The sequence below is a fragment of the Pseudochaenichthys georgianus genome, chromosome 17, assembly GCF_902827115.2.
Source record: "Pseudochaenichthys georgianus chromosome 17, fPseGeo1.2, whole genome shotgun sequence".
Lineage (NCBI taxonomy): Eukaryota > Metazoa > Chordata > Actinopteri > Perciformes > Channichthyidae > Pseudochaenichthys > Pseudochaenichthys georgianus.
In genome coordinates this window covers 34,857,262-35,001,440 of record NC_047519.1, presented here as the reverse complement: position 1 = coordinate 35,001,440, position 144,179 = coordinate 34,857,262, and the positions used below count along the sequence as shown (strand labels likewise).

At 41.5% G+C, this 144,179-nt stretch overlaps 4 protein-coding genes and 1 long non-coding RNA gene across 12 annotated transcripts; 4 read left to right on the top strand and 1 right to left on the bottom strand.

Annotated features, from left to right (window-relative positions):
* The first annotated feature begins 23,816 nt into the window (after positions 1–23,816).
* Positions 23,817–30,525, top strand: LOC117463003 (hepatitis A virus cellular receptor 1-like). The gene is made up of 7 exons (XM_071206313.1): positions 23,817–23,919; positions 24,561–24,661; positions 26,579–26,785; positions 28,114–28,221; positions 28,473–28,611; positions 28,878–29,174; positions 29,977–30,525. The coding sequence occupies exons 2-7, from the start codon at positions 24,563–24,565 to the stop codon at positions 30,027–30,029; spliced, it is 903 nt and encodes a 300-aa protein (XP_071062414.1). The 5' UTR covers positions 23,817–23,919; positions 24,561–24,562; the 3' UTR covers positions 30,030–30,525.
* A 38,929-nt stretch (positions 30,526–69,454) lies between these two features.
* On the top strand, positions 69,455–78,367 carry LOC139435593 (uncharacterized). The gene is made up of 7 exons (XM_071206330.1): positions 69,455–69,533; positions 70,586–70,686; positions 73,426–73,632; positions 75,249–75,350; positions 75,827–75,965; positions 76,232–76,600; positions 77,782–78,367. Exons 2-7 carry the CDS (start codon positions 70,588–70,590, stop codon positions 77,832–77,834), a joined length of 969 nt encoding a protein of 322 aa, XP_071062431.1. The 5' UTR covers positions 69,455–69,533; positions 70,586–70,587; the 3' UTR covers positions 77,835–78,367.
* A 731-nt stretch (positions 78,368–79,098) lies between these two features.
* LOC117462899 (heterogeneous nuclear ribonucleoprotein C) lies at positions 79,099–89,047 on the top strand. Of its 3 annotated transcripts, none has more exons than XM_034105267.1 (9): positions 79,099–79,207; positions 80,808–80,898; positions 82,200–82,465; positions 83,105–83,138; positions 83,288–83,338; positions 85,344–85,513; positions 86,251–86,364; positions 86,499–86,653; positions 88,491–89,047. In XM_034105267.1, the coding sequence occupies exons 2-9, from the start codon at positions 80,894–80,896 to the stop codon at positions 88,587–88,589; spliced, it is 894 nt and encodes a 297-aa protein (XP_033961158.1). In that variant the 5' UTR covers positions 79,099–79,207; positions 80,808–80,893; the 3' UTR covers positions 88,590–89,047. The 3 variants fall into 3 exon arrangements, with proteins under 3 accessions (XP_033961158.1, XP_033961157.1, XP_033961156.1); XM_034105266.1 differs by having other exon boundaries at positions 86,251–86,382; XM_034105265.1 differs by having other exon boundaries at positions 86,251–86,400.
* A 1,862-nt stretch (positions 89,048–90,909) lies between these two features.
* LOC117462984 (zinc finger protein GLIS1-like) lies at positions 90,910–142,497 on the top strand. Of its 6 annotated transcripts, none has more exons than XM_034105381.2 (10): positions 90,933–90,997; positions 108,759–108,867; positions 112,240–113,345; positions 121,543–121,704; positions 126,326–126,439; positions 131,731–131,839; positions 133,310–133,457; positions 139,051–139,184; positions 139,854–139,952; positions 141,004–142,497. In XM_034105381.2, exons 3-10 carry the CDS (start codon positions 112,476–112,478, stop codon positions 141,123–141,125), a joined length of 1,758 nt encoding a protein of 585 aa, XP_033961272.1. In that variant the 5' UTR covers positions 90,933–90,997; positions 108,759–108,867; positions 112,240–112,475; the 3' UTR covers positions 141,126–142,497. The 6 variants fall into 6 exon arrangements, with proteins under 6 accessions (XP_033961269.1, XP_033961274.1, XP_033961272.1 ...); XM_034105382.2 differs by having other exon boundaries at positions 90,967–90,997; positions 108,764–108,867; XM_034105378.2 differs by lacking the exon at positions 108,759–108,867 and having other exon boundaries at positions 90,910–90,997.
* LOC139435616 (uncharacterized) lies at positions 118,957–119,906 on the bottom strand. The gene is made up of 3 exons (XR_011644843.1): positions 119,805–119,906; positions 119,353–119,413; positions 118,957–119,235 (listed from the first exon to the last, which is right to left on the bottom strand). It is a non-coding gene; the product is annotated as an uncharacterized lncRNA (long non-coding RNA).
* Positions 142,498–144,179: the final 1,682 nt, after the last annotated feature.

Here is a 144,179-nt window from a genome sequence, read left to right as displayed (position 1 = left end):
TTTAATAAGTCAACAATTTCACAAACAAAGGACCGATGCTAATTTATCTTGGAAGAAAAAAATAAACAAATAAAAAAGACTGGATTTTGGATATTTAAACATCAGAGATTCATTAAAGGTGTCCTGTGGTGCTGTGGGTAACAGTCACCACTGGGCGGGACAGAGAGCTGACGCACGAGTTAAACAAATACGTTGTGTGTGTATTTTGTTTCTAAACTCTACCTGTTGGATTTGAGTGTTGCAAGAAATATTACAGTATAACGAGTACTTTTTTTTACATTTTCCGATAAAACTACAGTATTGAAAGCACTGGTAAACAAATGTATTTTTTACATCAAGGAATTGCTGCTTATTACAGTAAAGTACTTTGTAAACATTTTGAAAAGCCCTTTTTAAAATTGGATGGGTATAAATACTAATAAATAAATTCAAATGTATGAGGCCCATTTTGACTTACAGTAAACAAAATAAAATCTGCAAATAGCTCAATAAAAACTAGTAGGTTCATTTATCCTATTAAGAGAAGATAAGAAGTACTTTATTGATCCCAAGTTGGTAAATGTTTGTGTTGCAGCAGCATAAAGACACCGATTGTACACTACAATTAAAATACAAAAATAAACTTTTAAAAATGTCAACATCTCAATAGCAATAACATAGAAATACAAAACAGTAGAATACATATACATGTTGAATTACAAATGTATAAGTATTTCCTCTCCCTGAAAACGTTTTTAGTTTTTCTTTTGAAATCGTTTTTAGTGCTGATTAATAATAATTGTCAACATCAACTGCACCTCCTCCACTGCTCCTCTGTCCCAAGGCATCCCCCAGGGTTCGGTGCTTGGCCCCCTCCTCTTCATCCTTTACATGCTCCCCCTTGGCAAAATCATTCGTCGCCACAACCTTCAATTTCACTGCTACACCGATGACATCCAACTTTATATCTCAACAAAAACCATCACCCCCACAACACACTCCACTCTCACCAACTGTCTCTCAGAAATAAAAGCATGGATGCAAAAAACTATCTTCAACTGAACAGTGCCAAATCAGACATCATCATCATCGTCCCCCCATCCCGTACCAAAACCATCCAGAATTACAACTTCACCCTTGACGGCAACACTCTATCTCCCCCCCTGACATCCGCAACCTCGGAGTCATCTTCGACAGTCAGCTCAAATTCAATCACCACATAAACCAGGACCGCCTTTTTCCACCTCAAAAACATTGCCCATCTCCGGCCATCACTCTCCTCCTCTGCTGCTGAGACCCCGTCCACACGACAGCGTCCACAGCGTCGACAACTCCAATCTGCCCATTCACTTTGAATGGGGTGACGTCACGTTGCCTCGCTTTTTCGCTGAACTGAATTGTGGGTAGCATAGCGGTCAGTCTCCGAGAAGGGTCTGCGGCCGCGGCCAGTACACGGCGGTACACGATGGTACACGACACGCCCACCTTACACGACACTATCTGCGGCCGCGGACAGTGGAGGTTGAACCAAGCCCCCAGGAGTGCGCCGGAGTCTTGTGGCCAAACGGCGGTACTACACTTCCTTTGTGGTCTCTAACTCGTTGGATAATTTTTTTTAAACTAAATAAACTACCCAGTATGAACGTTCCCGGGTAGCAGTTCTCTTCCCTCCCTTCAATCCAACCCTTCCCTTCCCCCCATCCGAATCCTAACCACTCCCTACCTTTTTACCTAATCCTAATCTTCCTTCCTCCCTCCTAAACCTAAACCCCAAAACCTCTCCTACTGTAAGAAATTAAAATCAATGTTTATACTACATGGGCTGTATGATGTAAATCTCGTCAATTCGCTTTTAACGGTGGTGCCTCTCAGCCACCGTAGTGTCGTGTCAGGTGGGCGTGTCGTGTACCGCCGTGTACTGGCCGCGGCCGCAGCTAGACCATATTGCCGTCTCCGGCGTCAGAAGTTGAACATTGTTGCTAGCCAGCGCCAGCCAATCAAATCCCGTTTCGGAAAATCTGACAGCTCAAGCCGTAGCCAATCAAACCGCGTCTAAACTGGGAGAGATATCCCGCCGTTCATTTCTATATTTAAAAAAAAGTTGGAGGAGAAACTAACTATCGCTGTAGCAAATCACCCGGTTTTGTATGACCAGACCCTCTTCACCTACCGGGATACAAACCGGAGGAACCAGGCATGGAGGGAGGTGGCAGAGACAGTGGGTGAAACTGGTAGGTTTTCGCCTGTTTGGGGAGTTTATATATATATTGCTCGCATAAAATCCCCGGGGTTTTTTGCTTTGTATGTCAGGGGCGGGAGATTCATGTGATTGGTTGTTGGTCGTGTTGCTTGAATAAAATCCCCAAACTACAGACACGCCCAGCTCCAAGCTTTTTTTTAAGCTGTAGTGTGGACGCTCCGTGATACATGCATTTATCACATCACGACTCGACTACTGCAATAGCATCCTCTACGGCAGGGGTGCCCAATAGAGAGGCGAAGTCACGCCCATCTACTTCCGGCCCATGGGACCCCGGAAGCGCAAAATTAACATTGAATTCAATGGAGAGAGAAAACGTATCTTTTGATCCCGTTTGAATTGTGCCACGAACTACACATATGATGTTTGTCAATCTTAAACAATAAGTTCCATGTCAAAAAAGTCACATTTTGTCGTAAAACTGTTGAAATATAAGACTATGAAAAATACGTGACGCCAAAGACTACAAATTCCAAATCCCATTCTGGCTCGCGTAAGTGATGTCACAGGCGATAATGCTCCAAGTGGTTGCGACTAGAAGAAGAAGAAGAAGAAGAAGAAGAAGAAGAAGAAGAAGAAGAAGAAGAAGAAGAAGAAGAAGAAGAAGAAGAAGAAGAAGAAGAAGAAGAAGAAGAAACTTATTCCCTCCAATAAATAAGAGATTGCTAAAAATAAATTCACTTTTACAAGATGCCTGTGTGCTTTGTACCAGGTTGTAATCACATAAGTGATCATACTTATAGATCATAGCTCGTTCTATCGCTTCCCGTCTGATGAAAGGACCAGGAGTCGTTGGATCAGACATATCAGGTAATACACATGTTGTGCATGGAACACAGTCAAGCTAGCTACATAGCTAGTAGCGAGCACGTTAGTTAGCATCACATTACTTAGCCTTGTCATTTGTATTAGCCTTAACATGAAGTGAACCCAAATGTTAAACAATAAGAGTAGTCATGATGGTAAGTATTTTGTGAAACATTTGAAGAGGAGCCTATCGCCCCCTCCACCAGGTGCTAAGGGGGCGGGAGGTAGGCTAACGCAGCGTTTCTCAAAGTGTGGGGCGCGCCCCACTGGTGGGGCGCAGAGATGTGATAGGTGGGTCGCGGAAAAAAAAAAAAATATTGAAAAAAAAACATTTATTTATTATTTATACACTGGTGGAATATCAAAACAACGGCACGCCCGGAGTGCAAAACGTATCAATGAAAAGCGACCCTCTACCACACAAAACAACACCTGTAGATAACCCAATTTGTGTTCTTTGAAATTGAAAAGGATATTGCATTGTGTTTGTTACTTTCGTTGCAGTTGTATGTCTTAAGTGTAATTTGGCATGCTTTTATTTTGAAGGCAAGTTTACGCTGTTGACAGTTGTTGTTGCTATGGAAACAAGAAACGTTTCATAGCGGGCGGAACTTGTCATAAAGTCCGCGATAATAAAGCCCACCCATTTAGAGGGAAGATATGATTGGTCAATTGTACTGTCATTTGAAATTAGTCTAGCTAAATTACTATAGCTGGCCCTCTGTGAATTCATAGCTGGACGTCCAATCAGCTCCTGTCTTCACAGACTCGCAGAGAGGAGCTTCTTTCATTTAACCCTTCACATTCAAACAGAAACTGAATAGGCAGATTCAAAGGATTTATTTCTTTGGAAATGTTATTTTAAATACAATTTAATCAAGTTATTTTTGGTAAAACTATTGACAAATATTACTAAAAACATATATAAAAAAAATATATAAAGAAAAATATAATTTGTTTTAATGTTTTTAAATATTATTTTGTAGAATATCTTAGGCCCTCAGAGACAAGCTCGCCACTGGTAAAAATCTCTCATACACACGTGTGAAACGCTCTCACAGACACAAACAACAGCGTTGCAGTCGGGAAGAAAAGCAATGTGGAGCGAGAGAGAGAGCACACCTTTATCTATTTAATAAAGTTGTACAAAATAAAGTAAGAAATCATTCCAATGTGTACTATAGGACAGTAAAAAGTTTAAAAGGGGAGTGATTAGTCAAATATGCATAAATAAAAAGAAAGAATGCTAACTAGGTAACATAAGATAAGAATAAACAAGTTTAAATGATTTGTTGTGATCATATTCTAAAGATGTTTGGATTATTGAAAAGTATACAGCTCCCTTTCATCTGAGTGTTGAGAGCTGTATCCATAAATTCATGTTGGGCTCAAAGTAGGGCTGCTCGATTATGGCAAAAATCATAATCTCGATTATTTGGGTCAATAATTGATATCACGATTATTAAAAACGATTAACCATTTACTTTGAAAAACATCAATTTATTGAAGAAAATTATTTGAAAAGTATGTTTTTAACAGTTGATTACCCTGAACTTTAAGTATAATTCAACTGAAAAACCTATTTAAAAAATAAATAAAATCGTTTTATTTCGATTGTTGTTTTCATAATCGTTGCAAGCCAAAATCTTAATTGCGATTAAAATACGATTTAATTGAGCAGCCCTAGCTCAAAGTGCACCAGATTGATGCATTCAACTTCAACATTTAAAAAAAATCTTCGTGCATGCCCCCGGACCCTCGAGGATGTGACGTCCACCATCAAATAAAGCAGGTTAAAATAATTAAATTGCATACATTTTATTTTAGTAGACACTGAAAACGGGTCCCACAGACCCAAATAGCACTCAAGGTTAAAGGTAGCATATAATAATGTTAAAATGTGCTAAATATAAACACTGCAAAAAAACAAAAAAGAGGAGTAAAAGTAGCTCACGACTTGTTTTATTTTTTGAAAGTAGCCCTCATCCTAAAAAAAGTTGGAGACCCCTGTTATAGAACGATACATTTGACAATTTTAAGCTTGGCCTAGCATTTTATTGGAGCGATGAGGAACAGGTGGGGCTTGAAAAGGCCCACCTGTTCAAAGTGGGGAATGACAGAAAAAGTTTGAGAACCACTGGGCTAACGGCAGATTAGCATCTGCGATCTTTTCTACTTAATGCTATCTGCTCAAATGGTTAACATTGAACATTAAAAGATCAGGCAGTTCAGGGAGAGTCGAAGGAAGGAAGGCAGGCTGGCAGCTTTGCATGACATGTATTTATTTATAGAAGGACCATGCATACAAAAACATTAATCTCAGCAAAGAGAAGAGATGCAATATGCCAGATTATAGCTAATAGCTAATTTCCATCTGTGGTCCATTCTTCTGGACGTGTTTCATTGTGATGATAGTGAGTCAATCTGTTTGTTGGAAAGACAGTAGTTGAGTGATTACTGAGAGAACATTATTAAAAGAGATAATTCTTTAAAGTGTTGTTACTGACCTTTTTCTCTTATTTTCTTTACCTCACCTGTAACCGCTGAGACCCTGAGGAACATGCACACTGGACTGACCTGCTCTGGCAACCTGATTTCCACTGTACGTAATAGTATTTGGTTATGGTATATTATTTATATACATCAAAGGCACAATTCACCCCCCAGAGACACACATGTATTGAGTGTGATATTGTGCATAGGTCAAGTGAAATCATCTTTACACACTAGAAAACTGTAGGAGCGGCAACTTGTTTTGAAATTGAATTTTTAATATCCGATAATGAAGTTGATCTGTTTTCTTTATTCTTCTCTCTTCCCAGCTCCATCCATCACCGTGCTCTGTTCCTGCAGGTCCTGCTTGCTAATCAATGCTTTATTTGTTTACACAATTACAAACAAAGTCAATGTACTGCTGCTGCAGATACACGCTTTTCAACATCAGGAAGATACGCCCACAGCTGACCCAGAAATCGACGCAGGTTCTGGTCCAGGCTCTCGTCACCTCACGCCTAGACTACTGCAACTCCCTCCTGGCTGGTCTACCTGCATGTGCCATCCGACCTCTGCAGCTCATCCAGAATGCAGCGGCTCGTCTGGTCTTCAACCTTCCAAAATTTTCCCACACCACGCCGCTCCTCCGCTCCCTCCACTGGCTTCCGGTAACTGCTAGAATCCACTTCAAGACACTGGTACTTGTGTACCATGCTGCGAATGGATCTGGCCCTTCCGACATCCAGGACATGGTTAAACCGTACACCCCAGCACGTGCACTTCGCTCTGCATCAGCCAAACGGCTCGCTGCACCCTCGCTGCGAGGGGGACCCAAGTTCCCATCAGCAAAAACACGTGGGTTTGCTATCCTGGCTCCAAAATGGTGGAATGAGCTCCCCATTGACATCAGGCCAGCAGAAAGCTTACACACCTTCCGGCGCAGACTGAAAACTCATCTCTTTCAACTCCACTTCGAGCGATAGAATTACTAACAAAGAACTGCTAACAGAGCACTTATATACTAATAAAGGACTGGCTTAGCCAGTTGAGCAGCACTTGAAACGATTGGCTCTTTGAAACCTGATGTTCTTATATGATTCTGTTTTCCTCAAGGTTGTGTCTTCCTGGTCGAATGTACTTATTGTAAGTCGCTTTGGATAAAAGCGTCAGCTAAATGCAATGTAATGTAATGTAATATTGTATGACATGAAGTTGTGCTTCATTCTGAGTCAATAATAAATTCATTCTGCCTTCAACTGCACAATGACTGTGGACTGCACCGACATCCATGTAGCTGCCCCCCAGTAAGATGAACCAAGCAAAGAGGGTCGCCATCATGCCCAAGGACATCCAGCTGGCCCGCTGCATCCGCGGAGAGAGGGCTTAGACTGACCTGAGACCAGAACACCCAAACACAACGGCTCTTTTAAGAGCCACCTACAGTTTCAAAGAGTTGCAATCCTACGTTATTATAATGATTAAACTGGTTCATGTGTCACTTAGTTTACTGAACCGTGATGAATGAAAGAAATGAGTGAGGTAGTGGTTTAAATCAATCAATCATCAATCAATCAATGTTTATTTATATAGCCCAATATCACAAATGTTACATTTGTCTCAGTGGTCTTCACAGTGTGTACAGAATATCAGTATGACAATACGACACCCTCTGTCCTTAGACCCTCACATCGTACAAGGAAAAACTTCCAAAGAAAACCCAGTTTAAAGGGAAAAATGGGAGAAACCTCAGGGAGAGCAACAGAGGAGGGATCCCTCTCCCAGGACGGACAGACGTGCAATAGATGCCGTGTGTAAATTGAAAAGATAATACATTTGCAACATAGGTAGTCCAAATGTTTGGAAATGCATGTGTGTATAATAGGAAGATGAATCCACGAGGATATCCATCCAGGACCTATGATCCAGGACCACAGCCACGACTCAAGATCCAGCGCTCGCGATCCAGGACACAGGACCGCAGGATCATCCATGACTCCGGATCCCAGCGTATATAGACACCAAAAAGAAAGACATTTGGGGAAGCTGGGTTAATCGGAACATGAGTGTACACGGGTATAGACAGAGAGAAGGAAGAAGTAAGATGTCCCCCGACAAACTAAGCCTATATCAGCAAAACTAGGGGCTGAATCTAATCAGCCCTAACTATAAGCTTTATCAAAAAGGAAGGTCTTAAGCGCACTCTTAAAAACGGATAGGGTGTCTGCCGCCCGAACACAAACTGGAAGCTGATTCCACAAATGTGGAGCTTGATAAGAAAAGGCTCTGGCTCCCATTGTACTTTTAAAGATTCTAGGAACAACCAACAACCCTGCATTCTTGGAACGCAATGCCCTAGTAGGACAGTAGGGTATAATGAGTTCTTTAAGGTAAGATGGCGCCTGCCCATTAAGGGCTTTGTAGGCGAGAAGAAGAATTTTAAATTCTATCCTGTGTTCTATAGGGAGCCAGTGTAAGGCAGCCAGAACAGGAGTAATGTGGTCCCTTTTCCTAACTCTGGTTAGTACACGAGCCGCAGCATTTTGAATCAGCTGAAGCGACTTGATTGACTTCTTGGTACTCCCTGATAATAAAGAGTTACAATAATCCAGCCTAGAAGTAACAAATGCATGGACTAGTTTCTCTGCATCGTTTTGAGGCAAGATATGCCTGATTTTTGCAATGTTACGTAGATGGAAGTAGGCGGTCCTTGAAATTGATTTTATGTGGGCGTTAAAGGATAAATCCTGATCAAATATAACACCAAGATTCCTTACAGTCTCACTGGAGGCCAAATTAATGCCATCCATAGTTAGTATGTCTTTAGATAATTTGTTTCGTAGATTCTTCGGGCCAAGTACAATAACTTCAGTTTTGGTCGTGTTTAACATCAAAAAGTTTAAGGTCATCCACGTTTTTAAGTCCTTAAGGCAGTCTTGAATTTTATTTAGATGATTAATTTCATCAGGCTTAATTGATAAATATAGTTGAGTATCATCCGCATAACAATGAAAGTTTACAGAATGATTCCTTATAATATTGCCTAACGGAAGCATATATAATGTGAACAAAATAGGTCCGAGCACTGAGCCCTGTGGCACTCCATGGCTAACTTTGGTTTGCGTGGAAGATTCATCGTTAACACGTACAAACTGAGAGCGTTCAGATAGATAGGACCTAAACCAGCCTAAAGCAGTTCCCTGTATGCCAACTAAGTGCTCTAGTCTTTGCAATAGGATATCATGGTCGATAGTATCAAATGCAGCACTAAGATCGAGCAAAACAAGAATAGAGACAAGTCCCTTGTCTGAGGCTATTAGAATATCATTTGTGACTTTAACCAGAGCTGTCTCTGTGCTATGATGTGTTCTAAAGCCAGACTGAAAATCTTCAAATAAATCATTGTTTTTTAAGTAATCACACAACTGTTTTGCGACCGCTTTCTCAAGAATTTTTGAGAGGAACGGAAGATTAGAAATAGGTCTATAGTTGGCTAAAACCTCTGGATCGAGGTTGTGCTTTTTAAGAAGCGGTTTTATCACTGCTACTTTGAATGATTGTGGAACATAGCCTGATAATAAAGACATATTCATAATATTTAATAAAGAAGTGCTAATTAATGGAAAAACTTCCTTCAACAGCTTAGTTGGAATTGGGTCTAACATACACGTTGATGGTTTAGAAGAGAGAATCATTGAATGTAATTGTTCAAGGTTAATGGCTGAAAAGCATTCTAGTTTACTATCTAGTGTAATATTAGAACTTACGATTTCGGGAGCTGTTGATAACACTATACTGGTCGAAGGCAAGAGGTCATTAATTTTGTTTCTAAGAGTAACAATTTTATCGTTAAAAAAGCACATAAAATCATTACTACTGAGTGCTAAGGGAATAGAAGGCTCAATCGAGCTGTGGCTCTCTGTCAGCCTGGCTACAGTGCTGAAAAGAAATCTTGCATTATTCTTATTCTCATCTATTAATGAAGAGTAGTAGGCTGCTCTCGCTTTACGCAGTGCTTTCTTATATTCATTGAGAGTAATATGCCAAATTAAACGAGATTCTTCAAGTTTAGTGGAACGCCATATCCTTTCAAGTTGTCTAGACTTTTGCTTTATTTTGCGGGTTTCGGCATTATGCCATGGAGCTAATCTATGTTGTTTTATTTTCTTCTTTTTCAAAGGAGCAACATAATCTAATTTTATTCGCAGCGCATCTATAGCACTATCAACAACATGATCAATTTGGGGTGGTGTACATTTTGTATAAGTTTCCTCCCCTACATGCAGACATGCTATCGAGTTAAGTATTGGTTGAATCTCTTCCTTAAATGTGGCTATAGCACTAACAGATAGGTTTCTGCTGCAAGAGCTTTTGACTAATGCTTTGTAGTCTAGTAACAGTACTTCAAAAGTTACTAAGAAATGGTCGGATAAAGCAGGATTATGCGGTTCGACTAATAGTTGCTCAATTTCAATACCATAAATCAGAACAAGGTCGAGAGTGTGATTATAACAGTGGGTTGGTTTATTTACACTCTGACAGAAACCAACAGAATCTAATATAGAGTTAAATGCAACAGTAAGGCTATTTTTATCATCGTCAACATGAATATTAAAGTCACCTACGATAATTACTTTGTCTGTTTTAAGAACCAAAGTTGATAAAAACTCAGAGAATTCTGATAAGAATTCTGAATAAGGACCTGGTGCACGATACACTGTAACAAATAAGATTGGCTGCAAAGTTTTCCAGGTCGGATGCGTAAGACTAAAAACGAGGCTTTCAAAAGAGGTATAATTACATTTTGGTTTAGTATTGATAAGTAAACTTGAGTCAAAGATTGCTGCAACTCCACCTCCTCGGCCCGTGCCTCGAGCAATATGAGTGTTGACATGGCTGGGTGGAGTGGCCTCATTTATGCTGACATATTCTTCATGTCTCAACCAAGTTTCAGTGAGACAGCATATATCAATATTATAATCTGATATTAAATCATTTACCAATATTGCTTTAGATGCTAGAGATCTTATGTTTAAGAGACCACATTTAATCTTCCTGTTTTGTTGCACTGTAGTAGTTGTTACATTTACTTTTATTAGGTTATTATGTATGACACCTCTATTAGGTTTTACATTAAATTGTCCTTGGGCAGACACACACACCGCTAATATTGGGTATTTTATTGGGTTCGGGATTCCTATGGGTGACTGCCTAGGAGAGAGCGCAGAGAAGCGTGTAAGACTGCGACTCTGCCTCCTGGTCTCAACTCCAGTTTGTCATGGATTACGTCCACAAAGCCCTGAAATGTTTGCCGAAATGAGATCTGCACCTTTCAAAGTAGGGTGAATGCCGTCTCTCTTAATCAGACCAGGTTTTCCCCAGAAGGCTGTCCAATTATTTACGAAGCCCACATTGTTTGCTGGGCACCACCAAGACAACCAGCGCTGAAATGATGACATGCGGCTATACATGTCATCATTGATCAGATTGGGGAGGGGACCAGAGAAGATTACGGTGTCCGACATTGTTTTAGCATAACTACACACCGACTCCACATTAAGTTTTGTGCATTCTGATTGGCGTAAACGAACATCATTACCACCGACGTGAATAACAATCCTACTGTATTTACGTTTATCTTTAGCCAGCAGTTTAAGATGCGCCTCAACGTCGCCCGCTCTGGCCCCCGGAATGCATGTGACTGTGGAGGCTTCGGTCTCTAAATTCACGTGTCTCATAATAGAGCTACCAATAACCAGAGTTGGCTTCTCAGCGGGTGTCTCGCTGAGTGGGGAATATCTGTTAGATACGTGAACGGGTTGGTGGGGACCTGCGGGTTTCGCGTTATGCCCCTTCTGAACAGTCACCCAGCCTCCCTGCTGCTCGGGAGTTGCCGGGGGACGGCTAAGAGGAGCTACATTTTGCCGGTCCGCACATGCTAACATGGGCTTTACTTTAACTGAGTTACTTTCTAAGATGCGGAGCCGGGCTTCTATGGCTATGATTCCCGCCTCCAACCTAACAACTATACTACATTTAACACATGTATCCTTACCAGTAAGGGAGGCCGGGAAGTAACCAAACATGAGACAGGAAGAGCAGGAAATAGCACCAGAAGGTGGGGAAAGAGCCATGGCTAGCTATCAAGCTAAAGTAGCTACCGTTAGCAAACCCGAAAAGAGTGTAGGCAACTGTGGAGTTACAGTCGCTAAGAGAAGGAGAGTTGTGAGTGCTTAAGCTGTAGTAACGTGTGATTACAACGTCAGGCAGTTGCCGTGATCAAGAGTTTTAAAACGATCGATTAAGTTTAAGTTAATAAGCTATCAGCAACAGAACAGGCACACGGGATACCCGGAGATGAAAACAACAACAACCGGAAGTTACAACGTGCAACGTGCTCACCGCAATAGGTTCCTCCTTCCGCTCACTGAAGCTAATAGGTGTAAGGTGTAAATAAGTTACAAAGACATTAATATATGAGTGACAGGTCAGTGTAAACACAAGCTTCTGTCAATTATGGATCATTCAAACTATATACAAATAATATGTAATAAAGTTCTAAAATAAGTATTCAGTATATTCCTTGATAGCTTTTGGAGAAGGTTGTTTTTAAGTTTACTAAAATCTATCGTTTTCATCTATCGTATTCACAGCTGCTGCTGCTGCTGCTCGCCACTCACAGCTGCTGCTGCTGCTCACTCTGAAACTCACCTGAGGAACAGGTTACATGCAGGGGTGGACTGGCCATCTGGCATACCGGGCATTTTCCCGGTGGGCCGACGTGCCTTTTGGGCCGACACGTCATTTCTTTTTTTTTTCTGAAGTCCCGGCCCATAAGACGGGTATATTGGCCCTCTGTTTAAATGTTTTTAGTAATTGACACTGGGCCGGCCCAATCAAATCTTTAATCACCTCCCCCTTTGGGCCGCTCGGTGTGCATCATTAAATCACGCCCCCAGGAGGTGAGCCGGCCGTTGAAGCCAAACTTCCTTTTTTTTCGAGAAAAAAAAAAGTTCGAGTTAGAAATGGCGAAGGCGAAGGCCAAGCGAAAAGGGAGAGCAGAACAATTGCGGGCAAGAAAAAAGCAGGCCCTTCGTGCTGATGCTGCCGCTTGTGTCAAAATAACCGACATGTTTAGTACAGGTGCAGGTCCATCTTCTTCTAACCCGTGGCCGATATTGGTGGTGAGGAAGATGATGAGAGGGAGAGAGATCAGCGCGAGTGGGGAGAGCGAGGAGAACTGGCGGTAAGCAGAAGCTAAGAAAATTAGGAAAATATTATTATTAAGGTTATGATACTCTGTAGTTCTGGAACCCATTAATATCCCTTTGATGAAGCACTAATAAGACAAATATTATAAGAGAAACATTCGTTAGCCTCCAAGCTAGTAAGCTGGCTTTTTTAGGTTTTCCTTGGTAAGTTAAAATATAGCTTAATGGGACTCTGATAGTTGTCTCATTGAAAGTTAACCAACATTCATGAACCATTACTGGCAGCTGGCAGCTTGTTTTGTTTAGTGTATTTACTTATTTGGTTATAAGGGCAACAGTGGTCTTTTGGGACCTGAAGAAAATGTTTATAGTCAGCTTGTTGTGGTAGTTTTGATTGACAATATATAGAATGAATAATATAGAAATAGATAAAAAATGGAGGCACACATGTAGTTTTGACCATTAACTGTGTGGTATTGTTATGTCAATGCCTATTTGTATGGACCTCTATCAGGGAATCCATCATTCTGTATCATCGTGTTGAGCCAGGTAGCATCCCCAGAGGAGGAGAGTGAGGAGAGCAAAGAGCAGGAGGACATAGATTACTTTGCCCGCCCCGAGCCATCTATGTTACAGATGTTTTTAGAACAGCACCCACAACAACATACCAGAAATCCAGTTGTGCAGACGGTATTCACCTGTAAAGATGGCACCAGCAGAAAGTGGCGTCATATTGCAAGGGACGTCATATGTTGTTTTGTTTTGTATGTCTGGCATTTGGGAAGAGGACTGACACTGGCACATTTATAACTGGAATGTCAGATTGGAGGCACGCACACCAGCGTACAGAGGAGCACAAAAAGAGCATTACACATTCAACCTGTGCTGAAGCTTTTTTCTTACGGTGCTCTAAAGCAGACATCGAAAGCATGTTTGCTGGCAGTCAGATGTCTGCTCATAGGGAACAAGTCCGAAAGAGACGTCAGGTTTTGGAGCGTGTGGTGGATGTGGTGAAAGTGCAGGCAGGTGGAGAATGAGGGAGCATATATGCTAGCTGACAACACCGTGGACCACGGTAACTTTTTGGAGCTCATCCTTTTATTAGGAAAGTATGATGTCTGGTTAAAAGAGCATCTGGATGATTGCGTAGAGAAGAGCAAGAAATTGCACCAATCCAGTGGAACAAAAGGTAGAGGGTCTCTCATCCCCCTACTCTCCAAAACTACTGTTAACTCCATCATAGAAACTGTTCGTAGTCTAATCAAAGAAAGTATCTCCAGTGATGTCCAGAAGGCCGGAATGTCTTCTGTTCAGCTGGACACAACACAAGACATAACTTCTCAGGATCAGTGTTCAGTAATCTTAAAATATGTCAATGAGACTGTGCAAGAGAGGCTTGTGGCTTTAGTGAAGTGCCATGCATCCACCGGACAATACTTCAAGCATCTGAAACTGGACAAGGGCATGTGTGTATAGGTAATGCAACGGATGGAGCATCCAATATGAAAGGCCGGTACAAAGGATTTTCTGCACTGATGACCTCCCAGTCACCCACTCATGTCCATGTGTGGTGCTATGCTCATGTTCTTAATCTTGTCCTGGCTGAAACTACCCAAAATGTCATCGAATGTGGAACACTTTTCAACCTAATCAATGACATAGCAGTGTTTATCAGGGAGTCATATCAGAGCGTCAATCTGTGGGAGAAACAAGCCCAAGAAAAGATGCCGTCGACTCATCCTGTAGACTCATCTGGTCCTATCTCTATCGTGTTGTCATAGAAAGGGGAGGCAGGGCACTATAGGGTCCCCCCCCCTTAAATTAACTAGAAGTCATCATTTAAGGGGTTATTTTTAAAACTTTTCTTCTGGGGGGTGGGCATACCCCCCCAGACATTACATTACATTGCATTTAGCTGAGGATCTTATCCAAAGCGACTTACAATAAGTGCGTTCCACCAGGAAGACACAACCTTGAAGAAAACAGAATCATAAAGTACATCAGGTTTCATAGAGCCAAACATTTCAAGTGCTACTCAACTGGCTTTAGATAAGCCAGTCCTTTATTAGTATATAAGTGCTTTGTTAACAATTCTATCGCTCGAAGTGGAGTCGAAAGAGATGAATTTTCAGTCTGGAAGATGTGTAAGCTTTCTGCTGTCCTGATTTCAATGGGGAGCTCATTCCACCATTTTGGAGCCAGGATAGCAAACCCACGTGTTTTTGCTGATGGGAACTTGGTTTGGCCTACCTGCCTGTCAGCCTTCCATCTGTGCACAAACTTATCTTGTGCCCTCATTGGTCATGTGCGCGTTCGTGTGTGGTGGAGGAGTGGCTCTGTAAGGAAGTCTGAAGTTGATGCATCATGGCATGTGGCTCATTAAAAAATAAGTACAGCTATTGTCTCCCTCTTGTATAACTGGTGCCCCACCTGCAGCAGGTAATGCAGGGTTGCCAACTCTCACGCATCTAGCGTATGACACACGCTTTCACTCTCAATCTCACGCTCTCACGCTGCCCAAACTATTCTCAAGCCAAAAACAAGATGAACCGGTGATCGTCTTTTGTTGGTTATTTACAATGTTGAGTTGACAGCTGCTCAAGTTGTTGATCCGCTCCCTCCCCGCCTCCACCACCATCAGACCCCCCTATTAGTGCTCGGTCACTGTTCGCTTTGTGAGAGGGTTTGAAGGTCTAATTTCTAATGATTGATAGTTACACATACTTGTTGTATGTATTAGTTTAGTTTGCCCCTGGTACGTAAAAAGGATAATAATAGCGTTTTTTTAAATTATACTGAGTTATTCTTCTTGTCAATAACCGCTACTATTTGTTTGTTTTATGGATTTGGGACAGATTATAGACAGTCCTACTCGCCCAAATATTAAGTCCCCAAATAAATCCTCCTTAATTGATCTAATTTTAACAAATGTTCCACATAAATACTCATCTGTGGGAGTATTTGCTAATGATGTGAGTGACCACTGTGTTGTAGCCACAATTAGGGACACTAAGGTCCAAAAGGTTAAACCACGTATCATCACAAAGAGAGACAAAAAACACTTTGTGGAGCAGGGTTTTTTACATGATCTGTTTGATTTTGATTGGGGTAGAATCAATTTGTGTGCTGATGTAGAAACTGCATGGTCTTATTTTTATCTTGGTTTTATGAAAATTATAGATAGACATGCACCTCTGCGTAAATTTAGAGTGAAGGGACGAAACAATCCCTGGTTTTCTGCTGAGCTGTCCAGTCTCCTTCATGAGAGAAATAATGCTTGGGCTAAGGCTAGGAAATCAGGCTCAGAGGTAGAATGGCTACGTTTTAGGCAGCTAAGAAATAGCTTCACATCCCAAATAAAAAGTGCTAAATCAAAGTACGTCGGTTACCACAGAAAACCTGAATAATCCTAGGAAATTTTGGAAAGCCATAAAATCGATTTCCACTGGTGATATCCCAAATGAGCTACCTCCGTGCCTCACCACAGCATCTGGCACTATATCAGACAGGGCTACTATGCTAAATTGTTTTAATAAGCATTTTGTGTCTTGTGGCTCTCTGTTTGGCTGTGTGGCTCCTGTGAACGCTCCAATCCTTGACTCTGAACAATGTGGTCTGGAAAACCCTTTCAGTTTTACTCCTTTAACTGTTGGTATTGTTCATGAAGCATTATCCAAGTTAGATCCTAGGAAACCGGCTGGCCCGGACAACGTAGAACCTTTCTTTTTAAAGATAGCTGCAGATTTTATTGCTCCACCTCTTACTTCTCTTTTTAACCTCTCCCTCAACACGAACACAATTCCAAAAGTATGGAAGTCTGCTTACGTCTTGCCTTTACTGAAAGGAGGGGAGGCAACTATTTTAAATAACTATAGGCCAATCTCTAAGTTGTCAGTTCTGGCTAAGGTGCTCGAACGCTTAGTGAGTGAACAGGTAAAGGAGTTTTTATGTATAAATGATATCCTGTCTAAACATCAGTCAGGATTCAGAAAGAAACACAGCACCATCACTGCGACAATGAAAGTGGTAAATGACATTACTACTATTTTAGATAATAAGCAGAGTTGTGCAGCTCTGTTTATTGACCTTTCCAAAGCATTTGACACCGTTGATCATCGCATCTTAAAGCAGAGGCTACTCAGTATAGGCATATCCAGCCATGCAGTGGGGTGGTTTGTGAACTACCTCTCTGAAAGGTCCCAATGTGTTCACTTTGATGGGCTGTCTTCTGAGTGGTTAAACATTTCTAATGGTGTACCACAAGGTTCTGTTTTAGGACCACTTTTATTCTCCATATATATTAACAGTGTAGGTGATAATGTGGATGAAGCTACTTTACATTTTTATGCGGATGATACTGTAATGTATTGTGCAGGTCCCTCCATTAAAGAGGCTGGTGTTAAATTACAGGCTGTTTTTAACACTATTCAGACTCAGCTCTCTGAACTAAAGCTTCTTTTAAATGTTGAGAAAACCAAGGTAATGCTCTTTTCAAAAGCTAAAAAGACTCCAGAGCCTGTTTTAGATATTGTAACTACGCAAGGAACAAAACTTGAAGTTGTTGCCTGTTACAAATACCTTGGTATCTGGCTTGATGATTGTCTCTCTTTTAAACTTCATGTCAATAACCTGCTAAAAAAACTGAGGGTTAGGCTAGGTTTCTTTTTCAGAAACAAGTCCTGTTTCTCGCTTGAGGCCAGGAAAAGGCTGTGACCTTTTTACCTGTGCTGGACTATGGGGATTTGTTGTATATGAATGCACCTGCCAATTACCTGAGCAAATTGGATGCTGCGTATCACAGTGCTCTGAGATTTGTCACAAATTGTAAAGCACTTACTCATCACTGTACACTGTATACCAAGGCAGGTTTACCATCACTCTCTGTACGGAGGCTCAGTCACTGGTACACGTTTATCTATAAAGCTTTGTTGGGTAAACTCCCGTATTATATCTGCTCGCTGATAACACAGAGAGTTGCAAGCAGCTATTGTCTGAGGTCACATGATGTGGTCTTGTTAGATGTGCCAAGAGCAAGGACTGTCTCAGGTAAGACAGCTTGTATGTGCGCAGCTCCACTTGCTTGGAACAATCTTCAGCAAGAATTGAAACTGAGCAATCTCATTCCTCTGCATGTTTTTAAAGCTAGGGTAAATGAAATGCTTGCCGATACAATGGGCACTTGTAAATGTCTATAACTATGTATCCTGTAAATATAATGTATAATGTCCTTTATTGTTTTATGTTTCATGTGGAACCTATATGCTGCAGGTCTCCCTTGAAAAAGAGATCTATGATCTCAATGGGACCAATCTGGATAAATAAAGGTTTGAAATGAAATGAAATCGTTTCAACTGTTTCACTTTATAAAAAGGAACAGGTGAGTAGAGCATCATTGAGTTTCTTATTCTGTCAGGAAATTATCCAAATGAAATGTTTATCATTATTTTATTCAACCCTAAACAAATTGATTGTACCTTTTTAATAATGACCTTACATGGTTAAGTTAAATTAACTTCAGAAAATCAAATCTGTTCTGAGAAAAAACTAATAAATGTTTAAAGATAGGAACTTGCCATCCCACTGAAAAACAGTCCGTAGAGATTTAAAGGCGTAGTTGTAGTTCAGTCCAACGTTTCATTTGGATTCATTTCTCCAACAGTCAACTATTTTCATAAAGAATATATATATTTTTCAAAGTCAACTTTATTGTCAATCTTACTCAGTTTGTGTTTATAGACAGAGATCAAAAATACTTTTAAATCAAATAAAATTATACAATTTACAGATATGTATACAAATATATATATATATATATATATATATATATATCCTATATAATGATGGTGGACACTTCACCTCCAGCAGGGCAGATGGCTGCACAAGTCCATCGGGGGATGCTCCCAAAACACCGACTCACTCACAAAGAGACCAGACTCGAACACTGTCTCCTGATAGGCCTGCACAAAAGCCTTCACCCCTTCGGCCTCGTTTACAACCCCCCAGTTGACAGCCATGACTCCGTCCAAGTTGTACCCCCCGAGCACCCTCTTCATGAGGGACGCGCATGGAGTGGATGAAAGTCCCGACCGCAGCACAGCACCAAACTTGCTGGCTGTCAATCTGCCCCGCCTGTGTAACTGCCACTTTGTCCGCTGTCCTCCGGTGGCTGTCTGGATGGCAGCTTGCTGGTCTCTGCTCAGTCGCATTGAGGCAAGAATTGCCTCAAGTCCCCGACCTCCATGCCCCTTCACCAGCTCCGGCACGGTGACAATGGCCTGATGTTGAGGCCGCGGCTCTGGCTCAGGTGACAAAAGCCATGCCATGCCACACTGTGCGCCCCTCAGTGCAGACCTGGACCAGTCTACATCCTGAGTGGCGATGTCTCTGGCCAGTGGGTTGTATGTCTCCTCTCACTGTTGGTAAAGTTGAGACACCGGCTGGACTACTTTGGAAGTGCCAGGCTTCCTCCAAAGGGCACTCAACATCTGTGGAGCGATCTGCCACATGGCACATATTGCCAATGCTGCAGCGTGGCTGCATTTGTACATCCCCCGTGCACAATCATAGACAGCGCTCTGCATCGCGCCATCGTCTCCCATGCAGATCTGTACAAATAAAGTAAGTACCATGTTTGTTAGCATGCTATAATAGATTGAATGAGCAATAATACAAGGATGGTCCGGATCTGGGGGTGGGAGGGGTTATTTTTCCATAGTTTTGTCTGATTGTTGTTATTGTTTGTTTTTTCTGTATTTTTTGTAATGTGTGTTGTACTGGTTGTGATTGTACATTGTATTTTTCTAAATGTGTATGAATACATTTTTGAAAAACATTTGATCAACAATAAAAAAGGATTTGGTCAGGATCTAGACTCAGTGTGTAGTTTATTAATTAATCAATGCTCTCTACATTAGGAAAACACATACCGGTATACCAGAGGGAGTCACACACAGCTGTGCCTGGATAACCAAACAAATTGACAAAATAACCAAAACCCTTGAATCTACACACAGCAAATAAACTCAAATGACACAACGAGATGTAAAAGGAGATCACACATACAGTATAGTCGATATAAAACTGGCCGCTTCAATCTGAAGAGCAACTCAAACAAAACACGGGAGTTTACCTTGTTCTTGTGAACACTAATGTTATCCACAGCACACGAAGTTCTAAAGGAGAACACTAGTTACTGAAACAAAACACGTTAGTGTACCTTGTTAGCTAATGTTAGCTAGCTGACATTAACGTTACACATTGCACTCATATTACTCACCAACATCTTGTAAAGCCGGTCCCGCTGCTCTTACAGAACCGACTAACTCCCCTTTCGTGTATGTACAGCTCTCAACGTGTCCAGACTTGTAGTCACCCCGTTTTATACTTTTATTCTCATTCTGAAAGAAACAGGTACAATTTGCTAACGTGACGGCCATCTTTGTGATGGTGACGCGTATTGTGCGAGACCAAGAGACCTGTAGTTCACTCAGCGGTTTCACACAAACAAAATTGTAACTTCACAGTTTTACGACACATTTTAATTTTTTTGACTTGCAAAATATTCTTTTAAATTGACAAACATCATATGTGTCATTCGTGGCACAATTCAAACGGGATCAAAAGATAACCTTTCTCTCTCCATTGACTTCAATGTATAATTTTACGCTTCCGGGGTCCCATGGAGGCTCCCGGAAAGGGAGGGACTTCGCCTCTCTATACGACCGGTCGATCGCGAGGTAGTGTGGGTAGATCGCATGGCATTTTATTTAATTTTTTGAAGTTAGCCTATCATCCATCCTTACTATGGCATTTGCCATTTGATTGACGTACAGGTAAGCCAGTCTGAGATCTCATATTCTCTAACACGCAGTTCACCACGCATGGGCTGCAAATAACAGACGAGCTGATTACCTAGTTAGTCAATTTATACAAATCTACTAAAGAAAGGGTATACAATGTACTGAGTTGTATTGTGCCATACGGGTTGATGCAGTTATGAGGGGGCCTCACCTCCTCATCTGAAGCGCAAATGCCACAGTTTATCCGCCGTTTAGTCGCTATCTCTGTAAAGCGACTTTGAGCACCTGTAAAAGCGCTAACAAAATAAATGTATTATTATTATATCTTTACATCTCTTATCGTATGAGTCTTATCTAAAGAAAGTTTCTAATTTCAAAGCAAGGTTATTTTTGAGTATAGTACACACAAAACAACAGACTTTGGGTTTAATGAAACACAAATGAATACAAATATGCATGTATACTTTGTGTTAATAACAGAGTGTCGTTTTATAGAGCTCTTTTTAATGGTGAATTGGTTCACAGGACAAAAGTGTTTCAATCTAACGGCTTTTTAATATTTATCTAATTTGAATGGAATAAAAACATTTCAAACTTTATTTAAAGACTAAAATCAAAATGTTTGTCACTAAACAAACATTTAAAAATCTGATTTTCAGATGATGTTGTCACTCTCGACCAGATTGTGTAACATTTTAAACTAGAGAATGCAATTCCTGAAGAGATTGCTAGTGGGAGTTCTTTATGCTGAAAAGCTGATGCTGAATTGCTATGCTGAAATGTAATGTGTAAGAAGAAAGTGAAGAATTTAGATTGAAATGATACATGAATACTGGGGGCTTGAATGTGTGATGAGAGAAGAAAAGAAAGTAAAAAGGCTTGGAAAAGCAGCAGAATATTTGAACTGCAAACGTTTGAACTAACTTGATAGTGAATGATCTGTCGCCATGCCAACGGCATTTGATGACATCCCATAATACGCTTAGATGCATTGATGGCTGCACCGTTACCAAACCTGTGAAGTTTTGGGCCGTTTGGAGCATTTTCACTGAAGTTATGAGAAAACCGTGTTTCATGGTGAGCATTGTGTTGCCATGGCAACTGCATTTGAAGAAATCTCAAAACTGTCCCGTAGATGTCTTCACGGCTGGACTGTTCGCACACATGTGAAGTTTGAGCACTTTTTGAACATTTTCATAGGAGTTATAGTGACATCGTCTTTTATGGCGAGGGATGCGTTTCCATGGAAACGGCATATGATGACACCCCATAATTGACGTAGGTAGAGCTGTTGAGGGCAGGACCATTATCTGAAGTCTGGTGCTCTGAGCATGTCAGTTGGAGTTATGACATCATCGTGTTCCATGACACAGGTGTTTATATTTGAACTAACGAGGTGTGCAGAGATCACAGGTTTCCATTGTTCTGAATGAGAAATAAACCTCTTACATGTGAACGTTTTGTGGAAGAACCGTAACAGATATCAGTGACATTTCAAAGCGTGAAGCATCTCAAGGACCTTGAGTATCTGAAGTGTGTACTTTTTGTGTACTTTCGGGTCAATAATGTGGCCTTTTTGGCAGATTAACTAAAGATGTGCGGCTGCTGTGAGGAAATATCAGCCTGAAATTACAATGGGCTTTAATGGAGACATGTTGAAAGTTTTTGTCACTTCATGCCCTCAAGACTAGAGGCATTTTGTTTAATTTTTTTGCTTAATTTGTTTTCATTTTTCAAGCCAAGAGATGTTTTCCTACGTTTGACATGAAAAATTATGTCTCAGGAATGTAGGGTTTGGGAATTATTGCAGGTTTAAAAAAAAGATGAAGGCGAATTTAAAACTGTCCTCCACTCTGACATCACACACTCTGCCTTAACGAGCTGTGCAATGTTAAAGTTAAAATGTTAAACATTTGTTTAAGAAAAAGGAAAATAAAGTTTAAAAAAAAAAAAGTTAAACATTTGATGAATTATGGGCTATATCTCGGGAATTATGAAAGTTTCACTATCAGTGATCTGAAAATGTTCGGATAGGGCGTACACACGGAGCCGTTTGACCCCCCAGAGAGTTGCGTTTGCCTTTCTATCCACCTTGGGACCCGTTATCGTTTCCTCAGTCGTTTAGTGCCATATTCGTTCGTCCTCGTGTGGCCGAACGGTCTATATGACACTAAACAGTAACGCAAACGACCGAATTCGTCCTCGTGTGGCCGCAGCCTTAGTCTAATTACATGTAAATGTTTGCATAGTTTAACTTAAAATGAATCTTATTGATCTTAAAGCATCTGCTTGAAACAAAGTGACATTACTTTAAGTTTTTTTTTTTTACTTTTTCTCTTTCACATTCAATTGAAGTGTGGAAGGGTGTTTATCTATAGAAAGATGTGTAAAGGAAATCAAAGTTTTCTTGACTGGAAACATATCAGGAAGCCATCACAGTATTCTGACAGGAATTAGACCACACCTTCGGCCTGATCTGTATTTCACTTTACAGGCAGGTCTCTGTTCTCACTGACGATGACGTCTGTGAAGCAACAACGGATCACGATGTCACGATGAGTTACAATAATAACAGGAATGTGTTATTGTCCATGGATAAAAGTTATTTCAACTTCTTTGATTTGCCCTCACTGCTAAATTATCAGTTCATTTTATTGAATTGTTGGCATTGTGTTACTGAAAATTATAGTTATATTTTCTTACATTTAATATTTATTTAAATGTTACCGTTATATCAATAAAAGAAAATCAGCTTAAATCACTGACTTTATTTACAGATACTCAACTCAAGTAATAGGTTCTTGTAAAAAAGTACTATGTAATTAAGCTCAACATGTAAACTACATTAAACTTGAGATTCAATTTCTAATTTATTTTGTATATATTGATTGTTGTGCTTTTATTTAGGTCTTAATGCGTGCAATTTGTCTGTTCATTGTGTATATATATATATAGGTATATACATATTTTTATATATATTTGTATTTTTGTACTTGTATTTGTGGGAAACGGTATTTCGATCTCTCTCTCTGTACACACAAACTGGAAGATTGACAATAAAGTTGACTTTGACTTGACTAACAGACGGGTTATGTCTCTTTCTCAGAGAACCAGAATTTCCTCTTGTGTTTGTTTCCCGGTTTCAACACATCATGTGAGTCGTCAATCAGGTGCAGACAAACCTGTTCCAGGATGTTGCAGAAACCCCCTAAAACTCCTCCCTCCTCCCTCCTCCCTCCTCCCTCATCCTTCATCCCTTATCACCCGCAGCAGCATCAGTGCTGATCATTCTCACAGGAGCTCTCACACACAGAGGAGCAAATAAAGCTGAAGAAACTTTCTTTAAACTCCACGTCTGACTCTCACACCTCAGGTAAGTCTCTTAATTACTGAGTGGTTACTTTTAATGTTTTGTTATTGTTAATTTTAATAATATATAGCCACTTCTTTCTCTTATTGTTTACTGTGTGATTTCAAAGACCATTGTCCTACTTTATGACGTTTTTACTTTTCCTGGAATAGAATAACGATACTGAGAAGTGTTCTGGTTTACAGATGATTAAAGAACTCAATATTACTTTAAGTTTGTAGATGTTTAAGTTTGCTACATTTCTCTCAAAAGCCTGACAAAGAACGTAAGATGGACTATTAGTACTAGATAAAAAGTAAGAGTATAGAAGTAATCTTTTTTTAGTGATTTTATCATCTTGCTGAGGAAAACGAAGGTCTGAAGATCTGATTGTGATTGTTTTATTTTCGTATATCATTTTTAAACAGGATTTCACAAATGTATTAACTCTAACAATTATAATCCATTACCACAAATGCTGTATTTGTAAAATTCATTATGTGTTTTCAAAAAATGTACGATCTTGCTTAAATTAAAGAGTGAAAGAATATCTTAATTCAGATTTTTGAATAAAACTGAGGGTCAATCGGTGATGGAAAGGCTCTCAGATCAGACATGTTCAGCGTTAACTCTCCATTGTTTGACGATGACTGTCTTCCTGATAGAAATGGAAGGAGGATTGATCGTATTGGCCGCTGCGTTGCTGCTCTTTCTGTCGCCAGAAGTCCAGGGAACGGCTCATTTGTCTTTTTCCAATAATACACAGGTGGGAGTTCTTTCACTTCAATCCTCTGAATGTAAATAACCAAATTACCTGCTTGACATTTGTACTTCAAACAGGTAACCAACACATATTTGTCCAAGGACCAATTTGCTTTGTATTTTAAATAATACATTTTTAAATGTAGCAGCTCATTAAAAGGCCAGGTTGATCTGTATAGTGTATTATTTAAAATCTGCCATATGTCCTCGGTCTGGACTTCTCTTTCCTCTTTTATTGAGAAGTTGTTGACGCAGCCTGACTTACAAACTAAAATTCAACTCCAAGCCAAACAAAACCGCAAAACACGGCTCTGATTCTTAGAGGTCCATAATAATAAAAGTATCAATATGAAAAAAAAATCAAGAACAATTCTAAATAGCCTAAACATTGACAGGTACTGGTCAAGATCCAAAACACAGTGGACGCTACACTTCCCATAATGCAACTCAATAGTTTCTAGACATCTCACAAACTTAAAAAAGCTTTTTGAAATATAAATAGGACATTATGTAACAGGCTGAGTAAACTGACAAATTGTCAAATTGGTGAAGTGTAACTCAGCGAAGCAAAACAAGGTAGTTGCAGTATTCTTGCTGTCCTGAGTTTGTATCCTCATGGTTGATTGCTGAAATAGTAAATCACTTTCTACACAAAATGTCAGCTAAATAAAATGTAATCTAACTACAAAATAGATGAAGGAAAGAATGAGGCCAGCTGAGAGTAGCCGCAGATCTTTAAAGGCCACCTATTATGCAAAATCCACTTTTTCATGAATACTTTTTTTTTTTAAATGCTTAAAACATACTATTCATTTCAAAACTACACACAAACAGCTATGTTTTGCCCTTAAATACCCCCCTAGGAATAGATCCCTAACACAAAATGAAGTCCATCTGATCATCCTCATGTCCCCTCGGTGTAAAGAGATTCTGAACGTTTCAGGAAAAATATTCTCTCACTTTTTGTCCTGATCCAATTATATAAAAAGTTAAACCTGTCTGAAAAAAGCTGATCAGATTTTGGCCACTTTATGATGTCATAACGATTTGTTGGCTTGTGTAACCATTGGCCAATCAGCAACCAAGGTAACCCCCCCCCCCCTTATCACCTGAATCTCCTCCTAGAGCACCATTGTGTTCTTTTTAACTAAATACCTCATTCAGACCAACGGTGTTTCGGGGCCGGTTCGGAGCTGGAGCTTGAAAAGCACCGGGTTTTCCTGTTCACACCGCAGCGGAGCAGCCTCTTAGCTCCGGAATCCGGTTCATTTCGAGCACCAAAAAATTGTCCGGCTAGAGCAAAAGCACCGCATACGTCACGCTTACGTCGAGGCGGGAGCGGGATCAACTCCTGAACAACAACAAAAAGCCGGCGTTTTATCCAGTTTGCACACAACGATGGAGAAACGTAACAAGCAGCAGTGGTCCACTGAAGAGACCAGCTACCTGCTGGGAATCTGGTCTTCCGAAGAGGTACAGAGGAAGCTGGAGCACAATCGGCCATTGTTGTTGTTGTCGGTGTGAGCTGTGAGGGGTTTCCGCGCGGTTTGGCTTTATGAAGCAGACGATGACGCAATGACGCAGCAGCAGTCGGACTCTGGGCGGTGTGAAAAGAGCCGGAGCTAAACCGAAGAACCGGTTCTGAACCTGAAAAGCTCTAGCACGGAGCTTGAACCAGAGTTGCGTTGGTGTGAATGAGGTATAAGAGGGGCGTGGGGAGGGGCTCCGACAGAGAATCAGCACTTTTGAAACATGGCTGAAACAGAGGGGATTATGGGTAATGCTACAACGATCTGTTTGGTATTTGGAGCCAAACACTTCAGAGACATGTTTTGTAAATAACTGAGAACTATATTGATGAGAAACAGTATAATAGGGGACCCTTAAAGCCTGTCTTGATGTTTCTGTGTGTGTCTACCAGGTGAACATCACTCGAGATGGCTGTGGAGTCTCCAAACTGTGTGTGGACACTCCAAATAACTGTGACCCCTCTGGAAGCTCTCCCTGTCTGTTTGTCTCCATGATCTCCTCTGTCCCAGTGGCCCCCAACGGGGTTGACCTCTCCGTCGAGCTGAGCGGAGAGTCTGCAGGATACATCGCTGTGGGACTCACTGCCAACGCCTCAGAGGTAACACACACACACACACACAATCATGCAGTGTGGCCATGTTTTACATACACACAGTTATTCTATCAGAGCATGTATCAAAAGTAGGTACAAAAATCTTCACTGATAGAAATAATATGTAGAGTAACAATGTAAATGCTGCGTAACATCAGGGCAAACAAAATCCCACACAGACAGAAGACAAACAAAAAGAAACAAGTAAATAAATAGAAAACCAGCTAAAACAAAAATGTCTATAATAAACCAGTGTGGCTAATTTCAAGCACCTTTTTGCTAAATTGGACTCCTAAATTGTGTCTTATGTCCATTTTAAGCAGCAAGAACCTCAACAGAGCTGGGAGGATTACTTTATTACGTTCTGAGGTGTTTAGTGATTTAGGATCCAGCCCCTGAAATAGGACACAACATCATAGTTACCTATTTGTTTGAGGAACACCATACGGCTGCTTTGTTTCCATAGAGACGTAATAAACCGGTGTTTTATTACCTGATATTACAATGATGTGTTATGTAATCACGCGTCAACGTTTCCTCTTGTGTGTCACGCAACATTACCCAGATGCCAAATATAAAATGTCATACATTTAAACTAAGATTTAAACTGAAGGAAAATGTCATCAATTGTGCAACTTCTGTAAACGCTGAAGATATATAGCATAAGACCACTTCAAAATAAGTTGAATATTATACTTTCATGCTTCAGAATGACCTTCTTGTGTTTGTGTATTGTGCTGCTGCCTTTCTGTCTTTTCCAAATATCATTTATACACTCTTGATGCATCACACACTTGTTTTTTTAAAACAACAATTTGTTGTCGTTATTTTATTAACACGTTTTCTAACGACTATGACAAAAATAATTTCACAAGTATATATTCTTGTATTTTTTAAACGTTTTATTGTAAATCGAGCACCAAATCTCAGAGAACATCAAGTTTTATTTGAAATAACTTTAATTCTGTGACTTTTCCTGAATTTTCCTCCCGTCTCCAAACACTCTGTCAAAGTTGTTATTATAATTTAGCAAAAGGGGCATTTCCCCCCAATTTTCTATTCTATTCTCCACATCAACAAATCAGAGTTTTTTACACGAATATCTTGAGGCATGATGTGCAATGACTTTCCAGAACTATGTGAGACCTGCAGGAACACACAAAGACATGGTGCAAACAGGGAAGCACACACACACACAGACAGACAGACAGACAGACAGACAGACAGACAGACAGACAGACAGACAGACAGACAGACAGACAGAGAACGTAATGTGTCATTGTCTTCACTTCAAGGAAGCCATCTCATCTTTTCACCAATATTTATTTCCGCAGGGGACCAGCATGCTTTTCATCTGCGCTCAGAACAGCTCGAACAACGGGTCGTTCTTCTTCCGGACAATGGAGAGGAACACTACCAATACGCTCACTCCAACTGAAACGGTGAGATTTCAAATGTAGAATAATGATAGTTCCTTAATCTAGAGAGATCGTTCGATTTCTTTTATCACACACCTGTTTGCAATCAAGGGCCAACATTAGATTGTACATTAGATTTGTACATGTGAAAACTAAAAAGTGTGGTTTTGAGAGGCAGCTGCTGTTGGATTCGAGTTGCTCAGTGAAGCAGATGTTATCCTTGGCTTCAGCACACAGCCTTGGAAACAGTTATTACATTAAGTATCTTTTTCTAGAGAGTGAACGAAATCCGTGGCACGGTGAACGGAAGTATGATCAAGTGTGAGTTCACTGTCCCCAACCTGAACGCCTCCAACACCAGGAGTACAGCCACTACCTTCTCCCTCGTGCTCGGGAAGGGAAGCATCGACGGAAGTAAGTACACCCACGGATACACACACTGTATAACTATTTTATTTATAAGTGCTTGATTATTTACTGTTTTCTCCCTTTTGGCATACATTTTAAAAAGATATCATTACAGATTTGCACGCTTATATCCAGAGATAAGAACAGATTAACTGCTTCCACTTTGAAATGTTTATGAATAGATATACGATTCTGTATTCAACTATATCTTAAAGGTTTGTCAATACATGTCTAACCTCCCACTGATCTGTCCTCCTCTTGTGATGGTTCAGGTACTCTCGGTGCCTTCAATATCTCTCGGAACAGCAGACCACTGGACCTCACCCAACCCAACAGCAACGTCCCCCCCACAGCAGCACCCACCACCACAGCACCCATCAGCAACATCACCATGCCCAACAACACCACCATGCCCAACAACACCACCATGCCCAGCAACACCACCATGCCCAACAACACCACCATGCCCAGCAACACCACCATGCCCAGCAACACCACCATGCCCAGCAACACCACCATGCCCAGCAACACCACCATGCCCAACAACAGTGGAGCTCTCCAGCCTCATGGTAAGAAAATACACACATATAATTTCTCTCCAGCTTGAGGTTTTCAGAAGCTTCGGTCCAGAAGTATTGTCCTGATTCAACATATTTGAGAACAATCCACGACTAGTAACTAGATACTGAGAGATAAGATCAGTAAAGGGTGGGAGGAGGAAACACTTTGTATTGTTCCTACAGTGTCCTGGAAATATGGAATTTAGTATTAATTATGTAAACAATTTGTTTATTTGTTTTTGACTATTTTGAGAATGTTTTATTACATAATTTTCTATGTTTTTTTAATGGCATGCTATAATATGACATTTGTTTATTATACTCATGACATCTATAAGTACTTATTATACCATGATTGTTTTGATATTTTGTTTTAACCTACTATATTTTTCTATGACATACTTTGATTTTTTCCAATGGCTTTATAAAGCATATGTTTTGCCTTTGTAACGTGGCATAACATGTGGCATATTATGACTTTTTAATGCTCTACTATATTATAACTTTTTATGACGTAGAATTATGAGTGTTTTAAACCAGGTTGAAATATGACCACATCACTATACAAAGGACATGTTTAGAGGATCATCTAGAGTAGAAGGAGATTCTTAGACAAAAAAAACTCCATTAATTCACATGGTTTTTGGGTGGAGGTATTTAACTGGATCCATCTTTTTTTAACCTCTGCATATAAAACTGGATATCTGTAAACAAAAGAGAAAAAAGGAGGCGCCATGGTAACAATCAAACAGCAGAGGAGCTTAATGATTCAACATGTTGTGATAAACATCTTTCTGCTCCTTCCCTCCAGCCGTGCTGCTCCTGCTGAGCGTCCTCGCGCTGTCCGTCCTGCTGAGAGTCTGAGAGGAGGAAGCGCTGTCCAGTTTGATGCCATGAATAAATAAATAAACCGAGTGTCAAGCTATTTATTAAAATATTTTCACCGAACTCATTAAGACATGTTTGAAGGTAATTTTGCACTTTGTTTGTTCATGAGATGTACTTTGTGATCAAACTCCAGATCAAATGTAAAGCGTATTTGAGCATTAGGAAGAGCGCTATACAAATCCCATGTATTATTATTATTAATGATGTTATTAATTTCCTGCATAGGGCTATAGAAAAAGTGTTGTAATTACAGTTTTGCATTTATGTAATATGTTTCCATCTGATCCAGCCTATAGCACCGCAGGTCGTTTTTATAAACACACATTTGCAGGCTTTGAATTGTTTACTGAAACTAAAGTAAACTTCAACACACATTCAGGGAAACCCAAGCCAAACCAGCTGTGTCATCCTTATATTTGTACTGTGACTGTAAAATACTTTTTAAAGGGAAATAATAAATGATTAAATTACATTAATTGTCATTGTTTGTGGAGTCATGTCATTAACAGAGTTGTTATACTCATGTACCATGATGCATGAAAATGCATCATGGTACACATAAGAAACCATGACGTTAGGACCGCAACGAACCATTCAGGGAGCTACTGAATAAAATGTGAACGAGTTGTGAGAAATGCCAGTAATAGGGCGAAGCCTGCGAGCTAGTTCAGGCAGTCAACTCGAGCACCAATGATACATCAACACGTGACGCACCTCGTCCCTCTTCCTCTCCCTCGTCCAACCAAACACATTCTCCTAAACATGCCGCTCTATTTAAGCTGCCAGGTCTTCCTGCCTCTGCCTCGCTATGCTGCTGCTGCCACTGCTGTGTTCACTTGCTATTGCTATGTTCATGTTCCTGCTGCTGTGTTTCATCTTGCTGCTGCTCGCCTGCCCCACCACCACCCCAGCTTCCACCTGTAGACTCGGGGGATAGTTATCTAATCATCACTCAATGTACTTTTTAAATCTGTGGAGTGATGAGGCCCGAGCCTAGACGCCAAACTCAAACTATATGCTGATACAGAAATATTTTCGGAAGGAAAGACTGACTTTCAAAGACAACAGGTGAGTATGTTTTAAACACCAGGCCACACCGGAGTGGGTGGTGCTGTTTTAATGTTCGCTCAATCACAGACCCCGCCTTCCCGGGGTGTTTTATGATCCAAAACAAGCATCCTTTTCCAGTACTGCCCCACCGTAATCACAGCTCGGTGGCAAGATAAAGCTGCTCAGAGCTTCATAAAAGGATGGCCTGTAGTCAGGGCCGTCCCTGGCCAACTTGGGGCGCCAAGCGACATTGTGAGATGAGCCCCCCCCTAATACAATATAATTCCTGTCTATTATTATTATTATTATTATTATCAACACAGTTACTTTGTAATACAGTGAGGTAAATGGTAAATGTGCATGTATGTCGATCAGTATGCGTTTACAGGTGAATACGTCAGCATTTCCTGCCAAATACTAGCCTCAAAAAGATTAAAATATAATTAATGCAAATAAACTACTTCTACTAATAATCATAATCAATTCAATAATATAAATATACTATATTATTTTATTATCATATAGTTGTAATATGTGACCCGCTCTATCGAAATCAGTCGGAAGTCGCAACGGCTCATTTCAAAATAAACGTGGATTTGCGTAAAAAAACATTTTTATTTTTATTTTAAGCTTGTAAAGGGAAGATGACAGGCAATCTGTTCTTCTGCAGCACCGCCCCCCCTCCCTCCAGCTGACATTATGAATGTAAGCGTTACAGTTTGTTTTCATCTGATTTCAATTAAACAAAGTCTTGGCTTTCAGAATATTAAACTTGTTTCAGTAAATTCAGATGATAAATACAACTTTGAAGCTTCGGCATAATTACAAGCGGAGAACGGAGTAACTTGACGTCACAGCAGGCATAGCAACAACCGGTGTTTCTCGTGAGGGTTTTCCCCGGGAAACAAACACAATACACACAAACGCAAAATTACACAAACACACACACGTATACACACACACGTATACACATACACACACACACGTATATACACACACACACTCGCGAGGTTCCCAGAGACCAGTAATCCAAACGAAAATATCTTCCCTCCGTAGTATTTTGATCATTTGCTAATAACCAATCAGATCGATGGATTCCAGAGAAGAGGAAACTTGAAAGACCTTTCTCTCAAAATGAGGACTCGGTGACAGTCATTATATAATGGGACATATTTTGCTTAATATTTGGAGTACAACAACAATCCTGATATCATTAGAAAGCTAGGAATATCCTCTTTCCAACAGTGTATACAACTCAAAATGTGTCTTCGGGTCAATGCGACTGATTTCGATAGAGCAGGTCACATATAGTCAAGACAAAACATGCTTATGACATGCTCAAAAACTGATATTTCTTAAATCTGTATTCAAATGTAGTTCCCTCTGTCAGCAATGTATCAACAACTACACACACATTTCTATCAGTATTTATCTGTGTTGTGGTTGACATGATAATGACTGTTAGGAGTTAAGGGGAGAGGCTGAGCGTCACCATGAAATGTGCAAATTTACATAAAAATGAATAAAAGGGGAAAAAATGCTCCATGTTTTTTAGGCCGTAAACTTTAACTGTTATGTAAGCCAACTAGACAGACAGTTTGTCACTCTTCCTCCTGTACATTAGCAGATAAAATGCATAACATACTTATAAAGAATGCTGGAAATAACTGCATCTCGGACTGAAACTCTCTGCGCGGAGAACTGCGCTGAGAACGGCACACAAGCCGCGCAATGTGAGGCCCCATGCAGCCTGCATGATCGGCCTGTAGGGAGGGACGGCCTGTAGTCACACATTTTACTGAAAGCAAGACATTTTACCCTAAAAGTCGTGGTGATTATTTTGTTCCCAGACATTTTTGTTTTATTTTTCCATCCTTTTTCTTTTTGGATTATTGCAACGATACTTTTTCTATTTTACCAGCGTTATGTGATGGCTAGCTAGCGAGGTAGCTAGCTATGCTAACTCGCTCTTTTCCCCCTGAAAGAAAACACACACACGCTGATTGTGTTTTTAAGAAACGCCACTCTTCTGGATGCATCTTAGCTGCTGTTTCTTCCATTTTTCGCAAGATTGTGTAGCTTTGGTTTTCCTGCGTTTATTGTGAAGATTTTTCCTTGACGGGACTGTTTTGTCTAAGCTAAGCTAGCTCATAGCTAAGAGGCTCTTGTTGGTTTTTATAGTCGCAGCTTCTCCCTGATCCATTGCAGATTTCGTCTCTCTTTTGCAGGTTCTGTTTTTTGCAAGCAGAAAAACTGATCTGATGTCTATCTTTTGTTATGCTTTTCGAGTTGTGGTTGGCTACCCAGCTAGAAATTGTTGGTTCTAAAAACATTGAGAATGTTACATTCATTGTTCTAGGAATGTTTTCAGCTGGAAGTTTTCTTTTGGTTCCCAGAATGTTCTTCTGAAAGGTAGGATAACGTTCTCTAAAAACATTCTTAAAATGTTTGGTGATATCAATGTTTATTTATATAGCCCAATACCGATATGATAACCTTCCTAAAATGTTTTTGATAACATTGTTAGAACATTATGCCCTACTATTCTTAAAACGTTTTCAGCAGAAGCTTTTATTTTGGTTCCCAGAACGTTCTTCTGAAAGGTAGGATAACAGTCTCTAAACATTGTTAGAACATTATTTTCAGCTGCAAGTTAGATTTGTTTATATTGCCAGAATGTTATTATTTTAGAGAAGGATAACATGCTTTACATTTAAAACATTATGCAAATGTTCTGTGGTAACAATTTACAAAAATATGTGTACATTATTAGAACATAAAGACATAATATTCCTGTAATTGTTCAACTCAAAATTCCTGGGTAACTGGACTGACCACTGTGGTCATCAGGATGATTTTGACTATTAACACATGTACAAGGATGACTCGGAATCACTCGGTTGGTTATGGCAGCAGTGGGAAACAGTTGTTCCAGGGTGGGTGGAGAGGCCTGGCTGGTCTTGGGAGTGTGGAAGGTCTTGGATTCCTCCTGGGAGAGACACAAAAATGAGTGTGAGGCAAAAGCAGGCAAAGTTGTCAAAGAATATGCTGGCAAAAAGCTAGAGCGGCACGCAACAAACCGTTCACGGCAACAATCCGGCAGGGAATGAGTGCAGGCTGCAGGCTTTCATAGTGTGGCTGATGAGCCGGTTGCAGGTGTGGTTGATTGGAGATTGCTCCCAGCCGTGTAGAGCAGACCAGCAGGCAGGTGGGGGGAGAGAGAGACAGACACAGTAGAAACAAACAGCCTAGTGAGGCCTGTTAACATCAAATTTATATTAAAAGATTCGGATTCCCGGCCACACCAATACAGTGAGAAGGACAGCACAATAGGTGTAAAATGGTTTATTTGTACAAAGTTACTTTAAAAACACTCCTTTGATAAATACTTAAAAAAACGTAAGGTTCAAATAATGATAAACCAGTTACTTAAGAATTACAGTCCTAGCAGGGGTTGATAAAATCCTGAAAGTCCTGTCCGCTTGGAAGCGAACTCAACTCCGGGTTTTTGCCAGGCAGAAGTCCAAGGTTCAAGTCCCTTCCATCAAATCCATCCAATTATCCATCCATCCATCTTCTCCCGCTTATCTGTGGTCGGGTCGCGGCCGTAGGAGTTCCAGCAGAGAGCCCCAAACCTTCTTTTCCCTGGCGACATCAACCAGCTCTGACTGGGGGATCCCAAGCTGCTCCCAGGCCAGTGAAGAGATATAATCCCTCCACCTGGTCCTAGGTCTACCCCTTGGTCTCTTCCCAGCTGGACGTGCCTGGAACACCTCCCTAGGGAGGCGCCCAGGTGGCATCCTAACTAGGTGCCCGAACCACCTCAACTGGCTCCTTTCGACGCGAAGGAGGAGCGGCTCAACTCCGAGTCCCTCCCTGATGACCGAACTTCTCACCTTATCTCTAAGGGAGACACCAGCCACCCTGCGGAGAAAACCCATCTCGGCCGCTTGTATCCGCGATCTCGTTCTTTCGGTCAGGACCCATCCTTCATGACCATAGGCGAGGGTAGGAACGAAAATGGCCCGGTAGACAGAGAGCTTTGCCTTCTGGCTCAGCTCCCTTTTCGTCACCACGGTGCGGTAAAGCGACTGCAGTACCGCTCCCGCTGCTCCGATTCTCCGTTCCATCTCACGCTCCATTGTTCCCTCACTCGAGAACAAGACCCTGAGATACTTGAACTCCTTCACTTGGGGTAAGGACTCATTCCCTACTTGGAGTGGACAGTCCATCGGTTTCCTGCTGAGAACCATGGCCTCATATTTGGAGGTGCTGATCCTCATCCCAGCCGCTTCACACTCGGTTGTGAACCGATCCAGTGAGTGCTGAAGGTCGCAGACCGATGAAGCCATCAGAACCACATCATCTGCAAAAAGCAGTGGTGCAATCCTTAGTCCACCGAACTGCAGACCCCCTCCCCCACGACTACGCCTCGAAATCCGATCCATGTATATTACAAACAGGATTGGTGACAAAGCGCAGCCCTGGCGGAGGCCAACCCTCACCGGAAATGGGTCCGACTTACTGCCGAGGACCCGGACACAGCTCTCGCTTTGGGAGTACAGAGATTGGATGGCCCTGAGTAGAGACCCCCTCACCCCATACTCCCACAGCACCTCCCACAGTAACTCCCTGGGAACTCGGTCATACGCCTTCTCCAAGTCTACAAAACACATGTAGACCGGATAAGCGTACTCCCAGGCCCCCTCCAGGATCCTTGCGAGAGTAAAAAGCTGATCCGTCGTTCCACGACCAGGACGGAATCCGCATTGTTCCTCCTCAATCTGAGGTTCGACAATCGGCCTGACCCTCCTTTCAAGTACCTTGGAGTAAACATTCCCGGGGAGGCTGAGTAGTGTGATGCCTCTGTAATTGGCAAACACCCTCTGATCCCCCTTTTTAAAAAGGGGAACCACCACCCCGGTCTGCCACTCCTTCGGTACTGTTTCCGACTTCCACGCAACGTTGATGAGACGTGTCAACCATGACAGTCCCTCAACACCCAGAGCCTTCAGCATTTCCGGGCGGATCTCATCCACCCCCGGGGCTTTGCCACTGTGGAGTTGTTTGACGACCTCAGTGACCTCCCCCCGGGAGATTGGTGTTGATCCCCCGTCATACTCCAGCTCTGCCTCTAACATAGAGGGTGGAGTTGTCAGGTTCAGGAGTTCCTGAAAGTGTTCCTTCCAACGCCCTAACACTCCATCAGTTGAGGTCAACAACGTCCCATCCTTACTGTACACAGCTTGGATGGTTCCCTGCTTCCCCCTCCTGAGGTGTCGGACAGTTTTCCAGAACAACTTTGGTGCCGCCCGAAAGTCCTTCTCCATGTCTTCTCCGAACTTCTCCCACACCCGCTGCTTTGCCTCGGCCACGGATGAGGCTGCTGCCCTTCGGGCCTGTCGGTACCTTGCAACTGCCTCGGGAGTCCCTCGGGATAACAAATCCCTGAAGGCCTCCTTCTTCAATCGGACGGCTTCCCTGACCACCGGTGTCCACCAGGAGGTTCGAGGGTTACCGCCCCTTGAGGCACCTAGGACCTTGAGACCACAGCTCCCTGCCGCGGCTTCGGCAATAGAGGCTTTGAACACCGACCACTCTGGTTCAATGTCCCCAACCTCCACAGGAATGCCCGAAAAGCTCCGCCGGAGGTGTGAGTTGAAGGCCTCCTGAACTTGGGCCTCCTCCAGACGTTCCCAGTTCACCCGAACTACACGTTTGGGCTTACCAGATCTATCCAGAGGCTTCCTCCACCACTCGACCCAACTCAGCACCAGATGGTGATCAGTTGACAACTCCGCCCCTCTCTTTACCCGAGTGTCCAAAACATACGGCCTCAGGTCCGATGATACTGTGAAGGAAAGTTCTGATCAGCAATGTGAATGGAAGAAATAGAAGACTGGAGTCCACTTTACATCAAACATCGGAGTTTATTGAGAGTCTACGGCCGGAGCATTGGCAAGATTTCCACACGACTTCCTCATGTAAAATCCCAAGCCAACACGGCCCATTTCAGAGCAGAACAGTGCAATTCTACAGAGAGAATATAGGAGTGGCCTATATTCGCGCTCTTTCCATCCTAATCGATATTAACACATGTTTAGAGACAAAGAAAGTCTGTTAAAGTCATCTGCGCGCATGGTCCACACTCCCCCACAGGAAGGCAGGACCTTTGACCTGTGCCCTGCTCTAAGTTGCAGGCAGGACACATAGGAAAACACTAAAATTCTCCCCTGCACAGATGTCATTAAAATATTCTCTAACAGATACGATAACGAAATCGATCATGGACCTTCTGCCTAGGGGGCTCTGGTACCACGTACACTTATGAGCATCCTTATGTTCGAACATGGTGTTTGTTATGGCCAATCCATGACTAGCACAGAAGTCCAGTAACAAACCACCACTCTGGTTCAGATCAGGGGGGCCGTTCCTCCCAATCACGCCCCTCCAAGTGTCTCCATCATTGCCCACATGTGCGTTGAAGTCTCCCAGCAAGACTAAGGAGTCCCCTTCAGGAGCCCCATACAGGACTCTTTCCAGGGTCTCCAAGAAGGCCGTATACTCTGAACTGCTGTTGGGTGCATAAGCACACACAACAGTCAGGGTTTTCCCCCCCATAACCCGCAGGCGTAGGGAGGCGACGAAGCACCTAACCGGGGACTTGTGAGTATCCCCACACCCGCCCGGCGCCTCACACCTTGAGCAACTCCGGAGAAGAATAGAGTCCAACCCCTATCCAGAAGTAAGGTTCCAGAGCCGACGCTGTGCGTAGAGGTGAGCCCAACCAGATCCAACTGGTACCGCTCCACCTCCCGCACAAGCTCCGGCTCCTCCCCCCCAGAGAGGTGACGCTCCACGTCCCCAAAGCCAGCTTCCGTCGCCCGGGTCTGGTCCGTCGAGACCCCTCCGCTTTCACTGCCACCCTTCTGGCAGCCCACCCGACCCCATCGCTGTTTCCTGTAGGTGGTGGGCCCGCGGGACGGAGAAGCGGAGGTGTTGCCCACGTTGCCTTTTCGGGCTGGTCCCGGCCGGGCTCCAGAAGGGGACCCCGGGCTTCCTCCGGGCCGGGTATCCTCACTTCTTGTTCTTGTTTCTTTCATGAGGTCTTTCCCAGCAATCTTAGTCTGGCCCCTTGCCTGAGACCAATTTGCCATGGGAGACCCTACCAGGAACACAAGGTTCCAGACAACACAGCCCCCAGGTTCATCAGGGCACACAAACCTCTCTACCACGGTAAGGTGCTGGTTCTTCAGAGAGGAAATCCAGTGCCAGGATTTCCACGTTGCCGGCCCGCCGCACTCTGTCCGTCAGCCTCTGGTCGCGGAGCCCTCGGTGAACAACAAAAGGAGACTCAGGAGAGGAGACAACAATGTAACTTTCCTGACGTAAAACTAGACACCCAAAAGCAGGAGAAATAGCCACTTCCCTTTATCTGGAGTCTGTTTCAGCGTTGAATCCGATCGTTAGAGGAGGGTCCGGTCCGATCTGCGGCGAGGTAAGGAGGAGCAGGAGGGACTGTCTAACATACTGACTTTATTCACTTTGTGACACTCCTCCCCCCTTTAAAAGTTGTCGTCCCGACAATCTTATGGCGCATTTCCCCTGCAGGCCTCGCTCGGCCTCGCTCGGTTTGGTTAGGCCTTATTAGGCCCGGCTCACTTTAATGCTGCGCTTCCATTACAGTGTAGGAACTGGGGCAGTTACTATAGTAACGCAGTGTAGGAGGAGCCGTGACGTCATCTTCAATGAGTGCCCCAGAAAAACAACACAGCCGTTAGCTCTTAGCACTCAGAGCTCACAGCTCCTCATATCTGTTCAGAAACTAGACAAAAGTTAAACAAGTACAAACCACAGACTGCCTGTGTCATGGCGAATACAGTCGCTGGTTTATTTATGTCTGTAGGCCGTTGTTGTGAGTGTGGACGGTCGGAGCCTATACTGCGTTAGCTTAGCCAAGCTCCATTTAGAAAACACGCATTTTAAAAGGTTTTTCGCCTGCCGTCTGTCTGCAGACTTGTCAAAGCATTAATTCATGGTTTTTACTAACCGGTATCAGTATGTTGTTACTTCGGCATTATTTTGAAACGTGTATTACAATTAAATCACCGTAAAATATGTTCATCTTGTTGTAGTTGTAGCCCCCTTGTCAGCGATCCTCTCTCTAGTTTAGCATACTCAGCCCGACTCAGCCTGGTTGTTCCTGGCCCTAGAACCACGATTTAGTCGGGCCAGAAAAAAGGTGAAAAAGTAGCCCCGGGCCAAAACCAGGCCAAGTGGAAACGCAACCAAAAACGGGCCCCGCACGGCTCGGCACGCTTTTAGCGAGCTACCCGCTGCAGTGGAAACGCGCCATTACTGTCCATACCTGTCTGTTTTGCTTCTGAGACCTTCGTAGGGGTGATGCATCTCTCTGCTCTTGTGGGGCCACAGGGTCCTCTCCTACGGGACCTGTGGGAGGAGCAATTACTATGGGCACACGGCTCAAAGGCAACAACAGGGGCCTGGGAAGTAGCGAATTGGGGAAGATTGAGTTTGTTTCAATCTCTGGGGCATGATGTGGATCGAAAGGGCAAGGCCTAAGATGGTTACGATGGATTGTCTTAATAGGGCCTTCTTTTCCTTCTGGCCTGATCTGGAAAACTGGCAGGCCGGGGCATAGTCGATCATGAACAACATAGAGTTGGGGCTGCCAGTGGGGCGCCAACTTTCCCACCCTCTGCGGCGGAAACAGCACCCGCTCTCCGGGTAACAAGGGGAGGTGCTTTGCTTTCCGATCGTACCTGTCCTTGTCTCGCAGTCTGTTTGCTTTGGTCCTTGCTGTCACTTGTTTGTAGACTCTCTGCAAGGTCAGGTTATGCTGATGTACCCAGCCTACCAGGTCATGTCTCTGAGTCAGTGGTGGTGCTCTCACCGCACTTTCAACAGGCAGGCGGGCATACCGGCCAAACATTACAAAATGTGGGGTCATTCCAGTCGTCTCATGAGTGGTATTGTTATACATCTGGAGCAGAGAAGGCAAGTGGTCTGGCCAGTGTACTTGGTCCGCCAAGATCAATGATCCTAGAAGAGACAACAGAGTCTTGTTAAATCTTTCACAGGCCCCGTTTCCTTGTAGGGTGTGGTTCGGACCTTCACACACCCATAAAGGCTGCACAGCTGTGCTACCAGGTTTGACTCAAAGGCTCCCCCTTGGTCAGACAGGATACGTTCTGGGCAACCCCATGGCTGGATGAGGTGTCGCCAGAGAACACGAGCTGTGGTGGCTGCCGTCTGGTCTTTTGTAGGGATAGCCCATCCATACTTTATGAAAAGGTCAGTCATAACCAATAGATAAGGGTAAGTGTCGCCATCCCGGCCAAGAGACAGGTAGTCGATTGAGACAATTTCCAAAGGGTATGATGTTAGGATAGGAACCAAAGGTGCTCTTACCTCTGGGCCCTTTTTCTGTTGGGTGCAGCTCGCACAATTGGACGCCCATGTCTGTAGGTCAGTTCCCATCTCTACCCAGTAGAAAGTCTTCCTCAGCAGGGCATCAATCTTGGCTATGCCCATGTGTCCTGAGGCTTGGTGATACTTTTCCCACAGCTCCTGTGTCTTGCCAGTGGGCACCACAATTTGGGAGAGGTTCAGCCCAGTATGACGCTCTTGAGTTCTCCGCTTCAACACACCTTCCTGGATGTATAACCGGCTCCATTCTCGCAAGAGACGTCTTACTGCAGGCTGACTGGCTTTCCTTTCCTCAGGTAGTGGGAAGTGTCCTCTTGCCACCCACCTCTTCACTTGGACCAGTGTTTGGTCTCCTTCCTGACAATGCTTCCAATGGTCTTCAGTTTCAGGGGTGTCCTCCAATTCCACCACTGCTGTCTCTTCTGGGTGGGTTCTGCGTCTATTGGCAACCTGGACAAAAGATCAGCATTCTGGTTTGCAGAGCCAGGGCGATATTTCAAGTCAAAGTCAAAGTTTGCCAGCTGGGCTGCCCACCGCTGTTCAGTGGCACCTAAGTGTGCATAAACAACAAAAATGTTCGAACAATGTTATCACCAAACATTTTAAGAATGTTTTTAGAGAAAGTTATCCTACCTTTCAGAAGTACATTCTAGGAACCAAAATAAAACGTCTCGATGAAACCATTCCTAGAACCAGGGGCGGCGGGTGCTGTAGGCTAGGGAAGGCTAAGCCTTCCCAAATATTTGTGTCACTGCATCCTGGTAAAATAAAAATATAATGTATAATGTTTGTGTCTTTGACATTAGCGCTGCTATGCAGCCACCTGTGCCCTGTACTACGAAGCCAGTTCAAACCCTGGATATGTTTGAGTTATCTAAACTAACCCTAACAAACGAGATCTCGACGCTGGTTAATATCAACTCGGTTAATCCAGGGCTTCTCTCACCAGCTGAGAGCGCAGCGTCATACTTCATTAATGAAAAGTAAACTAATATTAGACAAATATGAACTTTAAAGTTCATATTTGTCTAATATTAGTCATCCATGACTTAAACATAATAATCCAGGATACAAGCCACCTGCGAGGTGAATACAGAACTGGTTACAAAATAAATAAACTACCGAGTGTTTTAAAGCGTAACAGTTTTATGATATCACTGCCCCATCTAAAACACGAGTGGATCTGACTTTAATTACATTTGAGTTGAGTGTTTCGTCAACCTAATGTGTTGCTTAAAATAATACTTCTGCATACAGTCTGTGACACTGTGAGTGTTGCACGGCCAGATACGGCTCAGCGGACTCAGATAAGGAGATAATATAGGCTATGATATTATCTGATCGATGATCTGATTGAATGTGATATGAATGATAAGTGCAACACGTCGGCGTCTTCTCTGCATACGGCAGTTTAAACTGTATTTCCTGTATCCTGTAATATGACTTGAGAGATTTAAACTCCGCACACTGAGCTCTGATTGGTCAGCAGGCGGTGCTTTCACTGAGTTGATCTCTTTTCTATAGACGCCGGAGGCGGGCGGGGTCAGGTAAAAAAAAAGTGATTTAGCCTTCCCAAACCTGAGCCTCACGCGCCGCCTATGCCTAGAACAATGAATGGTAACATTCTCAGAATGTTTTTAGCACCAACAATGTCTAGCTGGGAATTCAGACATGCCTACTGAAACGTGCAATATCATGAATTACGTGCTTGTAAGGAAAATGTGGTGACATCACATTTTTTTTAAACATCCTTTTCAAACAAATGCAGCATGTTTGTTTTTTTAAAGCGCACTACAAATAAATCTGACGTTGACCATGACCGTGTTAATATTTCGCAAGGAACGTTTTATAAAAAAAAAATAACCTCCTGAAAACATTATCCAAATGTTGCTTTCAAAATGTTCTTCTTGGGTTTTCATGTAACATTGAGGGAACGTTTTATAAAGAACATCTTTAATGTGTTACTCAACAACGTCCAAAACACATCCTTAGAATGTTGCAGGCAAAACGTTCCACCTTGGTTAACATATCCCATTAAAGGAACATTTAAGAAAACACTTTGTCATCTCAGGCCTCAATAACATCCTCAAAACATCCTCTGAATGTTAAAACGTTATGTCTTAGTTCACCTTAAACCTTACAGGAACATTATTTGAAAAAATAAACATTCTAAAAACGTTCTTTGAACATCAGATTAAAACGTTTCTTTAAAACCTTATTAGAACCTGTAGGTAATGTTGTGAGAACGTTCCCCGCTAGCTGGGTAGCCGGCCTTCACCGAGGCCTGTTGGTGGCGCTGTTTGCTGGATGGATGGTTTTTGATTTTCTGGATCAAGAGTAGATTTTTCCAGTGTTTTTTATTTTTCTCCCCTTTTGATGCAAGAGAGATTTTTCTGCTTTTGGAAGTGGACTGTTACAGATATGGGCATCTGTTTAATGCCTGTTATATAGTTGACGCTCGTGATGCCTTTCTCCAGTGCAAGCTTGATGAGGAAAGCAGCCGCTTGACGACATTCTGGACCCCATGGGGTCGGATGAGACTCCCGGTTATCAGCGCAAGCAACATGAGCTGCTATCAGGCCTGGCTGGCATCGAGCCTATTGCGGATGACATCCTGGTGGTCGGGTGTGGCGATACGGACGCAGAGGCTGAAGAGGACCACTACACCAACTTAAGAGCTCTCATGCAACGGTGCAGGGCTGTGAAGCTCAGATTGAGTGAACGCAAGCTGCAGTTCAAGCTCAAAGCTGTAGATTTCCACGGCCATGTACTGTCTTCAGAAGGACTGAAAATTGACCCACAGAAAACTCAAGCAGTATTGGACATGCCGACGCCCACGTATGCTAAGGCATGCAACCATAGACTGTGCAACGCATGATCAGGTTTGTGACATATCTGGCTACGTTCCTACCAAGGCTATCGGAGATCTGTGAGCCTCTTCGCAGACTCCTGGATAAGGACACAGCATGACACTGGCTGCCAAAACACGATGATGCAATACGCGAGATAAAGCGGATGGTCACCAACACGCCGGTTCTGAAATATTATGACATCACAAAGCCTGTAACGATCCAGAGTGATGCCAGCATGAACGGACTGGGGTGCTGCTTGCTGCAGAAGGGGCCTTTGCCTCACGCGCACTGACACAGACTGAGCAAAACACGCTCAAATAGAGAAAGAGTGCTTAAGCATAGTTTTTGCATGCCAGAGATTTCACCAGTACCTATACGGCAGGGACACAATCACTGCAGAAACAGACCACAAACCACTGATGAAGATACTCAAAGACAAGACCTGCCAAAAAGTGAAACAAGTCAATGAATCATGGAGTCATGCTGGCTCAGATATCAACATGAATGTGATAAACGCATGTACAGTATTATGGTAAAAGTCTGATCCCATCATTTAATCATGAGAGATTACTGGAACTGTTCTGGGTTCGGATTTTGCAACAACAATTCATCAAACTTTTTGGTTCAGCTTTTATAAAGAAAGTAAAGACCCTGTGTGTAGAAATGTTACGTGATAATGCTGATATTTAGAATGTTCTGATATTGTGTTTCAGGGTCAATAAGCTGCATTTATGGACTTCTGTCTTTATGGATGTTACCACTACATTTTCAAATCTACAATAGCAGTTTAACTTCCTCTTTTTTTACTAAGCACTTTGAATTTTTTTTTACGAAGCACTTTGAATTGCCTTGTGTTGAAAAGTGCTATATAAATAAACTTGCCTTGCCTTGCCTTGCCTTGCCTTGCCTTGCCTTGCCTTGCCTTGCCTTGCCTTGCCTTGCCTTGCATGGCATCCGAATAGAAATGCAACATCTGACCTCACTGCCAATTATACAAGATACAGTACAGTGGAGATGCTGCTACTATTATGATAATTACTTCTTTATCTGTTGTGAGACATATTTATATTTAAGTCTTCAACGTGTGTTTCTGAAACACGGTTCATTTCTTTAGTTCTGGTGTTTCAGGGATAACTGTTTTAGGACTCTTTAAGTCTATAATGTGCCTTTTTGTGGGGGTTTTTAAACTGGAGAAACTCAGGAATTATGTCAAACTGTTGTTAAATGTTCCTGGGTGTCAAATAATTGTTTGTCTTTTTTTAAATCCAGTTAAGACAATGTTGACCGATGCACTTTAACCTGACTCCTTCAGGTTTGCTGTATTTCATGTCACTTCTTGATGTATTACTGTGTAATGTTTCTGTGTTCATCAGCGGTGTCTTCTGTCGTCTCGTATTTGTATATGTTCACTGTATGTATTTTATATGGTGCTGGTTTCTTACAGAACAAATACATTATTAGACGTATTGGATTGTGAAACTGAACGACACTTTTATTTCCTCATCTCTTCACACATTTTTTTATCTCTGACATTGACGACACATTTACACAAATAATAAATCAACATTTTTCACAAAAGGTGACAAATGCTAATTTATTCTGGAAGAAAGAATTGGGATAAAGTAAAAACAAACAAAAAAAGACTGGATTTTGGACATTTAAACATCGAAAAGATTCATCAAAGGTGTGCTGTGGGTAACAGTCACCACTGGGCGGGACAGAGAGCTGAAGCACGAGTTCAACAAATTATGATATTTTTCTTTATTTTCTAAACTCTACCTGTGGGATTTGAGTATTGCAAGAAATATTACACTATAACGAGCATTTTGTTTTGAACCTTTTCTAATGAAAATACTGTATTGAAAGCACTCGTGCTGGTAAAAGATGTTTACATCAAGGAATTGCTGCTTATTACAGTAAAGTACTTTGTAAACAATTTGAAAAGCCATTCGTTTATTTTTGGATGGGTAGAAAAACCAGTTAAGGTGATAATAAATTAAAATATAAGAGGCCAATTCTGCAAACCACAAGGATTTAAAAATTGAATTCGATATATACAAATAGCTCAATAGAAATGTGTGTTCATTTCTCTTATTGACAGATTTTCACTCCTGGAAGTTTTTAGTGCTGATTAACAATAATTGGCTCTCAGTAAAATAATCTTAAAGCCTTGATGAGTTTACTCTGGGTGTGCATGTTGTATTTAATGTCCTATTCTGCTCTTACTGTAACGGAAACCATTAAGAGGCATGTTTAATAAATCTCATTACAATACGTTTCTTCAAAGAAAGATTCCTGACTCCTTAACAGGTTAAAAGTCAATGAACAGAAAAGTAGCAAAGGAACAGGATTAACGTGTACTGTGTTTGAGTGGTGGCTGTGTTTAACTAAGGAGGTGTTGATACAACCATATCTTTACTTCTCTTATCATATGAGTCTTATCTAAAGAACGTTTCTAATTTCCAGGCAAGGTTGATTTTTAGTAGTACAGACAAAACGAGAGACTTCCCAGCTAGCGGGGAACGATCTCACAACTTTGACTAACATTACCTACAGGTTCTCATAAAGTTTTAAAGAAACGTTTTAATTTGATGTTCAAAGAACCTTTTTAGGATGTTTATTATTTCAAATAATGTTTTTTTTTTTTTTTTTATTTATCCTTTATTTATCCAGGAATGTCCCATTGAGATACAAGATCTCTTCTTCCAGGGAGTCCTGACCAACACGGCACACAACAAGTTTCAACATAAAACAAAGGCATTAAACAAAAAAAACATACAATTCAAATATAAATACAGAAGGCCATTTGTGCAGTGGCAAGAAGCATAATCACATCAGCAATAGCATCAGGTAAAACAGTTACATGTTTCATGAAGGGCTAATCGTAGCATACCTTTAAAAGCATTTACAGTAGGAAGTGCCTCTAGACAAAGTTTTACTTGCAGCGTATTCCATAAAAAGGGAGCATAGTGGGAGAATGCAGCTTTACCAAGCTCTGACTGCATCAAAGGAACATTTAAAAGCATCCCATTTGCTGCTCGTCTAGTATTAAAAAAGCAAGTATAAAATGACAGAAGTCTGGAGATATATAAGGGCAGCTTACCTAGCAATGACTTAAGGATAAAAATCAACATGTGTGATTGTCTTCTTTGGTACAGAGAGGACCATCCTAAGGACTGATACAAAGTGCAGTGGTGGGTGCGAGAGCCTGCACCCGTTACAAAACGTATAGCAGTATGGTACGCAGAGTCCAGCTTTTTAAGCAGGGAGGAAGAAGCATGCATATAGATCACATCGCCATAGTCTAATACAGACAGAAAGGAACTCTGCACAATTCTCTTCCTGGCTTCAGACGGGAAACATTTCCTTAAACGAAAGAAAAAGCCCAGTTTAGGTCTAAGTTTTCTCAGTAGGTTCCCAATATGAACATCAAAGGCCATCTTTTCATCAATCCATATGCCCAGATATTTGTAGGATGCTACTTTGTCAAGGCATGTCCCTTCCAGTGTAAGAATCGGAGGGACAGCTGTATTAGCTCGAGAGCGAGAGAAGGTCATGTACTTGGTCTTTTTTGCATTAAGGACCAGTCTTAGCCTTAGCAAGGAGTGTTGCAGTGTATTAAAAGCATCCTGTAGAAGCTCTATAGCCTGAGTTAAAGAGGAAGCCACTGTATAAACAACTGTATCATCGGCGTATAAATGAAACCGTGCTGGGTTTATCCCATTTCCTAGTTCATTTATAAAGATGGAGAATAAGACAGGGGCCAAAATAGAGCCTTGTGGAACACCTTTGTTTATAGTAAGAGCAGCTGAGGTATAATCTTCTACTGAGACACACTGAGTTCTTTCAGATAGATAGTTTTTAAACCAGCTCAAAGCCATTTTGCCAAGACCTATGCAGCCAAGCCTCTGCAGTAGCAATGCATGATCCACAGAATCAAAAGCTTTAGACAGATCAACAAACAATGCTGCACAGTGTTTTTTCTTGTCTAGTGCTTCAATGATGTCATTTGAGACTAGCATAGCCGCTGAAGTAGTACTATGGCCTGATCTGAAGCCGGACTGAGACTCGCTAAGAATATTATGGTCAGTTAGAAACTTTTTCAGTTGTTCGTTTACAAGAGATTCAAAGACTTTGGCCATTACAGACAGTCTGGAAATAGGGCGATAATTATTTAGGTCAGAGGGGTCTCCGCCCTTTAACAAGGGGAGAACCATGGCCGACTTCCATGAGCTAGGTAATTCACCAGCATAAAGACTGAGATTCAGAATAGAGGTTATGGGTTCTGCAATCAGACCTGCAGCAACTTTGAAGAAGAACGGCTCTATCTTGTTTGGGCCTGAAGATTTCTTTACATCTAGGCTCATTAAAGCTTTGTGAACCTGAGAGGTCAAGATGGGGGCAAAGGTGAACAGTTGATCAGGGTCAAGTGGCGGAGGACCTGGCTCTCCTTCTGCAGCGATCATCCCTGAGTTGCTAGAATCAAAGATTGAGCCAGCAGAAATAAAATGATTATTAAAGCTGTCTGCAATATCCATTTTGCCCTTGATTTCACTCTGATTTACCCTTAAGAGATCAGGAAGGCTGTTTGGAGTGAGAGGACCTGAGGAGGGTTTAACACGTTTCCAAAACTTTGCAGGGTTATTCAAATTGTCATGTATTGCATTAAGATAGTAGGCACATTTAGAGTTTTTAATCAGCTTAGTGCATTTGTTTCTTAATGTCCTATACAGATTCCAATCTAATGGAATATTCGATTTCTTTGCTTTAGCCCAGGCAGTGTCTCTCTGTCGAATGAGAGAGGATATAGAATCATTAAACCAGGGGTTGTCTTTACCGCTTATCCTAGATGTCCTAAAAGGAGCATGCTTGTCACATATAGCCAAGAAGGTGGATTTAAAATAATTCCATGCTAACTCAACATCGGTCATAAGTGAAACAATGTGTAAATCACTATTAAAAACATCATGTAGAAACGCCTGCTCATCGAAATGTTTGAATCGCCTCTTGTGAATGAAACGTGGCTTTCCTTTAGGGATCTTACAGGTTCTCACACAAGCAATTGCGCAGTGGTCGCTTATATCATTACAAAACGTGCCTACTGCGGAGAAACGCTGAGGTGCGTTTGTAAGAATAACATCAATCAAAGTGGACTTCTCTAAATCTTTTTGGTTTAACCGAGTTGGCGAGTTAACTAGTTGCACCAAACAGAGAGAGTCACAAGTGTCCTTGAAAGAGTTTTGTAAATCCGTTTGCCAGTCCCAGTTTAGGTCTCCGAGTAAAACCATCTCGGATTTAGTCCAGTTATGGAGAAGATTGGAGAGTATATTCGTGGCTTCGCTTGAGGCAGCGGGCGGGCGGTAGCATCCGATCACTATAATGTCTGAACCACTTGGGAGCAATAGTTTAATTACAGAGAGTTCAAAGCATTTTGGTTTTGTTAGGGATTCGATGCAGGTGCAGTCTAAATGGTTTTTAACATAAATCGCAACCCCGCCCCCTTTTCCCACACGGTCTGTTCTAAAGACATTGTAATCTTTTATATTTATCATATCATTTGTAATCGACTTTTTGAGCCACGTCTCAGAAAGGACAATGATATCAGAGTCAGTCGAATCGGCCCATATTCTGATGGAGTCCATTTTATTAATCATGCTGCGAACATTAAGGTGAAAAAGACGTAATCCGTCTTTCGTTCTAAACTCCTCTGGTGTTTGCAGCTGAGACAGTTCTGGGCCTGGATTCGGTTTCACGTTACCCGACATCAGGAGTAGGAGAATTAGAAGCCAGGTCCTCCTCGCTGGGCTGGTCGGCTTGCCGTCGCAAGTGCGCGCTGCATAGGGGGAAAGTCTCCCATTTCCCTGGGCCCATAGACAGCGTAGTCCTCGCGGCAGAACCCCGGGTAGATGAGACGTCCATGAGAGAAGGTCCTCCGCGAGCAGCGGGGTTGTCATCATGGCAACAACTCTTCCTAAATCCGGGGAAGCCATGGTGCCTGGGGTAGGCCACACATCAAGCGCAGGTGTGTCTTGTGGGTGTTCAGCGTCGGGAGCGACACCGGTCCCGGAGATCCCCAGCACCAGGTAGCCGACCAGGTAGAATAGCAGGGGAGGTAGCCACATCATATATAAAATAAACTCCTTAATGTTTCTTGATTTATCGTCCAGTTAAACTTGTCCTCTCTGACTCTAAAGTCTCAGAAAGTTGACGTGAACTTTATAAACTTTATAAACGTCTTCCTTTTGACCGAAGAACAACCGTCTGGTTTCTCTCTGAAAGCAGCGGCACTACTATCCAGAAGAAGGCGTTGTCCACTATGGACAGTACAATTGACCAATCATGGTAAATCCTCTCTGAAGAACCAGAGAGGTTTGTGTGCCCTGATGAACCTGGGGGCTGTGTTGTCTGGAACCTTGTGTTCCTGGTAGGGTCTCCCATGGCAAATTGGTCTCAGGCAAGGGGCCAGACTAAGATTGGTTCAAAAGACCTCATGAAAGACGACACAAGAAGTGAGGATACCCGGCCCGGAGGAAGCCCGGGGTCCCCTTCTGGAGCCAGGCCCAGAAGGAGGACTCGTCGGCAGGGCTGGACTGGGACAGCAAATCGGCCCTGGCATTTAGACCCAGCCGGCCCAAATCCATAAAACAAACAAATAGTAGCGGTTATTGACAAGAAGAATAACTCAGTATAATTTAATTATTATCCTTTTTACGTACCAGGGGCAAACTAAACTAATACATACAACAAGTATGTGTAACTATCAATCATTAGAAATTAGACCTTCAAACCCTCTCACAAAGCGAACAGTGACCGAGCACTAATAGGGGGGTCTGATGGTGGTGGAGGCGGGGAGGGAGCGGATCAACAACTTGAGCAGCTGTCAACTCAACATTGTAAATAACCAACAAAAGACGATCACCGGTTCATCTTGTTTTTGGCTTGAGAATAGTTTGGGCAGCGTGAGAGCGTGAGATTGAGAGTGAAAGCGTGTGTCATACGCTAGATGCGTGAGAGTTGGCAACCCTGCATTACCTGCTGCAGGTGGGGCACCAGTTATACAAGAGGGAGACAATAGCTGTACTTATTTTTTAATGAGCCACATGCCATGATGCATCAACTTCAGACTTCCTTACAGAGCCACTCCTCCACCACACACGAACGCGCACATGACCAATGAGGGCACAAGATAAGTTTGTGCACAGATGGAAGGCTGACAGGCAGGTAGGCCAAACCAAGTTCCCATCAGCAAAAACACGTGGGTTTGCTATCCTGGCTCCAAAATGGTGGAATGAGCTCCCCATTGAAATCAGGACAGCAGAAAGCTTACACATCTTCCAGACTGAAAATTCATCTCTTTCGACTCCACTTCGAGCGATAGAATTGTTAACAAAGCACTTATATACTAATAAAGGACTGGCTTATCTAAAGCCAGTTGAGTAGCACTTGAAATGTTTGGCTCTAGGAAACCTGATGTACTTTATGATTCTGTTTTCTTCAAGGTTGTGTCTTCCTGGTGGAACGCACTTATTGTAAGTCGCTTTGGATAAAATCCTCAGCTAAATGCAATGTAATGTAATGTCTGGGGGGGTATGCCCACCCCCCAGAAGAAAAGTTTTAAAAATAACCCCTTAAATGATGACTTCTAGTTAATTTAAGGGGGGGGGACCCTATAGTGCCCTGCCTCCCCTTTCTATGACAACACGATAGAGATAGGACCAGATGAGTCTACAGGATGAGTCGACGGCATCTTTTCTTGGGCTTGTTTCTCCCACAGATTGACGCTCTGATATGACTCCCTGATAAACACTGCTATGTCATTGATTAGGTTGAAAAGTGTTCCACATTCGATGACATTTTGGGTAGTTTCAGCCAGGACAAGATTAAGAACATGAGCATAGCACCACACATGGACATGAGTGGGTGACTGGGAGGTCATCAGTGCAGAAAATCCTTTGTACCGGCCTTTCATATTGGATGCTCCATCCGTTGCATTACCTATACACACATGCCCTTGTCCAGTTTCAGATGCTTGAAGTATTGTCCGGTGGATGCGTGGCACTTCACTAAAGCCACAAGCCTCTCTTGCACAGTCTCATTGACATATTTTAAGATTACTGAACACTGATCCTGAGAAGTTATGTCTTGTGTTGTGTCCAGCTGAACAGAAGACATTCCGGCCTTCTGGACATCACTGGAGATACTTTCTTTGATTAGACTACGAACAGTTTCTATGATGGAGTTAACAGTAGTTTTGGAGAGTAGGGGGATGAGAGACCCTCTACCTTTTGTTCCACTGGATTGGTGCAATTTCTTGCTCTTCTCTACGCAATCATCCAGATGCTCTTTTAACCAGACATCATACTTTCCTAATAAAAGGATGAGCTCCAAAAAGTTACCGTGGTCCACGGTGTTGTCAGCTAGCATATATGCTCCCTCATTCTCCACCTGCCTGCACTTTCACCACATCCACCACACGCTCCAAAACCTGACGTCTCTTTCGGACTTGTTCCCTATGAGCAGACATCTGACTGCCAGCAAACATGCTTTCGATGTCTGCTTTAGAGCACCGTAAGAAAAAAGCTTCAGCACAGGTTGAATGTGTAATGCTCTTGTTGTGCTCCTCTGTACGCTGGTGTGCGTGCCTCCAATCTGACATTCCAGTTATAAATGTGCCAGTGTCAGTCCTCTTCCCAAATGCCAGACATACAAAACAAAACAACATATGACGTCCCTTGCAATATGACGCCACTTTCTGCTGGTGCCATCTTTACAGGTGAATACCGTCTGCACAACTGGATTTCTGGTATGTTGTTGTGGGTGCTGTTCTAAAAACATCTGTAACATAGATGGCTCGGGGCGGGCAAAGTAATCTATGTCCTCCTGCTCTTTGCTCTCCTCACTCTCCTCCTCTGGGGATGCTGCCTGGCTCAACACGATGATACAGAATGAATGGATTCCCTGATAGAGGTCCATACAAATAGGCATTGACATAACAATACCACACAGTTAATGGTCAAAACTACATGTGTGCCTCCATTTTTTATCTATTTCTATATTATTCATTCTATATATTGTCAATCAAAACTACCACAACAAGCTGACTATAAACATTTTCTTCAGGTCCCAAAAGACCACTGTTGCCCTTATAACCAAATAAGTAAATACACTAAACAAAACAAGCTGCCAGCTGCCAGTAATGGTTCATGAATGTTGGTTAACTTTCAATGAGACAACGTATCAGAGTCCCATTAAGCTATATTTTAACTTGCCAGGGAAAACCTAAAAAAGCCAGCTTACTAGCTTGGAGGCTAACGAATGTTTCTCTTATAATATTTGTCTTATTAGTGCTTCATCAAAGGGATATTAATGGGTTCCAGAACTACAGAGTATCATAACCTTAATAATAATATTTTCCTAATTGTCTTAGCTTCTGCTTACCGCCAGTTCTCCTCGCTCTCCCCACTCGCGCTGATCTCTCTCCCTCTCATCATCTTCCTCACCACCAATATCGGCCACGGGTTAGAAGAAGATGGACCTGCACCTGTACTAAACATGTCGGTTATTTTGACACAAGCGGCAGCATCAGCACGAAGGGCCTGCTTTTTTCTTGCCCGCAATTGTTCTGCTCTCCCTTTTCGCTTGGCCTTCGCCTTCGCCATTTCTAACTCGAACTTTTTTTTTTCTCGAAAAAAAAGGAAGTTTGGCTTCAACGGCCGGCTCACCTCCTGGGGGCGTGATTTAATGATGCACACCGAGCGGCCCAAAGGGGGAGGTGATTAAAGATTTGATTGGGCCGGCCCAGTGTCAATTACTAAAAACATTTAAACAGAGGGCCAATATACCCGTCTTATGGGCCGGGACTTCAGAAAAAAAAAAGAAATGACGTGTCGGCCCAAAAGGCACGTCGGCCCACCGGGAAAATGCCCGGTATGCCAGATGGCCAGTCCACCCCTGCTCGTCGGTGACCATCTGGTGGCCGGGCTTGCCCAGCCCGAAAAGGCAACATGGGCAACACCTCCGCTTCTCCGTCCCGCGGGCCCACCACCTACGGGAAACAGCGATGGGGTCGGGTGCGCTGCCAGAAGGGTGGCAGTGAAAGCGGAGGGTCTCGACGGACCAGACCCGGGCAACAGAATCTGGCTTTGGGGACGTGGAACGTCACCTCTCTGGGGGGGGAGGAGCCGGAGCTTGTGCGGGAGGTGGAGCGGTACCAGTTGGATCTGGTTGGGCACAGCGTCGGCTCTGGAACCTTACTTCTGGATAGGGGTTGGACTCTATTCTTCTCCGGAGTTGCTCAAGGTGTGAGGCGCCGGGCGGGTGTGGGGATACTCACAAGTCCCCGGTTAGGTGCTTCGTTGTTGGAGTTTACCCCAGTGGACGAGAGGGTCGCCTCCCTACGCCTGCGGGTTATGGGGGGGAAAACTCTGACTGTTGTGTGTGCTTATGCACCCAACAGCAGTTCGGAGTATACGGCCGTCTTGGAGACCCTGGAAAGAGTCCTGTATGGGGCTCCTGAAGGGGACTCCTTAGTCTTGCTGGGAGACTTCAACGCACATGTGGGCAATGATGGAGACACTTGGAGGGGCGTGATTGGGAGGATCGGCCCCCCTGATCTGAACCGGAGTGGTGGTTTGTTACTGGACTTCTGTGCTAGTCATGGATTGGCCATAACAAACACCATGTTCTAACATAAGGATGCTCATAAGTGTACGTGGTACCAGAGCACCCTAAGCAGAAGGTCCATGATCGATTTCGTTATCGTGTCATCGGACCTGAGGCCGTATGTTTTGGACACTCGGGTAAAGAGAGGGGCGGAGTTGTCAACTGATCACCATCTGGTGGTGAGTTGGGTCGAGTGGCGGAGGAGGCCTCTGGATAGACCTGGTAAGCCCAAACGTGTAGTTTGGGTGAACTGGGAACGTCTGGAGGAGGCCCAAGTTCAGGAGGCCTTCAACTCACACCTCCGGCGGAGCTTTTCGGGCATTCCTGTGGAGGTTGGGGACATTGAACCAGAGTGGTCGGTGTTCAAAGCCTCTATTGCCGAAGCCGCGGCGGGGAGCTGTGGTCTCAAGGTCCTAGGTGCCTCAAGGGGCGGTGACCCTCGAACCTCCTGGTGGACACCGGTGGTCAGGGAAGCCGTCCGACTGAAGAAGGAGGCCTTCAGGGATTTGTTATCCCGGGGGACTCCCGAGGCAGTTGCAAGGTACCGACAGGCCCGAAGGGCAGCAGCCTCATCCGTGGCCGAGGCAAAGCAGCGGGTATGGGAGAAGTTCGGAGAAGACATGGAGAAGGACCTTCGGGCGGCACCAAAGTTGTTCTGGAAAACTGTCCGACACCTCAGGAGGGGGAAGCAGGGAACCATCCAAGCTGTGTACAGTAAGGATGGGACGTTGTTGACCTCAACTGATGGGGTGTTAGGGCATTGGAAGGAACACTTTGAGGAACTCCTGAACCCGACAACTCCGCCCTCTATGTTAGAGGCAGAGCTGGAGTATGACGGGGGATCAACACCAATCTCCCGGGGGGAGGTCACTGAGGTCGTCAAACAACTCCACAGTGGCAAAGCCCCGGGGGTGGATGAGATCCGCCCAGAAATGCTGAAGGCTCTGGGTGTGAGAGACTGTTATGGTTGACACGTCTCATCAACGTTGCGTGGAAGTCGGAAACAGTACCGAAGGAGTGGCAGACCGGGGTGGTGGTTCCCCTTTTTAAAAAGGGGGATCAGAGGGTGTTTGCCAATTACAGAGGCATCACACTACTCAGCCTCCCCGGGAAAGTTTACTCCAAGGTACTCGAAAGGAGGGTCAGGCCGATTGTCGAACCTCAGATTGAGGAGGAACAATGCGGATTCCGTCCTGGTCGTGGAACGACGGATCAGCTTTTCACTCTCGCAAGGATCTTGGAGGGGGCCTGGGAGTACGCTTATCCGGTCTACATGTGTTTTGTAGACTTGGAGAAGGCGTATGACCGGGTTCCCAGGGAGTTACTGTGGGAGGTGCTGCGGGAGTATGGGGTGAGGGGGTCTCTACTCAGGGCCATCCAATCTCTGTACTCCCAAAGCGAGAGCTGTGTCCGGGTCCTCGGCAGGAAGTCGGACCCATCTCTGGTGAGGGTTGGCCTCCGCCAGGGCTGCGCTTTGTCACCAATCTGCAGTTCGGTAGACTAAGGATTGCACCACTGCTTTTTGCAGATGATGTGGTTCTGATGGCTTCATCGGTCTGCGATCTTCAGCACTCACTGGATCGGTTCGCAACCGAGTGTGAAGCGGCTAGGATGAGGATCAGCACCTCCAAATCTGAGGCCATGGTTCTCAGCAGGAAACCGATGGACTGTCCACTCCAAGTAGGGAATGAGTCCTTACCCCAAGTGAAGGAGTTCAAGTATCTCGGGGTCTTGTTCTCGAGTGAGGGAACAATGGAGCGTGAGATGGGCCGGAGAATCGGAGCAGCGGGAGCGGTACTGCAGTCGCTTTACCGCACCGTTGTGACGAAAAGGGAGCTGAGCCAGAAGGCAAAGCTCTCTGTCTACCGGGCCATTTTCGTTCCTACCCTCACCTATGGTCATGAAGGATGGGTCCTGACCGAAAGAACGAGATCTCGGATACAAGCGGCCGAGATTGGTTTTCTCCGCAGGGTGGCTGGTGTCTCCCTTAGAGATAAGGTGAGAAGTTCGGTCATCAGGGAGGGACTCGGAGTTGAGCCGCTCCTCCTTCGCGTCGAAAGGAGCCAGTTGAGGTGGTTCGGGCACCTAGTTAGGATGCCACCTGGGCGCCTCCCTAGGGAGGTGTGCCAGACACCTCCAGCTGGGAAGAGACCAAGGGGTAGACCTAGGACCAGGTGGAGGGATTATATCTCTTCGCTGGCCTGGGAGCGCCTTGGGATCCCCCAGTCAGAGCTGGTTGATGTCGCCAGGGAAAAGAAAGTTTGGGGCTCTCTGCTGGAACTGCTACCCCCGCGAGCCGACCACGGATAAGCGGGAGAAGATGGGTGGATGGATGGATAATGTTATATCTGAGGACTTCCTGGGCGTGGTGCATGGAGGCTTTACACACAAAATATCCTTATATGCCGATGACATTCTCTTATATGTTACGGCCCCACTAACATCTGTCCCCCCTATTCTCAAAATCCTAGATCAATTTGGTAAATGTTCAGGCTATAAAATCAACTATGAAAAAAGTGAGATGTTTCCCCTTAATCCACGTGCCGCTTTAATCCCTGCAGCACACTTTCCATTCAGAATTGTCCAAAAGGGCTTTACATATCTTGGGATTGAAATCACACCCTCTTTTTCATCCCTCTTCACTAAGAATGTTGGCGCACTGTTTGAAAAATGTAAGAAAGATATGACTAGATGGTGTTAGGAGATATAAATGATAACTAGGCCGCATTTCCAAATCTCCCCGCGTCCCTAAACAAGCTGTTATCTTACATGAAGGAAATCCAGAGCATACACTTAACCGTTAAACAATAATCCACTTTAATGGTAATATACAATGCAATACAATCAAATCCATTACCATACACAACCATATCGTATCATATGAATAATGTCAGGAGTTGGCCTACTCCTGGCTCCTGCCCACAGGCCGCCACGACCTCCCAGTCCAAGCGGCACGAGGAGAGAGAGAGAGAGGCACACAGCGGGGTTCCTGTCTAAATACTTCGCTGACCAGAGGAGGAGTTATCTGCGCCTCCCTTCCAGACCAGTGATTGGCTGCCCAAATTATTATCAACAGCTCACATCTTAAATTCCCCAATCCCAGTGGCTTAGCTTCATTATCACAGGGATGACTGTATGTTAACTCCACACCTTCCCCCTCTTCCTTTGTCCTCACAAAACCAAATGTTCACAGGCCCCAAAAACAGTTCACAGTTTTCTTACTCAAATCATTTTCCCTTTTTAAGCATCTTGATAGTTTACTAACATGAATACATACAAATATTTCCTCACAATTCCCCCTTTTGCACTCTTAAAAAAGAGTGCAATTTACACAAGGCACTTGCAAAAAACTGCATCCTTGTCTGCTGAGTCTCCATACTTTTTATTCTCAGTGTCCACAGTGAAGGGCACTCCGTCCAGGCTCTCGTTGCAGATGACGCAGCGGAAGCAACCGGGGCGGTAAGACTTCCCCAGGGCCTGCCGGCCTGCATGTCCATGATTAGATGTCCACCTGCGTTGCACTTGTCTGCAGACTGCTGGAACCCAGAGTACAGAAAGTCCTCTTCACAGAAAACCCTTCCTGCGTCATAGTAGAACGCCTTCCCTCTCAGCCTTCGACTACAGGCGCTGCAGGTGAAGCAGCTGTCATGGTAGAGGCTGCCCATAGCTTGGCAGGCCTGGCTGGCTACATACACCGTCTTGTTGCACTTAACACACACTCCTGTTTCAGCGGAGAGTGGAGTCCCCTGTGCCGTCCTGGCTTGCCGTGTCTTTGTCCCCTCTGATCCGCTGACGGCGGCTTCTGGGCTGCCTGCTAGAGAGATGTCTTCCTTCTCCTCCGGCTTGCTGATGGCGGCTTCCGAGTCGATGCTGAATAGATGTCCTCCCGATCTTCCTTCTCCGGTCCGATGATGATGCCTCCCGGGACGACTGCTGGATGGATGTCCTCGAGGTCCTTCTCCTCCAATCCGCTGATGACAGCATCCGAGTCGACCTCCATGACGAGAGCCAGATCTGTCCTGATGTCGTCTAGGGTCCTCGCAGGTGTTTTCCCCCGCCGCACACTGGCTCCGCACAGTGGTACCAGTTGTCCCCCTTTCCTTGTAGGCGGACGGCATGGGATGTCCTCTGGGTCACTCGGTCGGGGCCGGAGAGCCTGGGGTTGACAGTCAGCCTCCTGCGTCTCGGGTCCCCCTTTTGGCATCCACAACCTGTGTGGAGAAATCTGATACAAATCCCTCAAGCCTACGCTCCGGGCTCTGGGGCCCTCGGCTGTTTGACCCACCAGTGCGTGGCCACTTGGAGCCTGTTGGTGGGGTGTCTTACAACAACAGACGTCGGTGCACAGGTTTTCTAAATTAATTGTGCAGCTTCAGAATCTTAATACTTGGACTGTGCCCACTAAATAAGAACCACAACATCTTTAGGTAAACTAAATAACATATTTCAATAGCTCTGAATTTCTGCCAAGCATCTGTGTTTATTTTTAAATGAAATCCCTGAGATCCCATTAAAAATCTAAATATGATTTGAACTGCTAATGTTTCTGGTAAAGAAACACACTAATGTTATGGATTCAAAAACAACCAAAATCACAATACTAACAAAGTGAATGGCTTCCTGGTGATACTGCTTCTACCCGTCAGTGCTTAGATATTATCCCGCTGAAAAAATGAATACAGAATTCCAACAAACTGTCATCAAATGTCTTTCTATTATGTATTTAGATTAAATGTATATCCCCATAATGACCTCAACAATAAAGTCTATGGCTTTTACTTCTTTACCAGGCTAGTTACATGATGTTGTCCAAATTACATTCTATCTCATTACATTACTATGTTTTAACTTTAACTGTAAATATGTTCTTTCTACATTTCAAACCTTAGTTACTTTAATATCTGTTGAAACATTAGTTGACACATTACTCACAGGTCAGTTTCTTCCATTATTCCATTCTGGACTGACATCTCTCTGGTAGCCCCTTGGCCACTGATTCTTTATCTGTGTTACCTGCTATAACTCAATCAATATTAGAGACATGTCAACATTCATCAAACAGTGTGTTATCCCCAAATATGGAGCAGGTCAATTCTAAAACTGTCAATCAATGGTCAGATTGAACAATGGAGTTGGGCCAGCCGGTTCCTTTCAGTCCCTAAATGAAAAATGTACATTGTAAAGTTTACACTCCCCCTTTTTTACACATTCTCTCATGTGTAAACAAAAACCTGTATGGGAAGAAAACCTTCAGGTCATAATGGATTATAAGACAATACCAAACATTTTTCCCAAATGTACATCCATTATTTCCACAGTAAACCCTTGAGAGTGTTTCTCTCCATCATTCAGTCCTAAAAGAAACAGAATTCCAAATGTCATAGTTTGAGTTTCACATTCTTCAAACCGCCACCTCCTGTGGGAGTGAAACATCATCAAGCAGATTAGATACGGTTTCCCCTTTTGTGCAATGTTAGGAAACCTCTCATTTCACACATTATTATCACCCATAAATAATGTGTTAGTCCAAAACATGCTTGATTAGTCATCGTTTTAAATCATGCAGTTGCACTGATCAGGTGCAGACATACACACACTCACACTCACACTGTCAGGTTGTAAAGTCAGGTTTGGTCAGGTTCACCGCAAAGTCAGTCATTGACAGTGCCTTCCCAAGTTACCCTGTCGGTCAGTTGGTCTCAGTCTTTTTGGCCATGTGTCTTGCTCTGCAGAGACTTTGATGTTCCAGCACAGGCCAGCATCCTCCGTCTATACAAATCTGTATATATGGAGCGCCATCATTTATTAATTCACAATTACAACTATAATGTTCAAGATATCTCCAACCCCTCCTTGCTGTTTCCCACATTCCCTGAAAAGTGTCTAGCCAAAAAAAATGTCACTTCCTTATTGTACTATTACTATTACTGCAATTCATTTACACCTAATTAGTATTAAAATGACTAATAGATCTATTTCAGAAACATGTGTACATCACTATCTTGTGTCAAAACATTACTAGGATCTGTAAAGATCTGCTATGTATTCCATAACTCATTCTATCAATTTATCTTCAATTCTGGTGCACTTAAAGAACAATGTTACCCTCTTTAACAGTGCGTGGAACTCTGGGTGTCTGAACATGAAACCAGTACCTCAAATTGAAATACTATATTTTGTTTAGAACCAGCTTTCCCTTCAACATGACCTATATAAATAAATATTTATCTGATCTTATAGAGCTGTTACTAAAACTCTCCCTTTGAACTGATCAATACTGTAACAAATTAAAACACTACCAAATTCACACATGAATAAAAAGTCCAGTGCATACTTCCTTCATGCCCCCCCCCTTTTTTTATCAGTGTGTATTAGACTGATTTTCCACTTCACTTTAATAGTTCTCCTCTTTTCCGCTATTTTTATTTACCAATTGACTAATTTATGGTCAATACATCTTCTTATCTTCACTTATTTATATTTATCTTTTGTTCACGCTAACAATGGTATAACAACCACACGTCTTCAATTCTGGTCCACCTAAAAATCAATGTTAAACTCTTTAGCAGTGTGTGGAACCCTGGATGTCCGAACATGCAACAATTACTTCCTGCTTTATCAAGGATTTAAAAACAGAAGTCATTTCATATTTCCTATGGTAATAACTATGCTACAATGGTGAAATCAATTATTTAGATTGGAATACGATATCTGGCTTGGCACCAGCTCTCCCTTTAACAGTATCCATACAGATAAAGATTTGTCTTATAGAGTGGTTCCTAAAACTATCCCACTACTTTATTCACACGTGAATAAAAAATGTCAAAGAATATTTTGTTAACATGATGAAAAGATTGAAGAATATGGTTGTACTCTGAACCCTCAGTGTGTTCTCATTTTACTCTAATAGTTTACTACTATTTTTAATTTAATAAATCTTTCTGTCTTTACGTATTTATGCTTTAAATGTGCGTTTTGTGAATAAGTGTGTTTATGTGTAAACTCACTCATTCCCGTTTTCCTTTTCTCCTCCTCTGGTTTTCTCAAGCCGTGACCCCGGCCTCCTCACTTCTAATCGACCATGCCAACTCCTCTGATTCTGTGTTCTCTTCAGTCCATCAGCTGTAACTTCATCCGCTGTCAGCCATTGGCCCAGTTACATCTGCATGCCCCCTCATGCCAATGTTCTTGCACTGCTTTGCATTTCATCTCCTCCTTTACAGTCTCCCTGCTGTTTTATGTAGGGCGGATTCTGCTCTCATGTCCCACACTTTGCTCTTGTGCTCAGCTTGGAACTTCATGGTCCCGTCTGAGGGACTGATGAGCGTAGATTTCTGCCCGTCAGCATGCTGTTTGGTTCTGGATGCCACAGGTGGAGATAGTTCTGGCTGCAGTCTTGTTGTTGTTGTTTCAGCTCTGGTTCTCTGTCTGTTCGATGGAGAAGGAGGAGTCTCCCGTTGGGTTAGGTCTTTTGTCTGCTTGGAGGGTCGGGATCGTAGCCTTTTCTAACTCAGAGGGGGAGTCCAGGTCTCGGGACGCATTACCTATAAAAAATCTACCACACTGAGGTTAAATAAATCCAACCCTTTCCACTCTGACTCTTTGTAATCATACTATCTGTCTTAATTGTTAAATGCCATCTAAACAACCTAATTGATGTCTACAAATGATATTACAAAAACTCACTCTAAAAATTGTTTCATCCATTGCTACATATTTACCCAACATAACTCTTTCAGGAAACCATTTTCTCCTATACATTGAAAAACGTACATGTTTCCAGCATCACATATTCCACACACTACGAAAGAACATCTACATATTTTCTCCAATATTTTAAGCTAGTTTCTATAACAAGATTATCATGTGTGACATAATAATCAGATGTCTTGTTTGCTAACCAAGAATATTAAACTTTAAAATCTCTTTTGGCCAGTTGAAGTCCTGCTTACTTCATCTTTAAAATCTTCTTTAATTTGAAACCAAAAAAGGTCTTCCTTCTCCACCATGATCCTATCTCTATATCAAAGTCCAGACAAACTGATGATGTATCTTTATAAACCATGAGGAATGACTCATAAAACACTATTCTCCCTTACTTCAGTTCTAAATCAAATGAGCCAGACAGGAAACCCCCTCTAACCACTTGAAATTGTTTATCTAAGTTGTGTTACAAGCAGGTTAGATCTGTAATGAATTAAAATCAATATTTAAGGACGTAATATAAGTTAAATATATTGTTAAGCAAATTACTGTTTTATTGTGAAGGCCTCTCTGGCGAACAGCGGCCTTTGGCTTTTATTTTGAAAGGCCGTTCCGGAACAGCGAGTCCGACTTCTAGAAACACGGCAAGTTGACAATCGGTCTAATGCATTAACTATAGTCGTGAAAGAGACAAGGAGGGGGAAGGCGTGTGGAAGCAAGCAATGAACTGAAAATGCCACCAATCCTGTTTTAACGTGATGGCGCACATTGAAAACCTAAGCGGGCATAAGCACCCCTGTCATAACTGACAAGCATTCAAAAACCTTTCTGCTTATCCCTTAGGCTACTACTTTTTGTTTTATTCATAACCTAAAAATACAATTGTGATGAATAGCTTGCTTTTGTACCATTACATTTACCAACATAAAACAAGGTCTGTACTAATCAACAATGACAACCTACAGACAGCTCATTTATTTAAATATACGCAATATATTGACTTCGCTTTTATTTATCTGACTTAATTAACGTGCTTCCCCCCCTTTCAGCCACTAGATGGCAGCAGCAGAGCACAAATGAGCTTCACTCTTCTGAGCGAATGTCTGATTTCCACAGACAATGCTCACACAGGTTATTCAGGTAAAAATCACACAGATTTATTCACAGTTTGTCTAGCTTGATAACGTGCTTCATATGTCGTCACGCAGGACTCTCTGCCTACCTTGCGATCAACGTTTTGTTTACGTCAGCCTTTCAAATTAATTTTTACAGACAAGGGAAACGAGAGCCGGTCTCGTCACAATGTAGGTGACGTTAGCGCTCTCTCCCAAGGATTTAACATATACCAGTCCGCTGACACTTTCGCTTATTTGGCCTTAGACTGTTATTTACCCCCAGTTTTAAACGGCGGCTCGATCTGAAAATATCGAGCGTCCAGGTTTCGTCGTGTAGGAATTACACCGTACCACCCACGAACTGCACCGTCTCCACGCCACTTCAGGAATAAACTACCTGAGATCCACGCTAACTGCTTTATATCTCGTCACGCAGGACTCTCTGTACCTTGCGATCAGTGGTGACTGGTCATTAGGGGCAGGTGGGGCACAGCCCCACCTAGTGTCAGCAGAAAGTATTACAAATAATGATTACAACAAAATGCAAAAAATAAATTAAAAAATATATAAAATATATTTTAAGATCATGTTTAATCATCTGATTCGTCTGTATATTGCTGTTTTAGTATGTGTTCTTCTAATTAGTGTCTACAGTGTGTGCCTATTGAGCTGTTTAGAGCCATGTGGGACAAAACCTGATCCTGCCCCTCCCTCTGACTGTCTAAGTGAACGGTGACTGCAAAAAACTACACTGCGCATGCTCAGAGTATTTTCCTATTTAATGTGTGTGGCAAAAAATAATGACCATAGGGGCAAAGTGCTGCCATCCCCACCATACGTCATCTCACATAATTCAGAGCTGATTGGCTGTAAGTACGTGTGCTGCGAAAAGTGTGGTGTGTGAAGAGGAGGAGAGAGAGCTGCAGTGAGGCGTCCTAAAACCAGGAAGTAAGCTGCGCATGGCTTCCCTCCACAAAAAAGCAACGAGATTTCTCCATAGAATTTTAGAAAATAGCTCAAAAATAAGATCTGTGGGAAACGTAGCTGTTAGATAAATGTACGTTTTGTTCAGCCGGATAATATCCACATGTCTACCCTACTTTTATCATTTTCGAATCAAAAATCTATTGATTAGATTAGATTTATGATACACTTTTGAAACTAAAAGAAGATAGATAGAAGACAATGGAATCTTACTAAAGAGAGAACAATTCAATATTTAAATGATAAAATTACATTTTTTTGGGTATCCTTCTGTTGAACTGTCTGTTTAAAAGTAATTGAAGTATCAGACAAAAAAAGCTTTTGAAAATAATATTATATTTTTAAACCTGAATAGTCAGTGCCAGTGCCTCACCAGCCATGAACCTCTCTGCAGAAGCTTATATATAGACATCTGAGTTTTTTGTGCCCCACCACTTTTGTACATATAGAAACGCCACTGCTTGCGATCAACTTTCACGTGTTTTATATAACTTTCCTAACATGGTAAAAATATGCATCGTATATTCCATTCAAACTTCAAAAACACTCTGAAACGCCTACAGACAATCCTACAGTTTCGTTACCTTATTTGTAGTGGCGCAGGGCCCTGCTATTGTCCGAGGCGTCTAAAAGTGTTTGTTCCCGACCCAGTCTGGTCGCCTGAATCCTTCCACAGCTCATGTTTATTCGGCGTCGAGATCACCATTTGTTAGGAGATATAAATGATAACTAGGCCGCATTTCCAAATCTCCCCGCGTCCCTAAACAAGCTGTTATCTTACATGAAGGAAATCCAGAGCATACACTTAACCGTTAAACAATAATCCACTTTAATGGTAATATACAATGCAATACAATCAAATACATTACCATACACAACCATATCGTATCATATGAATAATGTCAGGAGTTGGCCTACTCCTGGCTCCTGCCCACAGGCCGCCACGACCTCCCAGTCCAAGCGGCACGAGGAGAGAGAGAGAGAGGCACACAGCGGGGTTCCTGTCTAAATACTTCGCTGACCAGAGGAGGAGTTATCTGCGCCTCCCTTCCAGACCAGTGATTGGCTGCCCAAATTATTATCAACAGCTCACATCTTAAATTCCCCAATCCCAGTGGCTTAGCTTCATTATCACAGGGATGACTGTATGTTAACTCCACACCTTCCCCCTCTTCCTTTGTCCTCACAAAACCAAATGTTCACAGGCCCCAAAAACAGTTCACAGTTTTCTTACTCAAATCATTTTCCCTTTTTAAGCATCTTGATAGTTTACTAACATGAATACATACAAATATTTTCCTCACAATGGACGAACCTACCTTTGTCCATAATCGGCCGTGTTAATCTGATAAAAATTATTGTATTACCAACATTTCTCTACCTTTTTCAGAATATTCCTATCTTTAATTCATTGGACAGAAGCATTTCATCATTCATTTGGAATGGCAAGCGCCCGAGAATAAGGAGAAGTGCCCTTCAAAGACCTACAAAACTTGCCGGCCCTACCCAATTTCATCCACTACTACTGGGCGTGCAATATAAAAGCAATGCTACAATGGATGAAGGAAGTTGAACCTGGAAATGGTGAGGCCTGGGTACAATTGGAACAGGCCTGTAGCCCACTTAATCTACGTTCCATACTATGCGCTCAGTCCCCTCCTTCTTTACCTCATTCAGCTCTAATCCAGTGGTGTATCACTCCGTCAGAATTTGGTCGCAATTTAGAAGGTATTTCAATTTGCAGACAACGTCTCCACTCAAGAATAATTACAACTTCCCTCCCTCTCTGACTCTACTTTTGGGATATGGGACACAAATGGCATTAAATCCGTTCGTACTCTGTATGTAGATGGGAAATTCGGATCATTTACACAACTTTCTCAATTATTTAATTTACCGCAGTCTCACTTCTTCAGATATCTCCAGATTAGACATTTTGTTAAGACAAATATCTCTTCTTTCCCTGACATCTCAATGAACAACGCAATTGATCATATTCTCTCACTATCGCCGGGTAGCAAAGGGCTAGTCTCTCTTCTCTATAATAGTATAAACAATATCGTTGCTTTATCTCTGCAACATGTCAGGAGTCGTTGGGAGAATGACATTGGTGAGGAAATGGCAGAAAGTGCTTGACTTAATAAATACCTCTTCCCCATGTTCTGGTCCTGTCCCAACCTCAGCTCATTTTGGGGAAACATATTCATTGCATACTCCAAGATTTTTCAAAAAGACATCACATCCATGTGATATGTGCTTTATTTGGCCTCACCCCTGAAACCGGCTACCTTAAAGGTAAAACTCAGGCAGTCATAGCATTTAGCTCCTTGATTGCCAGGCGCCTAATTCTCCTGTCTGGAAGGATCGAGCACCTCCCAATTTTACTAGATGGATAAGAGACATTATGCACTTCCTTAAGCTTGAGAAAATCCGGTACACTCTACAAGGCTCAGTGCAGAAGTTTACAAAGATTTGGACCCCCTTCCTAAATTATTACGATAGTTTACAGATTACTTAACCAGGATGACTAGAGCAATAGTTTGTGGCAGCAGCAGCAGGACCCCATACATGTACATGTACATCCTTGTACATTGTATTATATTGTATGTACTGGCATTTTTTCATATATCCTTGGTTGGACAAAAACCTCAATGAACAATCATCCTTGTGAAGATCTGGACGTGTGGGGAGAGTTGGGTGGGATGCAATGCTATTGAATGTATATTTCTTCTCATTTTGAAATCTCAATAAAAACTATGAAACAAATAAAAAGCAGCTGTACCACACGTCTTTAGGAAACACAATATTATTTTAATGATGCAATTTGAATGACATCCACGTAATACTTGTGGCTGCATTACAACTCTATGCGTGACAATGGATTTGTTTTGAACACATTGACCTATGACTGAGCCCTCATGAAACAGACTGCAGACTGTAAAGGGTTTTCTTTTATCTCCTCATCGATCTTCACTCAGCGTTTCTGTTTATCCTGCAGCTCTGAACTGTTTGAGTAACAACACACCTTAGGTACGCCCCGCAGGTTGCTCAGAGTAAAGAGAGGCAAAACAAATACCAAAAAATAAATAGAGAGTGCAAAGTACCAACTGTACAAACAGGGAGGCTTTTCCCCTCAAGAGATAACACATTGAGAGATCATTAAGAGCTCATTCACAATCATTTCAAATTCAAATGGAGTTTCTCCTGTAAACGTACTGTGCCATCAACTAGGGATTAATGGGCCCACTGCATTCCCACTGCAGGGCCTCGCACGGCTTAGTACGGTATAGTTAGGCCTTGGTCGGCCAGGCTCACTTTATGCTGCGTTTTCATTACAGTTTAGGAACTGGGGCAGTAACTATAGTAACGCAGTGTAGGTGGAGCCGTGATGCCATCTTCAATGCGAACCACATTGTGAGTGTGGACGGTCGGAGCATATACAACGTTAGCTTAGTTCAGAAAACACGCATTTTAAATGGTTTTTCGCCTGCCGTCTGTCTGCAGACTTGTCAAAGCATTAATTCATGGTTTTTGCTAACCGGTATCAGTACGTTGTTACTTCGGCATCATTTTGAAACGTGTATTACAATTAAATCACGGAAACATATGTTCATTTTGTTGTAGTTGTCGCCCCCTGGCCAGCGATTCTCTCTGACCATTCAGCAGTCGAGAGTGTTTACGTCACTAGTTTAGCATATTCAGCCCGGTTGTTGACCCGGTAAGAACCTTGATTTTGGAGAGCCAGAAAAAAGGTGAAAAAGTAGCCCTGAGCCGGAACTACCCCTAGTGGAGAAGCAAAACAAAACGGGCCGGGTTTGTCACGGCACGCTTAAACCTTGCTACGCGCTGCAGTGGAAATGCGCCAATAGACTTGAATGCAGCTTAAAACTCATAATATTGAAACCAATGACAAACCTTTCCCCTCCACCTGTTTGTGTTTAGTTCTTCAAATGTTATCGTACCAACTGAGAAGGAGAGGATCAGATCAGTTGTATTGTGTTCGAGGATTTAAGGACTTGAAGGGGCTGATTCACAAATGTATTCACACACAGACTTGTAAAGAGTAAAGTAATATATCACTATTTACATCAACCACAAACTAAAGGGTTATTATAAGTTATTATTCTCACAAAACTGTTCCTGTCAGTGCTGTGAAACTGCATTAAGACCTTCATATAAGAAGATGTATTTTAGTATAATTAAGCATTTATTAAATGTAAACATGTGCTTACTGTCTATTATTGTACGTAAGGACGTTACTTATAATAAAGCTAAGAGAATCAGGTACAAATATGAACTTCTAGCAATATGGACACTTCGTTCCTTTCCATAAAATGTTTTTATTTTACATTAGCAGGTGTTACTCAGTGCGTTTTTGTAGAGGAACAACGCAAGATGCTTTTGTTACATGACTGGAGAAGCTGTGTTTGCTGTGTTTCACTTTGACATTTAACTTTATTCTTGAGGTTTCTTACACAGAGCTTTCACTGCTGTTTTCCAAACATTACCTTTTTAGAAATAGTCACAATTAAGATAATGGGGATCTTACTAGTAAAACAGTGCCCCTCTAGTTTGTAAAGGAATGAGAAATAAATACTTTTGGCACAGTTTCTTTTGTTAAGCAAGGGTGAGGTCTGCTTTAAAGAAAGGGTAACAACAACAAAAGAAATGTGATCCGTCCGAGTCTCAGGAGAACAAAGTGTCCTATAATGGGTTAAATATAGTTTCTAAGAGTTTCAACTTTAACAGGAGTGTAATAAGGAGAAACACAAGGTCTGTGAAATGTTTGGTTGAATTTTAAGTCGAATTAAATGAAAAGTTTAACTTAAAATTAATCTTATGATCTTAAAGCATCTGGCTTAAAAAAAAGCGACATTACTTTCACACTCAATTGGAGTGCATCAAAGTGTGTTAATGTGGATACGGTGTTTATTTAGCCATCACAGTAATCTGACAGGAGTGTTACCTCACACCTTCGGCCTAATCTGTATTTCACTTTACAGCCGGTCAGGTTTCTGTTCTCACTGACGGTGTCGTGACGTCTCTTTATTCTGTTAGGCCCCAACGGATCACATGTCACGATGAATTATAATAATGACAGGAATGTGTCCTTTTCCATGGATAAAAGTTATTTCAATTTATTTGATTTGCCCTCACTGCTACATTTTCAGTGCATTTTTTGGCAATGTATTACTGAAAAGAAAGTGCACTACAGTTATATTTTTTCACATTTAATATTTATTTAAATGTTACCGCTTTATATATCAATAAAAGAAAATCAAATTAAATCACTTTATTTACAGAATGTACAAATACTCAAGCAACACAGACCCATTACATTTTAAATATATCATTATCTGCTTATGTAATTAAGCTCAAAATGTAAACTACCTTAAACTTGAGATTCAGTTTCTCGTGGGTCAGATCTTTCTCAGAGAACCAGAAATTCCTCTTGTGTGTGTTTCCCGGATTCAACACATCTCATCCGGGTCGTTAGTCAGGTGCAGACACACCTGTTCCAGGATATTGCAGAAACCCCCTCTCCTCCCTCATCACGCAGCAGCATCAGTGCTGATCATTCTCACAGGAGCTCTCTCACACAGAGGAGCAGGAACAGCAGAAGAGGCTTTCTTAAAACTCAACATTTGGCTCTCACACCTCAGGTAAGTCTCTACGAGAAACCTGGTTACTTTCAAGGATTTGTTATTATTCATTTTAATGTATACCCACTTCTTTCTCTTAATGTTGTTTGCTGTGTGATTTTAAAGACTATTGTCCGACTTCCTGATGTTTTTACTTTTCCTGGAGTAGATTAACGATATTGAGAAGTTTTCTGGTTTACAGATTATTAAAGAACTCAATATTACTTTACATTTGTCGATGATTAAGTTTGCTAACTTTCTCTCAAATGCCTGACAAAGAACGCAAGATGGACTGTTAGTACTAGAGTAGTGTATAAAAAGTAAGAGTATAAAAGTAATCTTTTTTTAGTGATTTTATAATTTTTCTGAGGAAAACGAAGGTCTAATGATCTGATTGTGATAAAAGGAATTGTAAAAATAGGATTTTATAAATGTATTAAAGGTGGGGTAGGTAAGTTTGAGAAACCGGCTCGAGATACACTTTTTGTTATCTTCCATGGAATGCTCTTAACATCCCGATAGCAATGAATATCTGAAGTGCTTTGACAAAAAATCCATAAAAAAAGTCATCTGTGGAAGCCGTGGCGCTGGAAAAAGCACGACCAATCATCTGAGCCGGCCGGGCTAAAGTAACTGGATGGCCTACCTGCCTGTCAGCCTTCCATCTGTGCACAAACTTATCTCGTGCCCTCATTGGTCATGTGCGCGTTCGTGTGTGTTGGAGGAGGGGCTCTGTGAGGAAGGGGCAGATTTTTTCCGGCTGTGTATTTTCACTCGAGCTGGTTTCTCCAAGATTACCTACCCCACCTTTAACTCTAAAAATTATAATCCATTGCTACAAATTCTGTATTTGTTTTCAAAAAATGTACAATCACAAAATAAGAAATAATTGTGCTTAAATGAAAAAGTCTGAATGTGAAGTTCGATCAGGTATGAATATGCTATGAGAAAGTTTAAATATCTTTGGGATTAATTCAGATTTTCAGATAAAACCGAGGGTTAGTTGGTGATGGAAAGGCTCTCAAATCAGACATGTTCAACATTAACATTGTCGATCACTGTCTTACTGATAGAAATGGAAGGAGGATTGATCGTATTGGCCGCTGCGTTGCTGCTCTTTCTGTCGCCAGAAGTCCAGGGAACGGCTCATTTGTCTTTTTCCAATAATACACAGGTGGGAGTTCTTTCACTTCAATCCTCTGAATGTAAATAACCAAATTACCTGCTTGACCTTTGTACTTCAAACAGGTAACCAACACATATTTGTCCAAGGACCAATTTGCTTTGTATTTTAAATAATACATTTTTAAATGTAGCAGCTCATTAAAAGGCCAGGTTGATCTGTATAGTGTATTATTTAAAATCTGCCATATTTCCTCGGTCTGGACTTCTCTTTCCTCTTTTATTGAGTTGTTGACGCAGCCTGACTTACAAACTAAAATGCAACTCCAAGCCAAACAAAACCGCAAAACACGGCTCTGATTCTTAGAGGTCCATAATAATGAAAGTATCAATATGAAAAAAAAATCAAGAACAATTCTAAATAGCCTAAACATTGACAGGTACTGGTCAAGATCCAAAACACAGTGGACGCTACACTTCCCATAATGCAACTCAATAGTTTCTAGACATCTCACAAACTTAAAAAAGCTTTTTGAAATATAAATAGGACATTATGTAACAGGCTGAGTAAACTGACAAATTGTCAAATTGGTGAAGTGTAACTCAGCGAAGCAAAACAAGTGTTCGCTACTTTGGCCATTAAACAAAAAAAGAAGACCATTTAATAAAAAATGTTGACAGAAATGTTTGAAGCTAATGCACCAGCACAACAAGTTGTTGGTCTAATTTAAAGGTAGTGTAGTTGCAGTATTCTTGCTGTCCTGAGTTTGTATCCTCATGGTTGATTGCTGAAATAGTAAATCACTTTCTACACAAAACGTCAGCTAAATAAAATGTAATCTAACTACAAAATAGATGAAGGAAAGAATGAGGCCAGCTGAGAGTAGCCGCAGATCTTTAAAGGTCACCTATTATGCAAAATCCACTTTTTAATGTCTCTTCTACATCAACATGTGTCCCCTCTTCTTCATGTCTCTTCTACATCAACATGTGTCCCCTCTTCTTCATGTCTCTTCTACATCAACACGTGTCCCCTCTGTGGAAAGAGACTCTGAAAGTTTCAGGAACAAAGATTCTCTCTCTTTTTGTCCTGATCCATTTCTATAAAAACCTGTCTGAAAATGAGCTGATCAGATTTTGGGCACTTTATGATGTCATGACGATTTTTTGGCTTGCGTAACCATTAGCCAATCAGCAACCAAGGTAATCCCCCCCCCACCTTATCACCTGACTCTCCTCCTAGAGCACCATTGTGTTATTTTTAACCAAATATCTCTCAGAGGGGCGTGGGGAGGGGCTCCTTATTTTTCATCTGAAGCTCCTTACACACCAAACTGACACCAAAGAACACCAAAGAACACGTCGCCTCACGTCGCCTCACGTCGCCTCACGTCGCCTCACGTCGCCTCACGTCGCCTCACGTCTCTGCGTCTTGGCCATGTTTCGCACTAGAACACACCGCAAAGACTTCAGCCGACGGCCAAGTAGCACGTACGAACTGCGCATGCGCGAGTGGAAATAACTCTCCTTGCCAGCAGGCGGCGGTAGTGTGTATTCGTCATTCAAAAGAGGCAACAACCGGAAGACAGACTGCGTGATAACCGAGAGAAGAAGAACAGACTGCGTGATATAAACAAACTACAAATAGCGTGTGCGTTCCATCTTCACTCGACAGCGAGAAGCTCATGGGGCTCCTGTGTCGAGAGCTGGAGTTAAATGAAATCTCAGATTTGCCTTCTTAATAGTTTGTTGTGGTCCCTCGCTTCCGTTTCGCTTCTCATGCACTGATTCGCTAAGCTGAACAGCCAATCAGATTGACTTCTTTGGCCGACGGCCTCTCGATTCAACATGTCGAATCAGTGGCGGAAGGTGTCGGCACGGCCAAAAAGACACCACACACCAATCTGAGTAGGGCGACACGACGCTCATCGACGGCCCGACATCTATCAACATAGACGGCTCGGTGTGTAAGGACCTAAAGGCCCTGACACACCAATCCGATTTTGGGAGTCAGAGGCCGTCAGAGGCTGTCGGGCATTCGCGGCGCCGTAGTCAGGTTGGTGTGTCCCGCACCGTCGACCGTGACACGCCTTATTTGGACTGCCAGACCCGATGCATGGCCGATTCAACATGTTGAATCGGCCATGCATCGGGTCTGGCAGTCGGACCAAATAATCACTCTGATTGGCTGTTCAGCTAGCGAATCAGTGCATGAGAAGCGAAGCGGAAGTGAGGGACGTAAACAAACGATTTAAGAAGGCACACACAGACTGCTATTCATTTTCATCTCATCATGGCGATCTGGAATGATGCAAACGAAGACCTGCTCATCACCTTGATCCAGGAGAGGCCAGCTCTGTATGATATTACGGAGAAAAGATACTCTTCTTCTTCTCTGTCTTCCGGTTGTTGCCTCTTTTGAATGACGAATACACACTACCGCCGCCTGCTGGTAAGGAGAGTTATTGCCACTCACGCACTGAAGTCGGTGCGGTGTGTTCCCGTGCGACACATGGCCAAAACGCAGGAGAACACGGCCAGGCAACAGCCGACTTCAGCGTCGGCTAGTCCTCTGGTGACTGCTTGGTGTGTCAGGGCCTTTAAAGTAACAGACAGAGAATCAGCACTTTGAAACAGAGGGGATTATGGGATGCTACAACGATCTGTTTGGTATTTGGAGCCAAACACTTCAGAGACATGTTCTGTAAATAACTGAGAACTATATTGATGAGAAACAGTATAATAGGGGACCCTTAAAGCCTGTGTTGATGTTTCTGTGTGCGTCTACCAGGTGAACATCACTCGAGATGGCTGTGGCGTCTCCAAACTGTGTGTGGACACTCCAAATAACTGTGACCCCTCTGGAAGCTCTCCCTGTCTGATTGTCTCCGCGGTCTCCTCCGTCCCAGTGGCCCCCAACGGGGTTGACCTCTCCGTCGAGCTGAGCGGAGAGTCTGCAGGATACATCGCTGTGGGACTCACTGCCAACGCCTCAGAGGTAACACACACACACACAATCATGCAGTGTGGCCATGTTTTACATACACACAGTTATTCTATCAGAGCATGTATCAAAAGTAGGTGTGGCCACTTTCAAGCACCTTTTTGCTAAATTGGACTCCTAAATTGTGTCTTATGTCCATTTTAAGCAGCAAGAACCTCAACAGGGCTGGGAGGATTACTTTATTACGTTCTGAGGTGTTTAGTGATGACGTGTTTGAAGGCCGTTTCTTTTGGATTACGTCAAATCAAATGCGATGCAAATAAGTACAAGATATAAATGGCTTTTACGTAAGTGTATTACGTAAGATAACAGAACAATGAGACAATATGAAACCAAGATATTTAAATAATGTGTCCTCTGCTCAGAGATTTCTTTTAAAAAACATAACCTGCCGTTAATTTAGCATATTCAGACTATAGAGCAACAGTGACCACATGCTGCAGTTTAAAGATAAAAGCATTACAGTTAAATAGAAACAGTGAGGTTCACACACTCGTTTAAGACATCATGGATTCACCTACTGAATAAAAAAGTCATATCATAAATCAGCATTGTTATCCTGCTTGTAATCCCACTTTTTTTTAGAAATGAATCAGCAGTGGGAGACAGGTTTTACGAGTTATTCTGACAGGATATATCTTCATGTTACGCCCTATTGTGATGCCTAAGGTCCCAGCAAAGTAAACTGACTATCTTTACACAAGTCACCAGGATCTCATGACTACATGAATACAAACTCATGTGATCAAATATTTATTCAGTTGATAAGGACATTGTTTCCATTGTAAAATACTGAAGAGCGTAGAGAAAACATCATTGTGTGTCCGGCGGGCTTTGAGCCAAAGAAGATTCAGTGTCTCTCTCTGTCTGTTTCATGTTTGTTGTGTTCAAAGACGTGGGATTTAGGATCCAGCCCCTGAAATAGGACACATAATAACATAATAGTTGCCTTGAGGAACACCATGCGGCTGCTTTGTTTCCATAGAGACGTAATAAACCGGTGTTTTATTACCTGATATTACAATGATGTGTTATGTAATCGCGCGTCAATGTTTCATCTTGTGTGTCACGCAACATTACCCAGATGTCAAATATAACATTTCATATATTTAAACTAAGATTTAAACTGAAGGAAAATGTCATCAATTGTGCAACTTCTGTAAACGCTGAAGATATATAGCATAAGACCACTTCAAAATAAGTTGAATATTATACTTTCATGCTTCAGAATGACCTTCTTGTGTTTGTGTATTGTGCTGCTGCCTTTCTGTCTTTTCTAAGTATCATTGGTACACTTGACTCTTGATGCCTCATCCACTTGTTTTTTAAAACAACACCCATTTTTTCTCATTATTTTGTTATCACGTTTTCTCCAACGACTATGACAAAATAATTTCACAATTTAGTTAAGTTTTTTTCTTGTATTTAAACGTTTTATTTTTGTACACACACACACACTTTCCATTACTGCACCAGGAATGACTTAATTTACATGTTTTGACCTGAGCAGTTAATGAAAAAATAAAATGACGTTATTCATATAGTTTCAAGCGCGACTGACTTTTCTTGTGACAGCCATCTCATATTTTCACCAATATTTCTTTCCGCAGGGGACCAGCATGCTTGCCGTCTGCGCTCAGACCAACGGGACGTTCTTCTTCCGGACAATGCAGAGGAACAACACTGACAATATGCTCACTCCAACTGAGAGGGTGAGATTTCAAATGTACACTCATACAGAGAGAAGTTGGCATATTCATGTATTCACACTTAGGGAAATGTACTTAGTTATGTGATATGAAACAATGGAGGACCAGAAATTGAAATACCTTCATATCTTTTTTTCTACTGCTTACAATGTAATCTTAATATGAGAAAATGATAGTGATTTAATGAATGCACATATTGCTCAGATAATTGCCCATTCACTCAACTGTCACACATTTAATTTAGAATAATGATAGTTTCTTAATCTAGAGAGATCGGTCGATTTTTTTTTTATCACCCACCTGTTTGCAATCAAATGCCAACATTAGATTGTACATTAGATTTGTACATGTGAAAACTGAAAAGTGTGGTTTTGAGAGGCAGCTGCTGTTGGATTCGAGTTGCTCAGTGAAGCAGATGTTATCCTTGGCTTCAGCACACAGCCTTGGAAACAGTTATTACATTAAGTATCTTTTTCTAGAGAGTGAACGAAATCCGTGGCACGGTGAACGGAAGTATGATCAAGTGTGAGTTCACTGTCCCCAACCTGAACGCCTCCAACACCAGGAGTACAGCCACTACCTTCTCCCTCGTGCTCGGGAAGGGAAGCATCGACGGAAGTAAGTACACACACGGATACACACACTGTATAACTATTTTATTTATAAGTGCTTGATTATTTACTGTTTTCTCCCTTTTGGCATACATTTTAAAAAGATATCATTACAGATTTGCACGCTTATATCCAGAGATAAGAACAGATTAACTGCTTCCACTTTGAAATGTTTATGAATAGATATACGATTCTGTATTCAACTATATCTTAAAGGTTTGTCAATACATGTCTAACCTCCCACTGATCTGTCCTCCTCTTGTGATGGTTCAGGTACTCTCGGTGCCTTCAATATCTCTCGGAACAGCAGACCACTGGACCTCACCCAACCCAACAGCAACGTCCCCCCCACAGCAGCACCCACCACCACAGCACCCATCAGCAACATCACCATGCCCAACAACACCACCATGCCCAGCAACACCACCATGCCCAACAACACCACCATGCCCAGCAACACCACCATGCCCACCAACACCACCATGCCCAGCAACACCACCATGCCCAACAACACCACCATGCCCACCAACACCACCATGCCCAGCAACACCACCATGCCCAGCAACACCACCATGCCCAGCAACACCACCATGCCCAGCAACACCACCATGCCCAACAACAGTGGAGCTCTCCAGCCTCATGGTAAGAAAATACACACATATAATTTCTCTCCAGCTTGAGGTTTTCAGAAGCTTCGGTCCAGAAGTATTGTCCTGATTCAACATATTTGAGAACAATCCACGACTAGTAACTAGATACTGAGAGATAAGATCAGTAAAGGGTGGGAGGAGGAAACACTTTGTATTGTTCCTACAGTGTCCTGGAAATATGGAATTTAGTATTAATTATTTAAACAATGGGTTGGAATTGCATCTGTGATGCTCACAGTATTCAACTATTTGTTTGAAGGCTTCATTGTCCTTATTTGTTTTTGACTTTTTTGAGAATGTTTTATTACATAATTTTCTATGTTTTTTTAATGGCATGCTATAATATGACATTTTTTTATTATACTCATGACATCTATAAGTACATATTATACCATGATTGTTTTGATATTTTGTTTTAACCTACTATATTTTTCTATGACATACTTTGATTTTTTGCAATTGCTTTTTAAAGCATATTTTTTGCCTTTGTAACGTGGCATAACATGTGGCATATTATGACTTTTTAATGCTCTACTATATTATAACTTTTTATGACGTAGAATTATGAGTTTTTTAAACCAGGTTGATTCTTAGACAAAAAAAAACTCCATTAATTCACATGGTATTTGGGTGGAGGTATGTAATAGGATCCATCTTTTTTTTAACCTCTGCATATAAAACTGGATATCTGTAAACAAAAGAGAAAAAAGGAGGCGCCATGGTAACAATCAAACAGCAGAGGAGCTTAAAGGTGGGGTAGGTAAATTTGAGAAACCAGCTCGAGATCGCTAGAATTTGAAAATACACAACCGGAGAAAATCTGCCACTTCCTCACAGAGCCCCTCCTCCAACACACACGAACGCGCACATGACCAATGAGGGCACGAGATAAGTTGGTGCCCCGATGGCAGGCTGACAGGCAGGGAGGCCATCAGCCTTCCATCGGGGCACAACCAATCTGTGTACTTTTTACAGTATCACAGCTTCTACAGATGACATTTTTTTATGGATTTTTTGTCAAAGCACTTCAGATATTCATTGCTATCGGGATGTTAAGAGCATTCCATGGAATATAACAAAAAGTGTATCTCGAGCCGGTTTCTGAAACTTACCTACCCCACCTTTAATGATTCAACATTTTGTGATAAATATCTTTCTCCTCCTTCCCTCCAGCCGTGCTGCTCCTGCTGAGCGTCCTCGCGCTGTCCGTCCTGCTGAGAGTCTGAAAGGAGTAAGAGCTGTCCAGTTTGATGCCATGAAGAAATAAATAAACCGAGTGTCAAGCTATTTATTAAAATATTTTCACTGAACTCATTAAGACATGTTTGAAGGTCACTTTGCACTTTGTTTGTTCATGAGATGTACTTTGTGATAAAACTCCAGATTAAACACTTGTTATGGTTTAAATGCCTTAATTGGTTATATGTAAAGCGTATTTGAGCATTAGGAAAAGCGCTATACAAATCCCATGTATTATTATTATTATTATTATTAATGATGTTATTAATTTCCTGCATAGGGCTATTAAAAAAGTTTTGTAATTACAGTTTTGCATTTATGTAATATGTTTCCATCTGATCCAGCCTATAGCACCTCAGGTCGTTTTTATAAACACACATTTGCAGACTTTGAATTGTTTACTGAAACTAAAGTAAACTTCAACACACATTCAGGGAAACCCAAGCCAAACCAGCTGTGTCATCCTTATTGTGTTTAAATATTTAGGTGTAAAATGTCCTGTGACTGTAAAATACTTTTTAAAGGGAAATAATAAATGATTAAATTACATTTGAATTGTAATTGTTTGTGGAGTCATGTCATTACAGAGTGTTTCTACAGATCATGGTACGCATAAGACACCATGACTTTAGGACCGCAACAAACAATTTAGATACTGGATAAAATCAAACGATTTGTGAACAATGCCAGTAAAGTATTTAAAGCTGACAGTAATTGCAATTTAATATGGTCTTATCACCAGTCTAAAACCTAGAAAACACTCAGATATCTCTTGAATAAGACAGAAGTAGAGGACACATTTTCACAATAAAGCACATAAAACAGGGAATCTATGCTTGAAAAGTGACTTGATCATAAAAACTAGTATTCTTTTCTTCCTGTCAATCAACTAATTGATTCAGCCATAGAATGACATCACCTCAGCATCATTCACAACAACTGAAAAAAAAGTGTTTGTGATTTGCCATTAATCTAAAAAAATAATATTTTAAACATAATTCACAATTGTGACTTAAATACCCGTTTCCTTATGTAAAACAGACAAAGTTAAAACCTTATTCAAAGACGAAATCAAGGCAGAAATATTTGTAGGAAAGAAAGACTGACTTTCAAAGACAACAGGTGAGTATGTTTTAAACACCAGGCCACACCGGAGTGAGTGGTGCTGTTTTAATGTTCGCTCAATCACAGACCCCGCCTTCCCGAGGTGTTTTATGATACAAAACAAGCATCCTTTTCCAGTACTGCGCCACCGCCATCACAGCTCGGTGTTAAGAGAAAGCTGCTCAGAGCTTCATAAAAGGACGGCCTGTAGTCACACATTTTACTGAAAGCAAGACATTTTACCCTAAAGGTCGTGGTGAGTATTTTGTTCCCAGACATTTTTGTTTATTTTTCTTCCTTTTTCTTTTTGGATTTTTTGCAACGATGCTTTTTCTATTTTACCAGCGTTATGTGATGGCTAGCTAGCGAGGTAGCTAGCTATGCTAACTCGCTCTTTTCCCCCTGAAAGAAAACACACACACGCTGATTGTGTTTTTAAGAAACGCCACTCTTCTGGATGCATCTTAGCTGCTGTTTCTTTCCATTTTTCGCAAGATTGTGTAGCTTTGGTTTTCCTGCGTTTATTGTGAAGATTTTTCCTTGACGGGACTGTTTTGTCTAAGCTAAGCTAGCTCATAGCTAAGAGGCTCTTGTTGGTTTTTATAGTCGCAGCTTCTCCCTGATCCATTGCAGATTTCGTCTCTCTTTTGCAGGTTGTTTTTTGCAAGCAGAGGAACTGGCCTGATCTCTTTTTAAATGCTTTTCGAGTTGTGGTTGGCTAGCCGGCCTTGTGTTTTTCACCGAGGCCTGTTGGTGGCGCTGTTTGATGGATGGATGGTTTTCGATTTTCTGGATCAAGAGTAGATTTTTCCAGTGTTTTTATTTTTCTCCTCTTTTGATGCAAGAGAGATTTTTCTGCTTTTGGAAGTGGTCTTCCGGTGGCCTCAGTTTTGTTGCATGTCGTTACAAAAGAAATACACATTTACTTAATTAAACGTTTGTTGATCTGAATGAGTATTATGGCTGTTTGTGTATCAAAATGAAATCACGCCTTCACATTCACCCCCAGGCCACAGAAACACCCACAATCTCCCATAGACTGTTCATAAGAGACAAGAGAAATATTCACATTCAGGGGAAATGCTACTAAATTAAAACCAAAGGCATGGTCCTATAATATAAACTTTAAGTTATGTATTACATCTCTTATTTCCCCTCAATCTCTTTACTCTAATTCTTTACTATTATTATTTTATGTGTAGGCTACTTTTATTGTGATTTATTTTCGATTTTAAAGAAGTCTCTAATTCTTAACTAGTCTACTATTTACAATGATATTACTTAATGCTAAAAGAGTATTAGATAAGGACTCGTATATATTTTTTAATATCAATTGTAGTAGATGGTATTTAAATAGGCCTAGATAATTAGTACATTTGACACCTGACTTGTGTTTTAAACATGAAAATGCCTTTGATAACATTCTAAAATATGCCTTTATCATTGTATACACCAGCTCTTAAAGGGCTTCACCTACTGTGTTTATAATATACAAACTCCCCTACATATGGGATATGTTGGGCTTGCCTTTCGACTTTTCAAGTCAAGTTGGTGATGATTGTAATGGTTTTGTTCGGTTTATCAGGTTTAGATTTCCCTTACTCTTGGATAAATACAATATTCTCCCAGAGTTCGTGCTTAATAGCAATAGATATATCACGTTAACATGCATTATGGTTAGGGTTCAGTCCCGGAGTAGCTTGTTGTAATGGGAGACGCATACCTTTTTTTTTTTTTTCTTTTTTTTTTGAGGTGATTTTCTGTTTGCCTCATCTCATGTACACACTCCAACCAGGTAAGACTTGGTACATCATAACCCTGCTCAGCTTGACTGAGTGTGTTTTCTGTCACCTCAGTATTTATCGTGAGGGGTGAAGGTCGTGACAGCCCAAACTGATCCCAGCCCTCAGTGTGAAACCTCAGACGACTGCACACAGACGCTATGGAGTGAGTGATGAATGTTCGACCCCCTGTCAGCCCAGGGGGGGGGGTACTGTTGATCACACTAATGTTTTCATGTTTGCTGTATCGGGGATCACTTTCCATCTCCACTTGACACGGTTCTGGGCTTTATATGGTTCTCCCATCCTCCCTTGCGTCTACTAGAATAATAACAACCCACCCTCTTTATTCGATCATGAGTGAGCTGGACTACAGAGACAATCCAGTAAATAAGAAATAGTTTATTATCGGTGATTTACAAATCTGAGAGCTTTTAGTTCTGCGGTAAAATCAGCACATAGCATTTTTTTCTCCCCTTTTTTTATGGAGCATGACATCAGATTACATTTCTTTATCTTAAATGCTGTCCTCTACTGGTCTTAATGGTGAATTACAGTTTAGTCATTGAAATGTTCTCCTGCTGAGTGAAATGGATAGTTTTACGCCGCCTTCACCAGCATTTTCAACTGACTAATACCCAGAAATAAACACATTGGCCACCCCTTTTTCAATACTGTATTAAAGCGCCAACAATTAGCACTGACTAAACCCCAAACTGATCAAACTCAAAACATTACTATTGGTACAAATGATACCATACAAGTACAGCATCTCACTTTAAAATACCTTAAATATTAAGTCCAGTAGCATTCCTTAACTCTTAAATCAGCCGACTGTTCAACCTTCTCTACAGCCTAAAAGGGATTTATTTTTGTAATACTTTATCTTGTATATTGCAGCATAATGTTTTGTATACAAATACTTAAATGAAGTTCCTTGATAAAAGCAGCTACACGCTTCAAACAGTGGAAATATGCTGCTAATTTTTGTTATGGACTCAAATTCAGTCATTCTGGAGATAATATGATCACTAAAAACGGTGTATGCTTTACTTAGCTCAGGCCTCCAATTGTATGCTTAATTGTGTTGGTTTGTCCCAGAATGTGGTGCATAATAAGAAAATGATCGATATTTAGACTGAGAAACTTAGAAATGTGTTTATTAGATGGGGGGGAAATATGCAGCAAGACTTTATACAAGGAACATTTCAGACTAAATTTAGGACAGGTTTTGGATTCTCCTGTTGAAACAAAAAGGGTAAATAGCCTCATATCCCCCCCTTAACTTCCTGTGGGTTTATCCTTTGTTATCTGCACTAGATTTGATTATATTCTCCACTGTTGTCTTGATTCACAGCTGGAGGAGCGACTCACCGGTATTTAACACGGGGACAGCAGGAGAATATCAGAGGAATGAATTAAATATCCTGCCACTAAACATGTGACCTGTGTTTCTTCCCGTTTTAGTCGCTCCCCCACCACCGCCAGCCTCATGGCCAGCAACGTCACCAACAAGACGGACCAGCGCTCCCTGAACTCCCGGGTGTTCATCGGGAACCTCAACACCCTGCTGGTCACCAAAGCCGACGTGGAGTCCATCTTCGCCAAATACGGCAAGATCGTTGGCTGCTCCGTGCACAAGGGATACGCCTTCGTCCAGTTTCTCAACGAGAGGACGGCGCGCTCTGCTGTCGACGGAGAGGACGGGAGGATGATCGTCGGACAAGTTCTCGGTGAGGATCCAATTGTGATGGGATTGTTTTGAGCTGTTTTTTTTTGCTTTAATGAAAGTAGAGTAGATGGGCGAGAAAAGTGATGACAGGCAGCAAAGTGCCACATAGCACTTGAGGATTTAGTTTTTAAACTTATTGCATCGGTCATTCAATAGACATATTCTAAGGTAAAGCTGTTTTTATTTAAAGCAGTTTTCAGAAGGACAGTGGTTCCCAACAGCGTGTCACCACGTAAAGCAAAGCACTTCATTTAAAGTTTTAGAGCGTGAGGAAGTAAATGTACCTCACAAAACAAAGAGAATAATACAAATGTAAACAACATACTTGACAGTTGTGTGTATGTATATTTTTTATCTCCTGCAATGTGAAAGACTCAGTTGTTAGACAAAAGAAAGTCTGCTTTAAATCATGAAAAACAGCAATTGCATTTTTGAATCTACTTCATCTGTCGGTGAATAATCCACAATCTTGACAATCAAAATATTTGTACAAGCTTGATTTCTAATTACAAGCCATCTCCTACAGTATTGTTATTTTCTTTAAATCTTTTTTTTAAATGGTCTGATATTGTAAACTGTCGGTTGCAGAGAACCTCTGCTTCTCTTTCTAATTGAGCTTTTTACTCTGTTCTTTCCTCAGACATCAACCTGGCTGGAGAACCCAAACCACACAGGTACAAAGACTACCAAGCGCTCAGCTGGGGACATGTACAGGTGTCACTATGATAATTCAGTTTATCCACGGTTTTTCTAGAAAGATACCGCTAGGGAGGATGGCTAAGTTTCCCTTAAACGGACTCTTCTTGTTTTCCTGTCTCAACAGTAGTTCCTCCTTCGAACTCGACTACGACTTTCAGAGAGATTATTACGACAGGTGAGTTCAACATATCCCTTTGTCATTTTATGACGAAACGGAATGACAAATTACCTTTTTTGTCTCTCACTCAGAGGCTAGTATTTTCTGTTTCTCCTGATGTTCTTCCTCTCACTCTAATACATGCTGCAAATATGTTAATAAGAAAGTATGTTTATCAATGAAAGTAACACTTTTAACTTCCAGAATGTTACAGTCGGGGATACATCTATCAATTAGTCGATACCTTGTTGAATATAATTGGTATATTTCCACCACAAAGAACTCTAGTCCAGTTTTGTCTGAAACAATGCGCTGTGTTTGAAAGAGTTGTCAGCCCTGAAAGTAACACTTGATAGACGAGTAGAGGACGCATTCATCGACTACGGTTTATACTCCGTGAATGAAACGGTTCATTTCCACCACATTGTAAACATGTGTCTTTGACCGTATATACACGGGGGTGCATATCACTTTTATTACTCAGATGAGTACCAGGAGACAGCGTTTGGTACTCACCCCACACGAAGCGTGGTCCTCCTCAGTGTCTCCTTCACTGTCCTCTATTTACACTTCTTGCATGCTTGATGATGATGAAGATGCACCTCCCTGTCTCTTTTTAAGCCTCCGATTTGCTTTCTCCAAAACTTTGAGGTCCTTGCATTTCCTGAGGCCAAGTTCAAGGATCAAATGCTAAGAAATGATCACATGACTTGAAGTCATATCTGATTTCAGATGTGGGAAGTTACTAAGTACACTTCTTCAAGTACTCTACTTAAGTACAATTTTGAGATATTTGTACTTTACTTGACTTTGATCTAATTTGTAAAACTAGCTGCACCTTTACCAGCTTTGAGAACACTTTAATGATCAATCATTACAAAACATATCGTATATATTATTCTGAAATGGACCAATCTGCACAACGACTACTTTTACTTTTGGCACTTTAACTATATTTTGATGATAATACTTTTCTAATTTTACTTGAGTAACATTTTGAATGCAGGACTTTTACTGTAACAGAGTAACTCTGGTACTTCTACTTTTACTCAAGTGCAAGATCTGAGTACTTCCACCTCTGTCTGATTTCAAACTCTTCCATAACACCCTGAGGAAGTTTGCAGCTGTGTGTTTCACTCCACTTTGTTGTAAATCAAACTGCGGCAGCTTGACCACAGAGCGTGAACGCTGTGAGGTCAAACTGCGGCAGCTTGACCACAGAGCGTGAACGCTGTGAGGTCAAACTGCGGCAGCTTGACCACAGAGCGTGAACGCTGTGAGGTCAAACTGCGGCAGCTTGACCACAGAGCGTGAACGCTGTGAGGTCAAACTGCGGCAGCTTGACCACAGAGCGTGAACGCTGTGATCAGCTGGTTTTGCGCAGTTCCCCAGTGTGTGTGCGCGGGGCACAGAGTGTGCTCAGGGGAGTCTCCCACTGCAGCCAGTTGGCGGAGTTTTGGCACAATTCTGTTGTTCATACCGGCGTTAACCCGGTCTGTGCACACGGCACCAACTCTGTTGTCCGGTGATGTAAGCCTCTGCCTCCTGTAAGCTTCACAGGTCCGTGGGTTATGTCCTGCGCGGCTCGGCCACCGGTTCACAGACAGTCCGAAGAGTTTTTGCAGGGAGCGAAACGGCAACGTAGCTGCTTAATGTCTTTGTTTGGTTTTTTGTACATGTCTCGTAGTTTACTCCATTGACTGTTGACAAGGAACACGTGTAGACGAAATATGTGTTTTTGTTTTGAGGTACGCAAAGGTGCGTAGTGACACAAGTGACGTTACGCAATTCAGATTTTTGCCGCGCATGCGTACCTGTTATGTGCACCCCTGTATATATGTGTATGTGTATGTATGTATGTATATATATATATATATATATATATATATAATTTCACACATATTTTTAAAATACATTTGTTTATATTTGGGATTGTGGGAAACGGTATTTCGATTTCTGCCTGTACACAAACTGGAAGATTGACAACAAAGCTGACTTTGACATGGTGCTGTGTTTGATGCAGAATGTACTCGTACCCGTCCCGTGTTCCCGCTCCTCCCCCCCCCTTGTCGCGGGCCGTCATCCCGTCCAAGCGTCCGCGGGTCAGCCTGAGCGGAGGAAGCAGCCGGCGGACGAAGAGCAGCTTCTCCTCTTCCTCCAAGAGCAGCCAGAGGACATCCTCGTCCAGAACAAGTGAGATCACCTGGAGCTTTAGCAGTCTCTGCAGGGTGCTGCACAGACGTTGTTTCTCAAGTCCTTTTACTTGGAAGAAATGAAAATCCTACAAACATGTTTTCATCTCCCGAAAAATGCTTTAATGCCTAAAGGTTGAAGTACCAGGATACAGGCTTAAATATTTAAAATGTATTACATATTTAAATTAATTGCTAGGTGTGGGGATGACGGATAAAGGCTGAATTAAGTCAATCGTAATTTATTAACAAAATCTCTCATTTTAGCTTATTTCAATCTCTAAAATGTTGCTGCTTTTTCATGTATTTGCTAATCAAACACTTGACTCATTTCAACAATGAGCTGAGAAAATATAAGATTTAAAGCTGAAACTTCGTCGATTGACAGAAAATGTACCGACAACAATTTTGATATTCAAAATAACTGTTTAGTCGGTAGACAAAAGGGCCAACATGTTCTAGTTACAGCACCTCGTATTACTGTGTAAAATATATTGTCTGATAAAACATGCCTTTCTTAAAACTTGGCCTTGGGGTCTGTGAAGTTGTCAAGATCAACCGAGAGTGAAAAATAACTTTTAACTTACTTTCTAGTTTGATTTTTATTTTTGATTTGGGTAATAGTTACAGTCAAACAAATCATTTTAGCTGGTTTTAAATGTCGTTGATGAGAAGGTGTATGACCCAGAGTGGCTCACAGAGACATTTTTCTAACCGTCGTACTCGTTCTCTCGGCAGTGAAAGTGGACGAGCTGCAGACCATCAAACGAGAGTTGTCTCAAATCAAAAGCAAAGTGGACGACCTGCTGCAGAGCCTGGACAGCATGGATAAGGACCACGGCAAGAAGTCGGGTATGCAGAGGAAACACAGTATGTTTAAATGTGGAGGCGAGTGTGTCCGACTGTCACAGACTAAAGCATGTTTACCAGATTGTTTTTCACAGTGCCACCATTTTTCTGACTGATGTCTGAATTTCCGTCTGAAGCTAAGAGTATGAAAACGGAGCCAGGCGAGGTCACTTCACCGCCACACCCGAGCAGCAAGAAGGTGGACGGGCTGAAGAGGAAGGGGGACATCCAGGACATAAACGACTCTGACGAGGATGAAGACGACGAGGGAGACATGCTGGAGGAGGAAGAGGTGCGAGTGCCATTGTTTCTTTTTGCAAAGCTACAGATTCATTTCATATATAAAATACAGGGTTTCTTTGATTGTGAAGGCAATGAGAAAATGATCCCACCTCTTAATTCATTTTTTACCCCAGTAAACATTTTACTAATGAGTTTTAAATCTCAATCGCTAGTTTCAAGTCTTCTTCAACATAGTATAATGTTAATTTTCTAAGTTATGTTCCTGTTGAGAGTAAAATGGACAAAAAAATGGTATGCCTTGTGATTGCAAGTTGCTGCCACTGTATTGTTGGCTTTTTCAGCTCTCGCTACTTTTCAACAACAATATTAGCAAAGCAGTGTAATTCTGTACTCCTAAAGAAATCTCTCCACAAACACTTTCTAAAACCTTTATCAAATCAATAATAATAATAATAATAATAGCTTGGATTTATATAGCGCCTTTCAAGGGACCCAAGGTCGCTTTACAAGTAATAGGGCAAAAACAAACATAACAAAACAAAGGTCAGACAGACAAAACAACAGATCGATTTAGGGGCCGAAAGCCTTGGCAAACAGATGGGACTTGAGGGCCCTTTTGAAGGCGTCAAGTGTGTGGGTGTTGCGAATCTCCGCAGGGAGTGTTCCAGAGGGTGGGGGCTGCCACACTGAAGGCTCTGTCCCCGCAGGCCAGAGTCTGAGGACCGCAGGTTCCGGGGTGGGGCATGTGGGTGAAGGATGTCCGATAGGTACTGGGAGGCAAGGGCATGGAGGGACTTGTAGGTAAGGAGGAGGACTTTGTAAGATATGCGGGACTTGACCGGCAACCAGTGGAGGTGGATGAGGGTGGGAGTGATGTGCTGCCACGGCTTTGTGTGCGTGATCAAAATCAAGTTTTATTTATATAGCACATTTATAAACGATTTTTGGTCGAGCCAAAGTTCTGTACATAAAATAAAAATAGCCTACAGTAGAGACACTTTACAGCAAATACAACAGCACAGATTGTTCAGAATATCAGTATGAGAAAAAACGACACCCTCTGTCCTTAGACCCTCTGTCCTTAGACCCTCTGTCCTTAGACCCTCGCATCGTACAAGGAAAAACTTCCAGAGAAAACCCACAGTTTAAAGGGAACATGGGAGAAACCTCAGGGAGAGCAACAGAGGGGAGAAACCTCAGGGAGAGCAACAGAGGAGGGATCCCTCTCCCAGGACGGACAGACTGCAATAGATGCCGTGTGTAAATCCAAGAGATAATACATTTTACAGCATATCGACCGAATGTTAGGAAATGCATGTGTCTGTAATGAGAAGATGAATCCACGAGGATGTCAGCTACAATCCTGAGGAAGCCATCAGGGAGGCAGCATGACGAGACCCAAGGCAGGACCGCAGAGACGGGTTCAGCCACGACCCGAAGTCCACGACTTAATCAGAACTCAGGATAGAGGATCCAGGGCACAGGACTAGAGCAAGAGGATCAGCATCGACTCCGGATCCCGGCGTAGATATAGATACAAAACAAGATGAAAGATTTGGCTAATCGGAACAAGAGAAGACACAGACACAGACAGAGAGGGAGAAGGTCATTGGATCAAAGTTATTCTTGATAACCTTCTAGAAAGATCTCATGAACTTCCCCACTCAATCTATCAAGACCCGAGCAGTTCTATTAGAAGGTAAAGGCACAGGCCGGCGCAAACCGCTCATGGAACCTTTACCCTTTTTGATATAAAGATTTGCATATGATTGCCGTGTTATGGCCCTGAAGTTGTCCCTGACAGTTGCATATTTAAAATACATGCCCCAATAATGCTGTTAAAAGTGAATCAAATCTCATCCCTAAAATGTTCTTTCGACCTGCAGGTGAAGAGTCAAGAGAGGGATGACGACGATGAGGAAGAGGAAGGCGAGCACATTGAAGACGATGATGGCGACAGTGTGAACGGTGAAGATGACTCGTAGGCGCGGACCTCACGTTCCACCGAAGCATAGGAACTCGGACTCCTGTTTTAACACTCATGTTGTAGATATGAAATGCAAACGGTGCACACACACGAGCACGGTGCACACACACACACTCTGTTGTCCCAAAGTCGATTTTGTTTATTTTGTCCAGTGTTGCTGTAACAGGAAATAACTAGCTGTAGATCCAGTCTGTTTACTGCGTCGGTATTGTCTCCGGGAGAAGAAGGAAACACGGACTGTAAATGTTCTCAGAGACGACAGCTCGACGGACATGTCTTAACGCAAGAGGACAACAATTCAGCTACGAAAGACCGTTTTTATTAATTTCAATGTGTTTTGGTTGCGTCATCAGTGAGTTTGTTTGACCTTGTGTGTCTGTATGTTAATGTCAGTTTTTTTATACTATTCAGTTTAACTGTAAAGGAATAAATTGCAATAAAATATTAAAATGTAAATCGGTTTCTGTATTTTCTTTTTTCCAAATAAACTAAGGTGAAGATTGCTGAGGGGGAAACTGTATATTTCGTAGACTGTGGATTAGTAAACTCACGTAACTGATTCTTTGAATAGATGAAGGGTCAAATATAATATCAAATATAGTCGTGTTTACCATGACAATAATTGGAGGGTAACAGTGGTTGATTTGGTTTATTTATTTATTTTTTAATCCCATTCATGTTCAAAAACCTGCAAGCTTTATGAAGAAATCTAATTATGCTGCATTTATATTGTACATTTGGAAAGGAACAAATCTCAGATGTGTTACCACAGACAGCCAGAAGGTGCCGCTGTTGTCATGACACTGAATAAATGGAGACAAGATTTTGTGATACACTTCACATTTACCAAACAAGAGCTGAACAGTGATGTTTCATAAACTCTTGAGTGGCCATGAAATCAATTTGTAAATCTCGCCTGAGCTCTGATTACCCAGAGTAATTGAAAACATCTGGTGTGCAGGACCTTCATATACAATGCCAGTTGTGTGTTTGGCTTGTCAACATTTTTACAACACAAATTAAACTAATTGGGAAACTTTGCAACTACAATGGTAAATGCTGCCCTAAATATCTATCAGTAATAGCTGTGCAGGCTGGAAATGTTAAAGGAAGTCAGGTGAGCAACACAGGCAGGAAACTCGCTGAGGACATCTAGTGTGCAGGTGTGTAACAGCAGGGGTGGGAGAAGTACTCAGATCTTGTACTTGAGTATAAAGTACCAGAGTGTAGGAATACTCTGTTGCAAGTAAAAGTCCTGCAATTAAGAGGTTACTCAAGTAAAAGTATCGGCATCAAAATATACTTAAAAGCAAAAAGGATCATTATGCAGATTGGTCCATTTCAGAATAATATATATGATATGTTTTATAATGATTGATCATTAAAGTGTTATCAAAGCTGGAAAGGTGCAGCTAGTTGTAATAACTTTGTATTTTGTATTTCACATTTCACAGAAGTTACAAAATAAATGTAATGGAGTACTCAATCTCTGAATTGGAGTAAAAGTCAAACGTATGAAATTGCAGGTGCAAGTCCCTCAAAATTGTACTTAAGTAAAGTACTTGAGTAAATGTACTTAGTCTCTAAACTGTGTTGCTTGTAACTCTTTAGAATCAATCAACATTGGCTCAGCACCCCTCGTCGGATGCTGCACGTCTCTTAGAGTTGTGATCAATAGGAAAAGTTTCCTAATCAAATTATTGTATATCAAGGTTATTTTGTTTCTTTATTTTCCTATTTTCCCGTCTGGTTATTATTTTTGAAATCCCTTAGATTTACCTGTATAGGTTGGGAACCACTGTGTTATATTAAAGTCAAAATCACAAATGACCATGGACAAAACGTTATTTAATCAAATGCGTTCAATATAAAAAACGGAATAAACCCAAAATAAAGGAAAACACGCTTTCAAATTGGTCTCAATTGAATCTTTAGCAAGTAATTGCCAGTTTGTGTTCATTTCTTTTATGAATTTAGGTTTTCATTTTTATCAGCGTCTGTGCCTGAGGCGACTTAAATGAAGTGAGTGATTAGATTACTGAGCTTTGCATACTACCAAATATGTTTTGCTTTGTCTGTGTTTTGTATTCTTTATTTGGGGTCACATAGTATTTTTTCTTACATAGAATCTCACTCAGTTAACAGAAACCCAAAAATAGCAAACAAACCAATGTACAATAAATAAGTAGATACACGATAAAAGAAACAGACATTTTCATTAACTAAATTCACTCAAGACACACAAAAAGTGGTCCTGCGCGAGCGTGCATGTGCGCATAGCAATACCACATGCAGAGGGGCTCGCGCTGCAGAGCGTGCAGAGACAGTGGGAAGCACAACCCGCGAGCAGCGAGCGCGAGGCACAGATCGTGTGAAGCTGTGTGAACTATACGTGGACCCAACACGGTAAGAATTTTAAAGTGATCTAACTATACTTATAATGTGCTTTAAATGTATAATAAGTTATACGTTCATGTATTTAAGTTGTGGAAACCATGTTGTCATGGTGATTTAAAGTGACAACGACACGTTACCACATGATGTATGTTGTGTTTTAGATAAACATGTTTTCAGAGACACGTTTTAATGCAGATTCAGTGTACTGCTCAGTTTATCACCTAAAAATCAGCTTTTTCCTCTTTCAACAATGAGCTTGAAGGAACAAATGAATAAGTATTAAGCTACATCACTGTAAATGTTGGCGGCTGCCCATAAAGTCACTCCAGCTGAAACATGAAGCATTGTTTGGTGGATTTTTCAACAACTTTACAACCACAAACATTGAAAAAGTTGAGGAAAAACTTCCCTAAAGAGCGGAAACTAGTTCTACAAATGTTATTACTAACTCTAATTGTACCAAGAATTTCACAATAACTTGTTTTGATTGTGCAATAAGGAGTTAAGGAAGACCATTAATGGATATGCTTCTCCATACTGTAGTGAACTCTTACCCAAATGGGATATTTCCCCCCCTTATTACTTCTGGGACTCCTCGTTTCCACTCCTCTTCTGCAGAGCATTGATTTATGTGATGTTGCTGGAATGAAAAGTGCTGCGCAGGGGGTGGAAATCTGGCTTTCTGGAAGCCAAACAGATGAGGAGGCTTGTTTTAATCATTAGTCTCGTGGTATCACTGACACGGAGCTGCTTTATACTCGCAGGGCCCTTGAGCAAAGAGGGCCCTCAGTGACAAGATGACAACAAAAAAATATTTTAATTATAATATTTTTCCGGGCACAACCTCACTCATCATACATTGTTTTAAATGACACTCACTCTTCGCCATAAATAACACAGCTTTTCTATAGGGTCAAATTAATATATTTTCTAAACCGTCTCTGGACTGTAGGTCTCACTCAAGCCCCCAGGAAGTGCGCCGGACTCTGATGAGAATATTCGTTGTGGCCAAACGGCAGTACTACACCTCCGTTAGGTTGCTGGGCCCGGAAACACTTTTCCCCATTGATTTACATCGGGAAAGAGTGGTCTGTAAATCGTTGGATAATTTGTTTTAAACTACCCAGTGTGAATGTTTGTATAGCCCTTATTAAAAACATTCGGTCCTCAAGTTGTAAAATGTGCTAATAACATTATTCTGAGAGTTATCTTCCTCAGCATTATGAACGCGCATCTAACCCACGGGACCGCGCTGCCCGGAACGTTCGTAACTAATAAAACTCCTTGTGTACGTGTACAGCCAGCCAGTCATATGTTGGCATTAAGTGGGGTGCTGCTCTGAGGTTTTGAGTGATATTAGGTATTCCTGAGCCATACCCTGCCTTGGGATCTTGTATCTTTGTCTTGTGATTTTTTACTAAAAGGGCAAAAAGGCTAGACCTACTTTGGTTGAACTATGTGAGTCCTTGCTTTTGACAAATGGCTGTGCGATTCGACATGCCAGATTGACTGAAAATACTAAATATTGGGCATGTTGGTATGATTAGGTAGGCGTGGTGTTACTTGTTGGTACGTGGGTTGGGGGGGCCCATGAGCGCTCAGTGCCCAGGGGCCCCTGGAGGTATAATCCGGCCTTGCCAGTGCTCCCATTGCACAGAGGTGTAGAGTGCTGAGTCACATTAATTTCATCATATACTTAATTTAATTATATGTGGCAATTAAAGGGTAATAAAAAAGACGTGTGCTGCTCCGTAAAATACACCATTTCGTCAATGCCTTTTGGAGGTTGATCAGGATGTCGATCAATACTGAGTGATTATGTTTACACCAGATTGATTGTTCGTGTGTTCAGATGGAGCCATACGAGCGAAAGACAACAAGGAGCCAAGATTTGTTTCACGTAATATGTTTCATATTGATTTCACAGCTCAGAAACAACAAAAGCATTTCAATTATACAGCAGGCTGGCTTTTTCAAAATACAAACAACAGTTTTAATATGTTTTCATCTTAGTGAAAGAATGAACCCCCAAAGCAGAATCCATTGGTTCTCCATGATACTTGTGATGTTGTAGATTACTTATAATTCATTCAGTGACACATTTAATTGAGTTTATTGGCAGCTACATGTATATGCGCCAATATGTAATACACTCAGGGTCAGACGAGGACACACAGGAAGCTCAGTTCGAATAAGCACATACATTTTGATGCAACGCTTTGTTCAAGTTTTGAAATTGGTCATCTGCGGCAGACTGTGTGATAACGTGAAACGCTCCCAAGCCTGCAAGAAAGCGGACCTTGAGTCAAAGCCGTTACATGACAAATAATAATCTTAACTCAAGGTATTTCTGGAGTTATCAACCTCATAACCTTCAGCAGCGATGAATTATGACAACTCAGAAAGAAAGCTGTATTCGACCTTGTGTTGAAATTAAAAGTCTGCCTCTTCTTAGTGTCTGCTTGTGTTGATGCACATTAGGAATCTGCACCTTTGCTGTGACAGAGACATTTGGAAAAGTTGGAACCCTAGATATGCTCTAAATATTCCTTAAAGCATAGGCTTACAGTTTCCTCCTGATTGGAGCACAAAAACATGACATTCGTATTTATCTTTTGATCAAATGTTTGGACAGAAATCGAATTATCCCCAAAGCTAATACATCAACAAGCATATCCCTAAACAGAAAACACAAATGGCGGTAAATTAAAAACACCACATGTAGAAGAAACAGCTCTTAGGGGAAATGTGGAGTTACTCGAGTCGAGTCTTTTCATTATGTAATCTAGTTACACCCTCTTCTTACTACTTGCTGCCAGTCGATGGAAACACCTGTTGAGAAAATCTGCCTTTTGTTTGTTTTGAGTAAATGTTATAACAATTTGAGAAATGTTTGGAACTTATTAATGCAATCCCCTCTGGTGGTCGACAGAGGGGATTTAAGTCCCAGTACACAATACCCCTTAACAACTCATGTTTGCCCAGATGACCTAATGCATTTCATTAGGGGTTCAAAGTGACTGAGAGACTAGTCCCATCATATGGGAGTTATTAGTCTCAGGCAAGAAACAAATTTGCTTTCTCGTACATAAATATTTGGTACCATGAAAAGAAACAGCCTGCAGTATGAATTTGTCACATCCGATCTCCTGCTAGTTTGAACTGCTGCTTTTTGACAGCGCCGCCTGGTTCATAGTTTTCTGATGAAATAATGTGTCACTTGTTTTTCTCCTCTGCGCTCCCCACATACCTTTCACGGACATTCACAGTGATTGCCCTATAAGCAGAACTCGTTTTGCTTCAGAAACAAATGTTATTCCTGGCTTAGAGGTGCCTGCTCTTTTGCAACACCCAAGGGTGACACGGCGGGGTAATAGGACTCGCTGTGAGTATCGGACGTAACTGTTTCAACATTGTTTCTGGTGTGTATTAACTGCAGGCAAACGTCTTTTTAAATCCTGTTTACTTGAGAAGATATTTCAATTCCAGGAACATTTCTTCTCAACAGAGTCCAGTAAATTAGTGGGATTTTAATAATTCCATGATACATATTTGTATCTACATGATCATTATAAACTCCAGATCCTTGCTTGGGGTTCTTCTCACAATACATTATATTAAAACAATGCATTAATGACATGTGCGTACGTATTCAGCCTCTTTGGTTTAGGTTCCATATTTAGTTGCACGCAAACCCATTTTTCTTTCCGCTTTAATGAGTTCCTGGACAGTAGTGGATTACGTATTCAGATCCTTTATTAAAGTACATGTTAAAATGACTACATTACAAGTGAAGTCCAAAACAGCCTTCACAAAAAAATATGATTTATAAAAAACTACAACATTTTAATGTCCGTGAGTGTATATAAAGAGAGGGGCCCCGTAAATGGACTGTACTTATATAGCGCTTTATCCAGTCTTTAAGACCCCTCAAAGCACTTTACATTCACCCATGCACACCCATCCACAGAGCAGTGTATGTTACTCTAGGAACTAACATGCATACACATTCACACACCGTTGGCCATGCCATCGGGAGCAACTCAGGGTTAAGTATCTTGCCCAAGGATCCATCGACATGTTGGCTGCATGGGCTGGGATCGAACCCACAACCTTCTGGTGGAAAGACGACCGCACTCCCTCGCAGCCACGTGCATTTATTTTGGCCATAATACATGACGTAAAAATCCTTGGTTTCTACTTTTATTTATAATTATTCAACATTTTGGCCAAAACAATAGACAGGTACAGTTACAAATATTCTAGGGGTCAAAGGGTAAGTCAATTAAATCTTGAAAAAAAGGATTTAGCACTTCACACAATATTAACATTTGCATATCAATCATCAGAAGGTTTTGGCTTGGTAGAATGTTCAATAAGTCTATATTGTTGTATTTCATACTGTATACAACGTTTTTTCGAGTTATATTAACTTTTGTGATTGTGAAAGATAATAATAACATGATACTAATATGATAATAATGTGTAATGGTGTTTTAAATGGGCTGTGCTCGATAAGACGCACAACGTCAAGTGGCCTATGCTTAGAGAAAGCATTGCTCATGCTCAGAGCTAATTGTCCGTTGCTGAGCTGCATTCTGATTGGCTGTTGTTTGTCAAGTACTGTTGTTGTCACGTGTAAGTGGTTGGAAAGTAATGTCCACTCCGGTAACCATGGACGAGGTGTTTTTTTCTTCTACAACACGAATTTAAAAATCTGCTTTTTTGGGATTAAACTCCTCTGAGCTCACCAGCCTCTGGATATTGTGATAAACCAAACCTCTGGTAACAAAAAAACATATTTAATATGGTGCTGTTCTCCGTGAAAAAATGGCTAACTGCTAGCTTGTAAGAGACGTGTTTTCCCCTTCGCGTTTGCTATGGCGATGGTAACGGAAACGTACCTGGTCAGAAACAGACTTTCCGGATTTCAAGCTTCTTTCTAAAGGGATTATTAAACATTAAAGCAGCATGAAAATAAGTTACAACTGGACCAACATAGCTACCCAAACAGACGGCGAAGTTAACCGGGGAGTTAATAAGAACAGGTATGTGTCGATAATCGCCGTTCAATTGAACACTTCCGGTTTTTGTGTTTAGAAAGTAGTATGTTTCAGATTGGAACTGTTAAAAGTGTACATACAAAAGTGGGAAGTACCTAAGTGAGGTACTTTACTTGTAAGTCAATCAAAACTTTGTTTGTCTACGACAGTCAAATGCAACAATATTATCTAGAAATGTCACATACTATATCAATATAATTATATACACATAAGGGCATTTTCTGCACAATTTGTACTTTTAAGGAATGATAATACTTTTACTTAAGTACGATTTTGAATGCATGACTTTTACTTGCAATTAAGTATTTGGACCATAATATTATTGTAAGTATTGGTACTTTTACTCAAGTAAAGCATCATAATACTTCTTCCACCACTGTCTATATAGCTTGAAATGTAGGTATTGAACGCTACTTGAGTTAACTGAATGCTATTTATTTAATCTACTAGTGGAATGCCAAATAGCAGTTTCATGCTATGTATTAAAACTATGATAAATTGCATCAAAATAAATGACATTAAATGTAGTAGTTGGTAGTTCTCTAGTTCACTTGGTTTGTCAGGTTATAGTTAAATAAGCCATGCTGAATGTCATATTGTTCTGAAGTCCAGTAGCTACAGCCTTTTGAGATGTGTTGTTCTTCTTTTCAAAGCAGTAGCCGTAGCTTTTTGGCCACTTGGGCACAATGTCCGACATAGTCAAGTTGATATGGCAGTTGTTTATTCGAACATCCAGCAGATATTGACCAATATTATCCTGTATTTGGAGTCATGTTTCTGGCCTCTGAATTCATCTAAAACCAAAAGTCCTTTTTCTTTTAGTTCTGGTTTAGATTCCACCAACTCCTGAGGGAAATGTTTGGCTCGTTAGCTGCTAAATGTTCCTTTATGTTCACCCGCCTGAGTAACTGTGTCTGTCAGCTGTTTGATGCTGAGCAGAAAGCGTATAATATACATTGCCATTGCAATTTTAATATGAAAAATACTGATGAGCATTGCTTTAAGGATAGATTTACTTCTGCTGGCTAAATGAGTTTGACAACCTATTGATTCTACTTCATGAAGCTGCGGTGTTTCAAGTTTGTAGATGATTACACAAGGCATATAAAAAGGATAACACAATAAAGCTAATTAGTTTATATCCCATGAGGTCTTTGGTGGGAGGTGGGAGTTACAGCAAGTTTTTATTAAATCAGTGCAACAGCAGAAAACTATATTGCAGCATGCAAATTGGAGAATATAATGCAGGAAGGCCGAACAGTCTTACGCAATGAGAATATCGTGTCAAATTGAAATGACAGTCTTACAGAGTATTTAGTTGCCAGTAGCAACATAATAAATGTACTGTTATTGCATGAGTTAGTTTTGGGACATGTACACTTAAGAGAAGACCATGCCGAGGGGGGAATTGCAATACAGTTTAAATATTATAACTTGAAGCCACATAAAGCTAACGTACAAGTATAACAAATAAAGCAGTTACATTAAAAGGGATCTGTCAAGATTGATGATGCCTCGCAGAAAATGTGAAGCAGATGCAGAGCACACAAACCTTTCGGCGTTTCATCCGCTCCCAGAGGAAAGACCAATTTACATTTCAAAGTTTAAGTACAAAAAAAAGAGTGTTTTAAAGGATCCAGAGGGCCAGCTAAAATCACAGGGAGAAATGTTAAATATAAACTGAAATATGAGTTATACAGTGATGCTCAGACAGAAAATATGTTGGTGTATTTTGACAGTATTAATTCAAATTGAGTGAGTTTGCCTTTTTTTCTCCTTACCGCACTTTCTCTCAGCTTCATTCCTTCCCCTCCGATCCCAAATGTAATGCAATACGACTCCAAAACTTATTGTCTTATTTTAGAAAGCTATTGTTTTCTAGTAGTAGTGGTCTGGCACACAAATCAGGTTCTCACATTAAGGCTGATCCTAATGCTTCAAATCTGTGGCCATTCAAATGCATTGAAGTCAATTATTATATCTGTATATATTGTACACATTTGCAAATATCCCATGAAATAATAATTGTAATCCCACAATATACGTAGTTTACATGACTTGTGTATGTATTTGTTATTCGCAGAGCTGTTCGTTGTGCGTTGAGGTGTGTGTGTGCAGTAGGTGTGTTCTCCTATGACATAATTAAGCAGTGCTTCATGCAGAGCTGGAAAGTGTTGCTTCACATAGTCCTGCCTGATCTATTGACAGACACATTGAAGTTCCGCCAAACACACTGCTATAAAATCCCACTCGAGGCAAAACATCATCTATTTTTACGAGGTTTCAAAGACACCATCCAAAATGTGTTTTCAAACACACATTGAAGTTGGTCAGTACCACCACACCAGACTCAGTCCATCATAGGAGAGTTTTAGCAGACGCCTTGAGAAGCCGCTCCTATTTCAAGATGCTGGCAGGCCTTGGAGTCTCAGTCCAGTCCATAAGCGCTGCTTCTGCTGTATCTGGTTCACTCCGCTCACACTGTCTTGTGGTTTGGAACGATCCACTGTCATTTCACTGGAATTTCCTGCCATCTGCGCTCAGTCAGAGTTTCTCACACATCCACACCTGCTTGTAAATGTTTATCTGCGCCAAGAGGAGAGCACGGAGGGATAGGTGCGCACTGATGAGGGCGAGATGCACACCGCCCTTTGCTTTGTGAGACTTAAACCCATTTGTTAAGGGGGAATGGGATTTTTCATTGGAGACAGCACTTTAGCTGCTGAAACAGGATGATTAGATGACAATATCAATCTAAGAAAGTCACTTAAACATGTTCACATTTCCAGAACTCATTAGTTATTCCCTGCAATTTCACTCTTGTCGTCATATTATTTACTACATACCAGATTTTAGATCCTTGGCTTCACCCAAAGTAACAATACAACAATGTACAAATCCTCTGACCTTTTAAAACCTTGCCTTGGCTTTGAGAAACTGGGATGGACATTTTATAGAACAAATGATTACCATGTATTCTAGGAAACAATCGGCAGTTATGGGTAATTAAAATAATTGGCAATTGCAGCTGTTTACAAGCACTTAAGTCTCACGATTCTTTTTCTTAATTGGAGAATTTGAAGAATAAGTAGTGATGTTAAGATGTATTCCATGAAGCTACAGCCATTAGCTGGTTAGCTTAGCTTATCATAAAGACTGGAAATGGAGCGAAGCCTGACTTTGATAACAAAAGCCAGCTATCGGTCCTGAGTGTTATGTGCAGAACGGACTGCTGCAGATGCTGACTGATGGACTGTAGCTGTGATTAGGATTTCAACATCGGGATGAGAAAACTGTCATCGTATATGTGCTTTGGTTCTTATGGTTGATCCATCGTTACAAGAGGTGTGAAGCTAACTACAACAAATCACAAGTGTGATAAAAATCCAACAATTCCCTCTTAACTGTAGCGAAGTAGAAGTGTAAAATAGCATGAAATCGAAATACTCAGGTAAGGTAGTACAGTTCCTACCCTCTCCGTTTATGTGAACATAATGGAAAAACAGAAACAAGAAGAATTTTAGAAAGAACATCCTGTAAAAGTAAACAATAAGGAGAAACTCTTCTGTTAGCTCAGAGACACAGTACATTTCACATCTCTAAAAACTCTATTTGAAAACCACAGAAGAAGAGCCCCGGGAGGATCACTGTGTCTAAAGTTAACAGCAATTCAAGCCCCTTGCTAAGATGACACGCATGAGTTCTCGTCCAATAACACGTTCTTATTTTGTGCAACACGAGACCGTGTTAGTCTGACCCAAACTGCCTCTCAACATCTCAAAAGGGCCAAAGAATGTGTTTCTGGCCTCAATAGAACAAAACAAAGTAGCCTGCAGTATTATCAAATTGGATGAAACAAATGATCCAATTTTTCACTGAGAGTTTTACGATTGACCACACTGATCATGTTCATGGCTTGAGGTTAATCGGGGGTTAAATCACTTATCGTGTGTTCTAGGAGGACATTGCTGCATTTAAGAGGGTCCTACCAGTACACAGATCATACCAAGTAATGCGAGACCCACCTTTATCAATACAGATACAAATAGCAATGTTTAATTGTCTGATTACATTCTTAGTATAAGTTCTTAGTATGACACGTCGGGTGTTAACCCACTGTTTATACATGAAGATATTTTTACTTTCATGTTGATGATACAAGACTACGGGGAACAACAAATACAGTGTGTTTAAGGCCGACAGAAGCCACCAGAAGACAGCGGTGCCTGAGGGTCCTCGGCATCCTCAAACACACGGCCAAAGCAGTACGTTCGGTGTTGTCCTGTAGCAGGCGCCGCCGATGTCGGGGAAACGGTCTTCAATACTGCGAAAAGAATCCCACCAGACTCCTTTGCCCCTTCCTTTGATTTCCTTTTCCTTTTTCATTATTTCAAGCGATAAAAACCCTCGATCTTCTCTCAAATTATTATTATTTTTTGGACGCCCTCGGCTCGAGTTCAGGGCGTTCCGAGCTGAATAAGGGCGTCAAATGACGGCAAGACGCCCCCCCTGGCGGAAACGCTGATATAACATGTTGCAAGTTCAAATATAGGACTAAAATATATACATATAAAGTAACATGAATGTGTGATAGACAGTATCTCACATGGATACAGTTAATGTAAATGTTGTGGATATGTGCCTGATGAGAAAGGTGTTCATATATCCTTCATATGCCTAAGTATCAGTCCTATACACAAGTATCCATCCTCAAGGAGAAGCTGTTGGCAGACCGTATTATAGACTCAGTAACTTTTCAAGTGAGGACTAGTGGATGAGTGTTCTTTATTTGTATGCACATATCTGACTGAAAACAACCGCACTGTTATGGATACCGTAGGATAGGGATCTTGTCTTCGATCCTTGGAAACCTTTGGGGAATCTAGGAAAATCCAGAATCATTATTTTTAGAGAGGCAAGTACAGTGTATAACTGTGGAGGAATGTTTTCCTCCATGTAGGTTTAAAGAGTTGGATTGTCCCGTTGTCCTGGTGAATGTTCCGGGTTCTTGCCATGTACCTTCATCAGATCTTGATTTGTGGCTTTAAAAGAAACACATGGCATTCTGCTTTTCCGTCCTGCATCATTTCTGCCTCTTCCAGCTGGAGTATCGATATAACCAGCCAGGGATGGAAGAGTAATCACCTCCTCTGTTTGGGTCTTACATTTTAAATTCCTCACTTCAATTGTAAGCTCTGTTTCCACAGGGATCAGTGGCTTTGTCACCAAGACCTCGAGCAAAGCCTCAACATTTAGACATGACTTAGTGGCATTGGCATCGTCATTGGAGTTTGTCATGGTATTCCCGCAGCTTCTGATCACTGGATTTCTATTTGCTGTGTCTTGACATTTCTGGAAAAATCATCATCAGCACTTTTTTCTGTAGACTTGGCTGCAGGTTCAGACTGGCACATTGAGACGTCATGTTCAGAAACGATGTGGCAATTTACAGCCATGTGTCACTCATTAGCAGAGGTGTGGACTCGAGTCACATGACTTGGACTCGAGTCAGACTCGAGTCACACATTTGATGACTTGAGACTCGACTTGACAAAATCACAAAACACTTGCGACTCGACTTGGACTTGAACACCAATGACTGGGGACTTGACTTGGACGTGAGCCTTCTGACTTGAGGTGACTTGATCATTTAATTCAGAGGTCTCCAACACGCCGATCGCGAGCTGCCGTTAGAAGAGCGGACTCCCGTTGGGGAGAGCAGAATCTTCAGCCGCTCCTACTCTTGCTGAGAATCCTTGCAGGCAGGGGCGGGTCTTTATTTAGCTGGGCCACCATGCGGCCAATCATATTCGAGGACACACTAGGATCATACCATTATGTGAAATACGGGTGGGGGGCACAGCATGTGTAGTGGTACAGGCCAGCTGCACAGAGCCGGATTTAAATGCGCGTCGGAAAAAGTCAAGAAATGAGCGAAAACCGAAAAAAGAAGCAGCATCTGGCTGCTTTTCAATGATATTGGAGAAAGAAAAGCTGAGTGCAGGATTTGTAAAATGAAAATAAAATGGTAATCACTCAGGATTTATTGTCAGAGGTGGGAGAAGTTCAGACAATTTAAAAAAAAGTTACAATCAGGGTTCCCGCGGGGTCTTAACAAGTCTTAAAAAGTCTTACATTTGATCATCTGAATTTAAGGCCTTAAAAAGGTCTTAAATATGATTTAGAAGGTCTTAATTGAAATGATGGGATTTGAAAGGTACTTCTGTGTTGCGATCGCGTCTAAATGTGTTTTGGGGGAAATGTCCGCGCTGCAAAGTAACCAGTACGGTAATAGCCTTTCAGTTCCCCCCAACAATTTGTATTGAATTAAATCAACATGGAACCAGTAATCACTAACTTTGTTTCCCCCGGCCCCTTATTGGAGAACACCCAGCTAGTAACCTAGCAACCAAGCTTCAGCTCATGTAGCCTATCTTCGAATCTACTTACAAATTAATATGGGGAAGTGTAAGTTCAACCGTATTTGGTTGGAAAACATCTAATTTACTGCTTGGTTGAAACCAGTGGAGGGGAACGTGTTTGAAGCCCGCTGCACCTTTTGCAAAAAAAATTAGCGTTTGTTTTGCTAGTGCAGCGTTAGCTAGTGGAGCAGCTCCCGCAACAACACCGGGGGACCTCCGGGCGAAGTTTGGGTCGACGTCAACCCTAAAAGCGGAGGTGCTGTAGACGCTAAATACCTTAGCTAAACACCAATCATACAACGGCAACAATGAAATAGTGTAGCCAAGGCAGCAGAGCTCTGAATATAGCTCTTGTCACTCTCTCTCAGACACACACACACACCCACACACACGCACACACACACACTAGGGCTGCTCGATTATGGCAATAATCAAGATTATGTTGGTCAATAATTAATATCATGATTATTAAATACGATTATACATTGACTTTGAAAACATCCATTTATTGAACTTTAAAACAAATAATAATTTGAACAGTATATGTGTAACTGTTGATTACCCTGAACGTATAATTCAACTGAAAAACCAAGACAACAATTAATTAAATAAATGATACATTACTAAAAAAAAAATTAGATCAAATATGTTGTAGTGCACTGTCACAACCTAGCAAAGCAAAATAATCGTTTTTTTATGTTGTTTTCGTAATTGTGGCAGGCCAAAATCGTAATTGCGATTAAAATATGATTAATTGCACAGCCCTAACACACACACACTCAATCACACACAGACACACACACACACTTTTTGTCTAACACGCAAACACAGTTCTGTACTGTTATGCTGTTATGTTCAGTCATTGTTCTTATGTTTTATTAGCTTTTCTTTTTTAATGACTGATTTTAAATGCCATTTTCTTAATGTCTTTCATTTTTTGTAAAGCACTTTGAATTGCCTTGTGTTGAAAAGTGCTATATAAATAAACTTGCCTTGCCTTATGTTGAACATGAATACATTTACTTTGTAAGTGATTATGGGACGTATTTCTTCTTTCATATACATTTTCCTTCATACTTTATTGCCGTGAAATAGGTCTTAAATTCTATTCAAAGTGGTCTTAAAAAGTCTTACATTTGAGTTGGCGAAACCTGCAGGAACCCTGTACAATAAAAAAGTCCTGCATTCAAAATGTTACAATTAAAAGTACAAAAGTATGAGCATCAAAATATACTTAAAGTACCACCTGCAGAGGGATCTAGATGCAGGTGTTCTCTTCCCCATAGAGCCCGCCTCGCTGCACATATCCCTTGCATAAAGATAGATCGTGGGACTCCCTCATAACATGTTGCACACAGTGGAAATAAACATTCTGGTAACCTCAACATCAGGGATCTTATACATTAAAGTCCTTCTGAATCAAACCGTCACGGTAGCCTTACCTTACTGATCCCTCTTAACATAGAAGAAAACACGTTACTTTACCAGCAGAGAGAAAATGGATTATCACAGTATTAATGTGACTAATAAAGAGCGGTTTGATTATTAAGTATTATTCTGTTGATCGATGTCATTACATTTGGTGAAAAGCACATAATGACTTGTTTAAGACTCGTTTTGTCAAAGTTTAGGACTTGGACTTGACTTGAACTTGCCCATCCTGACTTGAGACTTGACTCGGACTTGAGCGCAAAGACTTGAGATTTGACTCGGACTTGAGCGCAAAGACTTGAGATTTGACTCGGACTTGAGCGCAAAGACTTAAGACTTGACTCAGACTTGAGCGCAAAGACTTGAGACTTGACTCGGACTTGAGCGCAAAGACTTGAGACTTGACTCGGACTTGAGCACAAAGACTTAAGACTTGACTCGGACTTGAGCGCAAAGACTTGAGACTTGACTCAAACTTGAGCGCAAAGACTTAAGACTTGACTCAGACTTGAGCGCAAAGACTTGAGACTTGACTCAAACTTGAGCGCAAAGACTTAAGACTTGACTCGGACTTGAGCACAAAGACTTGAGACTTGACTCGGACTTGAGCGCAAAGACTTGAGACTTGACTCGGACTTGAGCGCAAAGACTTGAGACTTGACTCGGACTTGAGCACAAAGACTTGAGACTTGACTCGGACTTGAGCGCAAAGACTTGACTCGGACTTGCAAAACAATGACTTGGTCCCACCTCTGCTCATTAGTGACGTAAATGTCTTTAGACTCTACACCTGGACATTAGCATGACCTTACTGTCCACATGTGTTCGACTATTCGCACTGAAGGTCAACGTGAATGGTCTTTGCAGCCTCCTCGTTCACAGTAGACCTTTTGTTGTGTCAGTCAGCCTCATAGGTCCTCAAGTCTGAATGCTAACATCTATGTTGTTCACTTGTTGTGGTCAGATTTCTACGGTGCAAAGCTGAACAAACAACGTTAATGCCTTCCATTTAATTCAACAGGATGATATGGTTTTCTTGTGCCTTGCAATACTGATACATGTTACTGTTGAAAACAAAATGTTTAACAGTGGGAATTTATATAAGGTTTAGGCACAAAATAGATGTTCATGGAAGAAAGAAAGTAAACGTGGAAAGGAAGCGAACAGTTGACTCCCGTGTTAAAGTCCAATAATATCCCCCACATTCTCCGACCAATGGACTTTGTTCATTTATCACAATGTCACACGATTTCCTCCTTTGTTCTTTTTGGCCCATTTCTGAAGAACAATACTGAATTTTTCCTGCGGGGTTCAAAGCACCCGGTTTACGGTTTTAATTGTTTTTCATTTGTCTTTTTCTGGGTTGATAGCATGGACATGATCTTAGACTGCACTTTGAGCTATTCATATCTTCCTATGAGGGGAGAAATCTCTGTATAATCAGTGCAGTGTTTCCCCTAGGTTTACTGCTTTAGGGGGGTGCTGCCTGGGGGGGGGGGGGGGGGTGTATTTGGATATATATGTTTTAAATCCTCTGGAGCAGAGAGAGGAGCTGTGGATTATTGTTATTGGTTAGTGCATCAGTGTTTCTTAGGGTCAAAAACACTAAACTCACAACTTTAAAATGAAAGTGTTTCTTTATTTAATGAAAGAGCACATGTGAAAAGAGACAGTAGATATAGATTAGTTGCAATTTAGTGCTCTATATATATATATATATATATATATATATACACAGTGGGGCAAAAAAGTATTTAGTCAGCCACCATTTGTGCAAGTTCTCCCACTTAAAAAGATGACAGGCCTGTAATTTTCATCCTAGGTACACTTCAACTATGAGAGACAGAATGGGGGGAAAGAATCCAGGAAATCACATTGTAGGATTTTTAAAGAATTAATTGGTAAATTCCTCGGTAAAATAAGTATTTGGTCACCTACAAACAAACAAGATTTCTGGCTCTCACAGACCTGTAACTTCTTCTTTAAGAGCCTCCTCTGTCCTCCACTTGTTAACTGTATTAATGGCACCTGTTTGAACTCGTTATCAGTATAAAAGACACCTGTCCACGACCTCAAACAGTCACACTCCAAACTCCACTATGGCCAAGACCAAAGAGCTGTCAAAGGACACCAGAAACTAAACTGTAGACCTGCCCCAGGCTGGGAAGACTGAATCTGCAATAGGTAAGCAGCTTGGTGTGAAGAAATCAACTGTGGGAGCAATTATTAGAAAATGGAAGACATAAAAGACCACTGATAATCTCCCTCGATCTGGGGCTCCACGCAAGACCTCACCCCGTGGGGTCAAAATGATCACAAGAACGGTTAGCAAAGATCCCAGAACCACACGGGGGGACCGAGTCAATGACCTGCAGAGAGCTGGGACCAAAGTAACACAGGCTACCATCAGTAACACACTACGCCGCCAGGGACTCAAATCCTGCAGTGCCAGACGTGTGCCCCTGCTTAAGCCAGTACATGTCCATGCTAGGGATGGGAACGATTAATCGAATATTAGAATATTCGAAATGATTCATGTATTCGAATATGAGTTATGAATATTTCTCTAAGCGGGGCAGAGCTGCAGGTGCTGATCTCTCTCTCTCGCGTCCGGTTATACTTCACTCGTGTTTATGTCCAAATCCATCAGATCTAGTTAGTTCTAGCCAATGATACAGTATGGCTGCTGCCCCTCCCTACACACAGACTCAAACCTCGCCCAAATGTGGCGCAAATGCGCTCCGCAGCCGTTGCGAGGTTCCGGCGCTAACAGTTCATGAGCGTGCTCCCCCGCCCCCTGTCAACATTCGCGACACATGGCCAGCCTAAACAACAATAAGCGCTGCTTGGCAACTGTGTGTGGCGGCAAAGTACTAGACATTTTGACTGGAGAGATTTAGTTTTGCCGGTATTCAACATATTTTACCGGTCATAGTCCGGTAATTATTTACACTCTAAGAAGAGTTACATTTATATATACATGCTATACCCGCAACCTCCGTTCCAGCTGAGAGGGTCTTCTCTACAGCTGGGATTGTGAATCACCTCCGCACATGAAAGCTGTAGGCCTATAGCTGTCAAACTGTGATCACCAGTTCAATACATTTGACACATTCAACTTGGTTTCTACACTTATTTGAACATGTATGTATTTCCCAAAAAAAAAAATATTTATTTTTTTTACCCACATTTTTTTTTATAGGATATGTACATTTCGGTTAACCGGTTAACCGTTTTTTGGGGGGTAGAATATTCGAATATACATTTGCTTTCAAATTCCCATCCCTAGTCCAGGCCCGTCTGAAGTTTGCTAAGGAGCATTTAGATGATCCAGAAGAGGATTGGGAGAATGTCATATGGTCAGATGAAACCAAAATAGAACTTTTTGGTAAAAACTCAACTAGACGTGTTTGGAGGAGAAAGAATGCTGAGTTGCATCCAAAGAACACCTACTGTGAAACATGGGGGTGGAAACATCATGCTTTGGGGCTGTTTTCTGCAAAGGGACCAGGACGACTGATCCGTGTAAAGGAAAGAATGAATGGGGCCATGTATCGTGAGATTTTGAGTGACAACCTCCTTCCATCAGCAAGGGCATTGAAGATGAAACGTGGCTGGGTCTTTCAGCATGACAATGATCCCAAACACACCGCCCGGGCAACGAAGGAGTGGCTTCGTAAGAAGCATTTCAAGGTCCTGGAGTGGCCTAGCCAGTCTCCAGATCTCAACCCCATAGAAAATCTTTGGAGGGAGTTGAAAGTCCGTGTTGCCCAGCGACAGCCCCAAAACATCACTGCTCTAGAGGAGATCTGCATGGAGGAATAGGCCAAAATACCAGCAACAGTGTGTGAAAACCTTGTGAAGACTTACAGAAAACGTTTGACCTCTGTCATTGCCAACAAAGGGTATATAACAAAGTATTGAGATGAACTTTTGTTATTGACCAAATACTTATTTTCCACCATAATTTGCAAATAAATTGATTTTCTGGATTTTTTTTTTCTCATTCTGTCTCTCATAGTTGAGGTATACCTAGGATGAAAATTACAGGCCTCTCATCTTTTTAAGTGGGAGAACTTGCACAATTGGTGGCTGACTAAATACTTTTTTGCCCCACCGTATATAAAAATTATAATTGTTTTTTTGTTTTGTTTTTAACACCTTGAATTTCATTTTGTCCAAGACAATGGAAGGGGAAACACTGCAACGTCTGATTTAAAACATAGAATTTGTGTCGTAGAGCCTCCGATAGACCTTAGACAATAAGGGTACAATTATCAAAAGGGATTGTGTGGCTTGTCGACAGCTCAGTTAAAAACCAGTTGCTGAGTGGAAAGATATCGCTCACCTCCAATCAACAGTCTGCGTCTTTGTGCAGCTCTCAGGTTGGGCCTCTTCCCTCAGTATAAATACATGTTTCAGGAGGCTCCACCTCATGATCCTCTTGTTTGAGTTTCTCAGCTGAAGCGGTTTGACAGCTCGGTTTGCTGTGACATTTTATAAAACTCAAAGAAGACAAAACAAAAACAGAACATTCTCAGCTGTTATGCATACGAATTACAAAGTACAGCATGTTTTTAGAAGAACAAACTCCTCAGCATATCCTATAACATTCAGACCTAAATTGACCCCCCATTATTTAAGCAGAACATCCAGCTGCTCCTCCCCCAGCGGGAAGGACTGTGCTCCAAACTCAGCATTGTGTTTGATCTGAAATATGTTTGACTTTGCATTACTTTCTTCTTGGCTTTCCTTTTGAGTTTTGGAATGACTTATGCATTTGGCCTGTGTCTTCTGATACGGTGAACTAAAGTGGTGAAATGTGGCGTGATTTTCTTCCTGTTTCTGTAAAAGAGCAGATACAAATAATGCGGCTGTTGAAGAGGAAATCTGGATGTCTAAAATGGAGCCGAAGAAACATAACGAAAGGGACATCTAACAGGCGGAAAAATGTACAAACTATGTAAGAGTAAGACTGTTTTATTTGTATTTTCATTTGTCACTCATTAGCAACATTTCACTAAAACCAACACATCAGCAAGGTTGCTCCAATTTGAATGGGTTTGAATTTTGTTTCTGTATTTTGACGACTGTTTTTAAATGATCGTCTGAGACTCAAGATGGACTAGGTAGTGAAACATTTTGTGAGAATCTGCATTTCTAAACAAATGCTAGTAAAGCCCTGTTGCTTAACTTTTAAGGATATTGAGAGCTTTTTTATGGAGTTTGGGTTTTACAGGGGAAGCAGGGGTAGTTGTATCTCCACGGTCTGCTTCCTGAAATGTTGTGCCTGTGGAAAATGAATAAGCAACTCCTTCCCGTCTCAAAAAGAACCCTCTCTTTCAGTCTGCACCTGCACAGTGTTTGCCATTAGAAAACTGAAGTCGCTCAGTATGTTTCCATATTATGGACGTGTGTAAGTGAGAATGTAAAGCAGCCAACTCCCTCAATTTCCTCTGAATAAATAAATGTTGACGACCAAGTAAATTATGATTTACAAGCACATTAATAGCCCACAAAATTGGTTTCACGGGATTAAAAACTTAGACCCTGAGGCACAAATTATTTATTGAAGTGTAAGCCTTCACCGTCCAGCTAACTCTCTCCGTCCCTGGGATACCAGCCTCTCCTGTCGTTTATAAAAACAAGAGCGACAGTTACGTAGTCCACATGTTTTCTTTAATGGTCAGCCAGGCACATTTATGAGAGTTTGTTCTCTTGCAAACATATTGTCCTAACCTGAAATATACTGCACCTGTGGGCATGTCTAACCACAAAACCTGTCCCTATGTATGTCTTTAAATCCAAGAACTAAGATTTACTACACTTATTTTGCCTCTCAACCACATCACATATCATATGATTTATATAGGAATGTCATACAAAGCGATGACAGGGTTGCAAATCAGTGCACGGCAACACATGATGCGAATTCCATATGTCTGTGATCCGTTTATTGACCAAACAACATGTAAATGTATCGTGCATGCATAATCAAAAGCACATCTGATTACGTAAAGTAAAAACAAATAATGAAATGTTTGCAAGAATTTCATGCTGTTTTATTGGTTGTATAATTGCAATGACCTACCTAGATTTTTCTCAGCTCCCTTTAAAATTCTTAATTAAAACATCTTTTTTTAAATGTATTGGACCAACTGACAATATTTGTTCAATGTTGTAACCTAGTTTTGTTTTAGTTTTAAGAAGACGGAAAACAAACTAAATGTATAAATAGAAATGTCCGATTTTCCCAGATGGCGGCGTTCACATGCACCTGATGAACTCTGGTCTTTATAAAACTAGTGTCAAATTCCAATGTATAAATAAATGAAGTTGATATAAATATTAGTAATAGACCTATGTGACAATATTGAAAGCGTGCTCAGCAACAGATCTCTGTCTCAGTCTGAAACCGACACCTCGGGAACAACACACAGATTATTCAGGGAAGCTGGATGTTGTTTACTCTGTGAGTTCACGTCAGTCATTTCAATAAGCATCTTTCCTTCGTGTTTCACTTGAACCAAAAAGGGTTTGTAATTCAAGAACCGAAAGTGCTTATTGTTGAGACAAGTACACATTTGCCTGTCCTGAAACGCCACAGCTGTGTTTAGCTAACCTCAGCAAGTGAGTCTTTAAAAGACACCGCATGAGATGAGCCTACTATTTTATAAAGTGTGCGGCTCGGTTGAGGCTTTGTGGGACACTTTTCTTAGTTGTACTGTCTGACTCTTCTTTCTGGATGACACCAAAGTGGTTTGAGAACAGACACTGCTAAAATAAAATTCCTGTGTTGCTATATTTGCTGCAGGACTTCACTCTGGTCCTTTTTTAGCATCAAACCAGCCCTCATGTTAACATTAAATCTGCCATAATTCAACAGATATAAGTAAATCGATTTTTTTATCAGATTTATTGTTTGATTTGTGTGAATCTAATATATTTTTGTACATCCTTAATCCCTCAATTCACCCTCAAAACTCTTAACATGGTATTAGCTCTCAATGCTAACAAGCACTAGGTTGCATTAAGATATTTCAAACATCTGCTCAAAGGAATTAGTAATCCAGTTCAGACACATCGCAACCTCTCTAATTAAGACTCAACCACAGTTCCCATGACTGCTCTGCAACATGACTCTCTTGGTGGGGGTGGGGGGGGGAACTCCCGCGATTTACGGGAAGAATCATAAAACTGTAACCCAGACTATACCGGGAAACTACGGGCATGAACCTACACTTAGTGACTCTTTCGTCAGCTAATATAACTACCAATGTGAAGTTTCTCATCATCCTCGCTGTGTCCGTTTTTATCTCGTAAAGTAACTGAATGCTTCGGATGACTAATTAATTACACGCTGGGATCCTGTTGTAAATAAATACATCATCAATATCTGGCAGTGAAAAACGTGTTCTAATAAACCCTCTTGGACTTTTGCACAGTAGAGCTTCTGTACATGTGACCGAGGCAGGGGAACTTCTGTTTGCCCCACTACTTTCCAGCCCCAGAGATGTGGTCCATTACTCGTCCTCTGAGAAGCATCTGGACCAGGTTCCAGGCAATCTGCTGCCACACAACGACTGGCTGTTTGCTGCAAGGGTGGCCCGAATGAAGTAATGAATCAGCCCCGACTGTAACAGCGGCTCAAAGGAAACCAAATATACACCGAGTCGCTGCAGCGTCGCACTCTGAGCCGTGTGAGTGAAGCCTGCTGACAAGAAGGTCGGGCACGCTGTTTGTTTTAGTTTCACTTCACCTGGGAGCGTCTCTGCCAGGCGACTTGGTCCGTTTGTTGTGAATGATTGAAAGCAGCGTTGCTGATGGCTGGAAAACGTTTGCAGTGTGACAAATGTGGGGTTTCATGCTGCAAGTCACCGCGTCTGAATCATAGATTTGCAACATCCATTCTTGTACATTTACTGCTTTTACTTACTGTAGTACTTTTAACATTTTACATATCGAACCGTATACAGGTGGATATGGAGAAAACGTGCGTAAAAACCTCTTGTTAATTATTCTTTGAATCATCAATTACTCAATGTGTCTTTATCCCTATGTTGGGAACCACACTACTAAGCTAGGCCTACATGTGTTTACCTTATACACTTCTACACTTGCTTTTAACACTTGGGAAATAACACTTCATGTAGGATTTGGATTGCGGGACTTTTCATCGTTGTATTGGTCCATACTGAAGTAAAGGATCCTGTTACTTCTTCCCCCGCTGTTTCTCAAATCTCTTACGTGATATATGTTTCAGAGAGTGTTTTGTTTTCGTATTGCATTACTTTTTTGAGATGACTCATTTGGGTTTGGTTTCCGTCTCCTGCAGCGCAGCACGAGAGATGACTGACCACGCAGCCGGTCGGAACGAGTGACAGAAGATTACACACGCTGGCTTTGAAGTAAGAAGATGCCAGCAGCAGAACATGAACGTCATTTGATTACATTTAGGAATAAGAAGATGCTGTTGACCGTTTTACCTCCGATGGATGCCTGAAGTTTCTCCAGCAGCAGCTTTTTAACTGAAAGGGTCTCTTGGTGGAAGTCTGCCAGCGGGGGGCCAGGATGTGGCCCCCTGACCTCGGGCCTCCAGACGTCCAGCTGACTCTTCCTGGCTTTGGCAGTGTGTTCGAGGATGCCGAGGACCCTCAGGCGCCGCTGTCTTCTGGTGGCTTCTGTCAGTCCTCCATGCATTCAGGTGGTCTCGGTGTGTGCTGTCTTCCAAGGACTTCCCTGTCCTCGCTGGGCCGCGACCTCACCTCCCACATAGAAAAGACAATGGAGGACTTTGCCACCCCGGGGCACGCAGATCCTAAAAACAACACCCAGAGGTTCAGCTGTTACCCCCAGCCCTCCCTCCCTTTATCCTACATGCCCTCTAGCTGTACCACATCGCCTCCTTTTCGCTCTCCACCCTCCTCTCTGTCCTCTTCCTTCTCCTCATCATCATTGTTTTTTTCCTCCCCTCTTTCTGATGCACCTGGTGGCAACAAGACTCCTCACCTACAACAAAAGATACAGGAAGAGTATCACTCAATAAAACAAGAGCCTGCAGATGATTTCTCGCCGTGTAAGAGGGAACAGTTTCAAAACAACAACCAGCGGGGGGAGCTGTTCCATGTGGGCCAGACCTTTAAAGGTCAGGAAGGCCCCCAACTTCACGTCCCGAGGCTTAACGGACCCTTAGGCCAGGACCTTTCAGTGGACCATCAGGACCAGCCACTGACGTGCCACTGGATCGACTGCAGCGCCACCTACTGCAGCCAGGAGGAGCTGGTGAGGCACATCGAGAAGGTCCACATCGACCAGCGCAAAGGAGAAGAGTTTTCCTGTTTCTGGGCCAGCTGCGTGCGACGCAACAAACCCTTCAACGCTCGCTACAAACTGCTCATCCACATGAGGGTCCACTCCGGAGAGAAGCCCAATAAATGCATGGTGAGTCGCTTTTCTCTTGTCTGGTGGATCACAATAACTATGATTTCTACAGAAAAACTAAAACAAATTATTTGTATCACTAAATCAGACTTGGCAGCTTTCCACTGCTTACCAGGCGGCGAGATAAAGATACAAGAAACATTCAAATATTTACAACATTACTTTAAACATTGGTGGTTAGCACGATGTCATGTCTTGATGTCAGAAATGAATGATTTGTATTGCTAAAAAATAATTTGGGCTTGACACGTTGGGTTGTTCCATGCTAATAAAGTTGTAGTTGTAGTGCAGGTACCTATTGCATTTTGAATGCAAAAATAAACTTGCTCCTGGTCTTACCTAATAAAACAGGTTGAATACGTACTAATAGGAGCAGAAGAGAATATAAATGAACATAAATCAAGGCAAATAAACTCAAAGTTCACTCCGAGATGAGAGGTTGAGAAATGACCTGCCTTTCAATTATACAACTGACCACTAGAGGTGCTGTCGAGCAATGCTAACCTCTCCAAATCAGCTCCACCAAAACATATACAACCATTTTCAGTCGGTCAAAACAAATCCTTTCCAACGTTTTGTTGCATTGAAAGGGGATTTGAAAGACATAGCTTACGGAACGTCTCGACTTCACTGGGCAGCCGTTGATCGAGAGGCTGTGAGACAGAGAGATGATCCAATGGTTTCCTCTCCTCGCGACAGGTTTCCCTTACTCATGCTCGCCAGATGACGAGACACGTAGGTGTTGTATGAATGGAGGATTTGTCTTGAGGAGCCAGTATCCAAAAACCTGCTGATCGCCCTGAGGTTATTCTGAGAAATCCAATCATTTAACGTTATTAGGTAATGATGCAATCAACTGATAAATCATTCATTCTGGCGGAAAGTCTTTCAACAAGATACTTTGTCTTGCCTTCTAAATGTCCCTGTCATCTGAAACGTCCCTATTTAAATGTAAAAAATGGTTTTGATGTCTGGGTTGATTTGTTTGTGAGATTAAAGACTACAAATCCCAGAATCCTTGGGGAACCAAACACCTGTTGAGCAGCTACTTTGTAGAAAACATATTGTAAAAGCTTGAGGTTGTTACCTTGCTGTAACTCTTCATCCAAGCGATCACTGCGGCTGCTTCTTCTGCAAAATCTAAAACCGATGAACAAAGCTCCCCCAAAATAAAAATGTTAACATCACATTGCACTTCCTGTAAACTATATGTTCCCACAGAGAAAACCCGGTAACCATTTCCTGTCTGAGCTACTTGACTTGTGAAACATACAGGCTGCTTATAAGGATGATGGCCTATAAAGCCATAACATGTAGAAGTGAGGAGGCACGTCCCAGATAAAGACGAGACCCGACCATTAGGTCCGAAAAGACCTGTCTGCACTGACCATCACAGCCTTGGCCTTTGAGCCCCAGCACAGCCTCACATCTGTCATGAGTCACCTTTTGAAACACGACTTTTGCTGCCTGAACACATCTGCCTCATGATGACCTTCAGCTCGGCTCCAAATCCCCGTCCCTGAGGGTGAGTAACTCTCTCCGTTATTCCCCGGCGATTTCTTTGCTGTCGTCAAACTGAGGCTGCGATGAATAGTTCCTTCAGAAATCTTCATTCAGGGACACGCTTCCTTCTTTAGTTAATTAGTTCATTCAAATGATTAAACCTGCTGCAAGCTTGTAAATATATGACTTTGGCGAGTCGCCTGCAAACAGATTAATACTAATTTAAATCAACTCACAAGAAAAGTCTGTCGCGCTTGAAACTATATGAATAACGTCATTTTATTTTTTCATTAACTGCTCAGGTCAAAACATGTAAATTAAGTCATTCCTGGTGCAGTAATGGAAAGTGTGTGTGTGTGTGTGTGTGTGTGTGTGTGTGTGTGTGTGTGTGTGTGTGTGTGTGTGTGTGTGTGTGTGTGTGTGTGTGTGTGTGTGTGTGTGTGTGTGTGTGTGTGTGTGTGTGTGTGTGTGTGTGTGTGTGTGTGTGTGTGTGTGTGTGTGTGTGTGTGTGTGTGTGTGTGTGTGTGTGTGTGTGTGTGTGTGTGTGTGTGTGTGTGTGTGTGTGTGTGTGTGTGTGTGTGTGTGTGTGTGTGTGTGTGTGTGTGTGTGTGTGTGTGTGTGGTAAGTCTCAGATCAGACAGGTGCTACTCACGCTGTGAACACAAGCTCCTGAAGCGTTTTTAAATACACCACGATGGAGTCATCATCAGTCATAACTTATGGTCCTGCATTAACATTCTGGTCTGATGCATATAAAGGATATCTTTATGTTTTCCTTTCCGTCAACACACCCCAGGAAAGACCAAAACTATACAAAAATATCTGTGTTGCCAACCCTGATCTTATTTCTCTGTGCCAAAGTGCCACTGTTACAAAAGACACGTGGAACCAATGGCACAGGTTTGCACTGGCTGACACGTTTCTTAACTCAAATGAACCGTAGTTAATTGTGCGTCAATCCCACAAACATTTCCAAGACTCTCCGTACAAGAAAAAGGACAGCATCATTACTCCGTTCCAGGTAACGACATACACGTACGTTGAAGTTACAAAGCAATCCCGGTCTCATTAGTTCAACAAAGTATTCTCCTTTAACATGAAAGACTGCTGTTTTATTTATTTATTCCAACCTAAAGACCACATTGATTATTTTGGTCCACCATTCAAAACATAATTGAAAACGAATACTGGGCTTCTATAAGAATGCTAACTCAATATCTGGCACATTTTACAGAATATCGATACATCTTTTTGTTTGAATTGAGTAAATTATGATAAACCATGGACAAAGCTATTTGACTCCCATTGGACCTTTTTAAGTGTTTTATTTTCACATGTTAACATCCTTGTTTTATCTTACTTCTGGCAACCAAAAGGAAAAATGATGTTGGCCTGTAAGTAACACATCATAAAAATCTTATTTTCACATTACATATGAGTGAAGTTGAAGTCTGGTCCAACAGTAATAATTTGTAAGGAGGTCATAATTCACGGTTTAATTGTATACGTTTTAGGTTATTGAATCATAAACCTCAGGTAATGGCCTTTCCCCAAATTGCATGGAACAACACACACACACACACACACACACACACACACACACACACACACTCACACGGAACTGACAAGAAGCAAATATCAGTCTGCAGGCTACAAACTGCGGGCCGTAAACTAAAGCGTTGTTACTTTAAAGAAACCGTGTCAAATGTAATCTCAAATCTCACACACTAAACATGTTTTCATTTATGTCATGCAAGTTAAAGTTTATATGGAAAGATTTCTCAAGGTTTGATTTGAACATCCTGGCTCTCTTAAAGGTGGGGTAGGTAAGTTTCAGAAACCGGCTCGAGTGCACTAACATTTGAAAGTACACAGCCGAAAAGAATCCGCCCCTTCCTTCAGACTTCCTTACAGAGCACCTCCTCCAACACACGTGAACATGACGTCAGCAGACTGGTGAAAGTGGCCGCCTGTTGCTGGCGAGTCATGGAAGTACTGCTGCAATGCACGCCCAATGAGGGCACGAGATACATTTGTGCGTGCACGAGATGGAAGGCTGACAGGCAGGGCGGCAATCGGCTAAACGGATTGGTTGTACTTTTTACAGCGCCAGGGCTTCCACAGATGACATTTTTTTATGGATTTGTTGTCAAAGCACTTCAGATATTCGTTGCTATCGGGATGATAAGAGCATTCCATGGAATATAACAAAAAGTGTATCTCGAGCCGGTTTCTGAAACTTACCTCCCCCACCTTTAAGGGAAGTGGGAGAACATACAGATGATCACAGGAGAGCACTTTAAAAAAATGTCCATCATTCAAAATCACCTTGTGTTGTAAATGCAACACATTCTGAACGTTAGGAATGTGTTTTCAATGCTTTCAGCCATCATTTAGATTCAACTAAGTGCAACCTACAAAAGTACGTAAAATAACAGTTACATGATGTCATGCCATTAAATAAGGTAAAAGCCCAAGGTTTAGTTTATGAAAAGGATTAATATCTCCGTAAACAAGACTTCAAACAGGATCCGGGTCTGGTTCTTAAATAAGTAAAATACAAAAATAAAGAGTTTTCACCCTTTGTAAACTCGTCCAGAGGAAATTATGGAAACATTTTCTACCCAATATTCATTCCAGGGGTTTTATTAGGTCTCGCTAATGAGTCAATAAATGTCATTCACCTCGTTTATTTTTAATAACCGTGTGCATTAAGACAGACTACATCATGGAGATGAATTCATCCAAGACTGGAACTCTCCTTAAAAAACAACAAAATAACAAAACAACCCATAAAGAAAAACAGATCCGTGACTGAAATAAGTTATCGCTCAAATGCTCATGAGCACTTAGCAGTTTATTAGCACGCATCGACTATCGGGAAACTGAAGAAATGCAGCTTTCTGTGGACTGATCAGTCAAAGTTTAACAATGAGTTGTTGGAAAGGAGGAAACACTCATTACCCTTTAAGTGTTGCTCGTCACTCGTTCAGGGATGAAGTAGTAAAAACATCGTATTTTACAGTAGAGATACGAAGTCAAGTTTTATGTTGGCCGTTACAGTTGATGTACTTTATTTGCACAGTATAATATATATATATATATATATATATATTAGTGCTGTCAAAATTATCGCGTTAACGGCAGTAATTAATTTTTTGAATTAATTGCGTTAAAATATTTAACGCATTTAACGCATGTGCAGAATGTCCCGCCCCATACGTGCCACCAGTGGCAGCGCCAGGGTATGGCTGGGATAGGCTACACCCAGCGCCATATAGATAGAAGAGTTACGACACCAGAAGTCCAAAAACGGTTATCGTCACGTGGTTCATGTAGACGAGGATCGTTCCCCGGAAGTTCATGGCGGGCAATGTGAATGCATTGATAACAGGAGATAGAACTACGATTTTTGTTAATTATTAGTGAATAAAGGTTTTGATTTGCAATATTTATACAACAAATCGATATGTGTATGTATTTACATCAATATGTTTTTAAAAATAAAATCGAATTTGCTAATATTAAGTGATAATATCAGGATTAGTGTGAACAGCTAGTTTACATGTTACTAACAGTGCCTTGGTTAAAGAGCCTGTTGCTGTTTATTTATAGCTTTGAATTCTTTCAAACCAATATTATCTTCTTAGACTTGTATGGTAGTCAGGAGCATCACTTTCTAATGTTTATTGATACATTTAGAGGGAGGGGATCTAAAGTAATGCTTTAAAATTCAGATTGGATTCATTTCTACCATTTTCTTAAATTCATGGTAGTTTCAGTAATCCCCTGGTAATTGAGGACACAAGTTATCTAAATGACTAATGTCATCTTTATGGCTTTCAGAAAGGACAGGAGACCGACAGGTGACTATCAAAGGACTAGCAGCAGCATGATGATGATGATGATGTTAAATGTGTTGTTTTAGGAACATCCATTGCAAATACATGGAATTCAATAAACATTGAATAGCATATCATGCAGTTTGTCGGTGCCTTTTCCTCCGTGTTGTCCTGGTTTGCTGTGCTGCCTCCTAGTCGCCACCATGGTTTGCTGTGCTGACTGGGGATGCTCCAATCGCTCAGAGAAAGGAGCACGAATGTACGGCTTCCCCACTGACACAGAGCGGAGGAAAAAATGGCTGGCTCAAGTCAGCAGGAGCAATTTCACGACCAACAGCAACACAATATGTGATGTAATTATATACAAACACTGCATTTGCACTTTTTCATAAAACGAAAACCACACCATTGGGAAAGCTTAATGTTTTGTTTAATACAAAAAAACAGGGAAAGGCTTGAAAAACACAGAGTTGAGACTCAGGGTGCAGGGTGAGGGTCTCAGTGCAGGTATTCAGGCTCCATTGAATCCCCCTCTGGTTCTTGTGCTGAAAGAGGGAGTAACAGACAGGAGAAAGGGTTATACACACAGCACACCTATTGGATGGGAAATGCCTTGGGGAGATAAGGTGTTTACTTATATAACACAGTAGTATTAAACTTACCTTGTGTTTTCACTCTCACTTAAGTCCCTCTCCCTTTGCCATCAATCCAGAATCAGCTGCGCTGCAACATTATACAGACAGGTAATAATCAACAGAATCACAAGGACACAATATGGCTCTGCTAAAAACACTCACTCTTACACGCACCAAAGTTATATTTATCTAATATTTAACTCCCTCCACCCCCCCGCATACAATCCCGTTTAGAAGCCCCTCTTCTCTAATTCAACATGTTGAACGAAATGACATTAAGAGAACGGAATTTACCATTAAAAGGCTGTTCAACGTGTGTTGCTAACTTGCTTCGGTATGCTAGCTTAATCTGTTATCTGTAAACGTTCCCTAAATCTACTAATTTAGGGATAATCCACTGACATCCTTTAATACACATGTTCATTTGAATCAGATGTACTGATAATATCCGCAATATACATCTTTAAACTTCTTCTTACCTTTAAAAGTCCGTCACGAACGGTGTATTATGCTGCAACTCCACAGCTCTGCCAGCCTTGGCGCTAACTTCCGGGGAACGATTGAGAGGCTCCACGATCCGCCATTGCTGTAAAAAAGTGGTCCATTGGAGTGAACGGAGATGTCGTAACTCTTCTATTAAATAGCTCTGGCTACACCCATATCAAGAAATGGCTTAGCCCCCCACCATGAACAATGATGTTAAAGTAAGCAAAATAAAGTCTGCCAACTCGCGCGGAGTAAATTGCACAGACAGCAGTTAGTAAGACTGATTTCAGTAGCCACGGTTTTGAAAACTTTTGTCACGTAGTGATCATCTTCTCAATAGAACATCATGATAACGGCGTGGTGTTGTTGCAGGAAGTCCCGACGCAGAATACTTTTGCTGTAGTACAGGGCAGAGCCATATAATAGTAATAATATGTCTCTGGTACAGGGGTGCACATAACTGGTACGCAGGGTATGTGCGTAATCTTAAATGCGTACCGTCACTTGTGTCACAAAGCGCATTTGTTTACCGACGTACTTGTGAAGCTTTTCCAGAAGGCTGTTAGATCACCGGACGACAGAGTCGGTCTCCGTGTGCACAGACAGGGCTGCTGTTAACGTCGGTCTGTACAACGGAACTGTGCCAAAACTACGCCAGCGGGAGACTCCCCCCCCTTCACTGGAGAACTGCGCTAAAACAGCTGATCACAACGTTCACACTCTGTGGTCACGAAGTACTCCACTAGCCCCCCCCCCCCTCTGTCGACTTTCCTGAAGTACTCCCCCGTTGATAGAAATCAACACGTAATGAATTCAGACCCCACGGTTTGATGATTGATAGGTGTGTGGGTTGTCTTTCATTTTAACATGCAGAAAATTGTTATAATAAACATAGATACTGTATGTTAAATGGATATATCCGCCTTCTTTCATTTATCTTTCCATTCCCACAACAATATACATAAATAAATGGCATATTTTGGACATAGTTCGAATGGTGATTAATCATGATTAATTAATTTTTAAGCTGTGATTAATCTGATTAAAATGTGTAATCGTTTGACAGCCCTAATATATATATATATTATACTGTGTCTCCAAAATAATAGTGTTTTCTTTATTATTACATACAACTAAGAAACTCAAGGAAACAGTGCATTGAACTTTATTTTGTCAGACATTTAGTAAAGTGTGTCCTTCAATATGTAGATTATTACTCAGTACTGGTAATTGTACATTTTCTATTTTAATCATTTAATGTATTAATGTGTAGTTAAAGGATTAAAGGCTGGCAATATTCATCAAACAAATCGTGTAAAAAGAGGTGATGACAATAACACTTTCATTTAGGTAATTTTAGTCCGGGGACAATGACTAAATGAATATAAAATACTTAAAAGGTCCAATCGGAGTCAAATAGCTTTGTCCATGGTTGTTTTTTTTCTTCACAATTTATCATAATTTACTCAATTCAAACAAAAACATGTATCGATATTCTGTAAAATGTGCCAGATATTGGGTAAGCATTCTTATAGAAGCCCAGTATTCGTTTTCAATTATGTTTTGATTAATTACTACGCCCTGTTGGATGAAATCTCTCTTCAGCCCTGACCCTAATGTAACTTTAAGATGCTATTAACTCTGACTCTTTTAATTATTCACTTTTACTCTCCTCACATGTTTGATGTGTCAGGTTTCAGTAAGCCTCTTTGTTTATATGTTCCTTGTCAGTTTGAGGGCTGCCTCAAGGCGTTTTCCCGTCTGGAGAACCTGAAGATCCACCTGAGGAGCCACACGGGAGAGAAACCGTACATCTGCCAGCACCCCGGCTGCCTCAAGGCCTTCAGCAACTCCAGCGACCGCGCCAAACACCAGCGCACACATCTGGACACGGTCAGTAACACACAGCCACACTGCACGTGCCTTAAAGACCACACTTTACATTCAAAAGTAACCAGCACACAAGTCTCATTAAATGAAACCAGTAACCAGAATGTTCCGTCTGTTATGGTATTGAAGAAATACACTCTTTTAAAAACAACATCAATGAGTTTGTCTTTTTATGAGTACAAATGATGAGGACAAACAATGGGGCTGATGCAGCAACTTCCTCTTAATAAATGTATCAGCTAATTAACAACTTTAAGAAAGAAAGGAAATCCATTAAACTGTGAAAACTGGGTCAATTTCCCTTTGTATGTTTGGCCCTTTGTGTTGTGGGGAGGAAATGGTTTGAACAGCTTCGTTAAACAGGAAAAATGTCAAAAACCAAAAACAGTTTAATAGAAATGGTCGAACTGCATTCTTGCAGAAGTTGAAATAAAACGAAATCTTGGGAAATGCACACAAATCGCAAGGGTTTTTTTATCATTCAAATCCATCTCTTTCAGTGACGACTTTGCAGCTTTGATGTATACGAACTGCGTAGTAGACGATAGAATATTAAAATAAAATCTTGTCCTTCACTATCACACTTTATAAAAACACGCTGAAGAAATCATCATCAAATAACTCGAAACGCTTAAAACTGACTGGGGGATGTTTCAGGGGATCAGGATCATAAATGAAGGCTTCTGTTACAAAAGAAGTTATGAAATCCACTACTGACGACACCTGAGGGGATACAGAAAGAAGCTCTTGTTCCTTGAAACTCTTGCTCCTTGAAATCACATCTTCATAACTCGCCACTGCTCCCTTTCGCTGCCAGAAGATCGCCCTAACAATCTGGCTCTCTCCGTTAAGTTCCTATCAAGGCTCTAAGTTATTCAAGTACTATTTGTACATGCATTTTACATGTTATGCTACTCAAAAATACTACATTCACTACAGGCAAATACTGAGAAAAAAATGCTAGTCTTATTCTCACTTCTACTGTGACATGTATACATGAGTTAATGTTCAAAGTGTTTTATTTTCCCTCTGTCTGAAACCAGAGCCCAGTCTGCTCTGATTGGTCAGCTGGCCGGCTCTGTTGTGATTGGTCAACAGCATGGAGATGTCTCGCCCCTTAGCCTATCATGTACAACGTGTTAGTGAGTAGCCCTAACCCTAAACCCTAAACCTATAAAATACACTACAGGAAAGGGAAAACCCCAAAAAGCATAACATGGCCCCTTCCATGTATTAGGAACATTTACTTTAAAGCCTTCCCTGTCTGAAGAACAAAAAGGCGTCACTTTAATTTATAACTTAAGCATTTGTAGGCATAAATCCTCAATCTCCTGCCGGCTCTCAATAGACGGACTTCTTTATGACACGATATGTGTCGGTAATAAGGGGTTATGTTTAATTTGAAGTGCCACTGCTCCCCTACTCCATCCTCTTTCTGGGTACAGAACAGAACATTCTTTAGGATCGTGTAACTACATACCTGCTGTGGATTTATTCTGTAAACCACAGTTATTTTTACTCCTGCTGACAAGCGATGAGGATTTAGCAGTAATCCAGAAAATCAGATCTCTTATTACACGGGTGAGATGGAGCCATACGATGCACTCAGTGTTATTACAACAAGAGGAGAGAGTTATTTTCTCCTTTTTGTGGTTTCACGCTGGCTAATGGCGGCTTCGCAGTTGCGTCACAAATCCAGAATCAGACACATCTGGGGCTCCGAGATGGCGCCAGATGTGCCTAGTAATTGGTGAAAATAGTATTACAAGCAGCCAAGAAAAGACTGGTGTCAATACAAGTTATTTATGTTTGATTTAATATCTTGTATTGTGTTACTAATGTTATAAATAATAGTGTGTTATGAAAGATTTGTTTCCAAGATGTGGTCAGTGTCATGCAGATGTGTCTCAACTAAGATTTGCAGCTCACATGTTGCTTGTTTTTGGGGTTTTTCAATCAGTTCAAACCGATATCACACAGTTACCTAGTGCTTATTCAAGTCTTTATTCATCTATCAAGTACATGTATTAGCAAATGTTGAGCACAACAAGACCAATCAAAACTACGAAACTCTGAATGTTGTTGTTTCCTGTTTGAATTCACATGCTTCGTAAACTAAAGCATTTTAGTCCTAACATCTTGAATTTCAACATCACACAGAAAAGCTTTGTTTAAAGGTCCCGTGTCATGGCCATTTCCACAGATCATAATTCCATTGTTGTGGTCGACTAGAATAGATTTATACTGTGCAATTTTCCAAACTCACATTGGCATCTCACAGCATCTCTGTAAAGTGTGTGTATTCACTCTCTCCACTAAACGGCTCGTTGCAGCTCTCCCCCCCTCCCTGTGAGCCCAGTGTGCTCCGATTGGTCGGGACCAGTCGGGACGTTGTGAATCGCGCTAAGCTCCGTGGAGGTGTGATTTCCTTGTTTAGCGATACACAGCGAAACACAGCCAAACTCACCCTGAGCACACACAAAGTCACAGCCGAAGCAAAAACAATAAGTGTGGCTTGATATTGAGTAAGACAAAGGTTGATAAACGCTGTGAGAATGGGTCTGCAGAGAGAATTTCGCCGCGATCCCAACTGTCTGTAATCAGCCTGCAGCCAGGGAGGAGAGATCAGCAGAGCTGCCTGCTCTGAGTGTGTGAGGAAGTCCGTGGATTGGTCAATTTGGACCAATCAGCGGGGGCTTAACGTAACGGCTCCGCGGACGTAAGGTAATGGCTCCACGGATTGGTCCATTTCGTTCCGGGGACGACATGACATCATGATGTCCCCGGAAGAATCAAATGGACAGTGACGTATCTCCAACGAGGTGTTTTGGGGAGTTCTTTTCTGTTTTAGAGTTTTACTCGCTACAGGGTGTACTTTGAGGGTTTTGACTCTGCACACCGTTTACATGCATACAAACCTTCATAACACACAAGGGGACGGGTAATAACCGGAAAAGCATGACATGTCACCTTTAAGCTCTGCTGTAGATTTATGTTTTCCATATTTGTATAATTTTGACACACACAGTTGCATTTTGAGATGTCAATTCATGCTGACATGCAAACACCAAGGATACACGGTAAAGTTAACGGTAACGCTTCATTATCCGTTTGGCCTCGCATGACGTATCGTTTAGATACATATTGCCTAACTTTTGCCGGAATAAAGCGAACGGCACTGTAGAGGAGGACAATAGAACTAAATACAATAACAAGTATGATTTGAAAAAACTAAGAAGTGTGCACTAAGAAGTGTGCACTACTTCACTTCAATAACATCCCACTCTAATCATGCAAATGTTCAAACTTTGGGTCAGCTAAATATGTTCACTTGCTCTCTACAAAAACAACAGACATATATTTGTATATTTAAGTGCTTACCATTGTTTCCCTGACGTAATCAAACTCGCTTTTTCCTACTTATAACTTTGAAATACTTCATTCATGGTTAAGTGTTGTTGGCCTTGTACATGTGTGCTGTTTTAAAAACCCCTCCACCCTTTATTTGATAAACAGTGGGTTAGATTGTTCTCTTTTTACCACCACGTAGGTCATTATCTTTGACTTGTTATGTTCAGATCCTTCTAAATAAACCAACAAGATTCATCGAAAAATGTGTTTTCATGGAAACTTAATTCAGTCCACCTGGTGAAACACTCAGTTATCCAAAGTGGGGAAAAAACCGGTGAGGAATTAGATTCATGGAAATGAGCTCATTTACCAAACTATCAATTTTTACGAGATTGTGAAAAACACGACACAAAATCGAAGCGGGAATGTGCTTCTCTCTTATATATTATATATAGATCCTTTGCTTTGAAAGGTTTACTACATCTAGAAATAACCATCTGGAAAACTCCTCTCAGCTACTGATTGTAGGAAGATCACAATCTAAAGTTTACATTATGAACAATTAATGTATGACTGAACAGGACGGGGTGTTCACGATCTGTTCCTCTGAACTCTTCTCTCTCTTCCTCTCCCTAAGCCTGCAGACTAAAGGTAAATCTACTGCATTTTGAGTCTTTCCTATAAAATATTGACTTAATCTTCACTTCTTTCCTTCCTGTTAGTACACATGTCACGCTGAGTGAGCACATGTATCCTAAATGTTTGCGTGTAATACACAGTACTACTGTACACAGCCTCACACCTGTAAACAATCTGCACTATGACGCAGCTAAACTTGTACTGTTATTTCTAAACACGATTTTATTCTGTGTTTATCATCATATCCATAAACCAGATGGGGTGAATTGTATGACCTGATTTACAAAGTTCTTTGTGTAAGTCATGAAACTAAAAGTATAGAGTTGAATATTCTGTCAAGGGTACAATAAGGTTAATTGGTGGAGTAACTAAGTACTTTTATTCAAAATTACAATTAGTCCCACGGAGAATTTACATTGTTACAGCAGAAAAGAGCCTAAGAAAGAACTTAAGTGTATTTGTACTTTACTTCAATGTTATGCCACTATAGTTACTTGATACAATAACAATGTTGCAACATGAAAACACACTTAAAATGACTCAATACTACAGTACTTTAGTTTCTCTTCCCTCACAGCTTTGTTTATCTTTTTCTTGCCGTTCCTCACCCCTTCTTGTTGTGGTTCATTCACAGAAGCCGTACGCCTGTCAGCTCCCAGGATGCACCAAGCGCTACACCGACCCCAGCTCGCTACGGAAACACGTCAAAGCTCATTCAGCCAAAGGCCTTCAGGAGAGAGAGGTCAAGGTAACAACAGCAGTTATATCCTTACATGTTGCACATTAAGGAAAACACTGATTACTTCTCTTACCACCAACATCTTTAATAAAACCTCCGTGTGTTTCTAAAGATATGTGAGATTAGAAGTGGAGGCAAGGCAAGGCAAATAAATAATCAAGTAAAAGAGGTGAATATAAACAGTTTTCTTTGTTCAAAAGTAAAAATGATTACTTTTAGTGGCAGTAAAACGACACCCCTGGACTCGGACCAGTGGCATGGCGGATTAATGGTCGGGGTTTTAAACCGCTAGGCCAAAACAAAGCCCTCATAAATCATTTATTTATTACTCAACGGTCATGCAATCCTGATGCTTGACCTCTGGTGAACAGAGATTCAGTAAAGTTTCTTTGAAATTGCATTTTCTTGGAAAATAAGGTCCATTTCAATATAGTGGTTAACCCTAATCTTTAGTCATCTTGGTTTCTGGGCAGTTTTACGATCGTGCAAATACTGTTTCAGAAGCTCCTCTGTCGTATCAGGGATAACATTCAACATCAAAAACACACTTCATGACTTTTCATGAAAATTGTAAAATTCAAAGATATATACTGTATGTATGTACAGTGGGGCAAAAAAGTATTTAGTCAGCCACCAATTGTGCAAGTTCTCCCACTTAAAAAGATGAGAGGCCTGTAATTTTCATCCTAGGTACACCTCAACTATGAGAGACAGAATGGGGGGAAAGAATCCAGGAAATCACATTGTAGGATTTTTAATGAATTAATTAAAATAAGTATTTGGTCACCTACAAACAAACAAGATTTCTGGCTCTCACAGACCTGTAACTTCTTCTTTAAGAGCCTCCTCTGTCCTCCACTCGTTAACTGTATTAATGGCACCTGTTTGAACTCATCATCAGTATAAAAGACACCTGTCCACAACCTCAAAGAGTCACACTCCAAACTCCACTATGGCCAAGACCAAAGAGCTGTCAAAGGACACCAGAAACTAAATGGTAGACCTGCACCAGGCTGGGAAGACTGAATCTGCAATAGGTAAGCAGCTTGGTGTGAAGAAATCAACTGTGGGAGCAATTATTAGAAAATGGAAGACATACAAGACCACTGATAATCTCCCTCGATCTGGGGCTCCACGCAAGATCTCGCCCCGTGGGGTCAAAATGATCACAAGAACGGTGAGCAAAGATCCCAGAACCACACGGGGGGACCTAGCCAATGACCTGCAGAGAGCTGGGACCAAAGTAACAAAGGCTACCATCAGTAACACACTATGCCGCCAGGGACTCAAATCCTGCAGTGCCAGACGTGTCCCCCTGCTTAAGCCAGTACATGTCCAGGCCCGTCTGAAGTTTGCTAGAGAGCATTTGCCAAGCGCTGCTTGGCAACTGTGTGTGGCGGCAAAGTACTAGACATTTTGACTGGAGAGATTTAGTTTTGCCGGTATTCAACATATTTTACCGGTCATAGTCCGGTAATTATTTACACTCTAAGAAGAGTTACATTTATATATACATGCTATACCCGCAACCTCCGTTCCAGCTGAGAGGGTCTTCTCTACAGCTGGGATTGTGAATCACCTCCGCACATGAAAGCTGTAGGCCTATAGCTGTCAAACTGTGATCACCAGTTCAATACATTTGACACATTCAACTTGGTTTCTACACTTATTTGAACATGTATGTATTTCCCAAAAAAAAAAATATTTATTTTTTTTACCCACATTTTTTTTTATAGGATATGTACATTTCGGTTAACCGGTTAACCGTTTTTTGGGGGGTAGAATATTCGAATATACATTTGCTTTCAAATTCCCATCCCTAGTCCAGGCCCGTCTGAAGTTTGCTAAGGAGCATTTAGATGATCCAGAAGAGGATTGGGAGAATGTCATATGGTCAGATGAAACCAAAATAGAACTTTTTGGTAAAAACTCAACTAGACGTGTTTGGAGGAGAAAGAATGCTGAGTTGCATCCAAAGAACACCTACTGTGAAACATGGGGGTGGAAACATCATGCTTTGGGGCTGTTTTCTGCAAAGGGACCAGGACGACTGATCCGTGTAAAGGAAAGAATGAATGGGGCCATGTATCGTGAGATTTTGAGTGACAACCTCCTTCCATCAGCAAGGGCATTGAAGATGAAACGTGGCTGGGTCTTTCAGCATGACAATGATCCCAAACACACCGCCCGGGCAACGAAGGAGTGGCTTCGTAAGAAGCATTTCAAGGTCCTGGAGTGGCCTAGCCAGTCTCCAGATCTCAACCCCATAGAAAATCTTTGGAGGGAGTTGAAAGTCCGGGTTGCCCAGCGACAGCCCCAAAACATCACTGCTCTAGAGGAGATCTGCATGGAGGAACGGGCCAAAATACCAGCAACAGTGAAAACCTTGTGAAGACTTACAGAAAACGTTTGACCTCTGTCATTGCCAACAAAGGGTATATAACAAAGTATTGATATGAACTTTTGTTATTGACCAAATACTTATTTTCCAAATAAATTCTTTAAAAATCAGACAATGTGATTTTCAGGATTTTTTTTTTCTCATTTTGTCTCTCATAGTTGAGGTGTACCTAGGATGAAAATTACAGGCCTCTCTCATCTATTTATGTGGGGGAACTTGCACAATTGGTGGCTGACTAAATACTTGTTTGCCTCACTGTATAACTATATTATATTAATTATTACATGTCATTTGTTTGACGCTTTTATCCAAAGCGACTGACCTTACCTTATTCAGTAAGGTGGACAATCCCCACAGGAGCAATTTGGGGTGAAGTGTCTCGGCCAGGGACACAACAACATGCTGACTGAAGTGGGACTCGAACTTGCTACCCCCTGATTCGAAGTCCAGCACACTATACACAGCAGCCGCCTCGCCTTATATAAATACGAAACATTTCTTGTTTGTTTTTCACGAAAAACTATGATCACAAAGAACATGTTTCCTTTCTGGCATGCAGTTAACAATGTTCCCTTTTAACAAAACTAAGGCAACGTTATTCCAGTTTATTTAAGGGCCATTTTAAGCATATTTTGATGATAATCAAGATATTAAATATTGTAAATCCCAATTATTGTGAATAGGATCATTGTGTCATGAAATGTTCACATCGTCTCGTGCTTTCAGAAAGAACATAGCAGCAACAAAATTATACAAAAATGCAGTTATTTTAGAATAAAGTGTATTAATAAGAAGGACTTATTTAACATTGAGTTCTCCGAAAGCATCTTTAGGGTCAGTAACGTTAGTGAAGCAGCCTGGCTCTGCTCTTAATAACTCTAGTTTCTGTGAGAAGGAGATGTAGAGCCACAAGAGGAGAGAGCAAGCATGTTTATGATTCAGTAGGATGAAACGCAACCAAACAAAGTATTACACACACTTCGCTGGAAGTCAGCATAGGGAGCCTATTGTTCACCCTTATCTGGGCCTTGTTTGTTTTCCATGGCCTGTGAGTGACACAGGGCTTTGTGTGTATTCCCGTGCCTTGTTTGTCTTAAACAGAAACACGTGTGCTTGTAAGTTGTGACATGGCCTACATGCCCTGCGCTGCAGTAAATGTGCGCTGCGGGGCTACAGAGAACTTTGAAATATTAAACATGTACTTCAGAAACGCCTCACGGTTATACATTTCTTCAGGCGGATGCGTCACAGGTTATGAAGTTTGTATCTTCATAAACAGTGGTTTTGGGCGCACATTTTTCGCTGATTATTCATCACTCTTTTGTGGTTCCTTGGTGTCCTTCACAAGCTTCTCTGCTAGTCCTGGAGCTGACCATAAACTGTTCTGGAAAGTCCTGGGGGGATCCTCTGTTAACGCGGGATAATAAAGTAAATTGTCTTGTCTTAACTTTGTTACAACATCTTGGAATAAGTTGCATAACGATATTTCTGGAGAAGTCGGATTGAGAGGCCAAACGAGAACCAGGCATCTGCTCCAAGTGACATTTCTTTGAAAAATGAACAGTAAAAAAGGGCCCGTGGACAAAGCGCTGTGTTTTCAATTGATCTACTGTTTGTAATCAAAATTAATCATTTCAATGTTTGGCTTCATGGGAGCCGTGTTGCCCAACAGCAAAACACAATTGGAAGAAAGCTGCAGCTTAAACATAATTACTCTCATCCGTACATGCGGCACATGTTCCCCAACATGAAGACATAACATGTTCCACCATTTACTTCTCAGTGGTTTAATGGAACTCCAACCACCAAAAGTCCATGTACTTGAGAACTAACTGAAGTACTTGTACTGGATTTTAAACTTTTTTCTTCACCTTATTAAACTCTTATTGTACTTTTAACTTCACCATTATTTCACAGGTATAGTTACTAGTTGCAAACAAAGAGCTTATTAAATATTGTTGTTATAAATTACACTACCAAACAGTATAAATACAATAAGTACAGCTGAAACAATAAGTCGCTTAACGCGGTAAATGTTACGGCATTTCTCACTCTTTTCTGAATTTTTTAAACCCAAAGAATCAATCGATAAATCTCGAAATTACTAATTAGTTGCAGACAGTGTGATAAAGAATAGTTCAAAATTAGCTCCACTTCAACAAATACAACAGTTAAATCCTAATTTATATTGATGTGTGAATAATAATAATAATAATAATAATAATGCAATGATATAATCATAATAATAATAGAATGAAGGTCACATGAGAAATCCTTCTGCATCATGTACAATTGTAAAGCGCTTCCACATCACTGTACCCTGTATACCAAGGCAGGTTTACCATCACTCTCTGTACGGAGGCTCAGTCACTGGTACACTTTCATTTATAAAGCTATGTTGGGCAAACTCCCGTATTATATCTGTTCTCTGGTAAAGCAGAAAGTTGCGGGCAGCTATTGTCTGAGATCGCAGGATGTGGTCTTGTTAGATGTGCCAAGAGTGAGGACTGTCTTAGGTAAGACGGCTTTTATGTGCGCAGCTCCACTTGCTTGGAACAGCCTACAGTCCAAATTGAAATTGAGCAATTTTATTTCTCTGAATGTTTTTAAGGCACGAGATGCTTTCTGACACTATGGGTGTTTGTAAGTGTTGGTGAATATATAATTATGATGTGCTCTATTGTTTGTTTTTATGTTGTTTTTATGTTTCATGTGGAACTAAATTGATGCAGGTCTCCCTTGTAAAAGAGATCCATGATCTCAAGGGACCTATCTGTCTAAATAAAGGTTTGAAAATGAAAATGACTTTTAATATTTTAACTTTTAAGTAAAGGATATGAATCTCCATCTCCACCACTTTTCACATCTACTTGAACATGATCTGTATTCTGTCTGACAGGTTCAGGTGCACACGCTGCTGGAGTCGGACATTTTGAGCGATTGTCTGGCGAGGCAGCATCTTCACCAGGGAAACAACTCGCCTTTACCCGGCGTCGATGACTTCACAGGTACGCACGGGTGACACGATAGCAAGAGCAAATGTACAAATCAGTGTTTAGTCTCTCTGGAAATGAGACAACAAAGAAAAGAGTAATTGCCCATGTACCTGGACCGTTAAGCTGTGTCTCTTTCATTTTCTCCCATGGCCTCATTCACTCCTTTTCCTCTCCCTCCTCTCCACCATTCCTGCGATGATAGCTCATCATGCCCGTGTTTACCTTGTCCAATTACCGGGCACTGACTGCGGGCGAGTTGGCCTCCTCCCCGCCCGTCCCTCAGCTCAAAAACCTTTTCCAGCCAAGCTCTGTTTCTTTCCCTTTCAATGGCTGAACAGGGATCAAGAAGCTGTCAGGTACGCTGAGGCTCAGCTGGCAGAAGAGAGCAGAGTGTCCAGGAGAGCTGTCCATGTCTATTACTTCAGACTACTTGCAGCTTTACCCAGAAGACTTTGAGTGGAGAGCCTCAAACGGCACACTATCCGTTATTTTTATTCATGGCGAAACAAGCTTGTCAGTGTTTCATTCTGAAATTGTCCCAAGAGGACTTTCTGCTTATCAGAAATACCCAAATGTTACTTTCTGAATGTTTTGTATAAACCAGTGTCTGTACTTTACTTTATGTACGCAGGATATATGGCGACATATGCGAACAATCATCAACCGCTATTCAAATCAAACCCAAGTGTTGAAAGGCTTGAAGGTTTTTGTGTTACAGTTGCGACCAAAAAATAATGTTTTCAAAATCAAACACCTCCTGTAGTTTTGAAACGTGACTCTGAAAATCTTTATTCTTATTCTTTGCAGGGAGCCGCCGTTGTCAGGTTTCATTTGAACTGTGAAGAGAATATATAAAAGTCTGTAGAAACTTGTCAAACTGCGCTTGAAACATGACTCGCATCTCCTCGCCCCATGTGTATGCTTAGAGTTGGAAACATTGTATTTTCTTTAAAGTGAAAATACGTTAAAGTTATGTTTCTTACCATCACAGTTAGCTGGTTAGCCGTTTTGTGAAAAGCTTCTTTGTTTGCTTTGTTGCTAAATTATAGTAATCGTTTTTTCAAATAAAAAACAACAGCTCTTTTAGATTTAAGAAGTTGTTGCTTTTCCTATCTTGTGAAGTATTTTCTATTCTCTTAGTAATTTTTGGACAGTTGGTCAGACAATACAAGAAATGAACCTATGCGTTTAGGATCTATCTTACTACTGACATGTTATGGACCAACTAATACATTTCCAGGTAAACAACAGTAAAATGGAGAATGATCATTAGTGTCGCCCCAGCTCTTGATATTTCCCATATTTCATATCATATTAGTATGATGTTCTCCTACTCTTTTTATTGTAACTTGTTTATCTAACTTACTTTATGTGAAAAATACCTTTACCACTGAGCAGCTACCTTTCATAGCTTTTGTTAATACTCAGAAAACTGATGTTCAGTGAAGTTAATCCTTTAATGTATCCATGTCTCTCTTCCAGGTGTGTACTCCAACAGCAGCTCCGTCCACAACAGGGCAAATCCTGAGTTCCTCCCTCCGTCCGCGGACACCTGCTCCAGGTATCGAGGCGTGGAGGGAAACTTTGATGCCAACAGCCCGATATCTTCACTGACGAGCGTGAGAGAAGGGTGAGTGTAAGATCCAGGGCCCAGGAGTTCAACACTTTTAATCCCTATCTGTTCAGATCAGATTTGGATTTTGGGGAGTTCAAAACCAAAAAACAGGATTAGGATCACTTTGATATCTGATCAGATCAGGAAATCCAATCCAAGCTTTAATCTGGATCTAATCTTCAAAACGGGTAGTTCAAACCGACAACACAGGATTAGGATCAGTTTGATCCCAAAACACTGGATTATCCTGATCCCACCAGAGGGGTGGATCTCCAGTGGATTTCCAGAGCAAAATGTACTGTACAATTTATTTTAAAATATGTTTCAATTGAAATAAGATGGCAAAGTTTGTTAACTGAAATAATACACCATTTTTAGCCTTCATGGGGAATACATTTTATTTTTCCATTTTTGCTCACGTTTGTGGTGGCCTATTTTCTTTTCAACCAAATGTTGATGACATAAATGTTTATGCTCATAAAGGTATCACAACAAAGATTGTCAATCACAAATGTAATTTAGATTAAAATATCTTCAACAAAAAAAAAGTCCGTCGTCTGTCATCACCTTTCAAATTTAAAAATATTATTAGACATTATAGATGTCTCTGCAATGTGGCCCCCTGTCTTCCTTGTAGTATTTTTCATGTCCACTAGATGGCGCTCGGTAGGATTAAAGCACTGATATTCAGGATCGAGTAATCTTGAAAAATCGTAATCTGGATCAGGGTGATCCTATCCTGAATTGCTTTGAACTCCAGGGACAAAATCTGGCCGACTTGTCTGATCCTGGATCACAAAAAATGGGATTTCAAAATCTGATCGGATCTGATTGAGATTAAAAGTTTTGAACTCCTAAATGTGTTGCAGCTCGATAGTCAAAAATACTACACGGGCACTTTGGAAAGCAAAGACCTGCCAAAACCAATCAGCTCCAACATGTTATGGGTTCTTCCTTGGCCCCCGGTACACCTTTCTACGAAATGTCAAGCAAATCGGGCCAGTTGTCTGTAATCATGCTGACAAACAAACAAACCAAAAACATAACCTCATATGCAGAGGTAATAAACAGTAAACACATGGGCTTCTTCAGCTGCGGTTATAAACATTTAAATAGTGGCTATTAGATGTTAAGGGCCGTACTCATGGGCAGCGCAGCGGTTTTTAACAGGAGAAAGATTGTGTTTATTTTCCCTGTTTTGAATTTCTGTTTTATTGCTGCAGTGAGTGAAGTCATTAAGAGAAAGGACCTGTCATATCAGGAGATGCAGCTGTTAAACAAAAGTACATTTTATGTTCTCACTGTCGTGCATTTTGTAATATATTGCCTTTATTCCCTTGAAACATGAGTACTTTACTGCTACTGGGCTAATGATGTACCCAGAGGCAAACTTAAATGTTCAGTTCATCCAAATCCCCCACCTCCCCCTGCTGTCTGGCAACGGTTTGATTTATCTGGTGCAGCGACTTCTGCTGCCAACCCGATACAATGCCGAGCGGGATTGTGTTTGAGTTTGGCAGTTTTCATCCGGAGTTATTTTCTAGGACAGATAAAAATAGCAAAAAAAACTGACCACAGTGTTCTGCGCCTCTTTGCTTTTTTGGATGTTCGCCGTTAAACTCTTTATTCATTTGACGATTCCTCTACTCAAGCAATTTTAAAACTGCTCAACTCTTCCAAGTGTCAAACCTCAAGTATATGGACGCCATCAAATCCCCGATGTGACTTTCCCTCGCCTTAGAGCTCAGGCTCAGAAACAGCTCGTGCATTCTTGAATAAACCCAAGACATTATCACCAGAGATGGAGTTATGGCTTTGTGGTCTCCCTGATTGGGTCGTTGCAGGCCGCAGAACTTATGTGTACTGTAAACTGAGACATATTTTGTCCAGTATAAAAGTAGAAGTGAGACTAAAAATCTGCAGCTGAAGGCCTCAGGCAGCCGTTTCTGGTCAAGATGGCCTCAAATTATTGTTCATTGAAGAATCGCCCGTAAACTGACTTTTATTGGCACAAAGCAACAACAAAGGAAGTCTATCTAATAAAAGAGATTTGATAAGGGTCAGAATAACATTTTTCGTGGTTTTATAACTGATATAATGCTCTCGTATTTAGGCTTTGGGTCATGGCAGAGCAATTGAGATGTGTTGTTCTCTCTGAACACACATTCAAACCTATACATATGCCTGGGCTCAAGGTTTATTATGGACCTTGGGAAAAACAGTTTGAAAAAGTTGTATAGCTTGATATCTAAATCTTTGAGTCACAATCTATGGAACTTGTGCTGAACATTTCAGTTGAGTTGAAAAAGGAGGTTTGATGTTGGTACTGAAATGTGCTGAATGTCTGCAGTGCGTTAAAAAGCCTTGAACGTTTGCAAGTGCTGGAGTAATCATCGATTCACTTTTGTTTGGTTTGCGATGTTTTTGCAGTGATTTTTTAAATGAATATAAAATGCATCACGATGATCGAGTCGTAGACAATAATCGTTACGTAAAAGTAAAAGGTAAAATCAGAATTTCCACTTTAATTTTTCATCGGGTCAAATCATTTTATTTCCTGTAAGTTAATAGAAAGGGTTACCAAATCCCATATTTTATATATATGTCTAGTGTTTCCATGTGCAAGTTAAACTGTGCTTTCCATATAGCACAGGTGCAGATCAGTTTTTATCCTTTCCGAACAAAAACAACCCAAACAAGTTGTCGTAGTGTAAGAAATAAAAAGTGGATTTATTGTAGTTTAGTTTAAAGTATGTCTGCCAACCTCGAATAAGCCTTGCACATCCTAATATTTTCGAAAATGATGATGGAAGTACTTAATAAATCTGTCACCTGGATTTCTTTGACTTGAGGAGATGTTTAGGTGTCAAACCGATCCATTTAAAGCTCTTGGAGTTCAACAAACCAAGCTAAGTTTTAATAAACATTTCAGTCCTTTCCATTTGATGTTCAGGTAAGAGTTTAGCGTCTGTTTGTATGTGTTTTGGGACATATACAGTAATGTACTCGCATTAAAGCAGCATCCCTCAGCCTCCATCTGCTCACAGTTTACAGCCGGAGCTTCACAGTCTGTCCATTGAGTCTCTTTATAGACACTGAGGATGTCATGGAGTCCCTCACTGCCCGCCGTGCACGGCCTGCCAAAGCCAATACCAGACAAGCACTTGTTTTTCCCCCAAATGACTTAGCGAGACGTTAAACACGTGAAAGTAAATTATCTGTGCTCCTCTGACCTCATAGCCAGGCGCGTGTTTACTCTGGCCGAGACGAGCCATTTCGACTTCTTTTAATTATTTTATACTGGGGGGATTGAGAGGCTTGTCCATCAGCGAGTGTTTGTGATGTGCAGTGTTTGTGTGTTTTGCGGTCGGGGGAGAGAGCAGGTTTGGCTTTTTCGGAGCAGCGTTTCCATCAAATACTCACTGGGATGGCTCTCACACAGAAACACTATTATACAATTTGAGGGAAAGAGACGTAATGAAGTTTATTTTGCAGAAGCTCCGACTGACATCGGATCCAAAGAGCTGGTTTAGCTGAAATGTTTTGACATGCCCGCACATTTGAGTATTTTCCCCGTATATGCGATAAATGTACTCAAACGTCTCAAAGTACTTGATTGGTAGCCCTTCGATCACATTAAACCTCCATCTGTGTTACATACATTCAACATGAACTTCTGTTATCCAGTCAATCTATGTCACAGCAGCTCTCCTCTGCCAGAACTGAAAGCCGAGCAGAGCACAAGCTGGCACCTTCTCTAGTAAAACCACTCATCCCCGTCTCTGATCTAGTCCAAGTTTGCTGCTATTAAAAAAGCAAATAAACATAAGAGCTTAAATTCTACAAGCAGGATTCTTCTCATTCCAGATTTCAGAGAGCTGCTGGCTTTAGTTAGATGGAGAGAAAAGAAAATGATGAAGGTGTTTTTCGCCGGTAAAATATGATCAGAGAAACGTTTTTGTGCTGACAGACTCTCCCTCCGGCTCTGTTAAGCTCGTGCATCAGAAGGTTTTGGGTACAGCGGCCACAAAACGACAGATCCACGCAGCACGGATCAGACATCTCAGCTATGTTGTTGCAACTTCGCAAGAATGTGAGCCGCAGAACAGCCGCGGTTGTTTATAGTTAAGGTCAGCTCTGATGGTGCGGGGCCGCGAGGGGGAATCCAGAGACGTGTTGGATTCTTGGGGCTCGCAGTCATCGCGGCACGTTCATTTCAACAGTCGCACTATATCAAAGCCCACTTTGTTTACATAATCCTACACAAAGCCTGCTCTTTATGACCTCAGGAAGCCGAGCAGCCATCTGTAAGTTATATCAGTTTGGGTTTCAAAAAGTCCTCCTGATTAATCTTGGCTTTTATAGTCATTCTCCCGGGGGACTGTTAAATTAAACGTAATGGCATTTGACATGGGAAATGGGTAATAAAGGAGCCTGGGGATGATAAATGAAAGATATGTAAAGAAATCTCCAAACATTTCCTTTTTAAAGAAACTGGTAAATAGAAGTCGCTTCGGCCGGCAGCCATTAGTCTCTCTGGCGAGGTCTGGCTTGTTTATGAAGGCCACTAAAAATCCCCAAGCAGAATCCAAGGCCATTTATCTCTCCAGGGACGAATATACTGCAGCCCATCATCCAGGAGAGTTCTCAGGCCGCATGAACTGCTGAGACTTTGAAGAAGCAGGAGGGGGGGGTTAAATACCATTTTGGGGGTTTTCAGCTCCATATCTCCTCGGAGAGATATTCGTCTTTCCTTTCTTCTCGTCCACTTCCACTGACTCGTTGGTTTCCATGTTGAGTCAGTGTTTGTGCACAGTCAGCACATTCCTGCAGCGTAACGATGGATACAGAGCCCACCCACTTTACCCCCCCTGGAAACGCTTTCCTGTATAAACTGCACTGTTTGTTCAGTTTTAAGTATTTACACGTTTGTGTTTGATTACACAGCTGCAGCCACACTGCTGGATAACGGTTATCAGCATCAAAGACGGCAGAACACGACAGAGAGTTGAACTTTATCAAAACCTACTTTTAAAAAACTATACATAGATTGAAATGAAGTCAAACCTGTTGCATAGCTTCAGATTAGCCTTATTCTAAGATAAATGATTTTCTTTGAATGAATGGTCAACATTCAAAGAAAATAAAGTGGGTGAAAAATGAAGTTGTAAAAAAACTGAAATTTGAGGGTTTTTTTTATGATTTAAGAAAACATATTCATGGGTAAAGAAATACAGTATTTGAGTTTAAATGGCTTAATACTTCCAGGATGTGCACACGGCCTCAGGAGGATTCTTTGTTGAGTGATTGCATGACAGCAAATAGCCCATAATTAGTGGTGTAAGACCAATCTAAATCACTGTCATCCAACTTGTATTTCTAAATTAAGATCGGTTAACCTCTGCCCCGTCATGTGACATAAGCTTGTTATGAGTCTTCTTAAGATGTAGAAATGATTTAAGGAAAATGCTGAAACAAATGCACCGTGAATGATTATCGCCACATGTGCAACCGTCCCTCGAAATGTGTTTGCAAGTCCCTGCACTCACATAAATGTTGATATGAAAGAACTGAGTATGATCGTTACCCGTTGTTGTGTTTCCAACAGGAACAGACCGACAGCACTGTTCATGCCGGCTGACGTCAGCCCGGTGAGCTCCTCCTCAGACGGAGGAGACGTCCAGCTGCAGGAGTACCACAAGATCTACAGCCACCAGCAGCAGGTGTTCTCACAGCAGCAAGGTACTGAGGAGGGGAGGAGTCAGCACCAGGGTGTCAGCATCAGGGTGTCAGCATCAGGGTGTCAGCACCAGGGTGTCAGCACCAGGGTGTCAGCATCAGGGTGTCAGCATCAGGGTGTCAGCATCAGGGTGTCAGCACCAGGGTGTCAGCATCAGGGTGACAGCATCAGGGTGTCAGCATCAGGGTGACAGCATCAGGGTGTCAGCATCAGGGTGTCAGCATCAGGGTGTCAGCATCAGGGTGTCAGCATCAGGGTGTCAGCATCAGGGTGTCAGCACCAGGGTGTCAGCATCAGGGTGTCAGCATCAGGGTGTCAGCATCAGGGTGTCAGCATCAGGGTGACAGCATCAGGGTGACAGCATCAGGGTGTCAGCATCAGGGTGTCAGCATCAGGGTGACAGCATCAGGGTGTCAGCATCAGGGTGTCTGAGCGTTTGAGGTGTTGAGGGTTCTTCTTGAAGTGACAGTTATATTGTATATTGATTGTTGTGCTTTTATCTCAATGTGTGCATATGTATAAATGTGTATATATATATATAGGATATACATATTTCTATATATATTTGTATTTGGGATTGTGGGAAACGGTATTTCGATCTCTCTTTCGTCTGTACACACAAACTGAAAGATTGACAAGAAAGTTGACTTTGACTTCTATGTGTCCTGAAGGATGTCTGTACGGAGAAGGAAAGGCGCTTCCACCAGGCAGCGACGGAGGCTTCGAACCCACCGGTTACTACTCAAACCCCCCCACCTCTCACTCTACAGGTAAGACCGCAGAGCAATGGTCCATATCCTCCAATCAGAGTGCTTCTTACGGCCCGTCCACACTGCAGCTTCACAAAAAGCTTGAAGCTGGGCGCGTCTGAAGCTCGACCAACAACCAATCACATGAATCTCCCGCCCCTGACACACAAGCAGCGGTTTGATTGGCTAGAGCTTGTACTGGCATATGATTTGATTGGCTGACGCTTCCACCGAAAGCTTCAGAAGCTTCAAAAGTTGAACATTGCTCAACTTTTGCAGCCTGAAACGCCAGGAAAGCTCCGCTCTGCTTCCCACAATGCAGTTCGGCGGAAAGTGACGTCACCCCATTCAAAGTGAATGGGCAGACGCGTTGGAAACCGTTTTTGAAGCTGTCGAAGCTGTCGTGTGGACGGGCCGTTAAAAGATCTGAAACCCTCTCTTCCCGCCACACCTCTTGCCGTTATCGGCCAGATGTGTGGAGGGGAGAAAACTAGTGGGGTTGAGTGAAATAACTATGTATTCCAGAGAAAATAAAGAAAATAGCCTCAAAATATACCGAAAATGTTTTCACACTAAGCTGAAAAAAAGCTTGTGATATTGTAAAAGAAAATGCAAAAAGGATTGCAATGAATACATTAAAGCAATATAAATATTTTCATCATGTTCCGTTAATATTCACATAAGCATATTGGATGAAAACATAATAATATATTCATTTTATCCAGCGCTTTTACTGGTGCTCAAAGACACTTTACCGCGATGCAAAATAAATAAAGTCAACATGCTTCATTTTTTCTGTTGAGGATATTCCGGAAACTTGACTTCTTACTGTCGTTTTAATGCTTGACTAAAGTATTTCTGTCACTTTAATTTGTGCAACATATGACTGCCTTAAAGTAAAAGTATATAACAATATCGAGCTCCCCTCTATGACGACTGTCCATTGTATTGACTTCCTGCTTCGGATGTCATAGAATGAACAATAAGCAAATGATTGTCCGTCACTGCCTGCCCACTCTGCTTCACGTGAAAGAAAAGCAGCTGTGTACAGATTTACATTTCCGTCCCTCAGGGTTCGACCTGTTGCAGGAGCTGCAGGGGGGGGGCGGGTACTCTGATGACAGCTTCCTGTTCCAGGCAGGAGGCGTCGACCGCTGCCTCAACCAGATCTACTCCATCTACCTGGACTCGTGATGGCCAGAACCAAAAGAACTGAAGCCCAAATCTCGGTGTCTTTGTGAAGACTAAAGGCAGCACACGTAAGGTGCGTGTCAGCAGACAATCAAAGTGTATTCGAGGCTGAAGGAGGCAGAAGATGTGTTTCAATGGCGCAAACTAAATGCTAAATATAACTAAAGTCAGAGTGTCTTTAATAGCGGTGACTTTTTTGTTCAGAGATGACCACAGCGTTTGTGATCTGAATGAGCTATGAGCTTTTATTGGTTAGTTTGATCTGATGGAAACAGGTAGCTGATTCTCTGGCTCCAGTGAGGTTCATTCTGTCTCAACGAAATGTTCAATACTGTCATGTTTCAGCACGCTCTCTTTTAATGTAGTGGTTTACAACCTAAGGCCAATATAAGTTTCTTGAAATGAAGATACCAAAGAACAACACCACACTCTTCTGCTCTACAAGTTACGCTTCAGTCGTGTCCAATTTGTGTCTGCTCCCTTATTCAAATGAAAGCAATCTGAGAAGTTAAGAGTTATATTTTAATGTTAACTGCACACAACTCGGATCATTCGAGGTGTGAAAGGTGTTGCTTCACCTGAAGGAACCACAAAGAAGAAACCGTTTATGTTAAAGCAGATGAGCAGTTTGAGATATGCTTATTTGTTTTCTTGCAGAGAGTTAGAAGAGACGGTTGATAACATGTCAGTACGATAAAACACGTGGCTACCGTGAGACAAGAAGTACTGTAGATTATAACATCGATTCTAAAATAAATTGGTAACCAGTGCAAAGAGGCTAAAGTATGGCGACGGGAGGAGTTTGTTTTTGCTATAATAGAATACTCTTTTGCTGTAATGTCAAAATACTTATTTAAGATTGTAGCATGTGTCCAAAGGGTTGTTGAGAAGCTGCTTCTCTCGTTTCATTTTGCTGCAGAAGAGGATGAGCTGTAGCAGTGCTGCCACCAAGTGTCTGTTTATGAATATTATATAAATACAGTCTGTGTGTTCGACTCCTGGGACTTAAAACTGACACACGAAGCAACAAAAACTGCACTACAATATTCCATCTGTGATTTTCTGCCACGGACTGAGAGGTGCCAACTCGATAAGTGTCAATATAACCTAACAACGATCAACAGCGTAGCATAATCTCCTTTTTATATCTTCACGTGTATCAGTGTTTTATTCAGTGAGAGGGAGGTGTGCATTGTTTACAATAAGTTCTCTGCACTCTGTCTCGTCACAGAGTCAAAAAAACGACCAACCAGAAAAAATGTTTACACTAATTTTGTAGCAAAAGATTTTCACATTATTGTCATTGACCAGTGTATATAGACTTTATAAAAACTGCTCCTGTCTTTTATATCAAATAAATCTGTTTGTATACGTTTGTGTTCGTTAGTATTAGTGCTTTTATAATTATATAATGTTTAAAAACTGTGAAAAATACCTGAGATTACATCTTGAAATGTAAAGGCAGAATATTAAAACATTTTGTATTTACTTTCAAGGAAATTAAGTAAATCCTGACCCTTGAGAAGCTGGAACAGTTCGTGTTTAGGGTGAAATGTAACATCGATACTAGATGATCAAAATAACTATCTTTCAATTATTTTCTAAATAATTCATGTTATATCGGCCTCTGTTGTTGAAAAGTGTGTAAATGTATGTTAACAGATTTTGTTGAGCTTGTTGAGTGCTGGTAGATACTGCCATCTATTGGTCATACATGGTTGAAGGCCTTAAAACATTTCTAGTTTTGCTAAAAGATAAGCTCATTTCACTTTCTGAAGAAATAAAAAAGTGAATGGTTCACAGTAGGGCTATTTTTAACTTTGTTCACTTTGAATCAAAAAGCCACTTAAGCAAGGCAAGGCCAGTTTATTTATATAGCACCTTTCAACACAAGGCAATTCAAGGTGCTTTACAAAAATGAAAGACATTCAGACAAAGGTATTTAAACACAGGAAAAGATAATAAAAGAAACATTAAAAGAAAAAGTACATGAATAAAAAGTTACAGTGCAGTTTAAGATATGAATAGTTCACACAGAAGTTCCACTTTACTGATGAACACAACGGCTCAGTTTCAATTATAAGCAGCGACAAAAAGATAAGTGTTCAGTCTGGATATAAAAGTAGTCAGAGTTGCAGCGGACCTGCAGGTTTCTGGGAGTTTGTTCCAGATATTTGGAGCATAATAACTGAACGCTGCTTCTCCATGTTTAGTTCTGACTCTGGAGACAGAAAGCTGACGCTGAAGTAAATAGAAGGAAGATTTAGAAAAGTGTTATAATGAAGGATGGGAAATGTTTTGTAAGCAAATAAAGGGAAAAGGGTATTTCTTAGCAATTACAATAGACAACTGATGAAGCAATGTGTGAACAAATAATCTAAATACACAACAAAGTCATTTTGGAACAAATGCGAAAATAGGACGTCAAATGTCTATTAAAATAGCATCAAAATCCCCAAGTTAAATTCTAAATGAATGAGAAATATAAAATAAATTAAAAAATCTAGAGTAACGTGTGTATGTCAACAAAGCACTTTAATTACCTTTCTGGAAGGAAACCTGAAAATGTACTTATTAAATTAAAGGTGGGGTAGGTAAGTTTGAGAAACCGGCTAGAGATACACTGTTTGTTATATTCCATGGAATGCTCTTAACATCCCGATAGCAATGAATATCTGAAGTGCTTTGACAAAAAATCCATAAAAATATGTCATCTGTAGAAACCGTAGCGCTGTAAAAAGCCCGACCAAGTAACTGGATGGCCTACCTGCCTGTCAGCCTTCCATCTGTGCACAAACTTATCTCGTGCCCTCATTGGTCATGTGCGCGTTCGTGTGTGTTGGAGGAGGGGCAGCTGTAAGGAAGTGGCAGATTTGTTCCGGTTGTGTATTTTCAAATTCTAGCGCACTTTCTCCAAAATTACCTACCCCACCTTTAAGTTTCAGAAACCGGCTCGAGATACACTTTTTGTTATATTCCATGGAATGCTCTCAACATCCTGATAGCAATGAATATCTGAAGTGCTTTGACAAAAAATCCATAAAAAAATGTCATCTG

Coding starts and splice junctions, on each gene's coding strand:
- LOC117463003 (XM_071206313.1), top strand. CDS start 24,563: ATGGAAGGAGGATTGATCGTATTGGCCGCTGCGTTGCTGCTCTTTCTG. Junction 24,662..26,578: donor CTTTTTCCAATAATACACAG/GTGGGAGTTCTT, acceptor TGTGTCTACCAG/GTGAACATCACTCGAGATGG. Junction 26,786..28,113: donor TCACTGCCAACGCCTCAGAG/GTAACACACACA, acceptor TTATTTCCGCAG/GGGACCAGCATGCTTTTCAT.
- LOC139435593 (XM_071206330.1), top strand. CDS start 70,588: ATGGAAGGAGGATTGATCGTATTGGCCGCTGCGTTGCTGCTCTTTCTG. Junction 75,351..75,826: donor TGCTCACTCCAACTGAGAGG/GTGAGATTTCAA, acceptor ATCTTTTTCTAG/AGAGTGAACGAAATCCGTGG. Junction 75,966..76,231: donor GAAGGGAAGCATCGACGGAA/GTAAGTACACAC, acceptor GTGATGGTTCAG/GTACTCTCGGTGCCTTCAAT.
- LOC117462899 (XM_034105265.1), top strand. Junction 82,466..83,104: donor GATCGTCGGACAAGTTCTCG/GTGAGGATCCAA, acceptor TTCTTTCCTCAG/ACATCAACCTGGCTGGAGAA. Junction 86,654..88,490: donor ACATGCTGGAGGAGGAAGAG/GTGCGAGTGCCA, acceptor TTCGACCTGCAG/GTGAAGAGTCAAGAGAGGGA.
- LOC117462984 (XM_034105378.2), top strand. CDS start 112,476: ATGTGGCCCCCTGACCTCGGGCCTCCAGACGTCCAGCTGACTCTTCCT. Junction 126,440..131,730: donor TTCAGGAGAGAGAGGTCAAG/GTAACAACAGCA, acceptor TCTGTCTGACAG/GTTCAGGTGCACACGCTGCT. Junction 131,840..133,309: donor CGGCGTCGATGACTTCACAG/GTACGCACGGGT, acceptor TCTCTCTTCCAG/GTGTGTACTCCAACAGCAGC.